Here is a 117,317-nt window from a genome sequence, read left to right as displayed (position 1 = left end):
CTGCCACTGTTGCTGTGAGAGCTGGATCAGAGAGAGCAGGGAACAATCTTGGGTTCGAACAGCCATCATGTAAATGAAGAAATACCCCAGTGGTACCAGGGAAGGACCAAGCTAACACCCTCCACACAGCTATTATGACATTTGCCACCTCCTGCCCTGCCAGACTTCATTCCAACTTCCTGACAGCGTTTGGCAGTACCCTTGACTGGCAGTGCATAATTCAGCAGCTTGCTTTCCTTTGGACTCTGAAACACAGTAATTCCACTGGCGTGCTCCATGCACTCTGTAAGGCATGAGCCTTGTTTGGAATAGGGGTCTGCTTGGTGTGGGGTATACTTGCAAATTAGATTTGATGGTTTCTTTGCCCCTCAGACACTGCACTATCCCTATCCAGCTTCCCAGTAAACAAAATGCTTCCACTGAAATCCAAGTTGGCAGGCAATAATACTAAGAGGAGCTGTCAGCACTGCTTGGTTTCTCTAAGAAATCATATGTGAACTACAGGGCACACACCCTCTGCTGCTGCAGGGAGATGTGGAGCTGTGCCCATTCACATCCCAATCTGGCCACAGCCAGCTTGCTTGACTTACTTACCCTGAATCTTGGCCCCTAAAGGCCAAGATTTGCTGATTGACATCTGCTTGATAAGTGTGTCCCACACTTTTATGTGGGAAAGAAGGAAGATTTGTAAGACCTTCCCCCTCCATTCCCATCTCCTGACTGCTCTCTTGGAAAACCAGCACAATCCTGTACAGAAAATGCAGAGTGGGGAGGAGGGGAAGTTTATGAAAACAGAAGGTGGTGGGAAGGCAGCTAGAGTCAGGCCTGCTATGCTGGGAATGGGGAGGATAGAAAAGAAAGATAAAACTGGTGTGGTAATTCCGCCATTCCAGAGATATTCTCTAGTATAGGCATCAAAGAGCTGCTGGGGGAGCCAACAAAGGTCTCAACGTTGTCATGTCTTATCTGTTAGTCATGAATTTTCAACACAATATTGTTTTCTACTGAAACAGGCATATATGGGTTCCAGTCTCTGCTCCAAATGCTTAAAGGATCAGTAAGATGTGTGTTAAACCATACATAGCCCATACAGCAATTGAAACAGCCTGAAGAAAAGGACACCCTGCTCACTTTTAAACCGTGATCTCAACGTCCGAACCTCACCGACCGACTCCCCTCCCTTCCCAGACAGTGGTGGAGCTCACTGCCGTCTCATCCCAGCTCCCATTAAGCCTTTTCACACACAGCATTTGAACAAACAGTGGATGCAGAGGAGACTGAGTGTATCCCACCACCGCTGGAAAGCCCTTCAGCGCCCTGGACAAGAAGAGCAGCTTCACTCTCTCCCTACATCCCTGCACAGACAAAGCTCTGGGCAGACATCCTCTGTTCCTTCCAGTGCATGTTGCACGATGCACACCTAGGAATGCCCTTGCCTGTATGGGAATGTACATGCCTGTATGGGAATGCACATACACTGAAGAGGCAGCTTGTATCCTGCTAGCAAAGCAAAAATTTAAAAAATAGTAATAACCTCACTGAACACCACTAAATTTTTCTGCTAGAGCCCCAGTGTGCCGTTACAGGGACAGTGACACATGGTTGGATTCAATGAGTCTATAAACCTCTCCCATTCCCTCCTGCATTTATGATCAAAGGCAGAAGAGAGCTGAAGCAGAGTTGCCCAGTCCTTTCTCCTGATGACTCCTTCCTACCCTTGCTATGTATCCTTCCTATTCCTTGCTTAGTTAAGACCACTGTGGCACTTGTTTAGCTCCCCAAACCAGATTTTCCACCATTCCCTCCCAAGAGATGGTTTTACCTATCTCAGGCTTTCCTTGGCATTACATACCCACCAAGGGAGTGCCAGGGGGCAGGAGCCAGACAAGTTGCTGGCTAACTCTGTGCTAGAGTGCCTCAGAGAGTTACTATGTGCATCCTGTACAACACAGCCCCTGATCCACAGAAACACAGAAAGGCAGTGAGCTTTTTGGGTCACATATTTCTACAGTGCACAAAGACTGTACTTACATGTTTGGCTTGTAAGCATGTGATGAAAGCTCAAAAAATGTGATAAATTCTTTTCTGTAAGGCAGACGGCAGGACAAAGTAGGAAAGATAGCCACAAACTGAATAAACATTAAAGATGAAATTAACATCTTTCACACCCTGGAGAAGCCAGCTATAAAACAAGAGGTGTCACATTGTACTCTAAACTTCCGTCATTAACTTACTGGGAGGAAGGTGAGTTCTCAGGTAAGAAAAGCAGCACAATGTGCACAATTTAGCTACCTATCAAACATGGCAATTCTCTCCTTTGAAACAGCTGTTGTGAGAGAATGTAGAACTACAGTGGTCACAACCTAAAGGATCACAGCCATTCCCCTCTGCCTAGTCTAAGAGCACCTTCTGCACAAACTGTTAGATCCAGACAGCTCATAAATAGCAACTACCCAACTACCTCAAATCATGCTCTTGGATGTTGCCATGTTCTACTAGTTTTATTTTCATAAAGGGCAAAAACAAAACAATACTAGAAACATCAAAAGGGCAAAAATAAAATACTACTAGAAACATCAAAAGGTCTTGAAAGTGCTGAAGGAGACACACAAACATTTTACTCTCAGACATGTTACAGTTACATGAATACTTCCCAAGTGCCATAGTTCAAACAAAAATATATTCGTACAAATTAAAAAAAAAAATACGATTTATATACACACACCATGGAATTAGCTTACATCACTTCATAACAAAAAACAGTGCAAAAAAAAAAAAAAAGGAAAGGTGAGTTGCTACCATTGGAATGGCTCACAATAATTAATAATTCAAAATGGCATAATTAACACTGCACAGGAAACCATGAGGCAAGGAAGAAGGTTCCAGACCAACCCCCTAACCTTGCCATCAGAACTAATCCAGTTCTGGATTATTTTTCCCTTAGTGGTGCTCTGTTAAAATGTTACAGGCACGTAGGTTAGAGTGAGTCTCTTGGTAAATCACTAAGCAACTAGAGCCAGGGTAGAAGCAGTAAGTGTGCTTTAAGAAGGGAATTAAGTAACTAAAGTGTGAAAACAAGACTGATTCAACACAAGTACCTTGGCATCAGTCCTCATCAGAAGGGAAATGCTGCATCTTCAAATGTCAGGTGAACTTGTAATTCCTTTTCTGCAGTCTACAGAACAGTAACTGCATGCTGAGATTTCCCTTTAAAGCAGCTGACAGGGTCACCCACCATCCTCATTGAAAACTTCTTTACTGAAAGAATGGAAGGGTGTGTTCTCTAGCTGAAACACTTGAATAAGATGCCGAGGCAGAGCAGCCAGTGCTGCCAACAGGCTGAAGGCAAGGTGCCTTCTCATGGGGAAGCATCTGGTGCTCAGAAAAACCTTGACGAGATTCTCCAGCCGAACTTGTCTGGATTTCCCAACTCCAGCCTCAGCAGCAATGACAAAGACATCCTGCAGCAAAATATCCTGCTGTTTGTGTACAGAAATAAAACAGGACCAGCTCAAGGCAAACGACCTAAGGAGCCCTATTCATGTGCAGGAACAGAGGGAACCTTCCCTTCCATACACACTTAACATGAGCAGGAGGAAAAACATTTGTCATGGAGAGACACAGGACATTCTTGACAGGTGCTCTAACAGTACAGGATTGCCAATTCCACATTTGAGTGATCTGAAATCCCACAAAACCAGGATTCCTGTGATTTGTAACTACCCAGGAGCACAAATCCTTTGAATGAAAGGTAGCCTAACATAAGCATATTTCAAACTTAAGAGTCCAGCTTCAGGGAGTGCAAAAGGGTGCTGCAAGTTTCTTGGGATAGCTCAGAGCTCAGGGAGCACAGGCATTTTAGACATCACCTGCAGAGACTATCCAGACAGAACAAACATCCTTTCTCTACTTACAGGGAAAGAACTCGCCAATCAAGAGTAGTAGCTGATGCCAACTCCTATGTTTTAAGGAAATACAGCAAATCAACAAAGTCTGCCTTCCTTCTGCCCCAGCTCCCACATAGCTAGCTCCTTATGGCAGACAACAGGTTAACTGGAGGGCTCAGAGGCTGTATAGAAGCTTTTCTGGAATACATTCCCCATGTAACTTGGCCCAGTCTCTTGGCTGAGAGAATGCTCTGTGCTTTATCAAGCCAATCAGTTCTGCAGTCCCTGAGGCACAGCACTGGCTTCCCACTGAGGGTTATCTGCACAGAGAACTCAGGAGGGCAGGTGCCTGCTGGAACAATACAGGTGCTGGCCAGGATGGTACCTGCTAAAGCACTGAACTGGCTGCAACTGGCTCCTAAGTGCTGATTTTACCCTCACAGACTGTTGCAGTTGCAAACATTATCCCAAGCATTTTTAGAGCACAGACAGCCCCACTTATCACCTGCAGCAGATCCTACCTAAGTTACCAGCACCAAGTATCCCTCCTTATGGCAGCCTGAAACTACAGCAGCTCCTCTCATGACACAGAGATAATTCAACCAAGTCCAAAGACCCTCAGTTCTATTTGCCTCCAGAAAGCACTGGAGGTTCCCTGGTCTCTGACTCCAGCTGGAAAGGTGCCCCAGGCTCTCACTGTTTGAGCAGTGCAAGGACAAAGTGCCTACAAATGCCAAGAAATGCAGGAATGTCAAAGTGGAGTGCCACCAAGCACCTTAGAAGAGTCTCTTACAGGGAGATAGTAGCAACAGCTAACAGGAAAGAGATCTCCCTTCTCTGAGATGCTTTGCAAACATATTTATAAACATATATAAATATATTCATAAACCCAAACAGTAACTGAAATGTAACCATTTTGAACTCCAAATCTGCTGAGCTGCTCTCAAAAGTCATCTGCTGTCAAAAACATCACAGCAGAAACATTTCCTCATGGAAGAAGGAAAGAAATTAAGAACAAATGAAGACAGTGAAAAAACACAGGCAAAGGGGAACACTTGCAAAGAGCGGTATATTTCCAAAATGCTGGATTTTTTAATACTGCTTTTGCAAAAAACCATCCTCCAGAGCAGCTATTTGGTCTCTGCAAACTTCAGTATCTCCTCTCAGCTGTGACAGCAACCCCCTTCTCACAAAAATAAGGCAACAGTTGCAGAAACAAGGGAGGAAGAGGAAAAGGCAGTCATACAGGAGGAAGGGAAAGATGCTGCAGTTCTTTGCCCAGGACATAGTGGCAATGGTTCTTTTTTCCAACTCTTAAGAAAACCCCAAAACAAAACGGCAGAACACACAGTGTTAGGACAACATCTGATGGAAAGAGATAACTGGGGGACAGGGGAAGAAAACACCTGGATCAAGAGTTGTCAAACCAAGTGCCGGAGGCCAATCAACAGCTCTGGGCTCAGGCAGCTCCTCTAATTCTCTGGCTAGCAAGATGTTTTCCAGTTCCCCAGGCTTGATATGCATGTGAGAAGCCAAACGGCAAGTCTTGGGCCTTGTGGGGTCCAAGCAGAATGCGAGCGTGTGTGCAGGCTTGGAGGAGGGAGGAAGCCACACTGACAGTGGGGCAGGGGCATCAAATGGTCTGATAGTGTTGTCTCAGTCTTGCCTGCAGGAATTCATGGGTCAGGTTGTGCCGAGTGATTATCCCAACAACCTTAAACAGGAAGAAAAGAGGAAGAAAAGATACAAGTCGGTATCAGAGATGAGCCACTAAGAGACATCCACAACAGAGTGGTCATTCTTTTCAACACCCCAAAAGGAGGAAACCTGAAAGCAGTTCTTGGCCAGTGCTGAGTTAGAGTGGATTCAAGTTCAAACAACATCCCTCCCTCTCCCAACACTTACTCTCCAGGCAAGAATGCTGATTTAACTACCCGAACAAACAGTTTAACCATTGCTGTGGTGGAACCAGCAGGACCCCCTGCCTAGGAAGAGAAATCCTTTCTGTGTCAGATGGCATAAGGATGTAACTAAATCCTTCGGGAAGTGAAAACTGCAATTAGAAATAACAAAGCTGTCTTTTATGGCTTCATTCAAGACATTTCTGGTATTCCACAGGGCATGACTTCAGATAGCTCCTATCAGATACATTCAAGGAAGCTCTATAGGCCAAAACAGAGAAATGGTCAAGACTAGCTAAGAGGTGACTGCACACTGGCAGGTGACAAAAGGGACTCTCTCCCAGCCTGCTGTCCACATTTCAGCTCATGAAACACCTCACTGATTTTACATACTGAAAGAGTTTAGAACTAGGCTGTTCTCTAGTACTGCAAGAGCATCTTGTACTAAAATGGAACAAGCCAACATCTCTTGTTTGCAACTCACAGGCTCTGCAGAGTAACTACGGGGAACCCCAAGGCAGAAAAAGCAGTGCTGCCTCACACAGACCCGGTCAGGCTTAAAGGAAACAGCTTCTCATTGTGGTTATAGGAAGTTGCTGACATCTACCGACAGTTCCTGAGCATTGTAGATGGCAAAGAGACAAGGACAGTGAGTCAAGCACAAACCATTTAAACAGTCCTTTGCTTTGCTGCTCCTGTGAGTAGGAACAGAATACAATTCTGTTCCTACAGACAAACCTCTTGCCCCAACATATAGGAAATTTTGCTCTTGGCCTTGAATAAAGCTGTGAAAGGAAAGGTAAATTAGTGGCCTCTGATGAGCTCAAGGCCTCTCAATAGATACAAGAATGGGACAGTTCTACAGGCTGCACACCTGAAACAGGAGAGATGCACATCCTGCTCTTTGCAGGTAAAGGGGAAGCAGGCTGGGACACAAAAGATGGCAACAAAGTCACAGTAATCAACAAGCCTTCAGGGCCCTAAAAAGATCACATTCTGATCTCTGTAAAGCATTTCTGTTTGATGTTAGAAGAGATCCTAATTGTATCAAAGATGGAAAATGTTGCACAAACACTGTGGCCTCCTTGCTCAGCTAAGAAAAGACAAGGACTCACCTCTCCAACTGCATTTACAACTGGTAAATGCCTGAGTCCCATTGTCCTGAACAGGTTGAAGACTTGTGACACATGAGTATTTGGAGAGACAGTAAAGGGTGATGGGTTCATGTATGGGGTGACATCCTAAGAAAGAAAAACAATCATGTTATTTACAAGAGGCATTTTCACTGTCTCTAGGAATCACCAACCAGCAATTCTTACAAGTCCTCCATGGCACTGATGCCTGGACAGGGTATTTGACTGGGATCATCTTCTATTTCTGCACAAATATGACATTATTTTCATTTGGTTTGTTGGGAAGTTGAACTGGACAGGCAACACCTTATTCTAGAAGTAAAGCAACAATAGACATTGTTACCTCATAGCAGGGGATTTCCACATGCAGAGAAGGCCGAGTGTTTGAGGAGCACAGGATGCTGGTCACTGCACCAAAGGGTGTATTAAGCATGCTCTCAATGTTTTTTAAAGGCTTTGGACAATCGTGAATATGTATCAGGAGACACTGTCACACTGCAGTGCATATCTTACCACTATCATACGAGGGTTCAGCAGTGTGAGGTCCAGATCATGGATATCTGGATAGCGGGGATAATCCTCTGACATCTCTGCATGGGACAGACGGGGCTGACTTGCACTCTGCAATTAAAACAAACCCCACTGAACCCATGTGTCACCATTCCGGACAACACAGGGGCTGCAAGCAGCACAGGAAACCATGCCCTGCAATTGCTCCCCCAGATCTCCTTCTCCCACACCCACACATCCACCTTCTGCAGAGGTGCTGTTACCCAAACCTATGCAGGCCTTTAGCTGACACAGAATGGACCTGCTCCCCAACTTCTGACTAATCTACACTTGACATTGGAGGGCAGCAGGAAATCAGCCTTATAGGAGCTGGGCCTCAGATACTCTCACTGATCTCAGTGACACAGCTGACGTTGTTCTTGTGAGACCTCAACACACAGCAGTAGAACACACAGTATATACAGCTGGGTGCTCTATTTGCATTTAATATCTGCCCTCTATTCTCCAGTTCTGACAGGATGACATCGTTATGCAACGAACAGGTCTGCTGGATGACTTTGTAAACAGTGGCTGTCCTTTTCCTGGGGATACTTAAACAGAAATTCAACTTTCTTTACTCTAAGAGCTGCAAGGGAGAATTCACATTACCTGTCTGCAACTTTTAAAACACACATGCATTCCTTAAAGTGTAAAAATAGGTAAATTCTTTTTGACAGCCCATGAATATTGTTCCCAACCTCCTCAGCTGAGGAGGCAGGGATGTCTATGCTGCAATTCCTGAACCGGAAGACTCACCGACTGGCTCTCGGAGTAGCAAACCCCCCGGTCAAGAAGGGTGACCAGCTGTGAGCGCAAGATCAAGCCATGGAAGGTCAAGGGTCTGAAGCGTTCCTCCATGGTCCACTCCTCACTGGGAGACTGGTCAGGGTACAGGTTGGGGTAAGGAGTGTATCTGTGATGGATTTAACACCATGTGTTACAAGCTTCACATACCCCAACTCCCAAAAGAGCAGCTATTTCAGCTCTTTGCAACCTTCTCCTGAACATTTCAGGGGCTCTTGCTAGGGACAAGCAAGTCTTCACAAAACAAAATAGGAGAAAGGGGTCAAGAGCCATTATGTGGTCAGAGCAGCAGAATGGGACAGTCTCCTAACTCAATTTCAAATCACTTGCTATTAAAGCAATTTTCAGTGCCAAATTATTCAGATTCTAATAAATGCTAAAGCATCTGGCAAAATGTCAGGGTCAGGATGCCACTCATGAAAGTCACAATCACTAACTTAGAAAATGATTCACTAGACTGGCCTTCTGCTTGGAAGCAACAGCAACGCAAGCCTGGTGACTCAGGCCATTTACCAGAAAGGTGGGATCAGTATCGTGGCACCAGGTCATTACCTAGGATAAGTGAGCTTTCCAGATCACTCATTTTTGCAGACAAGAGGACATCGATTTCTGCAGAGATCTTCCCAGGTACTCCATCCTCTCCAGGAAATATATTTGTGTAGGTGTTTGAAGGAAATTTAAGAGGTTGGACATAATCAACCCACTTGCCTGGGACTCGGTCACAGGTGTGAGCCAGAGCACTGGCTCCTGACACCTGACAAATCAGTTCTAGAACATGGACACCAGCACTGTTTCTGCTGACATATGGAATGACAGAACCTGTACGAAGCATTCTCTATAACACATCTCAACACATGGAAAAACCCTGTTTCCATATGTTTGTGCCTACCAGGATCTCACCTTCTCTCCAGCATTTGTTGCAGCAGATCCTCCTTTTCAGGAGGCTCCTCTGTGGCTATGTGCTCATCACACATGTTACGCAGCTCACTCGAAGGGTAGGATTTCATGGACTGGCTACGCTTGCGCTGCTCTCCAGCTCGGGTGAGGATGCTGGATTTCTGGATACAACGATTTTCAGATACTCACTAAGCAAGTCAACAGTTATCCAAGAGTGACTATGAAATACTTGATCATAGCTTTGTGCCACCACGTAACATGTTCATTAGCCACTGCTGCTGCAGGACTTCTAAGAATAGCCAATAGGACTGCAATATAATAACAAATCCAAACTTTTCCATGTCTATCCTAAAGATTACTTTGTCCTCTTAACTTCTGCCTCCAGGAATACAGCCCGCTCTGCATGGAATGAAATGGAGTTCTTAAAAACTCTGTATTGCAGTAGGTGCTTATCTCTGACCTGAATTCTGCCCAAAAGCCTAAATAACTAAAGCAAGGCCATTTCATATGCAAAACAAAGCTCTCTACTCTTCAACCTATCAAACGAGCAACTCTTTACCTTGAATTTGATGTTGTTACTTATTAGTTGATTGCCTTTCATGAACTCCCTCTCATTGCCCCGATTCTCTGTCACCACAGGGAAGGCATGATGGACAGTTGTGCGCAGGATGCTAACAAGGGACTGAATCCGGGTGTGCGGGTACACGTATGTCAAGTTGGGTTCCATGATGTCACTGGCTCGTAGTCTGAAGAAACAGAAATCCAAGATTGCTGCATGCGTGTCAGTGACAGAAGGCTGGCGATGAACAAACATGGAAACAAACCAGTCCCTAAACAAGATCCTGAAGGAGTCTGCTGCAGTTAAGTTCTGCTAGCTTCTTGCACCTGTGTGCTCACCTTCATTGTGGTATCAGCAGTGATGGCACAATTGATTTTTTTTTTTATAACAGAACATTGTATCAGTGATGCACTAGAGGAAAGGTAGAATGTTCCAACTTAAAATAAAGGAAGTTTTTAAACACTGCTGGGAAGAGACAACAGGTGGGAAGAAGATGACACTCCATAAGAAGCAAAGTCAGATGGAATGTTTCACAGAGTTCTTGATGAACCTCCCAAATCCATCCTGCAGATTTCCATCCATCCACCCCCTCAGAAAGGGCTTCAGCATCTCTTTCCTGCCGCAGGCCTGGTGCACAACTCCTTTCACAGCAGCCCTCACAGTTGCTCCTCAAAGCAACCAGGTTTGTTGGAGATGAAACACCATCCCCCCGCATTAAAGCATTTCTGAGCAAGAACCCCCACCACAAACTCTAACCCACAGCCTGGCTATGAGGAGCATCCTTACTTATCCATTTCCACCCCTGTTTCCCACTCCAGAAGAGGGACTCCTCGCAAGTTCACATGGATGTCATAGATGCCTTTGTTGAAAAAGTCTCCTGTCCACTTGGCTACCTGCATAGCAAACAGAAGGTCTACTGAGTTGTTGCTCCAAGTACAAGACTCCTCGGCTTATGACAGCCCTGGAGTAACAAAGATTCAGGGCCAGCACATGTTCAAGCAGTCTGCAGAAAGCCAGAGCTAAGGCCCTGCACTCACCATGAGAGTGATCATTATGGGGAGTCCATAGGTGATCTCATTGGTGGACTCAATGAGGATGACAGTCAGGCTGATGGTCATGCGGACCACTCCTCCCAGGAATGCTGCTGCCCCAATCAGAGCAAAGGTTCCTGAGTAGATGTGATCCAGGCCAATGTAACTAGAGCAAACCACAGAGCCTTCAGATTAGAAAAACCTGCCTGAGAGCTCATGGTGCACCTGCAGCACATCCCTCACACACACACTTGATGCACCTTTTGAGGAGGTTGGCGACAAGGCGTCCGAAGGCAGCCCCACAAAGCAGTGATGGTACAAACAGACCACTGGGCACAGAGATCCCATATGTCCAGCAGGAGAGTAAGAAATAGAGAAGGAAGAACAGGGACAGGGTGACTGGGCTGAAAGTACCTGTAACACAAGAAGAATCATGACTAAAGGGGCACAGATCTGTCCAAGATAGAGTATTGCACCATCCACCCCTCAGCTCACAGCAGGCTCATCTCCCAACAGCTACCAAATCTCCCAGTCCAAACATACATGCAGACAATGAGTAAGTGAAAAGAGAGGAAAAGCAGGCCTTCCCATCAAGGAGACTTTCACCAGTTGTACTAGCAGTCCTCCAGAGCCATGAAGGCCTGAAGAAGCTCCTAGCCTTGTGGTGCTTATGACAAGGCTGTTCCAGGTAAGATGAAGCTCTGAAGCTTAAGCATGGGATGAGGCAGTCTCCTAACTACTCACCATCCTGGTGGAAGAGCTGCAGGATAGCTGACTCCTGAGGGTTGAAGAAGAGTGTGGCCATGTCATTGTACGTTTCATTTGGGCAAAAAAAGGTTTTGATGCTTGAATTTACATCCTCTGATATATCCTAATGCAGGACACAAAAGACATAAAGGGTTAAATTTGACTGTCTCCTACATTAGCCTTTGGGCAGAATGGGAATAACACTTCTGTTACAGTTAGCCACCCTTTGGGAAGTTCAGACCAAACATCAATAGCAGAGATAGGGCCTACAACATCAAGGGGCTCCTTGACTCAGAGCCCGAGTTGCTTTGTACAAAAGCACAATGTAGCTTTCATTATTAACCCAAGCTCCTGCAACCCTCCACAGGCTCTCACTGCAGTTCTGTTATGTACTGCACACTGTCAAAAGCTCATTACATGCCTGTGCTACTCTGCAGGGTGAACAATATGACAGAGAATATAATCTTCACATAAGAATCCCTCACCTGCAGGCTCAGGGTGTCATTGCCACTGTGCCTGCTGGAAGACATCTGCCGGCATTCCCCCAGAACCATGGAGGCTAAAAAGACCACGACGGTGGTGGTTAATGACACAAGCAAGCTCTCCAAGACTCTGAAAGACACAACAGAAACCATACACTGATGCCACACTCAGCAATGTAACCTAGTCCCAGCTCTGCACATGACTTTGATAAGGCTGCGAGAAGCAGCAGTCACCATAGCTTAGCATCAGAACAAGGGATGCTGCAAATCAAGTTGAATTATGACTTGGTTCCCAGGGATTGCCTTAGCTCCCCTTTTTAATTGCTTGCCCCAAAAAGAAGCTACTTCTGGCCAGAGAACACATAGCAGTCACACATGAAAAGCCCCAGGGTTCAGTAAGGAGGCTGTTCACATGGAAGCAATGTTCTGTACATCCTTACAGGGAAAAAGGGTAGATAGGACTGGGCAGGGTGATGTACAGTCTCTCAATCTCTTTTCTAACTGCTGAAATACACTTCTTTTGCTTTTTAAACCTGGGTTTTGTGTTTAGGAGCTGTCTAGAGCAAACAAACAGCTACTTTCAGAATAACACAGCAGTTCCCTCCCTAAATAGCACAGATATTGTGGATTTAATAAACCAACACAAATTAAAAAAAAAAAAAAAGCGAGATCAGCTATTCCTTCCACATCAGTTTGGACAAGGACACAAAAAAATCCTGCATGGAGACAAAGCTCGGGTTTGTTCAGCCTTTATGATAAAGAGCTCCCTTCACTGCCCTTACAAGAGGGATTACAATTTTCTCTGTCTCTCTGAGTCATCAAGAAATTACAGGGACTGTAACATTTGGTTTCTGGTGTTCACTTTTTAGTTCTGTGGAGGCTTCATTTTGTGATTTTTTAAATACCCAGTCTGGGATTTCCTCCAGTCCTGCTCACTGGGTCTTCTAGGCTGATGCTTTTGCTTTGGGAGCAGAGATCCCTGCACAAACTCAAGAGAGCACATATACCTGACCAGCTTTGGCTTGGGATGCACATTGCGCATGCGGTACTTGGCAAGTCTCTTGTTCAGGCAGTTAAAGGTGGCTCCAAGAAGGCCTCCTACAATCCCCATCAGAATGAAGAAGCCCAAGTCCACAGCTGTCCAGAGGTGGCATTTCTTATCAGATTCAGAGCACTGTACAGAAAAGTGTAAAAAAAAAGCATTACAGTAGTTGCTGCAATTTCCTACCAACACTTCTGTCTCCACAGCTGGAGATTTAGAACAGCTAAGACCAAAGAGGAACAATTCTGTCAGAGGATATCAGTGTATTGCAGCTAAGTACCAAGTGCCTTCCACTGAAATACAAGCACGTCAAAAGAAACCTCCAAACTAACAGACAGAAACACAGGACTAACAAGAGATTGGAGAGTGCGGAAATAACAATAAATCTTACCTTAAACTCCCCAAAGTTCAGTAGCCCAGGGAGCTGGAAAGACCCCCAGCTTCCAAACTGAATCCCAGAGCGGAAAAAATTTAGGGTGAAGGTGGCAGCCATGGAACAGAAAAGCTGTGGAAGTAGGACAAAAAAAAAAAAAAAAGGGAGGGGAAGCAAAGGTTCCCAAAATTAAGATTGGCACAGTCAGTTCTTCCTTGAGACTTATGCCTGGGAAAAGGAACTGACTGGGGAAGGGATCAGACTGCAGAGAGCCCAAGCACAAAAGCCCTCTCTCCCAGGTACACTGAATCTGCTGCCTAAAGCTGTCCCACAGCTCCAGATAATACCAGGCTCATCTCTGCCCTTGATCTCTAGTAGTTCTGGAGAACTGATAGAGCAGGCAACCTCCCTCCTGCCAAGAGAGCTCAGGAAGAGATACGATAATCTGAACACCCTCAATGGACAAGCTCTCCCAAGGGGAGCCCTCGTCTCAAGGAAGAAACACACATGAAGAGTCAGAGTCATCACTCACCACTTTCCATGTAAGTCCCTGGTTCCAGAAGGAGGAACCTTCTTCCAAACTAAAAAGAGTGCCTCCAATTGGGGCTCCAAAGGCAGCTGCAACCCCTGCAGCTGCTCCGGCAGATACAAAATCCCTTTTATCCCTGAAATGAAGAGAAAAACAATCTCAGTTTAGCAAATTAGAGCTCTGGAGATGCTTAGGTTCTGAAAAGTAAGAGATCATCCCCATGTATGGATATATTCCAGGGATTCAGGAGTGAGAGCTGGGCGCAAAGCTGGCCATGGCAGACACCACCATTTGTTCATTAAGCTGCAGCATTGTGCTTTTTCTGTAGGGCACGAACACAGATCAAAATTCTGGTAGCCCACAACTGCCCAGTGTGTGAGGAACCATCCCAAACCACGGACTCCAACATCACTTGAAAGAATTACAGAGAGGAAAAGGCAAGAATTTGTTCACATTCAGGTGACCTAGCCTTCTCTGTAGTATATCCTAATCATAACGGGTGAGTAACTCAGCTTGTTCCCAACAATGAAGCCATTCAACCATCCACATTAAAGGTTTGAATGGGTAGAGATCTGCTGAGCAGCACAAGAGAACATCTATGAACATGGAGACCAGAGGAGCTTGGAAGAGTGACATCCTGGTGTTGTCTTGCTGCAGAATGTAACTGCAGGACTCTAGAAAGAAACTGATAGAACAACTGACTGGTGCACCCCAGCCCACCACCATTCTCGCAAGGAAGTCTGCTCACTCATCCTCCTCTCCCCTCCTTCACACCCTGGGTACAGTACCTGTCACTGCGGAAATAGGGAAAGTTAAATTGGATCTTCCTCAAAGAGATGCTCTGGAACTACAAACAAAGTAAAGATTTAGAAACATAGGAGATAGAAACTTACTCTTACAAAACAGTGCCATGACCAGGACAGTGACTCAGGCCAGCACTAACCTGTGGCAAGCCTGCACCCACGACAGCACCGCTGTGAATCATTGGACCCTCTTTCCCAACAAAAAGACCTGGAAAAACAGGGCTCATGAGGCAACGCACTTTCCCCACTGCCACCCTCCCTTGCTGACAATGCCAGAAGAGATCAGCTCACCACTCCCATGCCATGGCACAGCTCTCTGTGCCAAGCCTGTAGCTCCTCACAGGGAGGTGCCGACACCCTCCTCCCTCAACAACCCCAAATGTTTGTGAAGACTTGCACAGATTTTGCACTCCAAGTGGGTGGAATAATTGAAAAACAACTGTTACAAGGACTCTGAACTCTCCAGGTTATTCTGCCCTGCTGCCTTCGGGCTCCTGACAATGTGTCCTGGAACATTCTCAGGTCTCTCTCTTGTGCCACAAAGAGTCACATCTGACTAGTCCACTCAGAAAACCACCTTTTTCCCTGATAGCCCTGATCCTTCTGTTTATTCTCTACTCTATAAATGCACTCAAGGCTCATGACTCTGCTCCAAACCACCAAAATTATTCTACTGGAAAGACAGGGCCTTCTGTGCCCTATGTAAGCAGAGACAGCTTTTTTTCCCCTTCAGTGACTCCTTCCCCCAGAAAGATCAACACGCCAGAGCCCTCCTTACCTCCTGCCACACTGAAGAGCACTCCCATAGCTTTGCACACCACTGTCCGCAGTCGCACAACGCCTGGAACCTTCACCCCATTGAGGTAGCACTTAATTTCAGGAATTCCTGACCCAGCTGCTACAGGCTGCAGAAAAGCAACACTGACACTATGGTGCACTAATTTCATACCCGACCAACAACATCTCATCAGAAAGCAAGGGACCAAGAGACCCTGCTTAGCTAAATCAAACAGCACTGTGAAGCTAGTATGATGGTTTTGGGGCAGAAAGTGCTTCTAGCAAGGGTATTTCATATCAAGGACCTGTGTGAGAGGAAAGGAAGGTTGTGTAAGAAGCAGCAATGGACCAAAGTCTTACTTGGATCAGGACCAGAAGACTGGCAAGAAAAACAAAGGTCAGGTTGAACCCCAGCAGCTCCAGCAAGGACAGCGCAAGGCAGCCTTTCTCAGTGCATTCTTCCACCGCTGTAGGGATGGTCAAGGAAAACAACGTTCCCCACACCAAGACACAATCACTTGGTAATACCTGGGCCTCTGACTGGCATCAAGAGCCAAGCCTGTGCTTCCTAATCCAGCCAGAGCACCTAACAACTGTCAGGAAGCCAGACTTCCTTTTCAAAGCTCAACACTGAATTATGAGGAAGGGAAACCACTAAATTTTCAGTCTCTGCTTATGTACCTGATACTGGAAACATTTCTTGGTTTCAAGGGCTGAATCACATAAGCAAGTTGAAAACTCGCTTAATCATGAACAATATGACCAAAGGCAGAAGTGTGAGAGTCAGCTGTTCTTAGCAAAACATGGGAACAGAATGGAAAAGGTCACTTGAGTCTAACAAGGCCCAAGGTAAAAGATACAGCTTTGTACCACCCGAAACTTGAGCTGGGTAAAGAGCCGCACAAAGAAATCCACAAAGAGGCCCACCTGGGAAAAAGAAGACAGAATTGCCATCAGGAATTACTACATATAAATAATAAAGACCACCCTCTAGTTAGTCCTACCAGAAATATGTACACAGGGGAGAACAGAAGATGAAGAAGACATCTTCATTTGCTTATTCAGAGCAAAGCAGCTTTGGAAACGCTGATTTCTTCCCTCTCTCTCCCCAGGACAGATCCATCCTAGAATTATTCCTGAAGAGATGCATTTCTGCATCTGATCAGTACCCATTAAAGTACTAATCTGGAGGCATTTTTAACACCCTCAACATACTTAAGGGTACCAGAAGAAAACTGGTGTTTAATTGAGGCATAGTCAGCTCAGCTAATTTTCACAGTTCAGCCATAAACTGGCATCTTTTCTTATTAAGTCTTTGCTTTGGACAAGTTTTCCTGCATGCAAAACTAAAATATTTGCCAGACTACCTTACAAAGAAAACACAGTAAATTCTGAAAGAAAAAAAAAGGCTCCCTGAAAAACAGTCTATAACAACACGCTGTAATTCCCAAAAGACAACTCCAGCTACTAAGCTCTCATCATCTTGAAAGAGAATGTTTCCTCTTCTTTACTCCTTAGCCATTGACTTCTAGATTATTCCTGCTTAGTCTCCTGAATTTTCCTCATTCCCCAAACAGCATGACCCTTACCAGTCCTGTGCAGACTCCAATAGCAAAAACCAGCATCCACTTCACTGCTTCATATTTCTGGGCTTTCTGTTTAGAAAGAGGATTAAAAAAAAAAAGTAAAATAAAAGCAACACAGAAACAGGGATTTTCTGGAAGGTGGCTTTAGGCTCCACAGCTCAATTACAGCCAGAGGGATAAATCAACAGAAGGTGGTGACAACAGCAAACTGAAAATAGGAAACTGAAAGACTGAGCATCTTGCTCACTATAAACCTGAGGATCACAGGAGATGCTGGGAGCTATAATCTCCACCTTTTTTTTTTTTTTTTGTAATAGAGAAACCAGGAGAACACACAGAACTTCTGTCATAAAGAAGAAAAAACCCATAAAGCTTCCTGCAGTGGAGCATATTTAGAATCACAGAATTAGAATCTGGGTTGGAAGGGACCTTAAAGCTCATCTCATTCCACCCCCCTGCCATGGACAGGAACATCATCTCCTTCCAGGCTGGTCAAAGCCACATCCAAAAAGGCTTTGAACACTTTCAATCCACAGTTTTTCTGGACAATTTCCACCATTTTAGCTAATGAACGAACAAGGTCCTACCTTGTTGTCCATGCTCTCCAAAATTTCCAAGTATGGGTCATTGATACAGCGATCATAATCCAAGCTCTGAAATGCCAAAAGGTCAATTTAGGAGAATCAGCCGCAACAGGTTGTGAAAAAAAATTATGTCTAGAAGACCTTGTTGAAGACTACAGAAGTCATTACTACCCCCCAGTAAATTTTGCAAACAACAGTAGGAGAAAATACTCCTGGAAACCACTTAATTTAAACATTTCCATCAGTCAGACCCTGAAAATCACAAAGTGAAAGAACGGAACAATTTCACTGCCCAAGCTGAGAGAAACAGTGAAACAAACAGAAGCACAGCCGATTTTTATACATCTTTAAAATATTGAAGTCACACTGTACAGTTTTAGACTTCTTTAAGTGTCTCCACTTGGACAGTGCAGGGGATATCACTGGATCTTTATATTCACCCTCTCACTACAACAGGAACACTAGCTAGGAACTCCTCTCCAGATGAACAGCATAAATTCTTCAGTATATCACAGTAGGGAGTTAACAGCAATAGCTCCCCAGTCACACTCACAAAACTCCACTAGTTCTATCCACATCTTCACCTTTTCAAGCCAAGCAGTAACAGGCTGGGCTGGTGACACCCATACTGACAGCAACTGCTCCAAATACTTCAGGGCCACCATATTGAGATGCAAAAAGCAAAAATCTCCTGTAAGCAGGAGAATCTGATATATGGGAAGATCTGCTGTGAGCCAGCATGACAACAGACAGCAGAAAGGCAACTGTGACCAAGTAGCTACAGATGATTTCTACAGTCACCAGGAAACAAGGCTACCAGAGCCTGTAAATCTCACACTGAAGAAGTGGAAAAATGCACCAAACTCTGAAAATGAATTTTCTCAACAAGAGTCTGACTTGAGAACAGATATTCAACCTACTAACATGGCTTTATCCCAGAATCATACAAAGATGAGGAACAGTTCTTTGCAAGCACAGCAACTCTTGCTATTTCTGCTGATGCCAAGGCAACCCAATGATCCATTTTGAGTACCAATCTGTTACAAACTCAAACAGATCAAAACCTCTCTGCAGTTCTTTTCACATTAATATCAGAAGCTGCTATTAGTTAATTCCCCACCTCATAGTCTTTGCGTGGAAGGATCTCATCCTCCTCTTCATGAGTTTCTCCTAGGATCGTCTGCAAAACAAACAAATGCAGGAAAGGAAAACCATGAAGGGAATGAATGCATCTGCAGCTGTTCATGAACACTGCTAGCAAACCCAAAATAACGTAAGTCCTATACCATTGTGGCTTATAAATTGAGAGTGTGGGTTATCAGATCACCACTTACTTTGGGGTAATGCTACAGGGTCTGACCTTACAGCTTGTCCCTCAGCCAGAACACACACCTTCTATATAGGAGCTCCCGACAGCAAAGTCCTAACCCACAACCCGTTTCCATCACAGCAACGGGTTACAGGGGAGCACAGGACAACAATTTTGAAGAGAGCACTCGGCAGTGCTGGAGTTAAAGAGAGCCCCTGCCAGCACCACTCCCCCTTACAGCTGCGAGGGGCAGCGGCTTCAGGGGCTAGGGTACGAGGCCCAGACAAAGAATGCGGGCCGCGGTAGGGACAGCGCGGGGCTCCGGCACTGGCAGTGAAGTGCCAGGCCCAGCAGCAAAACGAGCAGAAACGGGCTATGGCGCCGGGACGAGCATCGGATGAGAGGCTGGGCCAGGAGCCGCTGGCTGAAAACACCGTCCGTGAGGTGCCGACACCGGGCCCTGAGGCGCCGGGCCCAGCGCTACAGCACCGCTCACCGCCCGCCTCAGCCGCCCGCCCTTAGGCGTTCCCCAGAGGCGGGTGGGGCCAGGCCGAGACCCGGGGTGAAGGGGCTCTGCCAACACGCACGAGTCTGGGGGGGACGGGGATCGGGGGCGGCTAGGGGAGCGCGGGGCGGCGGCCGTACCAGCTCCTCCGGGGTGCGGCTCTCCCGGTCGCCGCAGCAGCAGCACAACCCGGCCCCGCACCTCGCCATCTTCCGCCACCGGCCCCGCCCCGCCCCGCCCGCCGCGCGTCACCCCCCGCGCCGGCCCCGCCCTGCATTGCCACGCCCCCACAGCACAGTCCCGCCGCCGTGGCTCGGACTGGCCACGCCCCCGCTCCCGCCCGCGAAGCCCCCGCGGCCCCGATTGGCCTCGCCTGCACATGGCCACGCTCCCGTAACAGGCCCGACCGCGCCCCCGCGCTGCCGCGCCCCCGTCCCTCTCCCGGCAGCGTTTCCGCAGACCCGCCTGGCTCCGCCCTGGCCCCGCTCCCGCAGCCCCGCCGGTCCCGCCTCGTCGGCCCGCTCTAGCCGCGCCCTCGAGGCCTCGCCCGGCCCTGCCGCTGCAGCCCCGCCCCGCGGCGCCATGTCGGGTGAGGGCAGCCGCGGGGCCCCACGTGACCCGCCCGGCCGCGGCCGCCCTTGAAGTACGGCGGGCGGGCGGCCCGCACAGCGCTCGGTGCCGGTCGCAGGTGAGCGGGGTCCGGGAACGGGGGTCCTATCGCTACCCCAGCGCCAGGGATTCCCCGCGTCGGGTCTGTCTGCCGGCTGCTGCGGGCCGGGCCGTGCTCTCGGCGAGGTCAGCTGAAGTGAAGGGGCGATCGAGCTGCAGTGACCTGCCTGGCCCCGACCCTCCCCCCGGTACCAGGGACTGCAGGTGCTGCTGCTCCCCTTCTCACCCGGCGGCCCACGGGGGTGGCAGGCTCCCTCCGGCCCTTCCCCCCGGCTGTCCCTGTGGACGAGCCGCTGCTCCATTAGCCGTTCCAGCGGTGGGCGTAGCCGCGGCCCCCTGAGATGCCCGCCCGGCTGTCAGCCTGATGCCGTGGCCCTGGAGCAGCCCCGTGAAGCGTGTGCACCCTGTGTGAAGCGTGCATCTGGTGCAGCCGACTTCAGTCTTGAGGGTAAAACTGAGCTTAGGGGGAGGCAGACTCCACGCTGTGTGTGTTGGTGTCAGCTCAGGGCTGGAAGGAGTTTGAATACCACCAGCATCATAAAAACACAGCAGGTGCATCCATGCTGAGCATCAGCAGTGTGCTGAGCCACGGATCTTTGAACTCTGCAATGTGGCCAAGACAGGTGCAGGAGTGTTGACAGATGTTAAAAATTGTCTTACTTTGTTGCTGTTTTCTTGTTTAGGCTTATCTTTTTTCTCTTTGCAATAACTAGAAGTATCTGCCAGCAAATCTGTGATGCATATCATGGTAAGAAAATTGTTCCAAATGCTGCCTGTAGACAAAAATCTAAGTGGGCCTTTCCCCTGTCTTCATGATTTGATATTGACAGCAAGATAGGGGCCTTTCCTCAACAGCAAGTCTCATTTTGTAGAGACATAAAGACATGAACCTTTTTTCTATGTGATGGGTGTTAAATCTCAAGCCAGAAAACAAAGCTCCTTTGATTTGCCTACATTGCTGTGCCATGCTTGCTAGGAATGAGACATTGGGAGTTGACAGCACATGATTGTGAGCCACTAGCTTGATCACAAACACATGCTTGGGGATAATTCTCCCAGATTAGTGTATGTGGATGTCAGACAAAGTTGCCTGAGCTTGGTCAGGGCTGTCACTGTGCGCCCAGTTGGTTTTGCTTCACTTCTCAGTAGGTCTGTGCTGCTGATTTTTACCACAGCCGCTATGTTGGTACACAAGAGATCTAAGGCTCCTAGTTCCTCTTGGCAGCAGAAGGCCTGTGCTTCTTTCTCACATCTCCTGCCAGCTGGAGAGGTTCCTCAGGTGGTAAAACTAGACTTTCTCCCAAAGGGTTTGGCAACTCAAGTGTAAACAGTAGAAGACAAGTTCAAAGTCTTCTTGGCTGAACTAAACCCACAGAGCTTATGATAAGGACTGAGTGTGTGCTGGCTCACACAACTGCTTCCTCCAAAACAAGCGCCAAAGTTATGTAATGCTTGGACAACATGCTGCTTCCCAGTGACAATTTTAAGTTTTGGCAGGTACTAAAGCAAATAACACAGATCTAAATTTTGTGGTAGCTCTCCCGTAACTGTCTGTAATCCCTACCTCATTTTAAAGGCACAGGATGGGACATTTTGCGAAGCTAAGTGGAGTTGGGTATCCTAAACCTACTTTTACCACTGACTTGCAGTGCTGTTTTGCTTTCTGTAAAGCCAAGCAAGCACAGCTGATCTTGTTGCAAGGCAGTGAGATGAGGATGGTCTCTGCTGGCCTTGTTTCCAAGCAGCCACAATTAGTGACAAAGGGAATAGTGTATCTGGTAAAGAGTTAGTTGTGTGCAATGGGACTGGCACAGACGACAGTTGTCTGTGGAGATGGTGTGTCTTGTAGAGAAGGCTAATGTTTGGAATTGGAGCCGTGATGCCAGCAAAGAAAACAAAGGACAGTTTGTGGGGGTGCCCTGGTCAGAGTGGATTCTGTATTTTGTTTCTGAGGTAGCAATACTTTGTGCATTCTTGAGTACCTGCCCCATTAGCACTCACTTTCCGACCTACACTGTAAAGCAGTGCTGCCTTTTGGGAACAAACAGAGTGGAAGCTCTGAAGATACATACAGTCCAAGAAGCAGCTGCAGTAGACAAAAAAAACTTTCTGCTGGCATTCCCAGCCCAAGGCTATAGGATGACAGAGACCATCACCTAATTCACATGGGCATCCTGGCTTGCTGAGTTGTAATCAGGGCAAAAGTGATGTTGACCTGACTCTTCTGAGAGCCAGATTTGACCCAGCAGGCACCAGAGGAGCTGCATCAAAGTGGCATGAAGCCAAGTGCTGTATTACTTCTCTCAGCACTATCTAAACATATGCTTTTTATTGTGTTTTTGCCAGATCCCCCACTACAGCTTACAGTGAAAGCTGGCAAAAGGGACTCCTTGATGGAGTGAGGAATGCTGGGTCTTTGCATAGGCTTCTTTTATCATCTGCTGCCCACCCCAGCAGTACCTGCTCCTTGCAGAGACCCGTGTGCCGACCATACTCCTTCTGCTCCACTCTCCAGAGCTCTCACCATGGTTAATGAGACCCAACACACCTGCAGTGCCAGTTCCAGCTCCAGGTCTGATGGTGGCAGCAGCAGTGGAAGCGAGAGCTCTAAGGACAACTCGCGCTGCTCTACCCCTGTCCTTGATGCTGACCGACATGAGCGGCTGCGGGACAAGATGCGCCGCCGGCAGGATGCTGGAGACAAGTGGTTCTCCCTGGAGTTCTTCCCTCCACGCACAGCCAATGCTGCTGTCAATCTCATCTCCAGGTGAGCGCTGCAGGGTAGGAGAGGGGAGAGGGGAAGTATCTGTGGTGGAGGGCAGGGAAATAGCTAATGAGGCAGGCTCTGCCCCATGCTCTGTCTCCCCTTCCAGGTGACGAAGCAGGTAATGGGGCTGTGCTTTCCTGCTGAGGAGGGTAATGGACACCAGGTAACTTGTCTTCCTTGGAGGCCCTGAAGAGTTAAGTGTCACGGTGGGATTACTGAGGGGCCAGGCTGTTTCCCCTCTCCCATGCCCTGGGAAGATGGAGTAACCCCAATGCCATGTTCTGGGTCTGAAGCACAATGCTGGGGCAGAAAAGTACCTACTAAAAGCAGAAAATATTCCTTGATGGACAGTGTGCCAAAATCTCTGAAACAGATTCCACTTCCTTTCAGTATTCATCCGGACACTATGGCTTGTGCCTCAGTATTACAGTTTCAGCCTCTGACAGAGGTGTCCCCATCTACATACTAAATGAAAGCTGATAGGTCTCAGCAGAGCTAGGAGTTATTCCGGAGCCCCAGGAGCCACCATGTACTTACCTGGAGGAGAAGAGGGTATTTCATAATTCTTTTTGTAATTGCTGTATGCCAATGCCATATGTTAAACAGAAGGGCCTGTTCCACCTTGGAGGAGAAGAGAGACGAGTTAGGGAAGCCCTTGTCTTCTCTTTTAGGCACACTTAGGAGCACAACAGAGTTCTGGTCCATCTTTTTGTATTTGTGCCCTCTACAGTTTGAGCTGGCAACAGGGGGCTGCAGCATAGTCTACCATCTCAAAAGGAATGGGACTTGCATTGCTGTCTGTCAGAAGCTGTACCAGTCTATTAGAGCTTGAAGGGAGAAAGTTTGTTGTACAGAGAACACCTCAGTTGCCTCTTCTTCAAAGAGATTGTAAGCTCTTCTCCATAGAGCCTTAAAGGACGGCTTTCCTTATTTACATCAGCCACTTGCTAAACTCTTAGTGCAACACTTTTATGGTCTATACTGTTGCTGTCATCCAAGCTCTCTCTGCCTGCTGCTGGCATTCTAGCAGTGAGCAAGATATTCCAGGCATAAGGAGGGGATTTGGCTACCTGGTGTAGGCTAACACAGCTCTAAACCCCACAGGTTTGACCGCATGGGAGCAGGTGGTCCCCTTTTCATTGATGTGACGTGGCACCCTGCAGGGGACCCAGGATCTGACAAGGAAACCTCTTCCATGATTATTGCCAACACTGCAGTCAACTACTGTGGCCTGGAGACCATCCTGCATATGACATGCTGCAACCAGACCAAGGATGACATCACAGGGCATCTGCAGAAGGCCAAGCGGCTTGGGTTGAAGAACATCATGGCACTCCGTGGAGGTGAATCCTTCTGTCCTGTGATGTGTAGTGTGGAGCCTGTGCTGCTGTGGTGTTCAATTCCAGGGTAAAAACAGAGAAGTAAGATTTAGGGGCTCCTTCTGCAGGAATTAAATGCTGACACTGTGTTTCTTAGCAGTCCCTCCAGCTCAAGGGCAGACAAAACCAGTTCATAGGTAAAACTGCAGATTTAGGAGTTCATCTCTGTCTTTCTTTTGATAGCAGGAGGTTTTTACAGAACTAGCAGATCGTAGTTCAGCAAACAGTTGGAGAGAGCTATGGATTTGTTCTCTTTTCAGATCCTGCTGGTGAGGAATGGGAGGAAGAAGTAGATGGCTTCAACTATGCTGTTGACCTGGTTAAGCATATTCGCAATGAATTTGATGATTACTTTGACATCTGTGTGGCAGGTAAATGGCTTCTATTGCAGAGTGTGCAGTAGGGTCTGAGACAGGGAAATCTGGGCTGTGACAGTACAATCAGATTGGATACTTCCTAATTTCTGCATGTTGTCCTCACCACATTTTTCATTTTTTCTCGTCTTCTCCCCAAAGGCTACCCCAAGGGTCATCCTGAAGCAGAGAGCTATGAGGCAGACCTGAGGCACCTGAAGGAGAAAGTCTTTGCTGGAGCAGACTTCATCATTACGCAGCTTTTCTTCCGACCAGAAACCTTTCTCAAGTTCATGAAGGATTGTCAAGCCATTGGCATCACCTGCCCCATTATTCCTGGCATCTTCCCTATACAGGTGAAATCCAGTAATTTGGATTTGGGGAGGTAATGAGGATCTAGGGTGTTAGGTGTTTGTGGGTCAGGGCCTCAGAGAGGTCTGTAAATATCCTCCACAAAATTTCAGGGAAGAGAGAGTGCTGAATGTAATGCCTTAGGACTTCAGCTTTTATATTTTTCTTATATTTGTAGTTCAGTAATTCTTCAGTGTATAATTCTAAACTCCATATAGACTGTTAGCTACTGTTCTCCCATTTTGGTCAGACAAAACAATTCCTCTCTAGGCCTGAAACTCAAGGACACCTTACTGTCTCAGGCCCCGAGAAATGTAAACAGAAGTGAGTTGGGGGGAGCACACTTGGGGTAAATGACTTCATTACCTGAAGCTGTAATTGGAGGATTAACCCTGATATGCGAATGGACCAAACTTATAAAAGTATGAAAACCCCGTGACCCATTGGCCATTTTGGGTGTAGCCCCTGGGTGGGCTTTGTCTGCCCTAATGCACCTGAAGGCCCTTCAATAAATATAACTGCTTCTTATTCTCTTAATTTTGTCTAGCCTCTGTTTTTAGGTAGTCCCACAAGGCATCAAATGTGATAAATTTGTAGGTGGTTTGCCAAATTAAACTCTTAGGCAGCTAATAAGCTGAAAAGGTTTCTTGTGCCCATATGGCAAAAAGGGATATAAAAGCACAATGGCCTGCCAGTCCTGAGGTCACTCTCAGCATGCTGGGCTCAGGCAAGGCCTTGGGGAGAAATCACCTAAAGTGACATGACCTGGACAGTGTTACCATCCTAGAGATGGGGCCTGGGAATAGACTCCAGGAGCCCCAGTTCTAAATCTCCTGCCACAAAATTGGGATCAAGTACCTGTGTTACTGGGATGGCAAAAAAGGGTCTTGAAAAAATGACAATCTGCATCCTCATCCAGGGTTACCACTCTCTGCGCCAGCTGGTGAAACTCTCGAAGCTGGAAGTGCCTCAGGAAATCAAAGATGTGATTGAACCCATCAAGGACAACGATGCAGCTATCCGGAACTACGGGGTGGAGCTGGCAGTGTCCATGTGCCGGGAGCTGCTGGACAGTGGAATGGTGCACGGGCTCCACTTTTACACCCTCAATCGGGAAGTGGCTACGACTGAAGTCCTGAAGCGCCTGGGCATATGGAAAGAGGACCCCAGGTGAGCAGAATGTGTTGGCTTCTGTTAGTTCCACTTTCCCATCCATCCATCCACTGAAGGTACAAACGATGGATGGGTTAATACCTCTACTCTCCTTTTTTCCTTTTTCTTTATTTTTTCTCTTTTATCACCTTTTTTGCATTTAGTAGTTCACCCTTCCCACATATCTCCAACAAAAGCTGGGAGGAATAGAGGGGACAGCCAAAGGAGGAGTTTGTTTTAGTCAAGTAGCTTTAAAGTAGCTATTCTGGGACTTCAAAAACACAGAGCTTAGAGCTGCCACTTGGAAGAAGCATGTCTTTGATGCTTACAGGCTAGGGCTATACTCCCAGTGTGGATTTCTAGGGTTCTCTGCAGCTGAGAAAGGGAATGTGGACTCCTCTCTGAGTCCACAGACAACAGGAAGCAAGGGAAAATTGACAGCTGTTTTTTATTTTCCCTTGAAGTAGCTTCCCACAGTGCTTTGCCCTTACCTTTTCCAATTTCAGGTGTCAGTCCTTTACCTTAACATTAAATAGACCCCTACTGAGCATCCTGTGAGGGAATTGAGTAGGAAATATTTTCCATAAAGGAAGAAGAGTTTCCTGTCCTACTTCTTGACAAACAGAACTCTTCTCACCCCCTGTTATTTCTCCCCAGGGGCAAATTGCACCATGGGAAAGGCTTCCAGCCTTTCAGCAGAGGAACTGTGTTAACATCTGCTCGTCCCATGCAGGCGGCCTCTTCCCTGGGCAGTCAGCGCTCACCCCAAGAGAAGAGTGGAAGATGTCCGGCCAATCTTCTGGGCCTCCAGGCCGAAGAGTTACATCTATCGAACTCAAGAGTGGGATGACTTCCCCAATGGCCGATGGTAAGCTGTCACCTGCAGTAAGGCAGAGCTGCAGTAGGAAAGCCCGGTGTCCTGAGCACACTTTAGGAGGCTTCGTAACAAGGTGGTTCCCCACTGCTTGGATTTGAGTGAGGTGAGGCAAATGGCGCCAAGATGTTGAGACTTTTGGTGTCTAGGTGGGGTTTTGTTGTGTACTTCTCTTGGTGGTTGTCTTCCTGCATCACCAAATCAACTCATCTTCCTCAGTGATTTCAATTCTGACTTCAGTTCTTCTCCTCTTACAGGGGTAACTCCTCCTCTCCAGCTTTTGGGGAACTGAAGGACTATTACCTCTTCTACCTGAAGAGCAAGTCTCCTCGGGAGGAGCTTCTGAAGATGTGGGGAGAAGAACTTACTTGTGAGGAAAGTGTCTTTGAGGTGTTCACATGTTACATCACTGGAGAACCCAACAGGAATGGGTACAAGGTGAGAGCCCATGAAGGGATGGTCAGTGTGGCACAAACAGTAGTGCACATTTCCTCTGCTACCACACTGTTCTTCTAAAGAAGAATTGGCACTTCTCTATCCAAAAGGATTTGCTGGCACACTGGTTGAAGGGGGCCCAGCAGCCAGAGCTAGAGCTCAGCATAAAAGGAAAGGTGCTACAGTATGACAGGACCAGTATCAATTGACTTCAGCAGTCATTCTTACAGTTGAGCATATCCTAACCCTTGAACCAAACATGGGAATTCTCTCCTGAAGCAGGTATGTTTGAGACCATTAAGGCACTCCTGAGTTCCTTCAACATCCAGATGGTAATCAAAGGGTTATTAGATCCATTGTGAGCCATCATTTCTCCTCATGGTAGGTTACGTGTATGCCTTGGAATGATGACCCTCTTGCTACTGAAACCAACCTTCTGAAGGACCAACTGGAGAAGGTCAACAGACGAGGAATCCTGACGATTAACTCCCAGCCAAACATCAATGGCAAACCATCCACAGATCCCATTGTAGGCTGGGGGCCCAGTGGAGGTTATGTTTTCCAAAAGGTACTGTATTACTCTGGGCCAGGCAGTAAAGAGTTATGACCCAGTTTGGTCTTTGTTAGGTTGGGAGGTCCCAGGCTTACATCCACATAATCTTTCTGCCTGCTCCTTATCTTAATGCGTTCTTGGTGAGATGAGGCAAAGCTCCTTTGGTATCTTAAGAGCCACAATGCCATCTCTATGGCTGACTTCACAGCTGTTTTCCCCCACCTCAAAACATCTACTGAACATCTGTAGAGTTTCATGGTTTTACTCTCAGCAAGTAATTATTGGTAACTTATTTCTAGAGCAGGGCTGTGACATTTTATTTATACACATGTGCCTGCCCCCTGCATCTGATTCAGTGATGCACAAAGCACCCAGATTTTTCATAAAATGGGAATCAGTGAGGTAGTATTTCTACCACCCAGCATTTCATGGTGGTAAAGGGGTATTTAAAAATTTCCTCTGTCCTTCTGTAAGGCAGAGTTCTCCACACTTGCCCCCAGCCCACGCACTATGCTGTGCTGTTCGGACAACTGTCACATTCCTTCCCTGGCCTGCAAGCAGTCGTGCCTGTCATGCCTGATTCCCACTGTCAGGCATTTCAGGCCCTAGAGCCTTGCCACTAATGGCTGTGATAGGAATATCCCATCAAGGTAAATGCCAGGGAAGTAGCTCATACTGGAAAAAAAAGCATCCTTGTTCAAAAGGGATCCAAACCAGTAAAGCCAGAGACCAGCAGATGGCAAATGCAGTTATGCTTTCAAAGGAAAAAATTCCCCTGAGGTGAGGGAAATCCATCATCTCACACAATAGCCAGGAAATGGGGGGAGGGAGAGCAGTTGTTTGGAGCAGCCAAGCACAGACAAGTACAGAATTTGGTTGTATAAGCACATAGGGAGAATTGTGAACAAAAGATGAGGACAGGGAGTGGTGCTTGGGACAGCCCAGCTGACACCCCTTGAGTTCTGCATTCACCAGGTTGGGCTGCCTTGGCAAGACACTGCTGTAAAATAAAGGTTAAGCTCAGGCTTCTTCCAAGCATTCTGGCACAGACTGCTTCCTTGTGCAGCAGTTGTGGTTACACTGGAGTTCATTCCAGCTTGTCTGCTTGTGTGGATGCAAAACAGGAAGCATGTAGCTTTCTTGAGTGCACTGTTCCTGGGCTGTTCCCTCTGCTCTCCCCAATTATTTTTTTACCTAGCTCGCTTACTAATTTGCTCTGCCCTTCGCTCAAGCCTCTGTAGTACGTGTTTCTGGGGATGAACGTACAAGGCAGCCCAGACTCGACAACTGTCCTTGTTTACCTGTATTTGTCTCAGTTCTGCTGTGATTTAAGGCTCTGATTCTCTTCTTCCTTCTCCATTCCTCCCTGCAGGCATACCTAGAGTTCTTCACCTCCAGTGAAATTGTCACAGCACTGCTCAAAGTGCTGAAGAAATACGAGTTGCGAGTGAACTACCACATTGTCAATGTCAAGGTAGGCTGTTATTCGCAGGACACTTTCCTTTCACCACCTTGGGAGAGAGACAAATACCAAATATTCAGACATGAGGGCTGATGAAGAGAAAGTAAAGCAAGTCAGCTGTGGTGTGCAGCAGCTGTCTGGTCCCTTAACAAGGAGAGTAAATACACTTTTTTCCAACTCACTCAGTCCCTCCACCAGAAGTTGCTTCAGAAAGGTTCTCCTTCCTTTGGCAGGGCCAGAACATCACCAATGCTCCAGATCTGCAACCCAATGCCGTCACCTGGGGCATCTTCCCAGGAAGAGAGATCATCCAGCCCACTGTGGTGGATCCTGTAAGCTTCCTCTCCTGGAAGGTGAGTCCTCCCTTCTGCTGGATACACTGCTGTGATGCCCTGGAAGTTCAGAGTGTCTAGTTTTGTTTTAGTCTCTGACAACCCTCACAGTTGACGGCTGTTGCTATATTGGCTTGCAGAGGTACAGGTCTTGCTCCTCCTGCTCTCTCAGCTCCAGCAAGAGTTGTTCCCAGGCACAAAGCACCCAGTAATGGGGATTGAGAGCCACTACTGTCACTGTACCAGGCCTCAAGAGTGCTGGACAGTGGCTTTTCCTCCCCTCTTACGCACACAGGGGCAGCATTGAGCCATCCATTGTGCTGCAAATTTGTCTCCTTTCAGCTCTGGGCACATCCCACCGACTGGAAAGCACAAGGGTCCTTGCTCAATTCTTGCCATTTTTACTGAGAAGAAACAAGCCACATTAGGGCCAGTCATGTGTAACACTGGGTATCCTAAATTAAGTAACATGAAGATGTTACACAACTGCCAACTTTTTTTTGTTCCTGTGGCAGGATGAGGCCTTTGCACTGTGGATCGAGCAATGGGCCAAGCTGTATGAAGAGGAGTCACCCTCTCGCATGATCATCCAGTACATCCATGACAACTATTACTTGGTCAACCTGGTGGACAATGACTTCCCACTAGAAAACTGCCTCTGGCAGGTTGTGGAGGACACTTTTGAGCTATTGAACTCTCCAACTCAGCAGTGAAAATTATTCTTCTAATCTCTTACTTCCTCCTCCCCTCACTGACTTCGGGGAAAGCAGCAGCTCCTGTGCTGATCACACTCCTAAACCCAGTGACCACACTGGTGCTCTGACCTACCCACACTATGTGCTCTTCTGTCCCCAACACAAAGGCTCCCTGACTGCTCTTAATGAACAATAGCCAGAACTACCTGAACCTTTGAGCTGAGGCTCCAGACTAAGCCCAAAGGCCAGGGCTGCAGGATGAAGAGCTGCTAATCATGGTTATGCTAACTACAGTAACAGGAGAACACAAGCTTCTGGTAACTTTTGCACGCCAGAAATGCTGGCATGGGGACAGAAACACTCCTGTCAGCTGTACCTATGCAAGGGGATTATTTCAGCAATTACCAACCTGGAAAAGGTCAAATTGCTTTTATATTGCACTCCTAAAATGTATTTCTTCATAGTTGATCATCAGGCTCTTTTGCACTCACTCCAGAAGAAGGTTCAAATTTTATTCCTAACTTTTCTCCTTGTACTATATTTTCTGTTTTCTTTTTAACAGGACTATGAATATCCATTCTGGATAAGACTAAGTAAGAATCACACTATTTCTAGATTATGTACAATAAAATACACACATACAAATGTCTCTTGTACTAGGCCATGCTCTAGCAGAGACTCATGTTTGCTAATTAATCACCTGGCACAAGGGAAAATTTTAAGAAAATCGATTGTTTCTGGGGCAGTTCTGCCTTCACTTTCAATGCATGCCCCAGAGTATGGCCAAAGCTCCATGGTAGAGCAGAGAAAGCTTAAATTCTAGAATTTACCAAAAGCAACCACCTACACTATTTGGCTCAGTTCTGCAAGGTCACAGGAGTTGTAGGATCCTTTTCCAGTGCCTGTAGGGAAAGGTAAGCTTAGATCAGGAAAGATAACCTATCTTTCCTGGCCTAATGACTCTTAACAGCCTTAGGCCTCATGGCATTGGAATAAGGGGTTGGGGAAGCTACTGAGGCTCCTTTGTATACTTGACAATCCTTCGAAGCTGCCACAGGCTAGGAAAATGACCTTGGGGCAATTCCCAGTGGGATTTCAAGATCCCCACCATGCTGTGAGCATCTCTTTCAAACAAGCCAAGGAAGAAAAGCCTTTTCCAGATTCTTCAGACCCTCTTGTTACAGCTGTCTGAGACTGGGCTCATATATCCAGGGTAATTACAGGGCATCAATCACAGAGGCAAGTAATGGGAAGGTGGGGGATCAGACACGCCTGTCTTGCCTCAGCAAAGCTTTTGGTGCTCAGCTGTTCCCAGCAGGTTTCTTCATCCCTTGCCCATTCAGCACAGAAATGAACCAGCAGGAAGCAGCCAGGAGGTTGGCCACCCACTGAAAGGCTTAATGAAGAGCTGATAGACCTAGACAGGGGGAGGAGGTGGGAGCCATGTGGAAATCTGCTCCCCCAGGGTAAAAGCCAAATCTAAAAATAAAGACCTGTGTTTGCACCTACCCAATCCAGACTTTGGAATCAACAGGACCTAGCACCCATAAACTCCTGCTCATCTCTAAGACTCTTATTTGCATACTCCCCCCTTGACACCAAGCTCCTGTCCAGGGAAAAAACACTGAGTAAAAGGAAAGCCTATAAGGTGTTTTTTTGACCTTTAATCAGAACTCCAGCAAAAGCAGGGTCCAGAGGAGAAGAGAATGCAACCTCACAACAACTGGGAGTAACTTCTCCGTTTGTGCTGCTACGGAGGTAGGATACAAGTCCTTTAAAGAGGACCTTTCACTAGGTACCATCTCTTCCTGGTTGTTCTTTGGCTGTCATCCTTCTGGCCTGCAGCACTGTTTTTGTCGTAAGAGCAGAGTGTTCTCTTTCTTGATGGCCCAGGACCAGCTCTTTGTTGTGACAGGAGCCGTATCCTCCACATGTCCTGAAATGAGCAGCAGCTGCAGGCAGGCCTACTCCAGTCAGCAGGATCCTTTGTCCTTGCACTGGAATGCTGTGAGCTGCTGCCACCTTCCAAAGGCCTGAAAGAAGAAAGTGGACAAATCAAACACTTGAGTTGCCCTTGGGGGACTGCAGCCATTCTCACAGAACCCGTAAACATACAGCTTTCCTTCTAGCAAGGGCTCTGCCAGCTCCCTAACCCTTCACTCAAAACCCCTCCCTGTCTTTCCTGGAGCCAGTATGGGGCATGCAGAGTACAAATCAATGTGAGAAAAGAAAGACCAATGCTTCCTCTGCCCTCTATTTTCAGTACCTGCTCCTGTCTCCTTAAAGGAGGACCTAATCCTGCATGACCCTTACGGAGCCAGGCAGAGGAGCACACTGGATATGAGTTCTAGGCTTTGCTCGCTGAAATTCATAGTGATTTGCTTGCCCCTGGGTGCAAATCAGCACAGTCCTCCTGCACCAGTGTGGAGCCTGTTTCTTCCCTGAGTGGGGTCTCAAGAGGCAGGGGATTAGAGGATTAACATCACTAATAACAGCAGGGAAGGGGGCACGTGTCAGGGGAACTGACTCCTGACACAAAGCTTTGAAAAACACCCATAGATGAACCCATGTAAAGCTGGAAGCTTTTTTCCTTTTTTACTGGCAAGTCCCATTCCTTGATGTATTCAACTTCTCCCTAATTCTCCCTAAGCAAGTGCATTGTGCAGGGAGAGAGATACAGGGAACACCAGTTGTCCATCTGGGGTGCTTTTTGTACCACTGAGGTCCACTGAATTGAAGCAGTCATAAACGCTTACCTGAGACAGGAGGCTCTTGGCTTCCTCCTCCAAAAGTTTCTGCACCACGCAGCTTTGCAAATATCTCCGTCTCCACACCCTCCAGGCCTTTTCTATCAGCTGCTCCTGGTCCTGCCCGGAAAAGAGGCAGCGCACAGATTAATTGGGCTCTGACAGGCAAATTACCTCACTTCCCTCCAGTCCCACCTTGTTCCAGTTGCTTTCCTGGGTCCCTCTTAAATGACTTTGCATTGGTAACAAACAGAGCTGACTAATAACAGAGCTCTTGCTGAACTACTGTCTCTTGCAGATAGTGTGGCTAATTAAGTCCCAGTACCCTGGTGAGAGAACAATGTCCCATTGTGCTCCAGCACAGCTCCTCAGTGACTATGGAGATGCCCACATTATACAGGCATCATCTTGTTACCTGGGCTAGAGCACATCTCACACAGCTAATGCCCAGGAACCAGGCAGAATATGGGTGTAAGCAGAAGGGGAAGCCAAATGACAGCTCTTGGTAAACTGTGGACACCAGTGGGATGTACCAAGAACACAGATGAGGACAAAGATAATAATAATTCCTGTGAACCTTTTGCACAGTCTACAGACAATCTAGACAAATCCTGTTCCAGCTTCCCATCTGTAAGGGCAAAGCACAACTAAGTCTGTGGATATGCCAGTCTGTCAAGCTGGCATTTAGGAAGAACAATGAAAAAACTAGCCACAGCAGCAAACCAGGATTTCTGGTGCACACTGGTACTTATGAAACCCCAAGGTCTCATCTCCCAGGATGTATGTGAGGCTACAGGCAGAGCAGGCTTGCCCAGTAACACCCATCACTGCCACCCCAGTGGCACCAGAAACTTTCGTCTCCTGCACGCCTAGGAGAGGAGAGTTTTCTCCCCACCTTATCCCGAAATTCAGGAGATCTTATGTCCTCGGAGGTCAGATTAGGAAAGTACTGAAAAAGCCATCGTACAAAAGATTTAACTAGATTTTTAGGGTATTTATGCCCAGTACAAGAAAGGTAGCTTTGAACTTGGTGGTATATTTCTCTATGGTGTGCAGAAACGTCAGATCCCATTATGAAAGCAACACCACAAACCCTCAGCCCCAAATCGTTAAAAAGGAGAGAAAAGAAAGATTGCACTGGCACCAGCTTAAGACAGGAGCCCCTAAACCAGCAGGGAAATACTCACCAGAATTCTGGATTTACCACAGGAAAGCAGGTCCGGAGAAAAAAAACATGCAAGAAGGGTCTTCTGCTTTCCAGCCGTTCCCTCGCCACGTGGTGTGGGGGAGGGTACAGGCTGAGGCTCTGGGCTCGATGTTACACAAAAAGTAACAGCTCGGAACACAGAGCTGGCACAGCAGGACGTGCAGAGCTAACTCCAGCAGACACAGCTGCCGGGACACTCTAAAAGTCTCTCAGAACCGGGGCTCAGAGACAGCACGTTGGGCGCCAAATGTGGATGGTATCTTTCAGCTTTTTACTGGCTAGGCTAGTGGTTTAATGCCTTAGAAAGCCTCGAGCAGCCTAGAGAGGTAGCACGGGCAATCTAGCACTTTAGTAGCTCTAAAATCAGTACCTGTATCAGCTGCAAAGCAAATACCATCAGCAGAAGCAAAGAGGGAGAAATATAGCTCTCTACTCGCTCAATTTCCCACAGTTAGAAGCTTTCAAAAGAAACAGACAATAAGAGACGTTCACAGGAAGATAGCTGAGCCAAGAGAGGGCGGGGTCTTCCTCGATCATCTCTTTTATTAGGAGAAGGGGAAAGGGGAGGACTGGGGGCGGACCCGGGGTGACCGGCCAATCAGACACTGCTAAAGAGTTTGAGTTACGTTTGGTTTTGCCCCTGCTTAGAACAAAGGAGCTCGGAGCACATGGCAGAAGCAAGTGTCTTTGGGAGCGGAAACTCAGAGCAGGCAGCAACACCAGGTCTCATCTCCCAGGATGTATGTGAGGCTACAGGCAGAGCAGGCTTGCCCAGTAACACCCATCACTGCCACCCCAGTGGCACCAGACACTCACCAACACCTGAGCCAGTATCACCACCCTGCTAGCTTCCCTCCACTGATGCCATCCCCTTGCCAGACAGAGCAGTCTCCTGTCATGCTGGCATTGGTGCAGTACCACTGTGTGATGCCACCACCTCAGGTATTTCCTCCTGCAGGCAAAGGAGGCAAATAAGCTTTACCAGTCATACAATGGAGCCCTTCCCTGATGGTATCAGCAAGAGGAAGCCCAGAGCCCTCCACTCCACTTACCCAAGCCACTTCTTATCCCACTCTTCCAAGTCCACCTCTGCTGTGTTCTCCTGGATCCTTGCATGTGCACGAGAGGGTCCTACCACATCACGTCTCTCCAGCAGCCTTTCAGCCCTGTTTTGGTTCCTGTAGATCACCAGCCAGCGCTGAATGGTACTGGGAAAAAGTCCAGTTGGTGCTGAATCTTCTCTGCCTCTTCTGCTTTCTAAGAAACAAAAGAGGAATGACACAGGAGCTAACCTTGGAGCTAGAGAGGGAGAGATCAAAGCTGCCATGAGGCCTTAGTCCTTTGACTCCTGAACACAGAAGAAACCCACTGAGTTTGATTGCCATGAGCTCCTAGTCCACAGAGGAATCCCAGTCATTTAGCTGGTAAACACTAATCCCCTTCCCTCCTCACTCACACTCCCCACATGGCCCTGTGAAAGGAAAAGAGGAGGGAAAATCATCTTACTCGTGGACCGAGAGAGAGACATCTTCCTGCTTTTCCTAAAACCTATGAGGGTATTGCACTGCCGTAAGCATTGGGAAAAGGCAGCTGCTCTGGTCCAGTAGTTGCACGCCTGCAAACAGAAATAACACAGCTGCAGCCAAGAGTAAACACAATGCACACAGCACTCACACAAACCAGTCTTAGAGAGACAGGCTCACAACTCTGCAGGTAGCTTAATGTGCTAGACCCCAGGCTGGAAACTGCACAGATGAGATCCCAGCAGGACTGACTCAGCCCTTCCAAATCAATCGACCTCTTTGTAGTTTGCTAGCTGTGAGTCTTTTGAAAAAAGCTGCAACTCTGACAGCTCACTCTGCTCTGCAGGGACAGTGATTATCCCATCTCATCTTAGAGCACAGAGGAAGGAGTGCTCTCATCTCTCTGGTCAAAATGTCTCCCTTCCTTATTGCTGTACTCCATATGGTTGCTGCAATCAGTGCCAGATTATGGTGATGAAGTTGTGTGCGCAGTCTGTGAAGAAGTTCACAGCAGGGACTAAGCAGTCACCACAAATCAGAACGGGTTTTTATACAAGCCTTGTCACACTATCTCAGTGCCTCATGACTCACTGAGTCTTCGTGAGGGAACAGACAGTTAATAGTAACTGTCTCATAGGGAACTTTATCTTCTCTTACTTGTTTGACAGTAGTCACAGATCCCAGGCGCAGGGCTTGCTGTCCTCTTGCAGCCACTCGCCAGCGGTGACAGGCTTTACCTGGAGAGGGCTCCTGCCACTTGTGGTTTCTCCCTCCTGGCACCCGTTTTTCAGCTCTCAAGAGTTTGTCCCTCCACTTAGTAAAGCTCACAACAAGGAGACGGTGCTCTCTGACTCTTTTAAAATAAGAGAGAGCTTCATGCTGCCTCAGTCTACACGCAGTGACCTGGGCCCAAGTGACAAGGCACCTGAAAAGCAGTTAAAAGCACAGAAAAGACACAGATGCCTAAAGTCACAATTCCATGTCAGACCAAATTCCACCTTCTCCCCTGCCCCGCAGTGTCCCACATAAATGATCAAAGCAAGCCAAAGAGCATTCAACAAGAAAAAAGCCTGTTCCTATTATTCCTTCTGCAATGAAGATTTATGCATTGTTCCCTATGCCACTTATTTTTCCAGTGCCTTATCTTTGGGAGGTGCAAGTTCAGACTCTTCAACTACAGTGTCTTTCTGCTGAAAACCTGCCATCATTTTACTTTAGGTTCCCAGCACTGTTACCTCACACCTACTCAAACCTCAAGAGAATGTCTGCTTCCCTCTGGCCATTTTAGCACTTCCTCCTCTTCAAAGGCGTCTGCAAACTGAATCCAATCTTACACTGTGCTTTTCCTTTGCCTACAAAACAAATGCTTTTCCTAGCCTGCCTTGCCACTACACATACTGGATCCCTCAAAAAAAAAACCAAACAAAACCCAGAATTTAATTAGTCAGTCTTCAATCTATTTCTGTGCTAGCAGCTGACCTGAAAGATGGTGTTTGATGAAGGCTTTTTCATTATGGGTTGAGAACAAAACTGCTAAAATCTCCTTCAGCATAGAACCCAGCAGATTCCTTAAGTCTGCTTGCAGCATTTATGACAGCAGCTTGTTGTCAAGATTCAGATTTTGTTTCTTGGCTGTCACAAACTAAGGCCCTGTAAGGCCCTATGTATGTGGGATGTACAACTAGAATCTTTATGGAGACAATTTTATTCCAAAAAATCAACAACTTCAGGAGTTACTATTACCAGCACTGTAAATCTGCACCCACAATAATCCCTCTGTATCTTGCAGGCTGATGCACCAGAAGCCAGTCTTCCTCTGCAACCAGAGAATCCAATCTGCTTTTAACTCCTGGCTTATCCTTTTGGTTCCTTGTTCCATTTGGACCTTCATTATGCAAATCACCCCACTGCAGCATAAGGCAGAGGTGTAAATATCCTGTGCCTGGCAGGCTTTTTGGAAGATCAAGAGAAGCTATTGCAGGTTATCCTAGCATGAAAAATGCCCCCCTCAGAAGAGACAGGGCCTGTACCATATACAGGTGAGAAATTAGAAGCACTCTCTCATCAAAGGAGACTCAGAAGGAAGATTAATGGGGAGACAGACTCAACAGCAAGGAGCAACATTATGGGCTTCTCCCAAATACAATTCCCACGAGGGAGCCACACAGATGGATTTGCAGAGGAAAATGCAATTGGGTGGCATAAGTGCAGAGTTTAAACATCACAGCCACCAAAGTTTTAATGGGTTTTTAGTTGCTCTTTCCTCTGCAGATCTTTGTGTCCTCTCAGTCTGAACCTGCAGTTCCAAAGAAAACCTGCTAGGGCCAAACCTGCACTTCTCATGCCTCAAATGAACCCTTGGCATAAATAATCTTATTCATTCTTATCCTCCTGAATTATTTCAAAGAAACACCTCAACAATCCTGGTTCACTACAGCTGGACACTTCTCTGCACTTCAGGCAGGCACTGGTCTCATACAACATAAACCACAAACCAAACTGTTTTCAATGAGAAAGCCACTGAACACAATTAATTCTTGTGTTTTCAGGATCTGCAACATAAGATTCAAAGACAGACTACAGCTTCACCTATACTGTAGTAACACCAAGATGAGTTGAATATCATGGTTCTCCCTTCATAAGCTTTATACTGCTTTGCCGCAGGAACAAACTGAACTCAATTTTTCACATTAAATAAAATCAACACACTGCGTCCAGAATCCTAAGAGACTCAGATTCGTAAACATCAGATCTCTGTAAGACCTCTGCCCACTATTCCTTCCAGCAAATACTAAGTGAAATGAGGCTTTCAACTTTTAAACTACACAAATTTGTTTGCATCTCTCCCTCACTTAGTGTACAAATACCACCCTGCACAACTAAGACTGAATACAAGTTCTGGAAAGAAAAGAATTTTTGAAAGACAAAAATGAGGTGGGGTGTGAGGCTGTAAGTAAGAGATCCCTTAAAATAGACACATCCTCAGAGAAGTGCTCCTACAGAAGCTCCATTTACATATCAGCTATGCACACTTTCAAACCCAAGCTCTGCTCTGAATACAGTGGATACTACTACGTAAATTGTTCTTCAAGCAGAGCTTCCTTTAGCAATGCTTTGAGAGCAAGAAACAAACCTGTGCAGGAGAAAACGTTCCCAGAATAAAACAGCATATTTCTGCTTCCTTGTTTGGTAATACCATGTCTGCAGGACCAGCCTCTTCTTCTCCTGGCAGCTGTGCCGAGCCCATCGCTGCTGCAGTTCTCTCAGAACACGCTTCCCTGGGAGAGAACACACCTTCCTGAGCTCAGCCCAATGACTGTCTCCATTGCAGAGTCCAGACAAGAGCAAAGAATACATCTCCTGCAAACACCAAATGGGACCAAACTTGCTAAGATTCCCTGTCCTCTCTTTACCAGCTAAAGAGACTTTTCAATTCACCTTGTAGTTTTTTGTCTGCAAGGCAGTCAGACCTTCTTTGAAATTTTCCCTGCAAGAGATCACAGATCACTTCCACTCTTATCTACAAGGCAGTTTTCCATTAAAAATTGGGAGTTTTTCTTCCCTGGCACAGCCTAAGTACTTAAGAGCATATGGAATTCCTTGAGGGATCAGGACTAAGTTTAAGCCACCCCAAAAGATACACCCTGTTTCCGCTGAAGCAAAACCTGACTGCTTGGTCTGAGGAGAAGTGTTCAAACTTGGAATGCTGTATGGAACTCCATTTAACTCCCCAGCTGCTAAAATACACTGCTTGAACACTCTTTTGGTAGTGCAGAGAGAAGTGCCAAAGGAGCATCTTCCCTAATATAAAGCACTACAAAACAGTAGGGCGTGGGTCCTGCTGATAGCCAGAAGAATGCAGTCACACATGCACCTACTGACTCCTGGAGTAGTTATGTGCCTTTCCAGAAGAACACTGCATATAATCACAGCCAAAAGTGTGACTTTCTTCATCCCAACCATTCCCAGAGCTTCCCTCTTCTACAGACACAAGCGATGCAGTGGGATGGGGTAACTCACTTTGCCAGCAAGAATGCCAACGCCACAGAGCATCAGCAGTCATCTGGTGAACATGACACCTGAATCTCTGGTCAACTTCCACTTTCTGGGCCAGTCTCCTTTTCCACAGGCTGAAAGCCATCTGGAAACAATGAACTCCATGTTTTAGGGCTGCTGCTGCTTTTTGGTTCTTATTTTCCATGACCCAGTGGTGCCAGCTGAGAAAGGCTCTGAGAAGGACAAAGGTCACTGCACTGACTGTAGGAACAACTCACAGAGATACACACCCTGGTAGCGGAAAATTTAACAACAAACATATACGCGAGGGAGTTTTGGAAACACATCTGATCTGTTAACATCCTTTCCCCTTTAAATGTCAGGAGAAATGATGGACAGGACAAGCTGTTGGGAGTAAGGTGTTCTGTCCTGGCTGTGCCAAGGCTGTTGTGCTCTTCATCTTTGGAATCAGTAGAGAGCAAGGCCAGTTCAGTGGACAGGAAGTTACCAGGACTTGTTATCAGCAGAGCTGGGCTTGCTCTAATTTGTGAGGCATCCCATCAAACCAGAAATTACTGTGTTCTGACATAGTCATTTTGAAGCTGGAAAAACCCCAAAATAATGGGTTGCAAAACTCCCACTGAAGACACAAAAAGATAGCTAGAGGAAGAATTTTTTCCTTTTTTTTATTAAAGCAAGTGTAAAGCTTTCGAAACAGAGAGCTTTAGGAAACTTATGGAAAGCACAATCCCTACCGAGACAGCTGAATGCGCCTGCAGTACTGCTGGGCCTTTACACGATGTCGAGTTCGAGCTGACCAGACAATGAAGCACCTTTGCAGGCAGTATTTCTCTTCTTGCTGCCAACAACTCCTCACCTTCTTGTCAGAACTGCAGCCCTGTAATCCAGAAAGGCCAAAAAGGGCCTTGAACTGCTGTTATATCACAGTTACTCCACACAGCTCAGCTGCCTCTCCTTGCCACTGGGACTTCTGTGATTGCCCGGCTCTGTTGCTAACCCACAAACCCCACATGAACACCCAGACATGAGGCTCTAACACATCCCTTTTAAATCCTTGACACCTGCCCCACTTCCACTCAGATGACAAATGGTAGGGAAGAGTTACCCTGAGAAAAGTTTCAATCTCCCAACTCTTCTGTCTGAGAGAGAACAAAAAAGACAAAACAGCAGTGAGACCTTCCATATGCTGATATGGAAACCCAAAGGCTCTTTGCTAAACTTGGCTATGCAGAAAACACTTGTATATTTACATTTTACACAACACTTTCGAGCCTCACCTCTTCCCATGCAGAGTAACTGGTGAGAGGCTGGGAATTATTATCTGGACTCTGCAACACCAAAGACTGGAACTGATTCCCCACAAACCAATTTCTTCTGCGAGACGAAAGCGTCGGGTGAGGAGGGAAAGAAAGAAGAAGATAAAGTCTCCTGGAAGGATGGTGTGAAATGACATGAGGGATTATCCAGAGGCAAGGGATTCAGACAGTCCAAACAAGGGGTCGCTCCTATCAGCATCCCAAAAAACCAGTCTCCAACTCACCCAGATCCAGGGAAGGAGGTCTGCAAGCACAGCTCCCCACCCAGCTCAGCTGGCAGCTCTGTGCACTGGTGGAATTGCAGGAAAGAACTGTGACACAACATGTGTGTGACGTCCTCAGCAGTCAGAAGGGAGGAGAAGCCGTGCTGGCTGCTGTCACTAAGACTGCATTCCTGCAGGTATGAAGGGAGGAACACACTGTGAGGTGAGTGTTCTCACAGTGCAAGCACTGAGCTAACAGTTTGGACCATGCAATTTACGCCCTTTTTCATCAAGGATTCAGGCAAATCCAGAATGCATCCAAAGGAACTGCAGGCTAGCAAGGACACCTCTAGAGTGCGAACATATAAGTGATGGGAAAGTTATTTCTATGCTACTAATTTCCATATTGAATGCAGAAATACATGTATTTCTATACTGAGAGAAGGGGAAATGGGCATATGCACTGTCTCAGTGAGGAAGCTCTTTATATCTCATCCCTTCCACCTTGCAGCCACAAACAGAAGCAAGTGTACAAGGGAACCTCACTAGCTCAGCACCTTCCCACATCTCTAACTGATGAACCAGAAAAGGCACAGAGAGCATTGACTTTACACTTTCAGATTACATTTCAGCTTCAGGACCCCACAGATTCAGTGCTCTTCAGCACTAAGTTTAAAGCACAGTTTGCTGATGACAGTATCATGCTGAAGCAGAAATTTTCCCCTGAAAAATCCCAGCAATTTAATATCTCAGAGCAGTCTGGGTGTATCAAGATTTTCTCACCTTTTCCAGTGAGCTTTGAGAGGTCAGAGTAGCTGGTGCACTGCTGCCAAAGCCAGATGATGTTGAGAGGTCCTCAGAAGACAGCATGGCAAGAGGTTCCTCATAGACAGATCTATGCAACTGCTCAGAACTTTGTTCAATTGTCTTCAGCATGAGATACTTTTGGTGCCATAATTTCAGAGTTTTTCTGAGTTTACACTGCTCCAAAGTCTGAGAGAAAGAACTGAGACAGAAGATACTGAGACAGTAAAGTGACAGAAGAAGAACACCAGAGGGGGTGACTAGCACAGACATGATGGACAATAGATGGGGTAAAAGCGGTTCTTGCAAAAGGTTCAGAAAGTCAAGTGGACACTACTAATGGGGCCAGGGCTCCAGTGACTGGCTCTTCTGCACTCACTCAGCTTTGTGATGCTCACACAGCCTTGTTTTCCACAGCAGATACACTCTCTGCAGCTTCAGTTTTTGGTGGAAGTCATCAAAAGAGTAGACTGTTTTCTCCAGAAACTGTCTCTCTCCAGTCCATGATGTCTGATCTTCATGCCTCTTTGTCACAGTCTTGTCAGCTACTGAGCTTATAACTGCTCCTGAACCAGTTACATAAAGGAACAAGAGATCGTTTGTCTCCACGCATTCCAACTCAGCCCATCCCAACCCTCAAACTGCTTCTTTTCAGCAAGGTTTAAGAGTTTCTGTTTGGTTTATGAAGCAGAGCAACAAATCTCCCTTTAGCTTCACTGACATGCCCAGAACTAGCCCACTCTGGTTTGTTCATATCCTGTATCATCTGAGCCCCTCTGTTTTCAGGCTGTTTTCAGTGTAGAAGAAGAGAAGAAGGAGCCTAAGCACCTCCAAAGTTTAGATTCTGCACAAACCCCAAGCTGCTCACCATAATGCCGCCTCCATTGTAGGAGGAAGAGGTTCACCACTGCCTGCTTATCACCTCCTCTGGTCTGCAGCATCACAACCCACTGCTGGAAGTGCTTCCTCAGTGATGCTGCTCTGAGATAAGCCAGGTTGCTCCTATCAAGTGCCTTCTGCTCAACAGTCTCCTTCCATGTACTGAAGCACCTGAGAATGTAAAAAGAAAATGCTGAAAAACACTTATACAAGCTTATGTGTCTTCCTGAGGCTGGTTTTAGTTCAGGAAAGACAGACAGAAGCTGTCCCCTGAGCTTCTGTTCCTTTATTTCAGTAACAAGCCACTGTCATGCTTAGAGCACAGCAGCACAGTGACTGGTCTCGGGTTTGGCCTTTCAGGACATCAGAAGTCGGGACAAGAAATTTTTGGCAGTGCACAGGAGGCAAGTCGTAACATCTCTGGCCACAGGAGTTCCTTTTCATGTTTCTACCCCTACTTTAATCTTTACTAATTCTTAAAACAAAAGGATAGATGGCTTTAAGACGGAACAACTATTACTGTCTGGGTAGGCTCTGTTATTCCTTGTTCACAGCGAACATATTTTTCACATGAGAAACAGACCTCATCAACTCACCGGGAGACCAACTGTCTTTGGATTTGAGTTGTCAGTGTTAGAATCTGTTTCATTTCCAAGCTTTGGGAATGCCACAACCAGAAAATGTTTTGTAGCTTCTTCTTTTCTAGCAGAGCACGGGCTTCCAAAAGCCTGGCTTCCTCTTTGCTCAGCAGCTCCTTCTGCAGGCACCACAGTCTGAAAGCTACTGTGTCGCAGGGCAGGAAGAGATTGACAGGAAGAGAAATAACAGAACTTCAAACAACTTAGTGTCACACAGCAAACATTCCCTAGCTTAACTCCAAGCTGCCAGAGAAAGGACACTTAAGGAAGGCAGCTCACGTTGCTGGAGCAACACATGCTGCAGCTTAATTCATACAAGGAATAAGGCAAAAGGTGTATGACATGGTGAGTGGCCATCCTCTCACCATCACAGATACTAGCCCAGCTACTTGCACGATCACGTTCTGAAAGAGCTCAAAACAACAACTAGACACAAACCAAAAAAACTGATGAAACAGCAATTATCTCCAAGCTGTTCCAAGGCTATGGAATGTGTGCTTACCAGCCAGCCGTCTGATGTCTCTGATTGCTTCAGCTCTCCAGCAGAACTCCTCTCCTCTCTGCCTATGACGAAGCTGTGTCCACAGTTCTCCCTCCATCCTGAAAGAGCCACAAGCATGCCTTAACATCCAGCTGTCCCAAGAGGCACTCAGAACAGAATCCAGGGCTTTCCTCTCTCTTTTTGTCTCAACTTGTTCTTCTGCCTTCAGAATCAGAAGGCTCAACAAAAGGCTTTTGACACCTCTACTGTCAAACTACTACTAGAGACTGCAGTATTGCCTCATTCCAACCTCATTTACACCAGTATCACATATGCAGGTGATAGCTGAAGCCAAGAATTAGTACAGGAGTATTTCTGTCAGACACTCAAATCAGACTGCAAACACTGGTGCACAGAAGCTCTGAAATAGGATTGTTTGGTTTTTAACACTAAACTATTAATTCTTGCAGTGTTTATCCACAGCAACGCATCCAAGGACATGGAAACAAGTCTGCTATCATTTGAAAAAAGATTTCCCTGTGTTTGTGAACCTCCCCTCGTCCAAGATAACAGAAAGAGAACACTCTATGCTTACCTACAAGCCTGCTCCGCTTCCTTTGAGTATCCTGTTGTAAGCTGATGCCGAGCTGAGGTTGTCATAGTTGCTGATCTTCCTAGTCCAAAAATCCCTGCTGATGAACTTTGGGTACAGGAGTAAGGCTCAGGCTGCAGAGCTTCCTTCTTGCTTTGTTTTGCCACAGCTTCCTTCCACTGAAGAAGAAACCACACTATTAGAACAACCTGCAGACAGAGTATGGGTACCAGGGTCTACATCACTGAATTTCACACAGGGTACCCCTTCCTCCTCCCCATCCAAACAGGATTTGTGCCTTCTCTGAGTGCACAGCAGAAAGCTCATGGCACCACTGACCCTAGCCAGTGCTCACCCTCTGGAAGCTGGCAGCTAGCAGACTTGAAGCATGTCTCTGCTGGCCCACCTCCAATTGTGTCCTCCTCTGGTGCACAGCCCACTGCAGAGCACCTAGGCCCTTCTGAAGCAGCTGGTGTCTGTAAAGCTTCCTGGCTGCCCTCTTGGAAAGGATATGTCTCCTCCAGGCTTGAAAACACCTTGTTAGGATTTGTCTGTCACACAAGTGCTGGAAACTTAAAAACAAAAAGCAGAGGTGAGTTCCAGTTAACAGAAAGGAAAGTTAAACCAGCCAGGAGGTGGCAATCAGAGTTCAGCCATCACATTGTAAAGAGGTTATTTCAAATCATTCTCTCTAAAGAATGGAAAACATGCAATCTCACACCAAATTAAGGAATCACTGTTGCTAAACTGGTAACAACCTCATTCACATCTTATCCACAAATTTGAATTCCACCTCATGGATAAGTCTAGCTCTTGATTTTCACTATCTGTGCAGTGAGCACACTGGAATTTGCTGTACTGAACAGTAGCATTGATGGTACCAACACTTCTTCATTGCTAGCAACAACGAAGGCTGAATTTAGAAGATAGAATTGAAAAGATACAGAAATTATTTTTTAGATCATGCTTCATTCTAAATGGCAACCCCTTGAAAAAAAGCGGATGCAGCCCCTCTGCCAACCACGGCAGATTAATGTAGGCTAAGTCCTAAACCCAAATGTTCCCAGGGACATGGCTCCTTAGCCACTTTCCAGAAGTGCTCCTCTGTTAACTACCAGCACACTCAAACACAGAGTCTTTTTACCTTTGCTCATTCACCTTCAATGACCAGAAGCTGTTCTTTGAGATCTGCAAACAGACAAAAGACAGTAGTTCACAATTATTCACACTGCTCCACTCTATTGAAGAATTTGTCTTTGTGGCACACATCATTTTGGATGGAGCAGGGCTGCCTCAAGGTCGCGTATTATGTCAGATGCCTTGGATACTGCTCCCACACTATTGCTCTGTGAATATTCTTACATACTTCAGTCATGAAAAAGCACAAAAAGCTTGAAATCTCAGGGCCCTGCAACAATGCACAGAGTAAAAACCAGTTTAATGCTTTCCCTTGGCATGCAGATCAGAGAATATAAAAAGGTGTTTACATTCCCAAAAACAACCAAGTTGACAAGCTGGTCTTTAGGAAGAAGCATGTGAGATGGAAAGATGCATACACTGGGCTGAAGCAGGACTGTAAGAGACGAGATCTGGCCATTCAGTGACAAGATAAAACTATAGGACAAGCATCCCCATCACTTGTACCTCAACTCTGCACCTCTAGCAAGTGGCAGAAACAAGCACAAGTAATACCTGTGAACAAGGATGCTTCACAGTGAGCACACCCTCACCTCTCTGGGCACAGTTTTCTGTGTCTGGCTCCCTTCTTCACAGCACCGTGGCTCTTTGGCATTCCTCTCTACAGAACATTCTTCAGACTGCTCGAGATTGCCATCAGCTTCCAAATTCCTCCAGCTGCTTTGGTAGGAGTATTTGTTTCTCCTTCCTTCTCTGCTCATGTTCATACAATCTACATCAGAATGTTCATTAAAACCTTCTTCAGCCGGCGTACCCAAAGGACTGGACTGGCTGCTGCCCACTGCAGCTGTTCTTCTGGCTGCTTGTGGTCTGGAGTCACACACCTCTTCTGACTCTTTGCTGCACTTAACACAAGAGTTGTTGACTTCTACAGTTTTAACACTAAGCTGCTGGCCTGGTGTAAACTCTTTATCTCCAGGAGGAGAAGCGATGCTCACACACACTTCCGTAGGAGTCCCACAAATGCCTAAACCAACATTCATCTGAGCCCCTCCCAAATCTGTCTCCAGTAACACCTGCAGACCCTCTGCATAGAGACTGGCTGGAAGGTCTTTCTTCCAAGACTCAACACATGGAGACGCCCCATTAGATGTCTCTTCTCCTTTAATAACCCTTCTGGGAGAATTACTTTTTCTGTGAACATAAAGACTGCCAGTTTCCAGAGACAGCTTTATGAGGGACTGGCATCTGAAGAAAGGGGAACAACTGAAGGAGGAATCTGCTTCTGTGTCCACTAGCCTGCCAGAGCCCACTCCAGAAGCAAGGGTTTGTGGTTGGATGCCACCTGAAATTTTGGTTCTCCATGTGTTTGAGCCAATGTATCCATATCTGTGAAAGACAGAGAGAGGCTCAGCACGACTGAAGTCCCTTGTCACTGCACTAAGGCTCCAAACTTTAGCAAATGGGACACCCCATTTCAATCTTGCCTGATCAGCACTGGTTTTTACTGCAGCTAGCTGTTCTCCCATGGTCAGGATACTGGGACCTGAATCATCAGGAGCAAAGCCTGAATGACCAATGACTGGAGAAGACTCGGGCTCCAGAGGGAGGGAGCCCCGTATCCCCATCAATGCACTTTCTTGCTTAAGCCTCTGGAGTGAACAGTACAAGCTAGCAGAAATCCATGAGGATTGCAAAAGAGACTGAAAAGACTCCAAACTAGATGGATCAAGATTCCCCAGGGTCAGGGCTGAACTGTCACAGGTGTTCACACTTTCACTTGAGCTCCTTAAAGAAGGACCCACCACTAATTCATGCCTAAGAGGGGAATCTGCAGCATGAGATGACAAACATGCATTGACCAGTAAAGGGTTCACAGGATCCATACAAGAAGCAGCATAAAGCTGATGCTGTTTGTTTTCTACTGGATAGTCACAATTCTTGTTTCTTCTTTCTGAATAGTGATGGTGAACAGTGTGTATGGAGCAGCTACCAACTGCCTTTGCTTCCTGATGGTGTTGTTGAGGAAAGTCAATACTCTCACTCCTTCTCCCTTCTAAACCACAAACCTCAAGGTGAAAGGTCTCTGGGGGAGATTCACAGCAGAGAGCACTGACAAAGCAAGATGAGGCACTCTATGAGCCACACACTTAGACCTGTGCTGCTGCAGCCTAGGGCACAGACTATTCTGCTGCAGCAAACAGGAACTGGAGAACTGGCTGGCAGTGTCCAGGAACAGCTGAGAAGGGCAGGAGAGATTAGTCTGTCTCAGACAGGGGTCTCTTCCCATCTGACAGAGGTGTGGTACACAGCTAGCCCTGTGCTGCTATCTCTGGGCTTACACCGAATGCTGCAACCTCAGGCCAGGGATGAGAAATGTCTACTCGACTTCTAGTGCCCAAATACAGACTGAAATTCATGTTCTTCTGAATGTTTCTTTGCTCTGAAGAAAAAGAAGAAGAAATATAAGCAAAACACCATGTGTACTTCCTATCTCGCCTAGTTTGCTAAAGCCTTTGGGTACCTCCCTTGTGAATTTCTTGTCTCTGATCCACCAGCCTCAGTCCTGAAAGTGTTATGGACACTATTCTCTTCCTGTTTTTCAGCAGACAATCACATCTGGCAGAGCAGGAATGATTGAAAGGGACTGATTCAGTTCTCAACAAAAAACCTGGAAAACAAAGACTTCCAGCATTATACACCTGCAGCCTCAGAAAGAATTTGTTGCTAGCAAAGCTGAATTATCCTGCTGCCAAGACAAGGTAGTATGTAGCAGCTTTTCCTGGATGTTCTATATCCAGATCTACATGACACCAACCAACAACAGGTCTAAAAAAAAAGTTTTCACAGAAGTCAGAGCAACATGATTCCAGCTGGAGTACAATGCTTACCCCTCATCACTTACGGGAAATCCAACTCAGATCTCCTCCACATTCATATTTTCTTCAGGGCTTGTGGGAAAGGTAGGGCCTTGACTTGAAATTCTCTTTAACTGCTTTACAAGTGAAAATTTGTTCACATGCTACAGCCCTGCAAAGGTTCAAGGCTACACAGACTTATTTCTTCTTGTCTGCACTAAAGGATGAAACCACGTTTACATATCCAGAGAAGCCAGACTGTCCCCTAATCTGGAAGATTTACAGCATCGCTGGGAGACCTAATTTGCAATCTAGCCACTGAGTCTGATGGTTATACATATAACACTCATGCTGAGAATGGATTCTTAAGTTGCTGCTAACAGGTAAGTGCAATTTGAGAGGACTGTGCTTCCATTCCCTCAGATTTTAAAAGCAAGTTGTCAATCACTGTCATTCTAACCACAATTCTTTTCCACCTCTTTTAAAAAATGAAAATGGTATTGTATAAAGACACACACATCTCTATCATCTTAAAACCCCCAGATCAATTTGAGAAGAGACAGCAGCGGCCTATGAAATCAATGCCCATTGTCTTTTTCAAACACACTCTAATCCCAGAAAGCCTCCTGTCAAATTGCACTCTGTTTCCAAGCTGTGTTTATCTCATTCTCTTCTAAGAGAGCATTTGAGGCTGTTTTCCGTTTGTAACAGCTCGTTTTTCCCTCTCACATGCAAACTCCTTCAGTAATCACCACAATCTGGGGAGCAAACACAGTTCCTAAAGCAGCAGGAGACAGTCAGGCAGTGTTGCAATTATCCCTGGAAACTGCTGTTACTGCCTTTCATATATCTCCGAGGGTGCCGTGAACGGAAAGATCCCATTATTTTTTCCAGACAAGTTGAAGTTGGCAACTACAGAGTGAACAGACAAAGCACAGCTGCCTTCCTTAGAGTGCCTATCACTGCATGAAGTATAACCACAAAATGCAGTGCACTCCTTGCATCCCAGAAATACCCAATCGACAAGTAATGTGTCACAAAAGGGTGATTTAAATTGCAAAACGACATAAACCCACCGTGTTGATCAGTGCTGTTTTGCTCTGTGAACACCCAAAACCTGGCTCTGGACTACCTTATGCTCAATAATCTGGACATAATCTATTTTCTTGATAATAATCTATTTTTTTTGATAACTTGTGATTTTTTTTTTAGCTCTCCATTTCAGTTCTTTGTGCTAGGTACCAGGTTCTCAACACATCACCATGGTTATTTCAGGTGGTGTCCTTCACCTCACCCATTCCTAATTTCAGTCTCATTGAGATCTGGAAGAAAAAGCATCCTTTCAAAATCATGTTTGTGTGCCTTCTGAAATTGCTGCTCAGGACTTTAACATAACCTCTTTTAAGCAGTAGGGTTAATCTCACTCACAACACGATTTTATGAAGATCTTCTTAGAACTTCTTCTGAGGCCAAAAGAGATACTCAAGGCAAACTGCACATTTTATGAACTGCAAAATCCATGACCAATGGATTTTATATTAGTTTTTATGATTCCAACTAAAACTTTCAATGCATGCTTACTATATACACACTTTGCAGCAACACACCAATGCATTAAAACCTGAAACAAATTCAATTAAGCAAATAAAAATTAAGATGATCAAGTTATTTCTGTTGTTACAAGCAAAAGGAAGTAAATAGCACAGTTCATGAAAAGTAAATCAAGCTCTTTCAAGCAAATGCCATTTCAGCAATATGGTAACAACGCCAGACCCATAATAAGCACATATGCGCTGCACAGAGTGCTTATTTCCCCATCCCTGCAGACCAAGGCTGACCCATTTCATATTCCACGTAAGGGCTAGTGTTTACTCCGAGATCACACTTCAAGTGCCTTAAAAGCAGGTTTTTCCTAAACACTACTCAGCGTTACAAACCAAACAAACCATCGCTGCTGTCGCATGACGCCTGTGAGATCAACAGGCACATACAGGTGGTCTTCCCTCCCCAGTGCTGCCATCCAAGCACCGACCGGTGTCCCGGGATGCGGTAGTGGGAGCGAGAAGCCCCTCGCCCACGGCCCAGGCCCCGCTCAGCAACTCCCATGACTCCACTTACCCACTCCGAGAGGCACCGGCTGCACTGCTGGGCCCCGGGGACTAACCACACGCGTCTGAGCCGGCACGTCCTTCGCGGCGATAACCAGCCTCGGCCCCCTCAGCGCCCGCGCCCCGCGCCCGCTCCAGCTGGGGCTCCGTAAGCAGCTTATCCCCGCGATTAGGTTGGTGACCAGGGCTACAGATGGCCGGGGAAAGCCGCTCGGGGCCATGGCTAATTAAAGCCGGGACCCGGCCAGGGAGAGGGGGGGCTCATCCCGGGCGGGAGCCGTGCCTCTCCCGGGCAGCGCCTCAGGACACGCGCCACGTCTTCCTCTTCCCCCTCCTCCTCTGGACCAGAAGCCGCCAGCGCTGAGGGAGGCACCTGCCCTGGGCGGGCTAGGCTTAATCCTGGGGATCTGCCCGCTCACCACCAAAACCCGGGGCACAGCGGGACCTGAGGATTAAAAAAAAAAAAAAAAAAGCAAAACCAGCCGAATGGAGCATCGCACCTTTCTGGGTGAGGAGATCTTGCTGAGACCCCACGAGAGTCCCACCAGGAAGCCAGCGAGGCCATGCTCTGGCACAGCAGCTCCGTGAATCCCCTCACGCCCTCCTGAACCAGGTACAAACACTCTCTTCCTCCTCAGCCAGGACAGGGGTCTGTTTTTAGCATCACCTCTGATTTATTCCTCAAAATAGGTATCCTTGAGGCACTCTAAGCTGAGTGTTACTCCTGCCTTGCTCTGCTCCCCAGAGCTCCCAAATGTACCAAATTTTCCACAGAAAAACGCATGGCAGGTCAGCTACATAGGTATTTCCAATGTACAACATCTGGGAAGGCCTCACTAGATATAACTGACTGTGCCAATATCCAAAACCCACAGCATTTAATGCAGTCATTTTCAGTCTGTGGTACATAGGTCTAGCTAAAAAAAACCCACAAAAACCTGAGCATTTAAATGTGTTATTCAGGGATCTGTGCTGTCACTGTACAGTTCTAAAGAGCTGAAAAAACCCATTCACATAAAGGCTCTGCACTCCACAAGCCCCAGCAATTTCTGCCTACTCTTTCCTTCTTTGCCATCTAATCACAAGAACAGACCAATTCCTATTCTTGTGCCCTATTATATGTAAAACCTGTAAAATGAATGCCCAACACTCCTTTTGAGAGAGTAAAGTCAACTACCACACTTCTATGGCCACTGTAGTGCCTGTGCAGCAGAGTAGAGGAAGCATCTGCTCATGTTTGAAGTGATCAAAGTTGGGAGAAAACCGCTTGGTTTTAAAAATACAAATGGAATGGTTCTGGAGGTTAGAGCAAAGTCAACAGGGGTCTTGGTTACCAAAGAATCAACACAGCAGCAGGTCTTGTCAAGAGAAATGCAGTTGTAAAATAACAGATAGAAACTTTGAAAATTTACTTGCTTCAGGAAAATACATATCTTCCTAGCACTAGAATTCTGCCAAAGCTAACACCTTTTCTTTTGTGAATGATCCTGTTGGAATTTGTTTGCTTGCTTCTGGGGTTTTGTTTGGTTTGTTTTCTTTTTTTAGAATCTTACCTGAAAGCCACAGCAGGACAGATTTATCGTGCGTAACAAGACAGTCTATAGTTTGTCACACCCAATGGAACTCATGTCTACACTGTAAATAAATCCATCTTTCCCTAATCCCCATTTTACTAGCCCACCTTCCAACTCACACAATTATAAGCAGTATCTTCTACTTCTCAGAGTAAAGCTTAGACTAAAAGCCATCAGAGCCCTGTAAACCTTCCCCCATAATGAACCTCCCAGACTGCCTGGCTACAGTCCCAAGCCCTCAGGGAAAACTACATTTTCAAATGAGACATAAGTGACCAGTGTAACTTTTTCTAACACAGAAAAACTGTGCTCATTTTATAGTTTTCTTAGAAAAATGTAACATTTTTCTGTTAAGTTCTGTTAAGACAGGCAGCTGAAGGCAAAAGGGTATTTCAAGGCACAAAGGATCTATAATCTACATTCAACAGTCATTTTAAGTATCCTGAAGGACATTCAACTTGCATAAAAGCATCAGTTAATAAAACCTAATACCAGATCCTGGGAGCACAAGAAGTTAAATAATGCCATCAAAAACAACTCTTGGGAACTCCCAGATTGTTGCATGAAGGCCTTGCTGCCTTTGTAAAATCATGGTTCAGGTCTGTTACTTCGGCTAAGTAGAAAAGGACTGTGGGAAAGAGACACAGCGGAATTAAGGGTAGAAAAACACACTGCGTGACCATCGTGTGCTCACATCATGGTGGTTGGTTGAGTTATGTTTGTTGTGCTTTAAAGCTATGTAAACAGATAACCGGCTAAGTGCTTAAAAAGGCCGGGTTTTTGCAATAAAGCGGCTCTCCTTTGCACCTGCCTGGGGAATCTGCATCACTTGTTATCGCAACACCATATATTTCCTGGAAATATATCTGGATAAAATCAGGCTACACTGTATTGTTTTAGGGCAGTCCATAAGCCTTTTAAAGATTGCTTGTGCAGGAGTACTTTGAGTGGTTCTCTTACAATGAAGAGGAAGCACAATGAAACACTTAGAAGAGTGCAGAAGGCGCATTCAGTCACATGTACAGAGGTGGGGTTTAGAGGGAAGGAGGAAAGGAAAGTACTGGGATTACAGTGAGTCATAGTGCTTAACATGACACCTCCAGGATCTTCTGGATTTACTGCAGAACCCATCTACCTAACCTTTAGGGAAGCAAAAGAAATATCAGATCTTCTGTTTGCCCAGTAGCAGGTGCTGCTCCATAGGAAGAATGGAAGGCTCAGCTGGGTGAGGGCAGTGTTGGTCCTGGGCTGCAGGGTGCCTCAGTACGGCGGCTGGGCTGCCTTGTTTGAGGAAGGCCACTGTGGAGGCACGTCTGGCTGATCGATGGGCTCGTAGGTGCTGCGGTCCTGGCCTGCACTGGTGACACCTGAATGGAGATGAAAGAGAACAAGCTTGGGACAAAGGCAAAAGCACAAGAACTGAATGCCCTAGAAGAAACCAACAGCTCGGGAGCACACATTTTACCAGCTCCCAGCACCTGTGATCTGTGATCCTCACTAAACAGGCAGGAGGTAAGAGAAGTCATCCTTCCAACACGCCTATTCTTTCCTTGAGAACTGCCCTCTTTGTAGCCACATGGCTGTGTGGAAAGCAAGACCCACAATACCCCGTAGCAGCACAACAGTGTATTTCAGCAAGATAAAGTGTATGAGAGCTCATGGAAAAATGAACAGACAGAGCCAGAAGCTACAGGAACTGTGGCTAGCTGACAGCATAGATTTAAAGACATGATACATCCATGAACCACTCTTTCCAACAGTGCAGCTATGCCTCCAGTATGGCACCAAATTTGAATCCAACAGCGCTCCTAAATGTATTATGAAAAAATTGTCTGTGCAAAATCATGTTACTGTCCAGGGGATGAGCAGGGAAAGTGGAGGCAGAGAATGTGCATGGACAGCTCTTTATCTATGGGCCAGGTATTTGCCATGGGGAGAAAGCAACCTGAATCACAGATAGCCACCAGACTATGAGGGATTTGTTCTGAGCAGCAAGGATGCACTCAAGCAACAAAGAGGGATTTCGTGTAGAAGGAAAACAAGACAGAAAAGGCCAGGAAAATTTCAACACTGCTGGGTTCTAAAGAAAATGCCAGATAGCAGGAAAATGAGAGGAAATTTGTCAAGCACATTCAGCACAAAGTAACACACTACTGAAAATCTTGTAAGAAAGACACTTCAGGAGAGGATATGAAACTACAAAGTGTCTGAATTCCCACCTGTGCCTCAGAGGAGACTCTTGGTTTGGGATAATGTGGTTGAAAAGAAGTGCTCCCAATTTCCAAGCAAAGAGATGGACTCCTCAATGATACCTACACTTTCTATGGGATACACATGTTGAATACACATGTTGTATCCCAATGACAGGCACAGTGAGCAGCTAATAAAAACTGGCACAAACAAGGCACTGCAGGTGACTCATATGCCTCCTGACCCAGGTAAGACCTATCTGTCTGGATTTTCACAAGTAGCTGGCAGAGATGACATCCACGCTGCACTAGCAGAGAGATGCAAATAGCACACAGTGCCCTAAGACATGCTTTCCTTCCATGGCTTCTCCTCCTCTGCAGGTTTCCACCTCTTTTCACAGGAGTGTGATATTTGCTACCACCAAAGCAGAATAAGAGACAGCTTCCAGACACTGTAATGCAGGTATGCCATCTTTTGTCCTGCACAGCCTTCTTAGGCTGACAAACAGAACTCTGCCAAGCTACAGGTTTTGCCAGCATGAACTCAAACAACAATCCCTGGCAAACAATCAATCCCTGGCAGCTGCCCAGGCATGAACTAGCACCAGGTATGCTTGGCAAAGCTGACCAAGACCCAGAACATCTAGCCACAGCCCATCCTCTCTGGCAAATCTTCCACATTATCATTATCAAGTACAACCAGGGGAAAAATTACATGTCTCCAAGCAAACTCTCATGAGGTAAACATCAGTCCCATTTTCCATGTGAGGAACAAAGTCCAAAGCAATCGAGGTAAATAGGACATGTGAGGCCCACAGAAAGCATGGAGGTAGAAATCCAGCTTTATTTCCCTCTTGTTCATAATCCAGCCAGAGGAAATACTGCCTCTACTTTCCCCCAGAAGGAAAAGAAAGGCTTGACAAAGAAAGGACACCCAAAAATTTCCAACAAACACACACAAATGTAGGAGGAGGAAGAGAGGAAAGCCTCTCACAACACCATTGTGGGCAAAGTGGCTGTCAAAAACTTCAGGTCTGCAAGAGGAGAGAGGAAGAATATAAATTTAAGGCCAAAGACACATCAAAATAACAAAATGGGAGAACAAATATGAGCAAGAGAGAATAAGCACCCCATCTGCCTAGAAAGGAGGGCAGAATCCAGTTGCAGAGAGGTCAGGCTGAAGGGTCCAAAGTGCACGGCTGTCCCCTTAACACCTGAGGAAGTGGCCCACACTGACATGGAAGCAGAGAAAGCATCCCACCTATGTTAAAGGTGTACTCTCCTCCACGCTCCTGATACATTCGATACACCAAATAGCAGGACACAGGTTTGAGGAGGAGGCTGAAGATGGCCATGCCTATACTGAAACGCTTCGCATCACTGAGGAAGTCGTGTGAAGGGTAGAAGATAGAGATGTGAATGATGTCTGTGAGGACTGTGAGCAGCAGGCCAGTCAGGAACTGGAAACAAGGAGAGAGAATGGGACATGAAGCGTTTAACCACTGACAGTAACAGTCAGCATCTGTTTCCTACGAGATCTATGTTACACAATCATCCTTCACCCCAGAATGACACAACACTCTTGGTACTGCCCCAGGCAGACAGATACTCCTGGATGAATGATCCTGTATTTCATGCCTTTTCTTCACATCTGTCAGATACCTTCTCATAATATATTCTAGAATTGTTTCTTTTTGTTTGCCAATCTATTCAGTGTTCAGAAAAGGGTTTTACAAAGTCTCTCCAACTCAAGCATATTAAACACTTTGAGTCCTCATCTGGCATTACAAGTCACAACAGCAGGTAAAAAAAACAAGAATCAAGTATGCCTCATCTCGGAGAAGAAAAATAATTGACAGTGAATGCTTCTCACCATGGTTTACAGAGCTCACAGATTTATATGCTCTCTTAAAAAAAACCCAAACTCACCCAAACAGGGAGTTGACTTGTTCACTGCTGTATTGGGAACAGTTGAAAATCATCACTGGCTCAAAGGCTCTGCCCTCCACCCTCTTCCTGAGCAGCCTGGGGGAGACCAATACTCTTACACTCACCATCATTATGGCATCAAGGGAATCTCGTTGCACAATGGCCCAGATCCCCACTGCAAGGACACTGAAATTTCCCCAGGCATAGGAGAGTGGCAACATGTAATTCATGCATCCCCTGCCAAATGACACACAAAAAAAAAAAAAACAGCTCACATTCACAATAAGCCTGCAACAGTTTGCTTTCATCCCTGTTCCCATACAAACACCTCACTCTTAGATTTAGGATCTTCTTGCACACAGGCATAAACAGGGAGTGCTGATTCCCAGGGAACACCCCATTCCTAGATTGAAGGAATACCCTCTTCTCCCCCAGGCCAGACACTTATCACTCACCAAACCGTGAGCAGCCAATGTACCAGAATGATAGCCTGTGAAAAAAAAACAAAACAGGAAGACAGGTCAGCATGTTGGGAGAACTCTGGGAGGATCAACACAAAATGACACCATCTTGTCCCCAAGGGATGGGTGGAAGAGTGGCCTGGGCCCATGAACCAGTGCAGAAAGATGGTGAGGCAATTGGGACAGTGAAGACAAAGCTATTTTTCTCCACATCTATTGCGGAATATTTCCTGTGGTGCTACACTGTAGTCATTCGTTCTTCTTGTCATCTCTGTCGACAGCTGATGCAGGGACCACTTAGCCTTTTCTAAGTGGGTTATTTTTTGGAACTCCAGAAGAGTTTGCACAGAAAGCCAGACAATCTGATTTACACTGTGCTAGCACAGTTTATACATGACCAATCTGGCATCCCATCACCAAAAAGCCCATGGATAGCCATGCTTGCAGCTCCCGGAATTTCACTCCAGTCCTCAGCAAATCCTTCTTTTACCTCCTTCCAGTCTGTTCAGAGCAGTGATCCAACCTCACTGCAGTATTAACAGACCTGAAGGCTTCTTCGAGGACTCTGTGAACCTGATCCTGACAGAGCACACAGCTCTTTTCACTCCCAATGAAGCCACCAGGTCCAAAGGCCAGCAGTGCCCTGAGTAGCAGAAAATGCTGCCACAAATTCTGTACTTTGCACGTGTCCTTAATGATCCTGATCCTTGTGCTCAGGGGGACAAATCAAGGAAAAAGGATCATACTGTAATAAGTGATACAAGGATTCTCTTCACCACCACTTGCCATTTTTGTAACTAAGGAAATATACCCTACATGTTTATTCAGAGAGCAAATGGGAACAACAATATATCACTTCAGGCTTTTTCTACATCTATACCCTGCTGGTCACTCCAACAAAGGGAGATCACTCATATTTGCTCTCTAAACATTTGTGAAAACAAGAATATGGAAGACAGGCTCTATTAACAGCCTCACTAAAGAAAGGCTGAAGCCTGGACATACCAGAGGATCCATGGGATACAGGCACGCTTCCATTTTTTCCTAGCTGTGAGAAAGGCTCTAAATTGGCATTTATGCTGGCCTTGGTCTAAAAAAAAACCAAACCCACATTACCAAAACCCCTCTGAAGCACACTCCCCCAAAAGGAAAAAAAAAGAAAATTGGGAACTAAGTATGTAGTAAAAGCCTAAGTTACTCAGTGGATACAGGAAAGCTGTATGCAGATAGGAGCATTAAGACACTAAAAAGAAATTTAGATCTACTGACACCCTGCTAGATTCCTTGACTTAAAAACATCTCTCCATGCTCTAACTTAAAACAAAACTAGTTGCTGGAGAAGGGAGTGAAGCTGTGACATAAGTGAAGCACAGTCAGGAAAGCACAGGGGTGGCCCAGCTGCTGTGGCTCACACTGCTCTGCCATGACACCACAAGGCAAATGTCTTACTTCCTGCTCTTCCTTCACTGCAGTGCCCCATCACAGCTGCTGAGCACTCACCAGATTTTGCTGTAACTTCAAACACTGTTTAGACATATTTTTATTAATTAATTTTTTTAATTGTTCATGAAAGCTTACAAAATGCTTCACCACTCCCCACGCTTCCCTTTCTCCCCAACTGTATGGCAGACACAGGGGAAAAACTGCTAATCAGTAAAATACAAGATGTTCCTGGATAAGAATGGAGACATGCAAATAGCATTTACTCAAGAGACTATCATAACATCAGGAAAATTCTTAATTAGGTAGTATTTAATTGCATGTCACACACCCGCAAGACCCCTCAAGGTTCACCAGTTAACATAATTAGGCAGAGAGGGGTTTTTTTTAAAGCTGTCTACATCAATATTGCAGTTATTAAATTATGAAGTATTTTTAGTCATCTGCATAAAGTCAGGTAAACTAGGGCTGATACTATGAGTGACTGCTGAAATAAAACCAAGATATTCCCTTTTTAGTTATTAGTCCAATTTACCTGACAGTTTTGCAGCGCACTATGGAATTGGCTGGTGGTGTTGGTATGCTTTAACATAGAAAATATAGTGTTAATGAAAAGCTACAGTAACTATGTGAGATCAGTTAATTTGCAGGCAGTCTCCTGATAAGACAGCAGAAAAATTTAAATTTTTTCCATCTGTCCAAGGATTTAAGTCTGTAGCTAAGACAGACATACATTTCTTCTTTTGAGAAAATAACTCCTAACACTTGAACTAGTGGTGAGAGCAGAAAATAAGAAAGGTGGGTCCTTTGTCCCCATCTCTTCTGGGAAGAAGGATGGCCACGTGATTAGAAGCATCCCACTGGAAACTGGGAAGAGCTAAGGAGAATTCCTACCTCCTTTGCAAATCCCAGCATGTGATGAAACTAATTGCCAAGCATAAAAAGAGCCTAGGTCTGCCAGGGTCTCATTTGATGGGAAACTCTTTGGAACAAGAACTCCTTTAAACATGCTTCAGCACAGAACTTAGCACAAGGTTGAATTTCAACCAAGTTAAAAATTAAACAGTTCCAAATTACAATTATTTTCTTGTTGTATCTAAATTTCTATTTTACTTACTTTTTTTTTAGTTTAGAGTAAGCTCATCTACTCTATGGGTGACATTCACCTGAGAACATACAAAACCAAAATGTGAATCTGAGTGGCCACCTGTGAGGATGCTGCTCATTATTATAAGAGAGTGATAATAATGAGTGCTTAAGCAGTGGGACAGGCTATCCAATGGGGCTGTCATGGCCTCTGTTCTTATTTTAAAACTCAGCTGATTTTCGAGTTGAGCTATTTGATCTAACTTTTCAGTTTGCCTTGGTTTGAACAGGAGGTTGAATCACATGACATACAGACATCTCTATTATTCCTTGATGCTGTGACTTAGCATTTACAAATGCCTTAGCACAAAATGTGTGTTTCCAGGCACATGGACTGTAGGGCATTGTCCAGACTTGATCAAAGTCAAACGTTGTATTTCGAGGCTCTGCATGATTATTTCAGTAATCATAGGTGTCAAGCTGTCACAGCAAAAATATGGCTGTGCTGTTTCCCCCATGTTTTGCTGAGCATGGCTGTTAGAACCGAGCCAGTAGATCCTGTTCCATGAGCATGTTCCCCACCCACTCCAGGGCTACATTAATTGTATAGCTCTGCAAGTAGCTTAAAGAGAGACCCCAAGGCTAAGATACTGCTACATTCTGGCACAAACACAGCTCAGTCATGCAGCTTTCTTGGAGCTACTTCTATCAAAAGGCTCGTCTTTATAATCTCATAGAACCCGTAAGCAGATCATGCCAATGAATAGTAGCAGTGTGTGTTATTTCCAGGCCCTTTCTGAGCAAGAATCTTCCCCACCTTTGTGGTATTTTCCAGGGAATCGGGCCCTAACTCAGGAACAGTATGAAGATGTAGGTACAACTATTAACTCCCTATTTCCTGGCTCTTCAGCTCAGAGCAGAACTGGCAGACTCAACAACAAGGAATTTCTTAATGCTGAAAAGAGTTTGCCCAGGACAAGCTCACACTTATCTCGTAAGAGATTGGGGAATGGTTGTCTGAAACAAGAGAAGAAAGGCAACATTTTAGTTTTGTTGTCTTTGCGACTCATTCATTGAAAAGTCATTGTTTTTCAGCTCCCCTATCTCCATTTCCCATGGTAGAACATGTATTTTGTGTTGGCCAACTTTTAAATTAAATGTCCTTAGTTTTCACTGTTGTTTTAGCATGGCAAAAAAATAATCAAGCCAAGTTTAAAAACGAAGCAGAAGGCACGATCTTTTAATCTTCCTAGTGCCCTGGGAATCACACAATAGTCCAAACTTGTCAGAGCAAAGTATCAGCTAGTTTCCAGAATGTAATATAATCCACTTGCCAGGCCTTGAAAAATCCATTTGCTTACTTGCCTCTAACAAGGGAAGTTGCTTTTCTTGGTGAACTAGTAAGAGGGGTATTCATCATTATATGAACACCAATCTTTTGTTTAACCCAACCACATGAAAGCTGTCCTGTACAAAGCTGAATTAATAAGGGTAGCTGAGATAATACTGTTCTCCCATCCAACCCATAGGCTGCCTGGTCGAAGGCCACTGCTCACAGCTTAACGAATCACCAGCAGAAAAACCTGATGTGATGAGTGATGCTTTCACTCTCTGGGCAAAGCTTTAACCAAAGAAACCACCTAAACCATACTGTATTAAATGAGATCACAAAGCAGTGAAGCTGGGAAAAGACACACACACCTAGAAATCTCAGGGCTCTGAAAATGTGAAAGACAAAAAAAAATAGAGGAAATGTCACCTGTCTGGTAGCACAGAAGACAACAGTATCAAACACCAACATCAAAAGCAAAGTGTGATTTTAACATCCACTGGCTTGTCCGCAAGGAAGTGCTTCTCCCAAAAGTGAAAAAAGTAACTGTGGTTAAGTCACTTATATCTCCTGTCTCTAGCTATCAGATATTCACTGAGATTTCCAAAGTGCCCTCAACTGGAGCCTGTCCTCTCCAGCAGAGAAGCAATTGCAGTTATCTATCAGATGATAACCCCAAAGTAAGAGGGCTTATCTGTCTAGGACACTTTGCCTGACAACCGAAAACTTTGTCTCCTCAGGATCTTGTGCGGTGTTTGTCTTGGCTTAGCTCTGGTCAGCTGAGCTGGAAACCTCCACGGACACTAGTTAATAGCCAGCTGTTGTTTCTGCCCAGTCCTTGGCCACTTTAGCAATATCCCTGAAGTAAGAGCAAACTTTGGAGTCATCACCTGGTGGGTTTAACCAAGAATCACAGAATACACTGAGTTGGAAGGGACCCATCAGGATCACCAACTCCTGGCCCTGCACCAAGACACCCCAAGAATTCCACCCTGTGCTTGAGAGCGTTGTCCAAACGCTCCTTGAACTCAGACAGGCTTGGTGCTGTGATCACTGCCCTGGGGAGCCTGTTCAATGCCTGACCACCCTCTGGGGAAAACGTTTTCCTGATATCCAACCTAAACCTCCCACGACTCGGCTTCATGGCATTCACAACTTCTGCAGCCTTTGCCCATGTGATGAAAAAAGCAGAAACATCAGGTTTTCCTCCTCAGAGGGCTCCGCAGCTCCGAGCAGGGCCTCAGCCAGGATCTGGACCAGGCACAGGGCTGGAGAACATGCGAGAGGAGGGATACAGGGAGGGCCGATCCGAGCGCCCGCGGCTCAGCCCGCCCCGGAAGCCCCCAGCCGCCCTCCCACTCCCCTGGCCCCGCTCCCGAGCCCCGGGGGGAAGGAAGCCCCTACCTTGAGGCTGACAGCCGGCAGCTCCATAGCAGCAGCCCCAGGACCGCCGACGGGGCCGCTCGCGTTGGGCAGGGCCGGGCCCGGGGACGGCGAGGGGCGGGGAGAGCCGGGACACCGCCCCCGGCCCCGCCCTGCCGTGCCTTCGGACACATCGGGCGGTGCCCGGCGGCTCTGGGGTTCGTCGGGTTGCGGCTCGGGTGCTCTTGTTAGAGTTTGCTGAGTGGCAGCTGGTCAGAAGTGTTCCAGCGGAGGAGGCAGTCCGGGTGCTCTGCGTACGTGATGTGAACCGCACGGCTTCTGATCTCGTTAATGCGTCGAAGGCGGGTGCTATGGGTGCCAGACTCTTCTCAGTGGTACCCAGTCACAGGACGATGGGCATAAACTAAGACACCAGAAGTTCCAGCTCAACATGAGAAAGAACTTATTTACGTTGAGGGTGGCAGAGCTGCCCAAGAAGGGCATGGACTCTCTTTCTCTGGAGACATTCCTTGACGGGGGAGGGGGAGGCAGGGAGTTGGACTAGATGATCTCCAGAGGCCCCTTCCAACCCTAACAACCCTGGGATTCTGTTTCCAAAGCCACCACTATGCACAGAACAGTTTGTTGGCTCCAAACACCCAGTCAAACTCTTCCTGCTGCTTGCACATGCAATGGAGTGAGACAAGGTTGGACATTGTACTTTGACTGTAACCAGTGTCCAGGAAAGCTAATGTGTGCAAAGGACTTAGCAGCTTTCTGCAGGAAGAGAGTTTTTATGCATAAGTCAGTGCTGTGACCAAAAAGTGAGGAATGACAAAGAAACTGTTGATAGACACCAATAAAAAGGCTATTTTAAGGTGCTAACTGTGCTCAGCTATGTCACCCAACAGCTAAGTCAAGTTAAGGTCAGTCTTACTGGTTGAGCCAGGTAGCTGAGGATGGCTGGCAGGTACTTAGTTGCTTCCTTTGGCCCTGGATTTTTCCCTAGAACTAGATGACTGAACCCTTTGCCTTAAAATCTGGTACAAATAACAAAGTCTTCATTTCTCATTCCAAAAGAAAGCTGGTTTCATTTTAGAGCTAGAGAAGTCGGTAAGTGACCAATTCAACCCCACACTTACTTACCATTTCCTGTCCGGTTCATACCAGCAGCCTTCTCCCCAAGTCTGACAAATGAAGTAACAGAACCCGGAGGTCAGGATGACACTTCTCAAACCCTCCCTTCCTTGCCTAATATGTGCTGTCTGCAGTGTAAGACTGCAATGTCTTACTAGCTCAGTTCCTTTCTTGTCATTATTCCTTCTTACAGAAAAGATGGGCCCACTAAGAAATGAGCTGGGTCAGCGGTTCATTGCAGAAGCTGGATGTGGAAATGCATGAGTCATCCTTCCGTCTCATTTCCAGTTCAAGCAGTGAGAATTGTGCAGTGCTGAACCTACCGTCAGACATTCTCAAACAAGCCACAAATACAGTGCTATCCAGCCTGTCCTTGACAATGTCCTGAGTACTATGGACTGCTTGTATGCAGCACACTTCAAGATCTCCCAAGGCAAAGCATTAAATGCCAAGATGAAATTACCTAGAAAATGGCTAGGAAGCATCAGAATAAAACTGACTGGCTGTGTAGCTCAGAACAGCAGTAAAAAAAAACCAAAAAGGCTGTGAAAGTCCCCCCAGGAATCTCTGAATGTGTCACTTTCAAATGAAAGGTTGAAATATAACTCATCTATTGCCACATGACACATGAGCTGTGACTTCACTTCCATTACTGTATCTTGCAGGGACACATTACATGTCTTACAGGGAAGTCCTGCCTCTATTTACAGAAGCAGTGGTATCAAATGGGATCAATGCTAGTGGTTCCAGTAATGTCAAGGAATGACTGGATTTCAATGTAAATGACAAAAATATATGACACTTGGGATGGGGGGGAAAGATAGAGAGACTGAATAGCCATATTGCTGGCTCAGTGCTGTGTGTGAAGTGCACTAGGATGCCCTTCTGCCAAGACAGGTATCTATCAAAGGAGAACTGTTATGAAGACAAATTCCACTGTCCTAGTTGAATGATAAGCACTGTTTGGATGCAGCAGTATGTGGGTGTCTTTGCTCCCTTCAGCATTCTCACTCTGACTGAGACAGTCTCATTATCATTTATGCAGCGTGAGCCATAATTTGAATTGTTGTGTCTGCTGTTTAAAGTATTTCCCCTTGTACAGTAAAAACACTTTACTTCATTTTGTTCATCAATGTATCGTGCAATTAATTCAGCCCTGCTTACTATATCCTGGGCTTGCATGAGTCATGAGTCATGGACTCAAGGGACTTAGAAATGTCTTAATGATATGAAAACAATGAGAGCCATGACAGACATTATGCATTTGCATGTCTCTCACACCTGTGTGATCTGGAGGTTGCTTGTTTTTTATTTCTACTTTGTGCTGCTTGTACCTTGAAAATTGCCTCTCTGTGTAACCCACTGTCTCTCTTCCCTTCCCCAAGCTTGATAAAGCAACACAACATGGAGACGAAGATAAGCAGCAAGTTAAAGAAGACCTGCAGGGAGAAGCAGGTGACCCAGGAGACTGGATATGGAGATTTTTGTGACTAGAAGACTGCTCCAGGTGAGTTCAGCTCACTGCAACCAATACCCAGCAATTAGCTGCTTTATGCGAAATCTATTGTTTTTAAAAATCAATTGGTTTGCCTTGTGCAGACTGAGTAAAAGCCTAACACACAGCTGGATCCCCTCCTGACAGCATAAAAGTGAGGCTAATAAGGCAGAAATGCTTTCCTTTGCATTTTCAGGACACTGTACCCTTAGTGGGTAAGGTGATAGCAATTCCCTAGGAAGGTAAAGGAGGTAATACAATTGCTCCTGCTGCCCTTGTCTGGCCCATGGGGGTGGAAACAAGCTCGACACTCATAGTTCTGCCCTTCTTCCCCTCTCTAGGGGTTTAGTCTGAAGATAACTAAAGACTGCAGCTGGCACCACTGTCTCTGAGTTTTGCCCCTGGCTATGGAGCTGAGGGGAATGAAGGCACCCGCTCAGCACAAATACGTATATTAGCCACAGAGCCTTTCTGAATGAGTAGTAAGGAAGGGCATATAGAAGCTGCCTGGCTCTACAAACTCCCTTTTAAATCCCAATGGGAAATCAGCAAACAAAATCTTTACCTGGACTGGAGGGGAAACAAGGCATTTTGAAATGCTGGCAGGAAGCCTCCTCCAGCAATTGAACTGTGAAACAGACTATGGCAAGGTGATTTGAGGAGTGAAGAGGGTCACACTAATGTGGTATCTTGACAAATGCACTTGGAAGTCCTTCCCAATCTCAGCAGCAACAAGCTGCTCCTCTGATTTTCTAAAATCTAACTAAAGCTTTGAGATAACATTAAGAGACTACTCTTCAAGATTCACTGACACTCCAGAAAATGAACTTACACACCAGACGTGGTTTTATGAAGTACATGTGCTTACTCAGAACATTCCAAGAAAACAACAGCCCTCGGGTTTTTTTCTGATAAAAAATATGAAAGCAATGTTTCTTTCAAGCTTTATGTAGCAGAGAATGACTGGCATGGATGTGAACAATTTGGTATAGCATAGGTTTGAAATTGAAGCACTTTCACACACTGTGGATTTACAACAGGGTAATTACTGGGGGGGGGGGGGGGAGGAGGGGGGAGGGAAGATAGAGGGTTTGGATAAAACACCTCCAGGCAAAAATGAATGCAGACTATTACAGACCTGAGACAGAATGATTCCCAAGTGTTTTAATTTGTGCTTCCACTCCTTGTCTCTCTTGCAGTCATAATTTTGGCAACTACCAGCAACATCCCTGAGATTCAACAGCATTTGCAGAGCAGGCAGTGCTGAAATGATTATGTCAAATCAGCATGCTGTTCTCTCTTTTCAATGTTTAATGATTCTTACCCTTGGAGAAGCAGTTTAAGGTGATGCATAACCCTTGGACTCTTGGAGGTTACTAACAGCAGTAGCTGTAGAACAGGACTTTGGGTGGTATTTTGTCGCTCACCTTTCTTGCATGCGTGCCCTGCAATTAACTTTAGAAATTATTGCACAGAACCCTGCTATGGCTGGTTTGGGCCTAGTCCAAAGTCCTTTCAAGACAATAGACAATCTTGCAAGAGATCTGACTTAAATTCTCTGGGGGCAGCAGAGAAGCTGAGCTTGTGTGAATTCTTAATTTGAGTTTCTTAAACAATCAGTTGAGAAGAACCTATAAATCAAGTCTTGCCTGATATTTGTATCTCTCTCTTGTTCAGACCTAATGCCCCCAAAGGCAAAACTGTCACTGCTGCACTGTGACTATGAGATACTGGGAAGGAAGGGGAAAGCTGCTGAAAGTAACCCAGTGATGGTGATGCTCTGCAGCTGCTGTCATGCGGCACAGAACGGCACTAAAAAGCTTTGCTGTGCTCACAAGTGGGTTGGACTTCTTGTACAAATGCTGCCCTGAGGTTTTATATCACAGGCTGCTCTTGCATTCCACACCTTTGCACATTATTTACTCAACAGCTTTCCTTTGCACTGCAATTGTGAAGTCAGTAGTTGATCTGGCTGATCCATAATTCAGGCTGATTCTTTTCATGCTGCTGTGGCTATGCAGCAATGTGCCTGTACCACTGCTCACTTTTCTGCTCCACATATGCAATACCACAGCTTGACTAAGCAGAAATGATACTTGGTCACTGGCTCTCCTTCTGAAACTCCAATGTGAGCAATCAATTCAGTAATCCCTGACTTGACTGATAATAGTTAAGTGAATTTTCACTGACCTTAACTAATTTAACTAATCCCACCAATTAAGAATAATCTGTTCTTTATATTCAGAGTCAGTAGTAGATTGAAGGCTGAAAAAGCACGAGCTGAAGGAGTAAGTCTCTTTTTAGAGTCTAAAAGCTCTGCCAAATTCAGACTTGCTTGTATTTCACATGATTTGCAACAGTCTTGCCCCAAACACTGTCCATGATCCTACAAGGATCCCATATGTAGTGTAAGGGGCAAGGAATACCTGCATCACCAAGGATAAAGATCCCTGCAAAATTTCCTGCTTGCTTTCAGTTGCACTGTTCCCCCCAGATCTTGGCTCCTACACTAAAAAGCAGTGTGATATCAAAGCTGCTTTTGATAGTCCCCGTGCATGTGGTTCTCATCAATGTCACACAGACCAGAGGCTGAGAGCTCTGCAATTGAATGTGATCAATTAGGAGCCTTTTTTCCCTTTATGCTTCCACTGACAATGGCACTGGCAACACCACCCACTATTCTGCATCTGGGCTGAAGGAGGGGCTGCATTGCTCTCCCTGGGTTAACAAATTGAATCCTTGCTGCTGTGGAATCATGATAGCTGAAGGCAAAGCACCTTTCTTTACTTCTGTCTTTTGGGCTAAGACTGTCATGCTGTAAACAGAAACCTAAACAGCTACATCCAACCCTGTGGTAGGTTTTGCCTAAATGCTCCCATACAAATTCCTCCTTTAGCAGTGCAGGTGTGTGCATGCAGGTCAGAAGTGACACTGTATTCACAGCATCTCTCTGTGGCCATGACGGGGCACTCGTTATATTAGAAATGTAAAGTATAATGCTCGCAGTCTTTGAGTGAGTACACAATGCAAAGTGGCACCACAGCATAAATAGGATTCCAAAATGGAGGTTTGACTAACTAAATGGAACACAAGGGGTTTAGGAAAGCTGTGTAAAGAGGATTCTGCCCACAGCCCCACGATTAATATTTCTATTCCTACAGAAAGTACTATACATCTCCAGGCTCTGGGATATGAAAAGCTTCATAGTTGCCTCCCCGCAGAAGTCAGGGTATTGCAGTAGCAAAGAACGTCTTCACCGGCTACCACTACTCCAGGTTAACACAGGTAGCCTTCGTTGCTCCAATATATCACGGAAGCCAGTAATTAAGTATTAACACAAAGAAGTTTGAAACATCTGGCTGGCTACACCAGGCAGAAACTGTTATCTGCAATTTGAGTGAGAATACAGGCAACCTTGGGCAGAGAAATTTTTCTACCAGTGGCACAATTGTGTGATCACCTCAAGTCATCAGTTTTACCTGCTGGCCAACTTCCTTACAGACTTTTCTGGCTCCTCCCCATCCTTGAGTGCAGTCAAAAAAGCAGAAGAGTTGCACAAAGGATATCCATCATATCTTTATTTACATATCATGGAAACACACATGCAACATGTCACAGGATTTACTACAACGGAACAGCCTGTCCCTATCTCCTGTTACCAAAAACTTTATTTTTGGCTCACTAGGAAAACTAATCACTTCCCCAGAAAGCTCCTAGAAATAATCATTAAAAATAACATACCTGGCAGGACAGCTAAATGAGTGAGAGCTACAGGCTGGGATGTCTTGCCACATCCTTGCAGAAACCAGGTGGTTCTCTGAAAGCAAGAAAGGAGGGAAGGATGGAGTGGGACTGGATGGTCCCAAAGATGACAGGTAGGAAGTGGTAGTGTGTAACAGCTAGGGAATATGTCTGTAGCAGTGAAAAAGGGAGAGAGCAAGAGGTCTTCCAGTGGGTCCTCTCTCACCTAGGCAGGCAGCTTCCTGCTGATCCATTTCCCATCTTTGATTCCACCTGGACGTTACAAATTTCCTCTCCTATAGGAACTTCCAGTCCTTAAGGAGGATCTACCTACCTTTACTCTCAAACAATAATTAAGGGGTAAAGTTTAAGTTCATATCCCCTTTGCCCTGAAGGATCTTCCACATCTCGCCTCTCTTAAGGAGATGAAACTGCAGAGCCTGTTCCTGGCAGGACCATCAGAATGGGAGTCATGATCATTGCTTACTAACTGGGAGAGGGGGACTCAATTCAATGGCAGGAACGTGCTGAGGGAAGGGAGGGGGAGTGCAGTCCCACTCTAGGAAAGGCTGATGCCACTCTATTTATAATGAACATGTGTTTCAGTCTAGCTGGGACCTGGCATGTTCAGAGCCTGCAGCTTCCATCATTTGCTCAACTTTCTTCTCTAATTTCCATTGCTAGGTATAAACAGTTTGACCCCAACTCCTGACCATCCAGGCAGGAGTCCCACCCTCCTAAACATTAATGAAAGATCCCTGCTCTCCATTGGCTGATTCAGGCTCCACACAGCGCCCTTTCCTCCGGGTCACTCTTCGGTTCCGGTGGAATTTGGCATAACAGCGTAGCCCTATGGAAAAGACATGTAGAAGTGAGGAGGGACCAGGGCTCACTACAGCAGTAACACCAACTATCTCTCTGCCTCAGATCCTGCTGCACTGGGGACAGTCCCAGTGCTGTCTCAAATAGGGTGGCAGAGAAATGCCTCACACAGACAGGGTATATTGCTCTCCGGGCACCAGCATTTTGTTTCGCTCACTGTTCTGGTTTGGGATTCATTGGTTCAGGCAGGTTTCACTGGTTTCTTGAAATACCAATGAATTATTCCGATTGTTTCCAGTGATTTTATAGAAGCCTTGCTTGGTTTCCCCCTATTACTTCCCATTACTGTCTAAATGATCTCTCCATTGGGAAATTACTATAGATTTAATGTGCAGCAGCGATGACTAGGGACCTCCCCTTGCTATTTATTTCCCTGAAACTTCAAGAGAGAAGGGAAGAGACTTGGAAGTGTTATTACTGGGAGGTCTGATCCAAAGCCCACTGCTCATCTCCTTTAATTTCTCTGTTTTAGATGCTCAATGTGCAGGGTCTGAAGGAAGCTAGCTAATATAGCATTGGTGAATACGAAGGGAAAAAAAAAGCATTTTATTTGTAAAAACCGTGAGTACATATTCTCCCATGGCAGTGGAAGACCATGGGAACCTCTGGTCATGGTAACTAGTTGGTTTCTCGTACCAATATGTTGATTTATGGTGTTTCTTGTCTGACTTTGTTAGACCAGAATGCAAAGCTAGTTGGGCCAGACAGGGTACAGCCTATGGGTAAATAATTCTCATGAAAACTCTGCTTTTCAGTAGTGCAGGATCTTGTCATTGGGGTTGGCAGGAGCTGATTTGATCATTCTAGAAGCTGCAGCTCTTTTAACTTCCAGAGCAGGCAGCAGATAGCAACAGTGCCAGCATCCCCAGAGCAGGGGAGGCTGAGGATTTATAGCTTTTGTAATGAGACAGCCTAAAACTGTCCTTGATTATACACTGGAGACCCAGATGATGTCGTAGGTCACAGAGCAGTCTCTTGGAATCATGTCCCTGGGCTACATTGACAATCAGCTACCTTAAAAAGTTGGGTTTGTGTCCCTCATTACCAATCACCCCAGGGCAATCTGGCCTCCTAGAAGGAGAGCATGCAAGATCAGAGCTCTGCTCTTATCTAAGCCTCTTGTCTATCTTACCTGGATCTTCCATCTCTGGGGATCTTTTTTATGCTACACAGGATGCACATTTGCTATCAACTTATAACTAGCTTAAAGATAAAGCAGGGCCTGGGGCAGCCTCATTAGGGACTGCAGAAACACTTTTCTAGGCTAATCTATCAGAAGGTCATCTCTGATTAGGACCTTGAGGTGTTACACAAGACGCCCAAGTTGAAGACTATCATTTAACGTTGCAACTCCGGGAAAGCTACCCCTTTAACTGGGTAAAAAGTAGGTGAACAGCCTGGTCAGATCACTGGGCACCTAATGCAGGTCACAAAACCTGGCAAAGAGAGCTTTGTTCTGGCAGATGAGACTCAGTGCTTGGAGCTGATCCTGAACATGTTCAGACTAGAAAAGTAGCTTTTAACACCTTCGTAATGCACCTCCTAGTAAGGGCTGCTGTGGACTCTTCAGAAATAGTTTTAAGAAACAAAAGCCTGAGTCTTTCCCACACCTACTAAATTGCTACAATCTCAGTTGAAATGAACTTGGGAAAGTCATGTTAGGCACAAGGTCATACAAAACAGTCTGTTTTCATAGCCTGTGATACTTGAAAGCACCACTGAAATGTTAATATATTGTGGCTTCTTCTGATAGGTTGGTAGACATCAGGATCTTTGTTTTCAAGAACGAAAACAAGATATCCTAGAAGACTCAATAGTCACACTGTGAGTCAGTGGCAGAGAAAGGCTAAGAACAGCAGAGCTTGGCCCCCACTTTCACATACAAACCACTATTCCAAGTCAACACTGCCAACTACAAAGTCAGGGAGTGTCTTGGGGATGGTTTATATCCCATAACCATGTTTGGTTTTGTCTTTGTTTTGTGTCTGAAATGGTCACTGCCTCCCCTGGCTCCAGGAATATTGCGATGGGTGAGGGGCAGCCCAGGATCCTGCGGGGGTTGGGGACCAGGGGCTGCACTTCCTTCCGGTGGGGGTGATTGGCTCGGCAGCCACACAGCACAGTGGGTCTGACGTGAGATCCTGTCGCCCTGTAGTTTTTGCCTTTCTCTTTTCTTCCCTCGTGGTTTTTTTTTTCTTCGGCACTGTGACTAGGGCTTGCTGGTTTGCTTCTCTCCTCTGTTGCTTGGGAGCCCAGAGCCGGTGGTGTGCTGTGCTGGGACCCCAGCCGGGCCACTCCTTGCCAGTGAGCTGTGCAAAGGAGTAATCCCCCCTCCAGCCCCTGCAGTTTCTTGCCACTGCTTCAGGATTTTTGCTACATTTCAGCCCAACACGCAGCATCCACCAGGATCCCCCGCTGCTTCTGCTTTTTCCACGGCTGGGGGCTTAGTGCTACAGTTCGATTCACCACTGTGGGGGGTCTGCTCACCTTTGCTGTTCCAGCCTGCTGCTCTGAGGTTCCTGCTGCAGTCCATTTTGCCATCCAGAGGGGCACTAAGACCAGCTACCCCCCATGAGTTTGCAGCAGGAGCCCCTTTTTCTCTCTCTTGCCGGCTGTGCCCGGTGTTACCATGTGTGGGAGAGGCAGCTGAGCTCGCGCCACAGCGCCCCCTGCAGGCGCGGGGGAATCACCGCACCTGCCCTGCCCGGCCGGGAGCCAGCAGCGCCCCTGCCGGCCGTGAGTGGAACTGCACCGAGGGGAAAGCGCCTGCGGCCGATAGAGGCCGGCACTGGGTCTCTGGTTCTGTTTGTTGTTGCTGCTGTTGTTACTTGCCTTGTTATACATGCTAGTAAAGAACTGTTATTCCTTTTCTCTTATACAGGGCCTGAAAGCCCTGTAATTTCAAAGTTAGAATAATTTGGAGGGAAGGGGGTCATATTTTCCATTCCAAGGGATGTTTCCACCTTCCTTGGCAGACACCTGTCTTTTAAACTGAGACAGGGAGCAAAGAGCTGGACTCACCTTCAGTGCACATACAGTCATCATAACACTTGTTGTTAAGGCCTCGATTGTGTGGTTTGCAGAGGTGTTCACGCAAGTCACAGCAAGAGCCTGCAACACAGGACCAGGGATCAGCACAGCTCAGGTATCCCCTTACCTGTAGGGCTACTGGCACCCATGACAGCTCCATCGTATAGATATCACCTGGTCTCACAACACACCTAGAGAGCCTCTGCCCTTCCCACGCATACCACTTCCTATCAGTAGTAGAAATCAGGATGCATGTCTTAAAACCTGGGCATGATTTCAAACATGTCATGTTTGGAGAAATGACTCTGCCAAGCTGATCCTGACCTGGGAGGCAGTCAAGGTGGTGATCACATGGCTCTCCTTCAGCTGTCATGGTTTCATTTCCACCATTGGGGCTCTTACTGCGGTGCTTTTCTATGGAAAAAAAAAAGATGCTGATAGAAAATGTCATGCTAGTGTTTTCATTTTGGAGAGTGTATTGTTCCAGGGTAGAAACAGCCTCAAATTTCAAGAGTTTGAACTCTAAACTTTCATAGTCTGATCTCCTCCTTATTTCTCAACTCTCCATTTATCAGTTTTCCTCTGCCCTCCAACTATGCATCCAAAATGAGAAACATTCTGAAACTGAGCACAAAACACAGTCAGCATTATGCTGCTTCCGTCTTTCCCCACCACTATGATCTCATGTCCTTCAGCACATCTGTGAATACTACCTGTAGACGAGCCTTACAGGATGACTTTTGGGGAAGAGGACAGGGAGGTTTAGCACCTTTCTTTTTAGCAGATGGCCACATTTCTGGTTTGAGATCCTCATAATCAGTCCAGTCAAAGAGTGCCATATCTAAGGTGGGCATCACATCCCCATCTTGCCTGAGGTGGGCCTGCAAACCACAAAAAAAACCAGACAGGCAACGGATTACACTTCTGTAGAGACACTGAAGTCGTTGCAAATTTTCATGGTGCTTTTAGACATTAAAAAGGCTTTATGATTCCCCCTCCCTCCTCCACTCTTGTCTTATCCACTGGGGATTCCTAGCATCTCATTTTCAAAAGGGAAGAGTTTTCCCTTGTTGAGGCTGAAGCCAAGAGGGAAGTTTCCACTGCTTCTGTGTGAGAACAAAAGGTGAGCAGTGAGCATTAGGACATGCTGGCTCTTCAGCCAAGGGCTCCTACTGTCTCTCTGGTCCTTGAAGCTCAGTGAAGTTGGATAGATGAGGGAGAGGCAAGGCTTGGAGGTACAGAACAGTTCCTAGCTGTCTCTTTACCTGTGACCGTGGTGAAGTGGCTGGAAGAACAGGAGGCTCTTCTGTGGAAACGGCTGTGTCCAGTGCAGCAATGAGGAGCATGGTGGGAGTCAGACTTGTAGCTTCCTCTTCCCTAAGATTTTGAAACTGTTCTTCAAAGCTTTTGGGTTTCTTGTACAGGGAGCTTGGCATAGCATCAGGAGTCTTCCCTGCAGAGGGCAACAGGTACAGTGGCATTACCTTTCTCATCCCTTTTCTCTGTGTGACAGATTCGAGTCAAAGAAATTCACATTTTATCCAGTCGCTAACCACTGTTCCATGACCCTGAGATGCTGTTTAGACCACTGTAAAACAGAGTAATGAGCTATTGCAGTGATAAATCGGGTCCAGAGTATATGCAGCTTGATTTTTACGTTTGAGACATACGTAATCACACCTTCCTGAAGATATGTCTATCTCTTGCTTAAGAAGCAAAAGATGTCTTTTTCTGGTCTCAAGAGTACAAAATATACCTGTTTAACCATTTTTAAACCAATGGATTAAGCTGTTGCAAATACCTGTGAATATATTCTTATTTGATTTTAGTAGTGAGTTATTTCAATTTATCTCAAGTCAGGACTTACCTAACTTGAAATTATTATCTTCACAGATATATCCCTCTTCTTCATAAGTATTAATTTAAATATAGACCTTAAGTTAACCTCAAGAAACAAGCCCTGTTTGTAGTCTGCAAATATTGCTTCAAACCAGCTTTGTTGTATACTCTCCTATATTGCTAACACAAGCTGTTTAGCCAGTCCCCTGAAAAAGCAATAGAGCTCTTCTTACTGAGGCAGGGAGGAGTGATAGATGAAACTCAAGGATGTGACACCCAACTTGTCACATAGTGTTGATTGACACAAATTGCCTCGCTTTAACAGAACTCAAGGTTTACCACACTGAGCTCATACCACAGAGACACACCCGCAACCTGACCTGCAAAGGAAAGCAGTCCCAGTCAAACACAAGCAACATTTTAAAGTTATCAGTGCGATTTCACATACGCAAAATCTGATTTTTTTTTGTAGTTCAGCATAAACATAGAAGAATACAAGCTCTGGTGAGAAGAAACTGGTCTTCAAAGCAAAATAAGGTGTTTGTGTTCTTTCTAATTCTGGTCATTTTTTGAAGTCAGTGGAGAGATTGAGCATGGCTTGGAAATACTTGTTCCTAAACCGGGCCATTTGCTAAAAAGGAAAAAAAAAAAAAAACAACAAAGCAGGCCACCCCAAAACAACCCCTCAAGCTTTAGGGACTCTCAGAACTCCCCCTGTAAGACAAACCAGGTCATTTTAACAAAATTGCAGCCAGCACTAAAGTTCTCTGGTTCTCCAGTTCCCCTTTCTTCTTGTGCCTCTTTTGTTTGGCAGATGTCTCCCTAGAGCAGGCACACACCCCACACCCTCCACACACCCATGTGGCTCCACCACATCTGCATCTTCTTGCCCTCACACAAGAGACACGCATTTCCCAGTGACACAACAGCCCCAGCTTCCCTTGGAGCTCAAATACCTCGGTGGTGTTTGAGCCTGTCCCTGCGGCTATGTCGACGATGCTCTCGGTTCTGCTTCTTTCCTTTCTCAGAGCCCGGGGACTGGTTTTCCCTCTCAGGATATGGCAATTCAAACCCCAGGAACACATCCTTATTTTGTTTCAGGGCTGCTGGCTGTCTCTCTGCCACCAGCTCTTCCACAGCTGAAGCTCCACTGCCCATCTTGAGGGTCTGTTCCCCAGCCAGCTGCCCTCCTGAAGGAATGGCATGGACCCTCTGCTTCTTGGCCAAGCCTTGCCTGTGATGGTGCCCAGTTCTAGGCTGCTGCAGCCACATCTCTTGGTTTTGAAGGTGGTTGTTCTTCTCTGGGGCATTTTTGAGCTTTGCGCCAGGGTTGAGGGAGACTGCAAGACTGATGTTAGAAAGAACCAGCACACACAGGAAAAGGAAAGAATAGAAGGTGGAAGAAGTTTCCATAATTATGGGTGCTCTGTCTCACCTGCAATTAAAAAAAGAAAAAAAAATAAGCAACCAACACTTACGACCTGTAAAGGCCATCAAGATTCAATCCTAGGACACTTAGATGAAAACCATTATGGTGTCCTGAGCTGGAAGCAAGTTACTCTCTCTTTGCTTATCTCCTCTTTTCCGGGGCCCTGGTTACGGCAGCTGAGACACATGTGCAGGGCTGAGACACGTGTGCAGGGCGTGCAGGGCCTGCAGGGCTGAGAGGTCCCAGTTTCATGTGCAAATGAGGCCATTAATCAGTAGGACACTTCCCTTTGATTCCTCACTAGCCCCCCTACCCTCCTATTCACAGCCACCATCTGAGGGTCTGGGGGGGCTGGCTCCTGCCCACAGCTCCTGAGCCTGGCACAACACCAGCTGCCCAGCTAGGGCTGTCTGCTGCCAGGTTGGCATCCTGGGCCAGGGGCACTGGCCCCTCCTCACAGCTGGTTTCCTTGCAATGAAAATGTCAAAATGAACAGAACTGGGGGCAAATGATGGCCTCACAGGACCAGCAACAGCCCTGAGCAGCTCAAGACAGAGACTTCTACACATGCTTGCATACTGCTTCAGGGTGACTGAAATTGGTCAAAGGAAGAAAAAACACTAGAAATTTTGTGCTGATATCTCATGGCATAGCAGGGAAATAAAAAGGCTGTCAGCAGAGCAGGGGATGCTGGCCTAAGGACCAAGGGGCAGAGAGGCAATCTGAGGTTTCTTTAGCTTGTCCCACTTTCCTTCCTTGATCCTGCACAGGTCACCAGGCAGGGCTGTCACTGGGAGGGTAATTTAAGTCCCAAGAACACTGAGACCAAGTTTCATTGAGTCCACCAGCACAGTGGCTGCAGACTATTCTCATTCATTGTGCTTCACTGTCATATTTTTGAGGGTCTTCTTTCATCCTTTTGATTGTGTTACATGTGCTTGTGTTACAAGACATGTGCTTGGCATGTTGCACAAGCCAGAGCATTCTCTAATTAAGTCAATCTCCCCTGCCCTTTCCCACAAAATGGGGAAAGGGATTTGCAGTATTTCTAGTGCAGCTTTTCCAGACTGTCCCTCTTTCTCTGGGCAGCATGAAGACATGCTTAAAAACAGAGTTCCCTGGGATACTGACTGCCAGAAAACCAGGCCTATGCTTACATTTGAGAAATACAGTCACAGGGTTACAGCCACAGCTTTTCACTCAACCTCATCCCAGTCTTTCCTGCACGTTAGCCCTTGGCTGCACCTGATTTCCATCTGTTCACCAGGAGAACCACTTTGCTGCTTAATTACAAGGGCTCATACTCCCTCCTCCAGGTGATTTTCTGCTTTACCAGCCATTGTCACCTGTGAAGGGCAGCAGGTAACAGCCTTTGAGGCCAATTCTGACTCCAGTTTTTGTGGAGTTGACAGAAGATACCCTAGGAGTAGCCTGGGCTCTTCCTTTCCTCTTTTCTTTCAGCCTGAGAGACAGATGTAGAGAATTTTGAGTCAGTGAAAACTCTGCCATCACAGCAGCCCAGCATCCTGGAGTTTAGAGAGAGATGCCTTCATCCTGTTAATTGAAAAAAGCCTGCTAATGCATCCACTAGCTAATCCTGACTTTCCAAGATTCCTCTCTGCTGCTGCTCATAGCCTGGGAACAAGTTTTCAGTTCAGCCATTCTCTGGAAAGAGGCAGGCAGCACAGGGACCTTCTTTTCATGCAGTTTTCAAAAAGCAGGTCTTTCTACTGGCCATAAAAGGCAAAAAACTGTTCCCTGAGGACTGATTTAGGAGGCACTGGGAAGCTCACTTGCTGAAGGCATAACACTAGAAATACTATTTTATTGGCAACTACCTGGAACAAAGAAAAACTATGCTGACAACTAAATCTACTAAAAAAAGCATTTGAAGTTCTTCTTCAAAACTGGTAGAACAAATAGCAACACACAGCTCTGCATGGGGTCATTTGGTTTTTTCCCCAGACCATGGCATCCTTGTTTTTTGCTTAGGGTTTTCTCTTTAAGAACCAGAGCAAACCAACTGGATTAAGACATCACTCAGAACAACTCAAAGAGCTATAAAGAGCATCTTACCTTTTCATCTGTATGCAAAATACCAAGAGAAGAGAACAAGTGCAAAGAGAATGCAAGGGTGTCTCCAATCTCACTTTCACAGACATGGCCCTTTGATGGTGAACCTGACAGACACATTCTGATTTTCAGTGGGAGGTGGGAGGCAGCTAAATGCTGCAGGGTAGTTAAGCAGAAGGTCTGCTTCAAAGCATAGGGGACATTTATTTAAGCTGCTCAGCTGTCTTGTTGGCATGAACCAGGATGAAAATGCAGGTAGAGACACAGATTGCCTCATCTCTGCACTGGCAGAGTGGGCAGGTTAACATGCTGCGTTAGTGCCACTGGGAATCTTGCAATAATAATGCAGATAAATACCTGTACTACACTGTTGTCACAGGAGATCTGAGCTGTTTGCTAAACCAAACCAGTGCATGGACAAGTTTTGGGTTAATTCAACACTGCCATGCTAGAGGCAAAGCAGCCCCAGCTTTCTCCTAACCACTTGTTTCCATATCCTGATCTATCTTTAATTCCAGAAACCTCTTCATACCTCCTTAATTTTTCTTACCCTATAGAATTCACACTTACAGAAGACAGCTAGATAACATAACAGCATCCCTAGCTCTCAGTGCTCAGGTTCCTCAATGGCTGAGCACCAAAGTAAACTTCACCTTCTTTTCTAGCAGGACCACAGTCCACAAAAGAAGCCCATGCTAGCCTTGGGCTCATTGATGTAGGTGACAGCAAGGTTCTCACCCTGCTGATGCAGCCTGCAAAGGATAAAAAATCTGCCTGAGACACACACCAGGCAGAAAGAAGTCTGGTTTTGTAAGGAGTTGCCTTTTCTAAATTGCTGTAAACAAACACACATGTTACAACAAAGCCCCAGAATTCATGCTCTTCTTAGGGCTCATATATTAGTAAGGGAAATAGATGGAGTATTTGCCAGGTTAAGCTGCCCCTGTAGTTCTTCACAACACCAGACCTACATCCTTATTGCTCCACCCCTCTACCTGCACTGCCTTTACAGACCCTCAGGATACAAACCACCTGAGTTAGCAAATCTGCCTCTCACAAAAACACCTGTACAGCAAAGATAAGGGCTTAGAGCTGCCCAGAGTACAGACTTAGGACTGGGGAGTGAATTGTAGTGCTGTCTTCCAGCCACTATTTCTGATCCATTTTGGGTTAGTAGTGAATGGTTGCAATCCTGTAAGAGAAAATGGGGGGGGGAGGGGTGGGGTGTTTGCATCTTGGATAACTTTCCCTGTGTGAAGCCTCCTTCTCTGGACTCACTAATATAAATTGCTATTTCTCTGCTTGTAATCCTGCAAGGCAGCCATGCGCTGAGCAGGTACACAGAAATAAACCCATGTTTTTCCCCTATAAATACGGTTGTGTCACCTTGGCTCTGAAATAGACTCCAAAACTGCCCCTGGTGTATTTATTTTGTATTTGACAAAGCAGGAACATCAGATCATCTACATTCATTCACATATCTCATTTAAAACATTATATCTGACAGTCCTAGCTTTAACTTTTCACATATGTTCTTCATGTCACAGCCAAGAGGAACAAAACCCTTGAACCAAGAGACTTTCAAGATCCTTGATGCAGTTAGTATGCTCAAGGGCTGAACCAAGCTGGATCCAAGCATGTGTGCTGGGCCAGATTTCTTTTTGGCTCTGAAAAGCTCAGACTTTGGCAGACACGTGTAAAGATTTCCTGGACTCCAAACAATCCCAACCTGCAGTAATACACAAAGTGTACAGGCATCTACATGGGTGTTGTGTGTATGTGCCTGTGTGGCAGGGATGACAAGACAATAAACCCAGCTTTATGTGCCAGGCTCCTTGTAAATAAGAAGCCATAGAGTGATGGATGGGCTTGGGAAGGCCTGGAGCAGAATGGATGGGGTAGGCTCTATGGTAGCTGACATGCAGAGAGCTGGCTGGAGCCAGGAGGATGGCATTGTGCAGATAAATGAGATTTCACTTCCCTGCTGGGTCTCTTTCCATCTGTTTTTCTGTTTCTGGAGGCAAATGCTGGGAAGCTTCATAAACAATCTGCCGAGAGACTTTCCCATTTCCAAAGGCTCAATCTCAGCTTTCTAGGGTCTTCCAAAGCAGGCAGGTAATATTCACCCTTCTCTTTTCCTCTCCAGGGCAAAAGTACTAACACTTTTATTCTTTCCAACACTTCTTGCAGACTCAATTTGTAAAGAATTTTAATTGTTTTTGCTGCTGTCCCAGACATCCTTGGAATGACAGAACAGCAGAATTCCCTGCTCACAGATCTTCAGTACTTTTGTGTTCCTTTTCAGAGCTGTCCTGCTTTCTTAGGTTTCCTGTTTCCATCATCACCATTCCTCCTACCTTGCCTTTCATATTTACCAGACTCCAAAGTTTCTTTGTCCCTCATGACTGTGATGCAAGACATTTCCTCTCTGCAGATATTTAGGCTACCTGAATCCCCCCCTTGCCCTTTGAAACATTTGGTTTCCTTTACCTGTGTTGTTTTCTCTCACTTTTGCCATCCCCAGACAGCACTCCAGCTACAGAAAGGGCCAAATTCAGTACTATACCAATTGCATTAGTGGCACAAGAGACAGGACATAAGGATTCAGGCTTGCAGGGGGTTTAGTAGTAGCTGTAGCTGCCCCTGTGCCTTCACAGCCTCTCCCTGGGGCAATTTGTATCCAGTGACCACTTGAAACTTAATCCACTAAACATCAGTTGAAGGGCTGGAGCTGGGACTCCCCTCACCCATCAGCTCTGGCTGACAGCCTGTGCTCTACCCTCCTCATCAGGAGAGAGGTCATCTGTTCACACAGCACAACCCAGGGAACTCCCTCTCCTGCAGCCCAGGCTTGTGAGCTGCCTGAGTCCCTGCTGAGCTCCAGCACCGAGGTTTTGGTCGACACTGGGCACCTTCAAGTCACTACATGCCCCTAGCCACAGCTGCGCCACCCTTTCTCCTGAGCCTAGCCCGACCTGCCCTGAGAGCTTCCCAGCACAACATCCGCCAGGGACAGAGCAGCCCAGCAAGTCACCGCATTGAAGGGGAAGAGGAGCCCATGAATGAATATGCAGTACCCTCTGCTCTGTTTCCCTCTGGGACTTCACTGCGTGGCTGACACAGCCATCACAGGCGACCTGCTATCAAACAGAGTCTACCCAATAATGAGATTAAAATAGCTATGCACCTGAGATTAGCATCCAAGATATAGTTGCTTCTGTCAGCATGGCAGAGAAGACTCTTCAGTTTCGTGCACAATGCCAGGTGACAAATGGGACACAATCAACAGGAAAGGTCATTGCTCACCTGGCCGGAAAGTACTTGCCAGCGTGACAGGGAAGAATGGGGCAGATTTGCCCTGATCTTCGCTGGGAGAGAGTCATGGATGTGTCCTGACTGGCAGAACAGTTAGGCAGGCTGTGCTTTCAACATTCTTCCTTTCATGACATTCTCACTTTGAACCATACATATAGAATTAATGCCTCCTTCTTCAAGGGAGAGGAGACGGGAATACAAAACCACTTCCATTAAACCCTCCGGTTGACAGAAAACTTCAGGTGTGAATTGGTAAGTGTCACTTAAATTCTACGTGATTCATTACTAGCTGTAATAAACCATTAAATTATGCCAAACTGATTTAGTTCAGAAATGAGACCTCACTTTTATCAACAGAGGAAGAGCAGAGGACAAGCCTCGGGTACCCAGGGGCTAGGTGCATGGCAGCGCACGGCTCTGTAAACACAATGACTCGGTGGGAAAAGCTTCCGTCACTCCTCGGCATCTCTGGCTCGGAGCCGGGACATACCCCTGGGGTGCGCGAAGGGCTCAGGCCCTGCGAGAGGGACGGTGCCTCTGTCCGAGGCGAACTTGCTTCCAAGGAAGGGGAGAGCGATCTGGGGAGGGAGCTCGCAGGAGTGACCCGCAGTGGGGCAGTGGGACGTGAGCCCCAGAGCCCGTACCGCACATCCCTGCGAGGCACACGGCGCAGGGCACAGAGGCGACCCGGGTGGCAGAACCGCGGCGGGAGCGGTAGAGCCCGGAGCCCGCTCCCCAGCACGGGTGACAATAGGTCTGGCCGAAGGCACCGCGCCCCGGCACCGGCGCTGTCCGAGCTCGGTGCTCGCTCGCACCGCTTAGCGATACCGCCGTGACCGGAGCTCCGCGCGCATCCCGACGGCGGCAGGACCGGGGGTCCCCCATCACCCCATGTCTTTGTCTCCTCCGGGGCGCACGGAAAGTGGGAAATTGTCCCCTACTCCTCCCGAGTCCCTGCGACAGCAGAGGGGAATCAGCTCGGCGGAGCATCCACCCCCAACCCCGGGGCGGGGTGAGCACGGCACGAGCAGCGCTGCCTACCTGTCCGGAGGTCCCGATCTGGCGGAGCCCGGCAGCCAGGGCAAGGCAGGGCAGGGCAGAGCTGTGCGAGCGGCGGAGGGGAGACAGGTCTGCGGGGGGCAAGGGGTGTCTAAACCCGAGAGCAGGAGGGGCAGGAGGAGGGGGAGGAGGAGGAGACAGTGGGAAGGCAGTGGGGGAATGTGGAGAGGAACCGGGGACGTCGGAAATCCCGAGGGACTGGGGTGCATGGTGCGGAAGGAGGTGGGGCTGGGAGGGGCTCGGGGTGTGCGGCGGGGGGCACAGGGGGAGTGCATGGGTATGCCAGGGGTGCGTGGTGCTGGGGTGCCCGGCGCGAAGGAGGAGGTGGGTGCGATAGCGCAGGGTACTGGTGGCAGCAGCAGTCCCTGCCCCGGGCACGGACGGGACAGACAAAGGCCGGAGACAAAGGCGTGGCAGCCCGGGGGGAGGAGGCGGCGGCGGGTGAGCTCCGCTCACCTGCGCGGCGGGGCGGGCTCCCCGCTCCCGCGGGGTTTCCCCGCGTTATGGTCACGGGGAGGGAGACCTGCTGGGGGCTCAGTGTGCCCCGCTCCCTGAACCGAGCCCCCGGCCGCGCCGTGACGGGGGAGCTGCGGGGGTGCCGGGACCCCGCGGGGGCAGCGGGATCGGCCCTGCGCCTGCTCCTCCCGCCCGCCGGGAGGCGCCCGCCGTTCCCACCCTGACGTCACCCGCACGCGCCGCCACCGCTCCCCGCGCTTGGGGGGTGTGACGGGCGGCGGGCCCGGTAGGGACCGGGGGGGACACCGGGTCGAGAGAGGACACGGGGAGGGGGACACCGGGGAGGGGGTAAGCATTGGGTGGACACGGGGACTGGGGGAGACACGGCGGCAGGTGGCCGTGCTGAGGCGGGGCCGGTCGGCGGGTGCCCTGGGCGGCAGTGGGGGGCGGCGGGCCGTGCGAGAAGCCCCGTTTCGGGAGGGAGCAGCGGTGAACGGGCGGTTCCAGGGCTCGGGAATACTGAGGAAGGCGGTGTCGTGCGTTGAGCGGGACCGGGGCGCTCGAGGGATCCATCCCCGTCCGCCCTCCCTTCTGCTCGGGCGGTTGAGACACCGGAGTGGGCGAGGGAGCGGCGGTGACTCTGGGAGCCCAGGCGCAGGCAGGGCACGTCCGGGCTGCTGGGGCGGCCTGTGCCGGCTGTTCAGGGCTAGTGCGGGAGCTCTGGTGATAGGCATGGGGAGGATGGTGGATTACAGTTGCATTATATGCCCCATCCCTGGAAGTGTCCAAAGGATGGAGTTTGTACCAACCTGGGATAGTGGAAGGTGGCCCTGCCTCTGGCAGGGTGTTGTAATGAGATGAGCTTTAAGGTCCCTTCCAGCCCAAACTGTTCTGTGATTCCATTATCTCCCAGCCTGCAGAGTCCTTGAGCGTGTGGTGCTTAGTTCCAACTTTGTGATGATGTGAACCTAAACCTCTAAAAACACAGATTGTTTATGATACTCTGTAGATCTTTTGTACTAATTTGAGAGTCACTGTGACTGGGATGCTAAACTATCTTAGTTTTATTTAGTGTAGCAAGCAGATCATTAATATTCCAGGAAGTCTTTGTATATATACAGTGGTATAACTGATTTAAAAAATGGGGGTGAGACTAGCTCCCTGTTTTGTGAAGGCTGAACAAATTCTTTGTAGGTCTGAAAGACATGTTTTGTTGCAGCCGAAACAGCTTGAAAATCAGTGTCTAAAGAGCTGATTGGAACATCTCTGATTCATCAAAAGTCTTTGTAGGACACCTGAGTTACTGGTGGATGCTCCAGAGGCATTTCAAGACCTCTACAGTTCATGAACAGTGCTGCTGTTAGTGGTTAGAATTTGCTTACATGCAGAGTGTGGATAAAATAATGAAACAAAATTTCTAATAGATAATTATGTACACTGTGGCTTAAATTGTGTAAGGCATGGAGTCTACTATGCCGGGAAAGCTGTTTGGAAGCTGAACTCCAGCGTCTGCTGTTTGATTGTGGGCATGTGAAACTCAATTTGTCACAATAATGTGCTGCCTGTTGTAGCTCACAAATTTCAGGCTCCTCAGGGATGTAGTCATGGCCCAAGCCTGTCAGAGTTCAAGGAGCAGCTGAATGATGCTCTAAGTCACATAGTTTAGCTTTAGGTGGTCCTGCGAGGAGCAGGGAGTTGAACTCCATGATCCTTATGGGTCCCTTCTAACCTGAGGTATTCCATAATCCTGTGTGACGAAGTCCATGTTGACTTAATTATGTAGCTCTGCAGAGTTTGGGTTCCTTGGGACTGCAGAGAGAAACTTAGAAGCTGTTGGCAGTGGCAGCAAATGAGAACCTGTGTGATGGTGTGTCCGTGGAAGTTGGAGCTCCAAGCCTGGACAAGCAGTGGTTCACGGTGGTGTTAGAATTAACCCAAAGACCCGAGAAGTTCTTGTGTTATAGTAGGAGATAGGGCTTAGAAAAGGCAAGTACTATGAAGCTTTTACAAAACAGTGTTTCTTGTGCTACTAAAAAGTATTTGTCTGAACTTTCCTGTATCGCAGAAAGGGAGACTGAAAACCCCAGGAATTAAATTATGAATAATCTCTCATCCTGAGGTGTGAGCACTGGTTTGTGCACTGCTGGTAATCCCTGAGGATGTGCTGTGCTTATGGGGGGTGCTCACACTTCTCACTGTGGGCTCACAGTCTTGTGGTGTATGGCTTCATGAACTGACTAGATGAATTATTACTGCAGGCCTAGGCCCTAGGGTATATCACCGTGTCTCACAGCCATAGGGAGGAGGAGGAGAGAAGATCCAGCAGGCAGGAATTGTGCAGCAAGATTGATTTATTTAATTATTTTACAAACTCTTCTATAGACTTTTTTTCTTCATAGTCTAATTGGACAAGGATCAGCCACCCCTTGGGAGTGATTGGCTAAAATCCTAAAACATCCATTGTCAAAATATTTTTCTACTATACCATAAACAAGACTTTTCAAGGTTGCAGGTGGTTTGGTTGTTTACATAACTGCTACCTCTTCTGTGAGAGAGAAAAGGCTCTCACGGACTTAGAAAATAGCAAGAAAATCCTTGCCAGCAGCATTTTTGTATCTACAATGAGCCAGAGAATAACCATCCCTTTTGTGGTTACTTCCAGGGCCTGGGGAAGATGACCACTCTCACACGGCAGGACCTTAACTTTGGGCAAGGTAATGTGTCGTACTAAGCTGCAACTGGTGTCCTTGTGAGGCTCCTCCTTAGGACTGAGCTTGGGGGAGTGTTATTGTAGGGTTGCTCTATCCCTAAAGTTCCTGCAACTAAGAGGAGGCAGGTGAAATTTATGCAGAAAAAAGTACCTGAAAAAAAAATTCCCCTGAGTCTGTGGTATTGCTCTGCTTCCCCCCACCCTATTCCAGCATCCTTTACTTCTGTTTTTCAGTTGTTGCAGATGTTCTTTCAGAATTCCTGGAAGTGGCTGTTCACCTCATCTTGTACGTCAGAGAAGTTTACCCTATTGGGATCTTTCAGAAGAGGAAAAAGTACAATGTACCTGTCCAGGTAGGAGATTCTCCTGGAAGCTGACAGCCACATGGACAAGCAAAATAGGAAGGATCAGTCAACACTCACCAGAAAAAACTTACACTCTGGAAGTGGTTGTTTAATGTACAGCCTTATTTTTGAGGAGAACTTAGTTCCTGTCATGACAGAACAGCCCCATAGCTGAGGATACAGCAAATGCTCATGGAACAAGCAGGTCATGGACAACAGTAGTAGAAGGCTGCCCCAGCTCTGTGCAGTGAGGTAACAGGAAAGCATGTTTCCTAGGAAGTAAAGATGGCTGGAATATGCTATTCCAAATATGCTGTTGTGGGTATACATTCCTGATATACAACTGTGTGGGTGCAGTGATCTGCTGATTAACCCTTCCCTGAAAGAATTGCTGGTTTGAATGGGCAGCTCAGCATTTTTCAGCACTATTTGAAGCATGACTTGAATTCCTTGTACACACTGGTACTTCTGTTTAAATCTTCCCTTTCAGCATTGTCCTGGCTCATATCAAACACAGCTCTGACTCTTCCCTGTGTTTGCTACAGATGTCCTGCCACCCAGAGCTGAACCAGTACATCCAGGACACACTGCACTGTGTAAAGCCGCTGCTGGAGAAGGTGAGCTCAGACCAGGGACCTGGGCAAAGGTACTGCAAGTGGATTTGATAGAAAATAAGAGAACATAAATATTACCTTAATTGCAACATTTGTTTACAAATTTACCATATAAAATATACTAGCTGATAAAAGTTTCTAACAAAACTAAAAACATCATAACCTTTCCTGGCAGTTAAAACCCTGCCTTGCTTGTCTCATATACCACACAAGGACATATGTCTGTATACTTCCAATTACATCATCCTACCATTCTGCTTTATAATCTATCCCAGTTTAAGCACCTGCTGTGGCAGAACAGTTTGAATGCTTTGCTGTGAGCCAGCAAGCAAAGGTAGGTCTGGACTCCAGGTTTTGCGAGAGAAAGGTGTGACCAAAGAAGCATTCTAGGAGGCTGCTGGCAGGTTTTGTATGCCTTGCTCTTTACAGACAGTTTTAATGCACATGAAGAAAATGGAATTAGGTCAGTTTTACATTGTGGTTGTACAAAGCTGCTCTGTTTGGGCAATGGTCTGAATGTATCTTAACTTCATTGGTGTCCATCCCAGAGTGATGCAGTGAGATGGCTGTGCATTTCCTCCTTTGTTCCTAAACGGGATCTAGAGGAACGTACAGTTTAGCACACTTCATAACCCTCAGCCTTAGCCACAAGCTGGCAGCTTAACACTCAGCAAGAAATTGCTTTGCAAAAGCATTTTTTCTGATTGCAAAGAATAATCTGAACTCAGGTTTTGGATGAGGGCTTGTGCTGTGAGCTCCAACAACTGAGTGTACTCCCACTGCATCAAAGTATGTGAAGCACACTGGGGAGCAGACAGCTCATATTAAGGAAGGGATTTTTCTGTCTTGGTTCCTGCAGAACGATGTGGAGAAAGTTGTGGTTGTAATCCTGGATAAAGAGCACCACCCCGTGGAAAGATTTGTCTTTGAGATCACCCAGCCACCTCTTCTTTCTATTAGGTGAGGTTTCCACTCCTGCTTGCCCATGGCGTCCAACAGCCAGCCCTGGGACATATTCTGGGAGCAACTTCAGGCCTTTGCTGCATGCCAGTAACAACTGCTGTCTCCTCCACAGTTCTGAGTCCCTGCTGTCCCATGTCGAGCAGTTACTGCGTGCCTTCATCCTGAAAATCAGCGTCTGTGATGCTGTGCTGGACAACAACCCCCCAGGTAAATGTCACTTGGATCCAAACAGCCTAATGCCTGGCATTGCTTGGCTTGGCTGATCCTCTGGGAGCTGTCCCCTGAGCTGGAACCTGACACTTCTCTTAGGTTGCACCTTCACAGTTCTGGTTCACACACGGGAGGCTGCCACACGCAACATGGAAAAGATCCAGGTGATAAAGGTAAGTGATGTCCTTGGGCACCTGATTCTGTGTGAGAAGCTGCAGAGCAAAGACTGGGCAGTGCAGAGTTTTGGCATCTCTAAGGTTGTGAGATAATTTGAACATGTAGGTTGGTGTCACATGAGGCACATCATAACTGTACTTCAAATGTGGTGAAATGGTTTATGCTGGTGAGCTGACAGCACATTCGCCACACACAGCCACACCTGCAGACAGCTTCAAGTCTTGAAATAGATTGTAACAATAATCACTGCCCAGTGCTTGCTCACTTAGAAATACTCAGGTGTGTAGAATAGGTACTTGAATTTAATCAAGCAAAAAAGCAGCCTTCACCCACCATCCACTGTGTAGATGGCTGATTTTGTACAAAGAGCAAGACAGACTAAAATTCAAGTAACAAGTAGGTTTGGGGGCACAAATACATTTTATCTTAGAGGAAACACTTTCTAAAACAAGATTATTTTTGAAGAATCCTTGCTTAGATACACGGAAACTTTTTTCCTGAGCCAATTTATTTTAGGTGTCCTAAGGCACAACAAATAAAGCTAGTGAAGTATAAAATTGTTTCAAAATGGAATTCTGTTCTGCACTGCTTAGTAATGGAAACCTGTGGTGTAGTAGACCCACCTTTAGGTTTCCAAGGCAGGACGGAAACCCATGCCCTAAGCGTTCTGGCGTTGCAGTTAAATGCTGGTGTAATGAACTGGGCATGGTAACTAAGGGCAGCTGAGAGCGTTATCTTTTAAAGAAGTGAGATGTCACATTTGCAGTAAGTGAAATGGACTGACCTCATAGTTTGATGCTGTAACTGAAGATAATTATGCTGAGTGTCAGGGACAGGTGTGTAAGTGTTTTGTTGTGAAAAGTCTGAATTACCTGTTCCTTCCCTCTGTCTCTCTTTCAACTTAACCCAAAACAAGTGCTGAGGAGGAGCTCACCTTACACCACTGCTGGGTTCTGCCAGTAACATCTTGTGTTCCTGCCCCCAGGATTTCCCGTGGATCCTCGCTGATGAGCAAGATATGCACATGCATGACCCCCGGCTTATTCCCCTGAAAACCATGACATCTGACATCTTAAAGGTGGGCAGAGCATTTTGACCGAGAGATGCTGAACCTGCTGCAGTTCAGAACTTTGTCTGCTCTGACACCAGCTCTGCAGTTTTCTGTGGTGTAACAACTTTAAATACTGCTGAGCAGGAGCTTAGTCTTGCAGATGTCTGTGCCAGTAATCAAGGCAGGGCAAGACTCCTCATAGTAAAATAGGAAACTTGGTTATGGGGGAAGGTATAAGCACTTCCTATTCAGCCTGTTGCAGGCTTTTTTTTTTTTCCATTCACCCACCTGTATACCAAGAAGACTGATGCTTGTTTCTCTCTCCAGATGCAGCTCTATGTAGAAGAGCGAGCTCACAAAGGCACCTGATTTCAAACTTTCCTTGCCTTCAGGCTTCATCTGATCTTCCAGCGGAGTAAGATCTCTCACAAACCATATCTTGATAACCATCTCTTCAGCTGGCCTTCTGGGTGAATGTAGAGCAGCTGCTGCCTCTTTATTTCAAGTGCTCTTACCACTGTATATAGAACTGACTTGGAATGGGGAGCCAGAGCCTGTTCCCATGTGGACTCATGTGAGAGTACAGGTGTTGTTACAGTGCATCCCTGGGGAGTCAGTGCTTTATTACCAGGCCAGTTCTCACTGGAAAAGGGCAGCTCCATTGCACACAGGCAGTGATTGACAGCAGGGAGCTGTCACACGATCCACGAGAGCAACACTTGTGTTAAGGGGGAGTGAGGCCTTATGTAGTGTCTGTCCACTGTGACCAAGTAGTCTTCAATAAATACTAAGTTTTACCCCCATTGAACTGGGCTGAGTTCTGTCAAAACCAGGCTCCCTTCTTCAATGAGGAAGTATTTTTATTTTCTGTGGAGCTTCCATTGCTTTTCTGGCCCATATGTGGACTCTGCCAATTCCTATGAAAGTCTGTACAACCTTGTTCTCTTCCCTTTCACCCAGAGGTGGCATTAGCAATGTGGAATTTGTCTGTCCAGCAAGGACACCTGCCAAGTATCTACTCCTAACAGAGATCAGGCAAGGAAAGCACTGTTAATCCTATGCCTGTCAGAGGAGATGGAACATGGCCTTAGCATTGGTTCTGGGTATATAAGGGTGGCAGACACAGTTCATAGTGAGCTGAGCTTGTTTGTCAGAGAATTTGGTACAACAGCCTGTCCAGCACCTCCTGCTTCCTCCAGGTATCAAATGTAGGAACACTATAGATCAAGGCTGGGCATTGCTTTAACATTTTATATTGGGTTACACTGCTCAGTACAAACCAAGTCCTTTGAAAGCACAGAGGTGATGTGGGAAAAGCCCAGCACAATCAAAAGGTACTTGTGTTGTTAGGCAGCTGCCTGAAGGGACTCCTTACCTCCTTTTTCTCTACCTGTTTATTCAAACACCAAGGGACCGTTTTGGATAGGAAGGCAGGTACCATTTTGATTATACACACTTAGAGAAAGGGTAAGGAATTCACTACCAGTGACACAGCACTTAGGAACAAGGGGTGACAGTTTCCTGATGCTATGAAGGGTCTGATGCTGAAACAGGAAAAAGAAAATACCATACAAAACAATCTGTAGCAGAGTCCTTGTAGATAGCATTGGTAATCTGAAATTAAATAATTTCGCCTTACCTTTCTTAAGTTCCACAAACAAGAAAGTGTCTTTTAGACTGTGTGTGTTAGCATAAGAATGCATTAACTAGAAAAGATAGATCTCATATTTAATTGTCCCAGTTTTTCTCTGGAAGGGCACCAGTAATTGGAATAGCATCCATGGTAGAAGAGGATGGAAGATGAAGACAGAAGCCCTTCCAAAGGGCTGGGCCTGCAGAAGTCCTGCTGTGAACAAGAGCTGAAAGATAAAGCTAGGACACACCCACAGAGTACAGGCAAAAAGTGCACCTGAGGCCACTTGCTTACAGTCCTGAGGTAAAAGCAAATCCTTACATTGTGCTTCATAATGACGTCTGGGGCCCGATGGTGATGCTGCTGTTTGTCACACGGATCCCGTACCATCCTGCCCAGAACTGGGTGTCCTGGCCTCCGTGCTGAAACCAGATGTAACGAACTCCTGCTGGGTAATTCTGGAAGGTGTAAGAAATCTAGAGAGAACAGAAAAGATAATTCCTCTTAATTTGCCCAAATAAACCACCACTCACCTAGAAGCTCAGAAAACTACAGTGTGTGAGTCTTAGAATGAGCTTTTCCTGAGACCAGGTATCTTTCAATGAAAGTGCACCATACCCTGTTGCGGGGGGGGGAGGGGGGAACCTTTCTCACTCAGCCTTCTCCTCAAAATCCTCTCTGAGTTAAACTGACATTAAGCTTGATAATTAAGTGCATGTATAAGTAACATCTAATGATGTACATTCAGCAAATCAAACCAGTTAAACACCTGTAACAGTTTAAGAAAAGTTAAGTCTGCAATACTTGGCTATCCATGCAGTAGTTTTAGAACAGCTTTTTGATCCAAAAAAACCCCAAAATGTGTTCTTGTTACTTAATTATTTAGACAGAATCTTACATAAAACCAGGAAACAATTAAGAAGACTGCACTAAAACAACACAGAAGCCCACAGGATACTCTCTAGAAAATGCTGGGCACCTAAAAATAGCACCTGTCTCATTCAGGACACTAGTGCTTCTTCAGCATTGTCAATAGCAAGGATTCACCTTCTGTACGGAGTAGAGGAGGCTAAAGAGCAGAGAAAAGTCCACTGGCACTTTTGGCCAAGTAAGACTGGCAACACACGTGTCACAACACTGCTGTAAAGCTCCTGCCTCTGGAGCTGCTGCTCACCTCTCTCCACTTGGCATCACTCCACTGTTCAATGACCACTGGCTCAGGGTGGAACTCCTCCAGGACGATGTAATCCTTCGAGAGCAGCCTCACCGTGAGCTCATAGCGGCACCCACAGTCAAACCTAGCAGCATACCTAGAGAGGCAGGAGGAATCAAGGAGCAGAGCTCTATATACAGCATTCAGTTTTATTTATTTTTCAAAAGCAGTCTCCAAGGAAATCCCTGTTTGCAGAGGAAAAGGAATGTCATCCCCATAGCTATAGAGAAGTTCTAGAACGTACAGCTATCCCACCCTTAACAGGATTGCCACCTTGTAATCCACTGAGTAAGTTTAGATTTAGCTTATTCTTCACGCAAGAACTACAACCCCAAAGAATAAAAAATTGATTTTACAGCATGAAAACCTCCAGAAGCCTAGCTTGCCTCTAGACCAGTGCCAGAAATTCTTATTTTCAGTGCTTCCACTTACCAGTCCTTGACTGTAATTTCAGGCCGTTTCTCATCCATCAGCTGATTCCAGTAGCCTTCTTTCTTCAGGGTAATGAGTTGAGACTTGAAGCATGGCCTGAAACAGACATAGAAATGCAGTTCTACACAACACATCTCCTCCCTCTCACTGTCCTTTCCCTGACAGCTTTCATACCCACCCCAAATCCTGAAGGCCCACAAAGCTGATCCAGCTAAACCCTGCCTTATCCATAGCCAGAACCCGACAAGGAAGTGAACTGAATTAGCTTCACCCCAAGATAAAAGGAATAGTTACCTACAAGCTGGATTAAGAGGAGTCCCTGCGCTTACATATTGGTAACAGGAAACCAGTGCCTAGGGCATGTAAAAGCTGTTGATCCTCCTCTGGTAACAGCTTTTATTACAAGTTGTTAGTGTGACACACCTACCACTCCTGGAGGTTAGAGAGCTTTTGACCTTGTCATCTAAGTGCAGTTGATAAAGTTTGCCAGACCCTTAGCCATTCCCTACCACGTTTGGGAGAGGAGAAGCAGGACTCGCATGTAGATTATCTTACCTATAAAAGTTACAGGAAGTTCCTGGTAGGCAGAGAAATTTAGCACCTGCTAAATTCTCTCAGCAATTCTCAATTCTCTCAGCAGTACCCATCTCTTCAAATTAATTGGCATAAAGGGTTAATGAAGTTCCTTCCTTTTCCCACAGGTGATCTAAGGTTCAGTAACCTGCCACCAGCCTTCTAACCACGGTGCCATTTCAGACAGATGGGAGGAAGCAGGTTTCCCAGTTCCAGATTACTGGAATCCAGTTCTTACCCATATGAAGTGACAAAGTATTTGTGTACTGTGGGGTCTGGCATATCATTTCCATGAGCTCCAGGCAGATCCTCAATTTTCCACTTATCTCCTTCGTTATCATCAAGTGTCCAGTGCTGGAAGCTCTCTACAAACACAGGTGTCCAAGGTGAGGGTTAGGACCTCACTGCAGCTACCAGCCGGATCTCAGCTTTTGTTAGAATCACAGCAGGAGAATTCTAGGAAGCTACTTGGTGTTTTCAGATCCACTGTATTTTTCCTACAGCTGTAAGTGACTCCTGTCATTATGCTGCCATTACCTTTAATGTGGCTGTCAACATCTAGGACAGTAGGCAGCAGATTTCTGACCTCATCAGAATATCAGCAGGAGCAATAAAGTAGAATTACTGTAGTCATATAAATCAGGTCTTTGGTAACAAAAGTTCTCCAGTTGCCCAGATGTTTAATCCCAATACCTGATCATTTCACTACCACATTGTACTTGCAGTGCAAATTAATTGTCACTGCCTGCAGTACTGGGGCCTTATGACTCCAGATTTTTCTAGCTGAAACCACAAACTATTGGTAAATACACACCTATCTACCTAGAGCAGTTTTATTGCAGGAGTTGAGCTGTGAATCTGACCCAGCAGAGCTACACCCAGTAGCTGGGTAGTCCCACAGCATCAGCAGTAGTTGAGGCATGCAGGACACTGACTCATTCTGACTGTTCGGAAACTCTTAGTCCTTCATTATAAATAATGAAACAAACCTTCAGCACAAGGGTTCTTGATTAAGTTTCTCTTCAAGTGGCAGAGCATATAGAAGATCCTCCAGTCAGAGATGCTTCTGTCCAAGCTCTGACGATAAAACCCGTCGCGCTGGCACTTGCGCTTCCACAGGGTGGTCAGGTCCACCACGTACCGCCACTGCGTGCACACCAGCCGGCAGGTGCGGAGCAGGTCCCGGACGGGCAGTAGCGACAGCAGCTCCACCAGCACGTCCTCGGGGAGGTCGCCGATGGTTGTCATGGCGGACCGCGGGCCGCAGGAGCACGATGAGGAATCCCCGGCACGACGAGCCGAGCTGTCGGAAGCGAAGGCGGTTTCCCCTCGTTACGGACAGACCCACGGACAGCCCGCCCGGGCCCGGGTCCAGGCCCAGGCCCGCTCCCCCCAGTGCCCCCGGCCCCGGCCCCGGCCCCACCTAGCTCCGCCCATCTGCGGCTCCCGGACACGGATGTGCGGGGCCGCGGCCCTTCCGCGGGGCGGGGCGAGGGCGGGGCTGCGGTCCTTTATCATCAGAGCCCGGCCCGCTCTCCCCAGACACACGGACCTTGAGCAGGGCAGCTCGGCTCGGCCTCAGCCCGCCCGCTCAGCAGTGGCCTAGGTAAGAGCGCTCGGTGCCTTCCCCCGACCCCCTGCGGCTTTTCCGGGGTGTCTCCTGGGCAGCTCCGGGGAGAGAGGAGGGACACGCCTATGCTCTGAGCACGGCAAGGGGTGGGCGCTGCCCGGGAGCACGTCCGTGATGCAAAGCCGTTCACAGCTTGGATGCTTAACCGGGGTGGGAAAGGAAAGGTACTTCCACCCCTCTCTCCAGTGCGTGAGGCAGCTTGGCTAACAGTGCTCCATCAGCAGGCAGGGAGCAGGAGAGACTTCTGAAATTCCTGTACGAGATGAAACCAGCATGATCCCTACTCTTGTCTACTTTTTAAAAATTACATTTTAGCCTTCGAGACTGTGGTTGAGGGTTGGAAGTGTGGGGAGAATGGGAAATCACTAATGCTGTCTCCATAAAAGCCAGGGCATTTTAAATGACAGTGCCCCTGCTGGGTGCAGTGCAGATAGAGGACGCATGAACGTATCTGAACGTCTAGATTTAGGATGCTGTTACAGCAGTGATTCCCTGTTCTTCCCTGCCTTGCCAGGTTTGGCACTGCTCTATTTCGTTAAGTTGCATGCCAGGGTATTTCACCTCTGTTCTTAGTACTCTTCCAGGCTTAATGAGTCATTCCTGAGGAGTTTGGCTGTATCCATGCAGTTTGCTGCAATCTTAGCAGCTTCCCAGCACTGGGACTCAGCTGACATAAAAGCAGTGTCACAGTGCATCCCTCACTGATGACATGGGCTATGAACCTGCACACTCACCTTTCCATAGTCCTGCAGCACCTGGACCTGCAACAGGGCAGCAGAGAGCTGTTTGGAGTCCAGAATTAGCACATGAAGTTAGAGTAAACACTTCTGATTTAATTCCTCCGGTTACAAGGCCATAGAAAATAGAATATTGGAGAATATCAGCTGAGTTATTTTCAGTTATGCTCAGACCTTTATTTTATACAGGCACCTGACTAAGGAGATTAAGTGCCAGCCCTCTGAGGGAAAGCCTGTCAGACATAGAATGAACCACAGCAAAGGTGGCTGGCGAGATGCTTAATGCTGATATTTGAGTACTGCTTTGCAGTATTTGTTATCAGGGATGTTCTTAAAGGCAGAACAAGCACCCATGTGCCTCCCTCTGCAGAGGAAATCATTACTAAGAAGCTGATTTTTGCAGCAGCAGAGATTCTGGAAGGAATGATTTCAGCCTGGAAAATGAACAAACTGCCCACAATTGTAGTTGTCAAATACATACATTTTGTGGGCAGATTTAATTCAGGGCTTTTACTTAGAATATAAAGATATTAATCTACTTCATGATATTAACTTAATAAGGAACAGGAGACCTTGAGGCTAGGAAGCAAAATCATGCCTTCAGATAATGTACTTATTTCCCCATTTTTTCTACTGCATCGGTATCTGACATTGCTGAGGGTGGGAAGCCCTCAACACTCTTTTCCACCCTCTCTCTCAGACAGCTCCACCCAGCCTGCCCCAGGAATGGAGTCCCTCCCTGAAGCAGTCCTGATCCGAATCCTGGCTTCCATACCTGCGGTGGATCTGGTGCTGGTGTGCCGCCTCGTCTGCTGCCAGTGGAAGAACCTGGTTGATGGAGCTGCACTTTGGATCCTGAAGTGTCAGGAGGAAGGCCTCACCAGAGCAGAGTCAGATACAGAGAACTGGCAAAACTTCTATTTCCTGAGTAAGAAAAGGAAGAATCTCATCAAGAACCCATGTGGTGAAGGTGAGAGATATCACAAGAAGCGTCAAGGTGTCAGAGAGATGTCCAGTCACTGATAATTGCGTATCTATAGTCTTTGAAAATAGATCTTAGTTGCTGTCAGGTTGCAGAATTTTCTCCTTGCCCAAGAGTCAAGTCACTCAATCCATGCAGCCAAATCATTTAATGGGCACAAAGGCCTTTGATTATCAGCCTTTGCAAAGGGCTTTACATGACATTAACTTTATATAACCTCTGCAGGGATCTAAATCATGTTTGAGATACAAAGATGTCCTTTGCAGAAACCATCCAACACAGTAATGTCCCATGGCGTTTGTTTCTGCATTGCTTCTTGCCAAGCCATGACAGGAGAGATGAAGCCTTTCCCTTCCCAGGGGCCAGCCTGCCCTCAGCTCACCAGGCCCTTCAGGCTTCTTTCTGTGGAGCAGCTCAGGCCAATCATGTTTTTGCCCTCCTCACCACAGCCCATATTAGAGGCTGGGCACACACCCCATGTGCCATTATTCTGAATCTATTAACTTCACTTGCCAGAACTATAAGCTGCTTAGTAATAAGCAGCATTAACCAAGCCTCACAACCCAAGCAGCAACAATTTCACACATATAGACCAAAGCAGTATCAACACAGCTTCCCCATTTTGTTTACAGATGAGCTTCTGCAAGCTTTTCCAACATCCAGGTTTCCCTCTCAAAAAGCCCAATGTTTAAGGTCTTGCTGCTTCAAAAAATACCACTTAGTGATTTAGAAAACTTAGAAATAAAGCAATCAGCATCTCCCCCCAGGGTCCTTTGGTGCTGTGACACGGAAAATGCGGACACACTATTCGGAATACCTAAGTTCTTTCCCTGGAGCAGTTTCTTAAACCCACACCTACACAGCAGTTTTGCTGTAGAGTGTTAAAGTTTGGTGTGGTTAGACTCAGTCAGACTAAAGGTTTTTGCCTGACCTTTACTTAACAAACATATCCGTAGTCCACATATAAAATCAGTGATGTCTAATATCAAACTCTCACAAGCCAGAGGAAGGTTCCGGGGGAAGATGGTCAGGTTCCCCACACCCACAGGACTTATACAGGTCTCTTTTCTGCCATTTGTAGAAGACTTGGGGCACTGGGGAGAGGTAGAGAATGGAGGTGATGGCTGGAAAATTGAAGAGCTCCCAGGGGACTTTGGCAAAGAATTTCCTAGTGAAGAAGTCCATAAATACTTTGTTACATCTTATGAGTAAGGCTGCTTTTCTTCTCTTATTCAGGAAAGGGGGAATTTTTGGTTCCCCCAGTCCCAGGAGAGACTGTGATACCAATTAACGTCTTGTGTTTCAGGTGGTGTCGAAAGGCTCAAGTCATTGACCTTAAGGCTGAGGGCTACTGGGAAGAGCTGATGGATACAACCCAGCCTAAAATCATGGTAAGAGACTGGTAAGTATTAAGGAAGGCTCCGAGGACAGGGAGAGGGTTAAGAAAGATAAGGAAGAGCAGGGAGGGCATATATCTCATATATACTGGGCCTTAAAATCTCAGCTGCTGGGATTCTGGATGTGGGACAGGGCTCACAGGCAGCTCCCACAAGCTTTAAACTGTTGGAGCACATGAACTCCAAAGCCCAAGTTCCTGTGGTGAATGAGGGGAGGCGGTGGGCTGAGCTAAGAACCATTGCAGATTTCCATCTCAAACCAAGGCCCCAGTAACTTGATGAGAGTAGAGCCTTTGCAGAGTTCTTACGGGTAATGCCAACAGCTTGGATCTCCTTGTAGGTATGCAGGACGCAGTGATGCTGGCTGCCTCTATGAGCTGTGCGTGAAGCTGCTCTCTGAGAATGAGGATGTGCTGGCTGAGTACAAAAGTGAGACTGTCACCATCCCACAGGACAGTGATGCCAATTGGACTGAGGTGAGTTACAGCTATGGGCTCAGCAGGTGACACCCAACCCACATGAGTCAGGAATATTTTTAAGCAGAATTCTCCAAGGGAAGGAGAAGGCTCTGTCATGTGTTCTCTGGAGCCATGGCCCTATGACAGAACAAGGAAAAAGGGAGGCTGCCTTACAGGAAACTTGCTGAGTCACCACTAGCAGCCGTAAGGTGAAGGAGATGTCCAACTGGGAGTGATTAAGTGGCCTCGGAACAATGGGTTCAAAGCTTCTCCCACTGTAAATGTCCCCACTGTTACCCAGCCTGGTAGGTCTGACTGTGGCCAGTGGGGCTGAAGGCTCTGTGCACTGAACAACGGTAGGTTTGTGGTGGTTTGACACTTACTAACAGCTATTTTGTCTCTTGTCCCAAAGATCTCCCACACCTTTTCCAACTACGGGCCTGGGGTCCGTTTTGTCCACTTTGAACATGGTGGCCAGGACACGCTGTTCTGGAAGGGATGGTATGGTGTCCGTGTCACCAACAGCAGTGTGACAGTGGAGCCATAGCTATGCTGAACCAGGATCTGCATGCTGGAGCTGACTTCCCTCAGGGCATCCCATGGCCTTTGGATGGTTTCTGCATGGTGCTGCTTCTGGCTGGTAGAGCATATGGCCTTTCTGTATAGGAACATGCATGCAAGATGCCAGGAGCTACCACCCATCCTTCCTCAAGAGAACTATGCAAAGAATGTGAATGAATTTGTGAATGCACCACAAGACTCAGCCTCACCACTTGCACTGATGTTCTCCATCAGACAGGAGATCACCTAAAAATCCTGCAGACCTCCTCTCTTAAGCCTCTAATCCCTAGCACCCAGCCTGAATCAGGTATCTCTTCTGCCTGCTTCCCAGACTTGGGCACTCCTTAACTTTAAGGTGTACTTTATTTTCTGGAAGTTGAAAGAGTGGGAAGAAAAGAATAAAGAAAACCTGTGTCTCAAAACATAGCAGGGAAACCCAGAGCCCTGTCCCCAACTGTTCCCATGAACTGCAGTGAGAACCTTGGCTTCTCCCATTTATAAACATTGTTTACCACAGAGGGGCTCTAGCTTGGCTGTCAAGTGCTATTAGTTTAATTTTTAGTGATGATGCAAAGCAAGAGCAATTGGATCCTTTTACACCATTTCCAGCACCCATTTATCAAGGGAAGTGACTGGAACAGAAACCTGTCTGGTGTCCAACTCTGGGGCTTCATTTGGCTCCCTCAGATAGATGGCATCTGAGAGTAATTGCTGGGGGAGAGAAAGAGATGACAACAACTTAGGGAAATGGGTTAGAAAAAGTTGGGGATAGGGTCCAGGAACAAATGAAAACAAACTCATTTACCCCTTCCTGGCCTCTGCATGCTTCATGTACCAAGCATCCTGGTCATCCAGTGTGACTCTGCTAGCAGGACACAGAAAGCTGTTGGCGTCACTCCATCTCTACTGACAAGTGTCTGCAAGAAGTACAGGTCTGTCTCTGCCACATGCTTGCTGACAAGACAGCACTTCACTCTCCCACTTGTGCTTCTTGATATCACTCAGGGCTGTGAGCCTCATCCTGAACAAACCCTAAGCTTCCCTGAACTAAGACTGTCCCTGCCAGTTATTCCACTCAGAAGAGCATCCCCCAGCAGAGCTGGTGTTGCCTACAGAAGGTACTTATACTTTTGTGTCCATCTGTCTGTCTTCCCTCCCTGGGCTGCCCAATTAAAGTGCCCCCTTACATGTGCAGTGACTGCTACTGCCTGCAGCTAAAGGAAAGAGCTTCCCACCTGGGCACTGTGCAGGCTACTTCCTCAGGCTTCCTGCACAGCTGCACCTGGGTGCCATGGGCACATGGGACTCCCAAACCACAGCTATGCCAGAGTCCACGCAAATATAATAAAGTGACACAATTCTGTGTGGATTTCCTCTTGTATACTGGGTATTCATCCCCTGTGCTCAAGCATCCTCTTCTGATTATGCAGAGTATGTCAGCCAGTCTGGTCCAAAAGCAGGAGTCACTGTACCTTGTATACTACCATGGGTGTCCCTGAAAGAGATACGTGCTCTGTTCCCCAGCACCCTGGACCCACGGGCAGCACTTAATGTGCAATGGGTCTGCAGTGACAGCAAGCAGAAGTGCACTTCAAACATAGTGGGAATTCATTCAAGGCACAGAGAAGTACATGAAGTCTACAGAGTCCAGCCCTGCTGCCCAGGTCATTTGGGCTCTACTGTGAGCTCAACCTTAGTTCTGACCCAGGAGGCAACAGAATCGGTTCAGAATTTAATTGTTTCCCCTCCCTTACCCCTGCACACACTGTCATGCAGTGCTGATTTACCCACCCTTAGCCTTTAATGCAGCTGTTAGTTAATATTTAGCTCACTGCTAGTTCTCTGCCCCACAGAAGAAACAATCCCTTTGTCTGTCCCTAAGGAATCAGTATAGTGAGGGGATCAATATTTCGCATCTCAATGCAATTGTTAAACTGAGCTTTTCCTAAGTCACCATCTTACAGTCAGGACAAACCCCAGGATTAAGCCTTCAGATATTGTGGCCCTTGTACATACAGGGTAGGATCGTGGTCCCCACTTTATCTAGGCTGAAGCATTAAACGCAGACAGCCTCCCCAGCAGCTCTGTTACAATGAAAGCAGCTGCCTGAGGCCTTTTCTCCCTGCACTCCCCCTCTTTATGCCAGCACACCCCATTTTCACATTGACTGTCAGGGGCATCCTGCAAAGCTTGTTCTGACCTTCCCACTCCCCTCTGAGAGGGGACACTCAGTGCCTGCAGCCTCACTGCAGAGAATAGCCACCTCTACTTCACAGAGCTGCTCACAAAAGCCACTGCTGACCTCAGAAGCAATTACTCCTTGCATTCAACCATGTCAGTACTAGACTCCCAAAGCAAGTGAGTATCTGGGTACATGGGGGGGGGGGGAGGGGGGGAAGTCTTGCTCTCATTATAAATATTTTGTTCCAAATGCCTTTTGAATTTTGATCAAACATCATAAGTCTGAACACACTGCACCATACACATACACCCAATTCCAAGGCAATGCAATTCACCCATCAGAGACAGAGTGCAGGAGGGCAGTGTCTTCTCACACCTTACAGACTTCATGGAAACTGAGATGATGCAATTTCACAGGATTACAGAAACTAAGTGTAACTGTGGCAAAAGGCCTTAGATGCTGCTGCAGGCCCAGCTGCTATAGGGGTCTGTCGCCGACCACTTCAATGCAACTTCCTTCTGCTTTCTGCTCTGCCAACACCACCAAGCAGCTGTGTGACACTACACAGTAGCTTCTGGGAACATGGGTGACCAGTGCAGACATGTGCTGTACAGACAGAAAGAGGTCTGCCCAAGTAATTTATATCAGATATTTTCATCCCCCAGACTCAGAGTATTTAGAGATCTGAGCATTAAAACACAAAGATTGAGTGTTGCTGAAACATTCATGGTGGAGAAAAAAAAACACCAAAAAGCCAAAACCACGTAAAAGGGTCCCCTCCCAGTCTCAAACGTGGCAACAAGTGCTGCAGAAAGGGCTCGTGTTCCTTTGCACATCATGCCCACAAGGCACCCCAGCAGTGCTGAACTACACCGAACACAGGAGTGTTTTCCTAACACCCACAATGGAATGGAACAGGTGGGTGATGGGACTAGAGAGTTTAAGACAGGAACCTTTCACTCTTTGCCAAGACACTACATGAACACCTCTTACCCCGGCTGCTTTAATACTACTCAGAGGCACCAAGAGAAGCCCTAGTACAGCACAACAGCCCTGTCCTGTTCTTACCAGCTGGGACCTGATGTCCTGGGTAGCTGATTGGACTTGGTGTCTGCAGTTGTACAAGATACCACTGTAATTTCCTTTCCTGCAAAGCCCACCACAGTTCATCCTGGATATAAATGCCATTATAGTTAAAAGGGGTTTGTTTTCTGGGTTTTTTTCTTTTCCCTTGGGGTTTTGTTTTTGTTTTGGGGGCGGGGGGGATTGGGGAAGGGGTTTGGTTTTGGTTTTGTTTTGGGGGAGGGTCGGTGTTGTGGTTTGTTGGGTTGTTGGTTGGTTGGTTTTTTTTCATATTAACTTCTACAGCAAGTCTCCTGCAGAGGAACAGAACCGAGCAATATGGGGTCCTGGCAAGGAAGTACTATCGTACATCTCTTGTCAAGTCTAATTGAATTTTTCTATATGAAGCATCTATTATTACCCACCTGGGGGGTTGTGGACAGATTGAGGAGTTTTCTCCCCCACTAGGCAATTCAAGACTCGGGATGGGACAGTTGGGGGAGAAAATAAAAGTAATCTATCTGACAATTCCCTGTTGCTTGCAGCCCAGCTGTTCTAGTTGTAAAAGGGAGGGTAGTTTAGGAGCTCAGTTCCTTCTACATCAGCTTACAGAAGCTGGGAATGACACTTTCTGAAAGACAGGATAGCAGAGCATTAACCCAAAAGCTGCAGCAGAGATTCACAGATTGACAGATTATTCTGAGTTGGAAGGGACCCAAAATGATCACTGACTCCAACTCTTATGTAAATGGCCCATACAGGGATTGAACCCACAACCTTGGTGTTAAGTGTTATTAGCACCATGCTCTCTAACCAAATGAGATAATCTCAGAGTCAGATATCAGTAAGGTCACAGGTAGTGGGATGGAAAACCAGAGACTTATCCTTGCCTGTCAAGAACAGAAACCGTCCCGAGAACTGGAAAGCATTGGACTAGTGAAGAAACATTCGCTGGGGCATACATCTCCCTTTGCAGCTGCTCTCACACCTCCTTCACTGCTGTCCCACATCATACGGATACCTTAGGGGACAAAGTAGTCCACATGTCAGCAGCCTTGACATTGAGCTAACCTGATCCCTGCTTCTCCTTCCATCCAGTTAGTTCCTTCTGATGTCCTTAAGGCAGTGTCTCGGGGTGACTTTATGATGTGTATCCCATATCGCTGCCTATGCCCAGAAATTAATTTCTGTGCCTTTCTATGCCTCTAAACTGAGCCTGAGAGGGGGAAGGAAAAAACCGAGCAAAACTTTTTCAAAGCAGTTTGCAGCTTGTTCAAGGTCACACAGAGATAGGGTTTTTTTTCCAGCTGTGGCGGGGGAGGGAGGAGGCACCCAGCTTACTGGGTTTTTTTCAGAGTCAGCTTTTGGCCAGTGGTTCAGCTTCTTTTTCTCCAGAGAGAGACTGAGAGTTGAATTTTTTTTTCCTTCCCTGGAGTTTCGGATTTTCTCCCTTTTCCACTGGACTGCTTCAATATCAGAACACATCGGGAGGACTTTCCACTGAGCGCAGAGGGCCTGGCCCTGGGCCAAGCCCCAGCTCCGAGGCAACCAAAGGGAGGACTCTAACACTTTCCCAGGTTTTTCTCCACAGCCAGAGATTTTATTATTTAGCATTATTTTCCTTTTCCCATGTGTTTGTTAAATAAATAGTTTTATCTCCTTCACTTTCCTTCGAGGAAATTTTTTTTTTTCCCCTGAACCTGGTGGGGGAGGGGTGGTTGTGCCTTCCCTCAGAGGATATATTTCTAAATTTGGCCAAACTGGAACAAATTTAGTGGCACCCGACTGCATGGCTCGAAGGAAAGTGAAAAAACCTGTAGTAATTACATTTTGTTTTGAATTTACTTATTCTGTGTTGGGGTAAAGTAGTCACCATGCTGGTTGAGTTCATAATGTCTCTCTGGCTCGATGTACTCATGTCTTTCTGGTCCTTAGGCTTCATTGAGGTACTAGTGCTTTTTTGGTCCCTAGGGTTGTTTGCCTATCCACAACTTGCTTCAATCTTGTCCCTGATATGTAAATTTTATAGAGAAGGGAGACAAATCGGGATTTCTATCTTGCTGTGCTCGGTGATAATGATTTATAAGAAGTTGACGGAGGTACAGGCAGCTGTTCGAGGTGTGTATGGTATGTGGTTTCTCCGTCCTAACCCCAGTCCTAGCTTCGGTAGCCTGTTTTGGGAATTTATTGCACCCAGATTGTTAGAGGAGGAGGAGACAGGGTTTCCCTTCCCTTTAAATTTGATAGGTTATCTTTCGAGAGTGTTCAGTTTCCCCTGGATGTTAAAGAGACCACCTTCCTGGTATTTTATCTCGTAAGCTTCCTCTATGTGGTTCGCAGCTTGTCTAGAATGAGAGCTCAGATTTCCCGGGCAACTGCCGAGACACCTGACCCAGAGGTGGAACATCCTGAGTGGTGTGGGGAATGGGAGGATATAGGCCAAACCCTAAAGAAATTCTCTGACCCAATGGTTTGCAATTTTCCCCCTGAACAAGTTCAGAAACCAGCTGAGATGGCAAAATATCTGAAAGAGAAATACAATGACAATTCCAATGAGAACAAGCTCCTTGCAATATGTTGGGCTTTGGCATATGCCTATCGCACACTGCAGCAGGTAATGGTAGAGGGGCAGGAAGATAAATCAGCAAAGCCTGCAGACACCCCTGCAGTCACTCAGACTGCAGCCAAACCAGACAGCAAGCCCAAACCAGATGGAGAGTCTAAGCCACTGACAGTGGCTCCTGTCACGAGGAAAAAACACACAACCAAAACTGATCACCCAGTGAAAGATGAGGATAATGCAGGGGAAGGAACCTCAAAGGATGCAGGGGAAGGAACCTCAAAACCACCAACTGACTCAGGCACAGAAACCATTACTGAGTCCATGTCCATAAAGGACCTTCACAGCCTAAGAAAGGATTACACCCGATGGTCTGATGAATCCATAATAAGTTGGATGGTCCATATTTGGGATGCTGCAGGTGATGATGTGATGCTGGACGGTGCTGAAGCGAGGCATTTGGGATCCCTGTCACGTGATCCAGTGATCGACCAAGTGATGATAAGGGGGGCTGACTCTGCGTGTCTGGAGACGGGTCTTGACAGGCGTGGGTGAAAGATATATGTGTGGAGATGATCTCTACATGCAGCAAACCCCGTGGAAGACCATAGAACAAGGGATCCAACGCCTGAGAGAACTAGGGGTGGTAGAGGTTGTCTTCACAAATGACCCAGGATTGAGGAGTCCAGACCAGGCCAGAGTTATTCCATACATGTGGTGAAAACTCATACGACTTGGACCACAAGAATATGTTTCTGCTTTAGCAATAATGAAACCAGACTACGGTGCAAATGAGACCGTGCACGATATGGCAGTGAAGCTCCGAGTGTATGCAGACTCTGTGCATGGCCCAACACATGCAAGAATCACAGCTGTGGAAACACGTGTGCAGAAAATGGAAGATAAGATGGAGAAGAGTCTCCAGGAGATTAAAGAGTGCCTTCTCCAAATCTCAACAGTACAGATTGGAGATTCTGATACCAAAAGCGGACATTCCCCAGAGAGAAGGAACATCCCACAAAGTGAGCTGTGGAAATTCCTGTGTGACAGTGGGGAAGACGTGAAGAGGTGGGGTGGACAACCCACCTTTGCTCTGGCAGCACAAGTGCGTGAATTGAAAGAACGCAAGTTTCCGAAAGGAAGTTCTACCAAAAAGGAAGTAGCTCCAGTTGCCTGTAGCCAAACTGCTGGAAATGATGGAAAAGACGATGGCATGTCTGATTCCCATGAAGAAACCTCTAAGATGCAGGCCCAGGGAAAGAAAGATAACCAGGCATAGAGGGGCCCTGCCTCTAGCCAGGTAGAGGTCAGGGAGAACCGTGTTTTTTGGACTGTGTGGATTCGTTGGCCTGGTACATCAGAACCACAAAAATACGATGCTTTAGTTGACACTGGTGCGCAGTGTGCAATAATCCCATCGCAGCATGTGGGGGTAGAATCTGTTTCTATTTCTAGTGTAACAGGTGGATCACAAAATTTGACCGGGGTGGAAGCTGAGGTGAGCCTGACTGGAACTGAGTAGAAGAAACATCTCATTGTGACTGGCCCAGAGGCCCTGTGCATTTTGGGCATAGACTTCCTCCAGAACGGGTATTTTAGAGACACAAAGGGACTCAAGTGGGCTTTTGGAATGGCTCCTGTGGAGACAGAGGGCATTAAGCAATTGAACACTTTGCCTGGGCTATCAGAGAACCCATCACAGTGCATTGCCGACAGTACTGGACAACTCGAGATGCTGTGATTCCCATCCACAAGATCTGTGAGCTAGAGAGCCAAGGGGTGGTCAGCAAAACCCACTCACCCTTCAATAGTCCCATCTGGCCTGTGCGCAAGTCTGAAGGAGAATGGAGATTGACTGTGGACTATCATGCCTTGAATGAAGTGACTCCACCATTGAGCGCTGCTGTGCCAGACATGTTGGAGCTCCAGTATGAGCTGGAGTCCAAAGCAGCGAAGTGGTACACCACTATTGACATTGCTAATGCATTTTTCTCCATTCCTCTGGCAGCAGAGTGCAGGCCTCAGTTTGCTTTCACCTGGAGGGGTGTCCAGTACACCTGGAACTGACTGCCCCAGGGATGGAAGCACAGTCCCACCATCTGCCATGGACTGATCCAGACTGCACTAGAAAAGGGTGAGGCTCCAGAACATTTGCAGTACATTGATGACATCATTGTGTGGGGGAACACTGCAACAGAAGTGTTTGAGAAAGGAGAGAAAATTATCCGGATTCTCCTGGAAGCTGGTTTTGCCATCAAGAAGAGCGAAGTCAAGGGACCTGCTCAAGAGATCCAGTTCCTGGGAGTGAAATGGCAAGATGGACGGCATCAGATTCCCACTGAGGTCATCAATAAGATCACAGCAATGTCTCCACAAACCAACAAGAAGGAAACACAAGCTTTCCTAGGTGCCATAGGCTTTTGGAGGATGCCCGTTCCTGAGTACAGCCAGATTGTGAGTCCTCTTTACCTGGTTACCCGCAAGAAGAACAATTTCCATTGGGGCCCCGAACAGCAACAAGCCTTCGCCCAAATCAAGCAGGAAATCACTCATGCTGTAGCCCTTGGCCCAGTCAGGACAGGACCAGAGGTGAAGAACGTGCTCTACTCTACAGCCGGGAGCCATGGCCTGTCCTGGAGCCTTTGGCAGAAGGTGTCTGGTGAGACTCGAAGTCGACCACTGGGATTTTGGAGCCGAAGCTACAGAGGATCTGAAGCCAACTACACCCCAACAGAGAAGGAAATCTGTTGGAATTGTAAAAAGAAGCGAGAGGCCCGGCTCCGGCGGGGGGAGAACCTTGGACACCAGCCAATATGGTTGATAAGAGCAAAACTCCGTTTATTAGCAATCCAAAGGCACTTATATAGTATACCAGCTTGTTAACTCTTAAGTGGCTTAAAGCTTATCAAAGCACATTTCTACTTCTACATAATTGGACTTACATTGGCAAGCTTCTACAGTTATGTTATGATTAAAAGAATTCAGAGTTTATCCTCCTTCTCTCTCGGTCTTATCTACGCAGCTGTACCTTCTCAAAACTCCCTTCTTGTTCCCAGCCCTGCTTGTTTTCTTCACACAAGAATTTTCTCATGGAGAGTTTTTTCTCACACACAGGCCTTTTGCTTCCAGGCCTATTGCTTGTATAGTTCTTTTATCGATCCCATAATTCTATCAATGATCCATGTCCCAGATCCTTTAGTAATTGCAACAGAAATCTTGGCAGCCTATGAAGGAATCCAAGCCGCCTCAGAGGTAATTGGCACTGAGGCACAACTCCTCCTGGCACCCCGACTACCGGTGCTGAGGTGGATGTTCAAAGCAGAGGTTCCCTCTACCCACCACGCCACCAATGCCACATGGAGCAAATGGATTGCTCTCATCACACAGCGCGCCTGTATCGGAAAACTGAATTGCCCTGGGATTTTGGAAACAATCACAAACTGGCCTGGAGGTGAAAACTTTGGTTTCGCTGATGAAGAAGAACAAGTGACACGTGCTGAAGAAGCTCCACCGTACAACCAACTGCCATTAGAAGACACACGCTACGCTCTTTTCACTGACAGTCCTTGTTGCATCGTAGGGATGAAACGAAAGTGGAAAGCAGCCGTATGTAGTCCCACATGACGAGTTGCAGAAGCTACTGAAGGAGAAGGTGGCTCAAGCCAACTCGCTGAACTCAAAGCTGTTCAACTAGCCCTGGATATTGCTGAAAGGGAGAAGTGGCCAAAGCTCTACCTCTACATTGATTCATGGATGGTAGCCAATGCTCTGTGCGAATGGCTGGACAAGTGGGAAAAAGCTAATTGGCAGCGTAGGGGAATATTACAGCTGGTGATGGGGGTCAGCGGCTCTGACCAAGGAAGAGGTGACCGGTCCGAGGAGATGGTCCTGAAAGGAATCGCCTTCCCGAGGCCCCGTGTCTTCCCTCAGCTGCTGGCAGGAGGGCCCTTGCAGAGACTGTCAGCTCTTTAGTGATTATTGGCTCGTGATTCCAGCTCAGCTCTGCAGGGCAGCCTCCAGGCCAAGCCAGACCAGAGAGAGAGACGAGAAGGCTCGTGTGGCTGGTTCCGCATGAAGGTAGCTTTATTGTTGGTCCCCTCTGGCGAAGGGGAAAGCCAGGGATGAGAACCCTCTCTGCGCCACAGGGGCCAGAGGGCTTGCTTTTATAGGGATACAGGGGATCGGTAAAGGACCAATGGGTTACAGAAGATCTGGGATGGGTAAAGACCAATGGGTCACAAAGGATCTGCATAGTGTCTCCTAAAGGATTGTGGGTCTGTCTTTTCTCGCCGTGACCAAAGAAGTGGTTGCCTTTCCAGGGAGTCCTGCTGGGCGATTACGAAACCTCTTATCTCAGCAGAGATCCCTCCAGGGCAGGGGCTGGGCATACCCCACAACTCCCCCTTCTGTATTTATTAAAAAGGCATTCCCAGCAGCCTTTCTGCAGCAACATAGGAGGCAAGAGAACATAAGTAACACAGTAATAATTACAATGAATACCCACAGAGCTCCCTTAATCAAAGATGCAATCCATCCCGTTATTCCCCATCGTCCAGAAAGGTCATTGACCCAGTCTAGGCTCTTATCTACTTTTAGGTCTTTTACTAGTTCTTGTAGTTTCTGGATGTTCACCTGGATGGATGTTGAGTGCGAAGAAAGATTGAAGCAGCACATCCCTTCAAAGTCTTGGCAGCCATGTCCGTGGGCAAGCAGTAGGTAGTCTATTGCTGCTCAGTTCTGTAGGGTTGCGTGTCTGGTAGTCTCCTCATCTCTTAAAAGATCGCTCAAGGTGGCAGATGTCGCATTGGCCTGTTTGCTTAGCCAACACCCTAGGTGATTGATATCCCCAAGGGCCTTGAGTGCAGCTAACCAAGGGGTGAACACGGAAGCTGCAACTTGTCCTGCCTTATTCCAATTGTAAATGTGGCTGTCACAACTTTCGTCAAACTCAGCAAAGGATCTCTTTTGATGTGTTGATGTGTCTGTTTGTCTCCAATTATGTAACAATGTAATATTTGGGGTGAGAGTAGAAAGCTTACCAAGGCTACAGGGGCCTCCTTGGAGGCGTGAGGGGATCCCGGCCCATACTCTGTCACCACAGACAAGAAACACTCCCCGGGGTAACACTTTTGGGTGGAGAGTGGACACAGAGAGTACGTGGCTGGTGTAATTGCACCAATCTTGACTATTATAGGCTTTGTTAAATGGTGATATGTCTTTTCTCTATGTGTTTTTTGCTTGGTCAATCCCTGGCCAGTGTTGGCTTTGCAGTCTAAAATAAAATTTGACACAATATGTTGCTTTGGAGGACCCCAGCAGGTTTAATTCTTGGGGTTCATCTCGAGCATTTGGCAGAATCTTTGTCCACTCATCCCAAGTGTCTACCGGCTTAGGCCTCTTACCTGTGGTGTGGAGGAGCTCTGAGTTAGTGATGGGCCAATCATCTGCTACTAAAGGAATTCCTACCAGGCACGTAGAGAGTGGGTTGTCTACGCTCCCCATGGACAGGCACAGATTGTCTTGATTGAGTGTCTTTGCTAGGGTCACCCAAACATTATGGCTAGGCTGTGGGACAAGCCAGCTGAAGGCATGTGGTACGGCGAAGAACATCGAGGCAGCGGTGAGGACAGCATCAACATAGATACATTTCATCTTTGGGCAGGGATGGGGCTTCTGAGAGGGAATATAAGCGAGATTTGTTAGCTTTGTGGTGAGAGGGGAGGTTTTGGGGTTTAGGGAGGTTTGACAAGGGTTGAGGGAAGGGGATATTTTGGGGTAGCAAGGGGTGATAACATATAAACTAAGGATCAGTTTTTTCAGGCTGTGTCTGGCCTACGGCTTGACTTTTTGCTGTAGCTTCTTGTTCAGCTTTCTGTTTCGTCTGCTGCCGTGTGGTGGGACCATCTTTTTCCTGGTTGGTGGGCATCCGGCGACGTTTTCGTCTCCATGCAGAGCTGGTCTGGTTTTGGGGAGGTCCTGTATTTGTCTCAGGAGAGTTCTTGTTGGTGTTTGTGGAAGCAGTGTTTGTAGGGCCTAAGTATGGTTTTATACTTTTTCCTGGGAACCACTTCGGGCCAGATGGTAGCTGGACACAGGCGTAGCCTCTCCCCCAGGTAATCAATTGGAAAGGCCCAGAGACCTGGTGTGATTCTGGGTCCTTCACCAGCACTGGTGGCTTCTCTGTGAGTTTAGCTTGGGTTGAATTTGAGAAGTGGCGGAGTACTGGGGGTTCAGGCTCTGATGATGTACCATTTAGGAAGTTAATGACATAGAGAGCCTTACAGAGTCTTTCAACAGGAGATAAGATTTCTGTTTCTCTCCGTTGCTGGATGAGGACTCTTTTGAGGGTTTGGTGGGTCCTTTCTATGATGGATTGTCCTGTGGGATTTCTAGGTATGCCTGTCTTGTGTTTTATTCCCCATTGGTTGAAGAAATCTTTTAATTTACGAGAGGTGTAGGCAGGCCCATTATCTGTTTTGATTTCTTCAGGGACTCCCAGGGTGGCGAAGGCAAGGAGAAAATGCTTGATGACGTGGATGGCATTTTCCCCTGCATGGGCTGATGCAAACACTGCCCCAGAAAATGTGTCAACTGACATGTGCACGTATTTGGATCTCCCAAAGGATGGGAAGTGGGTTACGTCAGTTTGCCACAATTGGCAGCTGTTCAGACCACAGGGGTTGACTCCGGTACCCATAGATGGTATTTGGTAGTTCTGGCAGTTCGGGCACATTGCAATGATAGCTCTTGCTTGATCTTTTGAAAGCTTGAACATTCTGACGAGGGCAGGAATGTTTTGGTGAAAAAATGCATGTGACAACTTTGCCTGGGCAAAGATGTCAGGGACGTTTGCAGTCTCTGCTGGCATGGCCAGTGTATCTGCTCTCCTGTTCCCTTCAGCAATGGGACCAGGGAGGTCAGTGTGTGACCTCACATGCATAACGTAGTAAGGCTGTTTTCTGTGGGAGATTAAATGAATTAATGTAGAAACCAATTGGTATGATTTTTGGCTGGAGACGTCCTTTAGAAAAGCATGTTCAGCCCTCATAGCTATGCCAGCGACATAAGCCAAATCTGTGACCAAATTAAAAGGTTCATCTTTAAACTTCTCAAAGGCTCTGACAACAGCTGCTAACTCAGCAATCTGTGGAGATCCCTCTACTATTTAGATATCAGATTCCCATTTCAGGGTATTGGGTTGCCTCCATGTCATGACAGACCGATGTGACAAGCCAGACCCATCGGTAAAGATGGTCAGAGCTTTGAGAGGTTTTTTACTTTGGATTAATTTTGGAATCAATTTAAAAGCTGCATCACGGTAGAAAAATCTATGTTTTGGCATGTGAATGGAAATTTGGCCTGTGTAGCTATCTAGGGCTAACTGGAGGCTCTCATTGGTCTGGAGCAACTGCTTTAGATCTTCAGTGGTCAATGGCAAGTATATGCATGTGAACTCACACCCTGCAAGAGAGCGGAGACGAGTTCTGGCCTTTTTTATTAAATGTGCCATTACTTCTTGGAAGGTGGTTAATGTCTTTGCAGGTTGATGGCTTGTGAAGACCCATTCAAGTATCAGCAAAGGGTCTCTGAGTTTAGGGTCCCATTGGAAGATCAGTCCATGTAAACGGGGAGCCTTACCCAAAACTGCAAACTGGACAGGCAGGCTGGGTTCAACGCGATGAGCTTGGCGTGAAGACAGGGCTTCCTGGACTTTGGTGATGGTATCTCGGGCTTCAGGCGTGGGGGCGCATGGAGAGTCCAAGTCTCCGCTGCCGCGGAGGAGGTTGAAGAGGGGAGTGAGGTCTTCTGTTGTGACTCCCAATAGGGGGCGTATCCAATTTATGGATCCGCACAGGCTGTGTAAGTCCCTTAAGGTTTTGGGATCCTCTTTGATGGCGAGTTGCTGGGGTACGATGGTTCTATCACGGATCTGGAGGCCGAGGTAAGTCCATGGGCTGGAGTGCTGCACTTTGTCCTCATGGATCTCGAACCTTGCTTCTTCTATGGCTTCAATTGTCTTTTTAAGAGTTCTGTCCAAGTAAGTTTTTTCTGATGCACAGATTAGTATGTCATCCATATAGTGGTAAATGATTGCTTCTGGGAACAGACTCCTGATGGGGGACAGAATGTGGGCGACGTACCACTGGCAGATGGTTGGGCTGTTCTTCATGCCTAGTGGGAGGACGAGCCAATGGTATCTTCTGAGTGGGGCTTGTTCATTAAGAGAGGGGATGGAGAAGGCGAACCGTGGTGCGTCCTGGGGATGGAGTGGGATGTTAAAGAAACAGTCTTTAATGTCTATGATGGCAAGCAGCCAGTCTCGGGGAAGCATTGATGGTGATGGCAGGCCGGGTTGGAGGGGGCCCATGTCTTCAATGACCTCATTAATCTTTCGTAGGTCCTGGAGTAGTCTCCATTTGTCCTTGCCGGGCTTTTTCAGTACAAAGACAGGGGAATTCCAAGGGCTTGTGGTTTTGGTGATATGACCCTTGGCGAGTTGCTCTTCCACCAGGGCTTCCAGCGTGCTGAGTTTTTCTTTTTTGAGGGGCCACGGCCTTGTCCATTTTGGGTTGTCAGTCTTCCAGGTGAGCGGGGGAGTAGATGGCAGCACGCATTTCTCAGTGGCCCCAGTCAGAAATCCTGGCTGGGAATGGTAAGGGTGGCACCCCACTGGGATAGAAGGTCTCTCTGCCCCATAGGGTGATGGGGGCTCTTACCACGAATGGTCAGGTGGTGGCTATCTTGCCTTCGGGTCCTTCAATGACAACATTTCGTTTGCTTCTCATGGATACTGCAACTCCACCAATCCCGGAGATCATACCTGCCACTGGCTCCAGTTCCCAATTCCCTGGCCACTCAGAGCGGGCAATGATGGTCACATCTGCTCCGGTGTCCAGCATCTCTGGGCGGTAGACCCTCTCTCCTTTACAGAACAAGCTGCACTTGATGGTCGGTTTGCTTGAGCCCACAATCTCTATCCACATTGGTGTAGGATTGAGAGGAAGCTGTTCTGGGCGGTTCTGTGGAAGTAAAAAAGCTTGAGCGATCGGTGTTCCCTGTGGGAGAAAGAAAGGTGTGTCCATGCAGCAAAGCTGGACAAGAATCTCTTGTCCAGGGTGCACTGTTTGTATCTCAGGTAATACAAAGAGTTGTTCTGGACCATGGATGGTGTCACTTAGGATAAGAATGTCCCATGGGCCGTTCTGCGGTCCATACTTTCCTGTGGGAATATGATAAAAACGCTTGTCAACAAAGTTAAATGGCAGTGATGTTACCAGTTGGCATCTGGTTCCCATCGGTAGCACTCTGTGTGTTGGATCCTTCTCACGTGTTCTGGGATCACCTGGGGTGATGGTGCCAGGTGAGGTCCAGTTGTCTGCTCTCAGTGGTCCGATGTGGAGTTCACAGCCGGGGCGGGGTAGTATGGCCTTTGATTTGTTGTCTGAGCACGGGGCCTTGACACCGCGCTCCAATAGAAGTTTTTTTGACACTGCTGGTGCTGTTGCTGTCTCTGGTGCCTTTGGTAGGTGGCACGATGGTCCTGGGTGGGTGACCTTTGTGGGCAGTCCTTTATAAAGTGTCCAAGTTCGCCACAATAGAAACAGCGGGCATTCTCCTTAGAGACTGCTGCAGCAAATGCACCGGAAACTCCCTCTGTGATGCCTTTTACAACTGCTTGGGTCATTGGGTGTTCTGCAGATGTGTGCCGTGTACAGCTCTCTATCATTTGTTCTATTGCGGGTTCTGTGTCCATGGGTAGGGCCCTCAAGATATTCTTACATTGTTCGTTAGCATTTACCATGGCAAGTTTACCCAAAAGTTCTTTTCGTCCATCCGGACTCTTTGTCTGTTTCTCTAAGCTAGCTTTTAAACGATCAACAAACTGAATGAAGCTTTCATTTTCTGACTGCTTGATGTTAGAGAAATATTGTGTAGGAACAGAATCATCAGGAGTAAGGAGCAGCGATGTCTTAGCTGCAATAGCTATGTCTTGTAATGCTACTTCAGGTAAGGTTGTAGCGTGATCTAAGGGTTTTTGGAGGTCACCTTCTCCAGCCAGTTTTTCTATTGTCCAATCTGTCTGATTTGCATCTTTAGCATAAGTGTCAGACAGTGTATTTAAATGTCTTTTCCAATGCCTTTCCCATAACATATATTCGGCAGGGGAAAGGATGCAGTTAATAATGTTTTTAATATCATGTGGTACTAATGTATAGGCAGAGAAAGTGGCTTCCAATAAGTTTCTAAAGAAATGTGACCCTCTCCCATGTTCTTTTGCTGCCTTGCAAAGCTCTTTGACTTCTTTGTATGGGATAGGTTCCCATGTTTTTGTAGATGATGGACCACCCCTCCTCCTTTTCCCTATAATGACTGGAAAGGCTGAGATTTTCTGGGCTAACTCCCAGTCTCCCTCCCGGTTCGCTTCCCTGAGTGTCTGTGCCCATCGGTCCTCAGATTCAGAGTCAGAGCTGCTGCTACTGTCATCTGAAAAGGAGGGATAAGCTGTGGCAGGGCGGGGCTGGGATACAGGGGGCGTAGCGCAGCATCTTTGAAATGCCAGCTTTCCTTTACCCAGGGCAGGGATAGTGGGGGGTCGGGGGTGGTTTGAGGGGTGGGAAGGGGGTCTGTTGTGGCAGCATGGGGGTGGAGAGGTTGTACAGCAGCAGGTCGTTTGGGGGGAGGTCAGGTTGCAGGTAGTGCCGGTTTCACAATTCCGTGTGGAGTCGGGATGGGCTGTAGGAGGGTGTGGGGGGGCGGTGGGCTTTAGGGCAGGAGCAGAAGAGATGGGGATTGCACAAGAACCCGTGGTGGGGGGAGGGGGGGGTGCAGGGAGAGGGGGAGCATCAGCAGGGATTGCGCAAGATGCAGCTGGGAGGGGAGAGAGCGGGTGTGCCCGGCACCTGCCAGGTGCCAGGGCCATTGGCGGTGGGGGGAGGGAGGAGGAGAGATTCCACTCCTCGGGCGGTAGCCTGGGGCAGTGCCGCGGATAGCTGCGTCCCGCCAGCGGTGAGAGGGGCAGACGCTTGTTCCGTCCCCACAGTGTGTGCGCGGGGCTCTGTGGGACTGGTCCCGTGTTGTACCATGCCAGTTCCGTGGGTGCGGGGAGGGGCAGCGGCGGCGGGGCGGCTTGCTGGGATGGGGCCGCCCGCACTGGGGTGGGGGGGGCAGGGCCGCATGGAGCAGGGATGCGGCAGGAACGCTGGGAGTGGGGGGGGTGGGGGGTCGGGCGAGAGGGGGAAGGGGGTGTCGTGCGCGAAGGGTTGCAAATACCAGGGGCACAGGGAGATGGGGCTGGGGGCGGCTCAGAGGCATCCATCCCGGGGAGGGGGATGGGTCTGGGATGGATCCCGCGTGCGCTGCCTGGGGGGTGGCAGCGGAACCGAGGGGGCGAGCGGGGGGTTGGGTATGGGAGGACTGCTGGGAATAGGGGATCGGGGTAGGGAAGTGGGGTGGCCGGCGCCCCAGCCGGGCCAGGGCCGGGGTGGCTGGCGGGGTCCACGCTCTGGCTGGCCATTGCCGGAGGCGGAGAGGGGGAGTGGGAGGGGGGAAGGGCAGAGAAGGGGTTTGGCTGAGGGGGGGTTTTCGCACGACACATTTTAACCAATAAATGAAATAAAGGAATGAATTTGGAAACAGAGAGGTTTCCCGAGGCTTGAGAGGAATACAGTTTGTTCCCCACTCTGTCCCAGAACGGATCAGAAAGGACAGAGTCTGTGGTAGCATCTTTTGAGATATCCAATTGCTGAAAGACTTGAGATTTTTCTTAGAAAGAGCACCTTTACAGAATTTAAAGTCAGATTTTAAGAGAAGGGTTAGGAGAAAGGGGTATAGGTCTCTCTCAGATTGGAAAAGGCTGGGTTTAGCTTGCCTATGTCCCATCTTAGTTCCTCCCTCAGCAGAAAAAAGAGAAAAAAACCCAAAATTACTTAAAGTTGCGCACAAGAAAGAGGAGGAGAGCCCCAAGTTTAAACTTACAAATCCCGTTTTCTGGTGGGCTGGCTCCTAGAAAGGTCTGCTGGGGGGATGGTCTGGCAGTTCGATCCTCAGGGACTTCAGTCCTAGGTGGGAGGCGAGGGTCTCGAACTGTCCCCGTCCAAAAGGCCTGCTAAAACGTAGGTCTATCTTCAGAGGATCAGCACATGAACGGCTGGTTCTGTCTTGGCGTGTCAAGACGCAGCTCAGGCCAGGTCCGGGGTCCAAGGCTGTTCGGGCGCCAGTTATTACAGCTGGTGATGGGGTTCAGCAGCTCTGACCAAGGAAGAGGTGACTGGTCCGGGGAGATGGTCCCGAAAGGAATCGCCTTCCGAGGCCCGGTGTCTTCCCTCAGCTGCTGGCAGGAGGCCCTTGCAGAGCTGTCAGCTCTTTAGTGATTATCAGCTCGTGATTTCAGCTCAGCTCTGCAGGGCAGCCTCCAGGCCAAGCCAGACCAGAGAGAGAGACGAGAGGCTCATGTGGCTGGTTCCGCAGAAGGTAGCTTTATTGTTGGTCCCTCTGGCGAAGGGGAAAGCCAGGGACAAGAACCCTCTGAGAGCCACAGGGGCCAGAGGGCTTGCTTTTATAGGGATACAGGGGATGGGTAAAGGACCAATGGGTTACAGAGGATCCGGGATGGGTAAAGACCAATGGGTCACAAAGGATCTGCATAGTGTCTCCTAAAGGATTGTGGGTCTGTCTTTTCTCGCCGTGACCAAAGAAGTGGTTGCCTTTCCAGGGAGTCCTGCTGGGCGATTACGAAACCTCTTATCTCAGCAGAGATCCCTCCAGGGCAGGGGCTGGGCATACCCCACCGGGGAAAACCAATCTGGGCTGCTGAAGAGTGGAAAAACATCAATGCCTGAGTAAGAAAGCTGGTTGTGAAAGTCTGCCATGTAGATGCCCATGTCCCCAAGAGTAGGGCTAATGAAGAACACCAAAACAACAAGCAGGTAGATCAGGCTGCAAAGATAGAAGTGTCACAGGTAGGCTTGGAC

General features: G+C 47.1%; 8 protein-coding genes across 23 annotated transcripts; 3 read left to right on the top strand and 5 right to left on the bottom strand.

Annotated features, from left to right (window-relative positions):
• Window positions 1-2,586: 2,586 nt before the first annotated feature.
• CLCN6 (chloride voltage-gated channel 6) lies at window positions 2,587-19,721 on the bottom strand. Of its 2 annotated transcripts, none has more exons than XM_039563839.1 (23): window positions 19,639-19,721; window positions 18,805-18,864; window positions 17,688-17,753; window positions 17,104-17,169; window positions 16,375-16,441; window positions 15,875-15,981; window positions 15,516-15,642; window positions 14,878-14,945; window positions 14,723-14,781; window positions 13,938-14,070; window positions 13,424-13,537; window positions 12,998-13,164; window positions 11,994-12,120; window positions 11,506-11,632; window positions 11,022-11,175; window positions 10,768-10,927; window positions 10,517-10,623; window positions 9,731-9,917; window positions 9,175-9,332; window positions 8,227-8,383; window positions 7,435-7,542; window positions 6,904-7,029; window positions 2,587-5,601 (listed from the first exon to the last, which is right to left on the bottom strand). In XM_039563839.1, exons 1-23 carry the CDS (start codon window positions 19,705-19,707, stop codon window positions 5,521-5,523), a joined length of 2,595 nt encoding a protein of 864 aa, XP_039419773.1. In that variant the 5' UTR covers window positions 19,708-19,721; the 3' UTR covers window positions 2,587-5,520. The 2 variants fall into 2 exon arrangements, with proteins under 2 accessions (XP_039419773.1, XP_039419774.1); XM_039563840.1 differs by lacking the exon at window positions 19,639-19,721 and adding an exon at window positions 19,077-19,487.
• Window positions 19,722-20,085: 364 nt separating this feature from the next.
• MTHFR (methylenetetrahydrofolate reductase) lies at window positions 20,086-32,028 on the top strand. Of its 8 annotated transcripts, none has more exons than XM_039563848.1 (13): window positions 20,090-20,186; window positions 20,851-20,915; window positions 22,683-22,934; window positions 24,039-24,277; window positions 24,574-24,684; window positions 24,829-25,022; window positions 25,937-26,187; window positions 26,903-27,037; window positions 27,301-27,481; window positions 27,864-28,046; window positions 29,404-29,505; window positions 29,727-29,846; window positions 30,341-32,028. In XM_039563848.1, exons 3-13 carry the CDS (start codon window positions 22,693-22,695, stop codon window positions 30,536-30,538), a joined length of 1,956 nt encoding a protein of 651 aa, XP_039419782.1. In that variant the 5' UTR covers window positions 20,090-20,186; window positions 20,851-20,915; window positions 22,683-22,692; the 3' UTR covers window positions 30,539-32,028. The 8 variants fall into 8 exon arrangements, 6 of the variants coding, with proteins under 6 accessions (XP_039419783.1, XP_039419782.1, XP_039419780.1 ...); XM_039563846.1 differs by having other exon boundaries at window positions 22,514-22,934; XM_039563849.1 differs by lacking the exon at window positions 20,851-20,915 and having other exon boundaries at window positions 20,086-20,186.
• A 136-nt stretch (window positions 32,029-32,164) lies between these two features.
• C21H1orf167 (chromosome 21 C1orf167 homolog) lies at window positions 32,165-51,133 on the bottom strand. The gene is made up of 20 exons (XM_019289775.3): window positions 51,041-51,133; window positions 46,072-46,115; window positions 45,283-45,499; window positions 44,931-45,106; window positions 44,357-44,454; window positions 43,813-43,999; window positions 43,206-43,387; window positions 42,717-42,903; window positions 42,317-42,539; window positions 41,555-41,724; window positions 41,292-41,442; window positions 40,749-40,891; window positions 40,018-40,226; window positions 39,131-39,275; window positions 36,655-36,922; window positions 35,981-36,089; window positions 35,527-35,731; window positions 35,291-35,426; window positions 33,277-33,387; window positions 32,165-32,553 (listed from the first exon to the last, which is right to left on the bottom strand). The coding sequence occupies exons 4-20, from the start codon at window positions 44,993-44,995 to the stop codon at window positions 32,494-32,496; spliced, it is 2,649 nt and encodes an 882-aa protein (XP_019145320.3). The 5' UTR covers window positions 44,996-45,106; window positions 45,283-45,499; window positions 46,072-46,115; window positions 51,041-51,133; the 3' UTR covers window positions 32,165-32,493.
• A 1,752-nt stretch (window positions 51,134-52,885) lies between these two features.
• On the bottom strand, window positions 52,886-62,551 carry LOC104693241 (angiotensin II receptor associated protein). Its single transcript, XM_010405770.4, has 5 exons — window positions 62,444-62,551; window positions 57,178-57,212; window positions 56,848-56,959; window positions 56,055-56,253; window positions 52,886-53,971 (listed from the first exon to the last, which is right to left on the bottom strand). The coding sequence occupies exons 1-5, from the start codon at window positions 62,468-62,470 to the stop codon at window positions 53,865-53,867; spliced, it is 480 nt and encodes a 159-aa protein (XP_010404072.1). The 5' UTR covers window positions 62,471-62,551; the 3' UTR covers window positions 52,886-53,864.
• Window positions 62,552-68,593: 6,042 nt separating this feature from the next.
• Window positions 68,594-82,471, bottom strand: DRAXIN (dorsal inhibitory axon guidance protein). The gene is made up of 7 exons (XM_039563852.1): window positions 82,384-82,471; window positions 75,482-75,960; window positions 73,952-74,139; window positions 73,456-73,567; window positions 73,011-73,100; window positions 72,678-72,767; window positions 68,594-69,624 (listed from the first exon to the last, which is right to left on the bottom strand). Exons 2-7 carry the CDS (start codon window positions 75,936-75,938, stop codon window positions 69,512-69,514), a joined length of 1,050 nt encoding a protein of 349 aa, XP_039419786.1. The 5' UTR covers window positions 75,939-75,960; window positions 82,384-82,471; the 3' UTR covers window positions 68,594-69,511.
• MAD2L2 (mitotic arrest deficient 2 like 2) lies at window positions 82,452-89,755 on the top strand. Of its 5 annotated transcripts, none has more exons than XM_039563857.1 (9): window positions 82,452-82,470; window positions 85,520-85,571; window positions 85,802-85,920; window positions 86,457-86,528; window positions 87,385-87,485; window positions 87,601-87,695; window positions 87,798-87,871; window positions 88,861-88,953; window positions 89,254-89,755. In XM_039563857.1, the coding sequence occupies exons 2-9, from the start codon at window positions 85,532-85,534 to the stop codon at window positions 89,293-89,295; spliced, it is 636 nt and encodes a 211-aa protein (XP_039419791.1). In that variant the 5' UTR covers window positions 82,452-82,470; window positions 85,520-85,531; the 3' UTR covers window positions 89,296-89,755. The 5 variants fall into 5 exon arrangements, with proteins under 5 accessions (XP_039419791.1, XP_039419788.1, XP_039419789.1 ...); XM_039563854.1 differs by lacking the exon at window positions 82,452-82,470 and adding an exon at window positions 82,605-82,623; XM_039563855.1 differs by lacking the exon at window positions 82,452-82,470 and adding an exon at window positions 83,100-83,143.
• On the bottom strand, window positions 86,472-94,251 carry LOC104693238 (F-box only protein 44-like). 3 transcript variants are annotated; one of them, XM_010405759.3, is made up of 7 exons: window positions 94,201-94,251; window positions 93,767-94,080; window positions 93,016-93,142; window positions 92,205-92,300; window positions 91,734-91,869; window positions 90,881-91,035; window positions 86,472-86,560 (listed from the first exon to the last, which is right to left on the bottom strand). In XM_010405759.3, the coding sequence occupies exons 1-6, from the start codon at window positions 94,212-94,214 to the stop codon at window positions 90,889-90,891; spliced, it is 834 nt and encodes a 277-aa protein (XP_010404061.3). In that variant the 5' UTR covers window positions 94,215-94,251; the 3' UTR covers window positions 86,472-86,560; window positions 90,881-90,888. The 3 variants fall into 3 exon arrangements, with proteins under 3 accessions (XP_010404061.3, XP_010404062.3, XP_019145328.2); XM_010405760.4 differs by lacking the exon at window positions 86,472-86,560 and adding an exon at window positions 87,031-87,833; XM_019289783.2 differs by lacking the exon at window positions 86,472-86,560 and having other exon boundaries at window positions 90,053-91,035.
• Window positions 94,252-94,275: 24 nt separating this feature from the next.
• LOC104693236 (F-box only protein 2) lies at window positions 94,276-99,916 on the top strand. 2 transcript variants are annotated; one of them, XM_010405757.3, is made up of 6 exons: window positions 94,276-94,383; window positions 95,845-96,114; window positions 97,208-97,334; window positions 97,433-97,528; window positions 97,864-97,999; window positions 98,648-99,916. In XM_010405757.3, exons 2-6 carry the CDS (start codon window positions 95,871-95,873, stop codon window positions 98,717-98,719), a joined length of 675 nt encoding a protein of 224 aa, XP_010404059.1. In that variant the 5' UTR covers window positions 94,276-94,383; window positions 95,845-95,870; the 3' UTR covers window positions 98,720-99,916. The 2 variants fall into 2 exon arrangements, with proteins under 2 accessions (XP_010404059.1, XP_010404057.1); XM_010405755.3 differs by having other exon boundaries at window positions 98,394-99,916.
• The last annotated feature ends 17,401 nt before the right edge of the window (window positions 99,917-117,317 follow it).

The sequence above is a fragment of the Corvus cornix genome, chromosome 21 (genome assembly GCF_000738735.6).
Source record: "Corvus cornix cornix isolate S_Up_H32 chromosome 21, ASM73873v5, whole genome shotgun sequence".
Classification (NCBI taxonomy): Eukaryota; Metazoa; Chordata; class Aves; order Passeriformes; family Corvidae; genus Corvus; species Corvus cornix.
The sequence above is the reverse complement of the archived record's forward strand: the minus strand, read 5'-3'. Positions and strand labels throughout refer to the sequence as shown.

Bases quoted from the DNA above. Each gene is read 5' to 3' on its own strand.
- LOC104693236 (XM_010405755.3), top strand. From the start codon at position 95,871: ATGGAGTCCCTCCCTGAAGCAGTCCTGATCCGAATCCTGGCTTCCATA. The intron at 97,335-97,432 runs GTAAGGCTGCTT...CTTGTGTTTCAG, and splicing joins TACTTTGTTACATCTTATGA to GTGGTGTCGAAAGGCTCAAG. The intron at 98,000-98,393 runs GTGAGTTACAGC...CTTGTCCCAAAG, and splicing joins GTGATGCCAATTGGACTGAG to ATCTCCCACACCTTTTCCAA.
- LOC104693238 (XM_010405759.3), bottom strand. The intron at 92,301-93,015 runs GTAAGAACTGGA...TGTCTGTTTCAG, and splicing joins TACTTTGTCACTTCATATGG to GCCATGCTTCAAGTCTCAAC. The intron at 91,036-91,733 runs GTGAGCAGCAGC...TGTTCTCTCTAG, and splicing joins GTGATGCCAAGTGGAGAGAG to ATTTCTTACACCTTCCAGAA.
- LOC104693241 (XM_010405770.4), bottom strand. From the start codon at position 62,470: ATGGAGCTGCCGGCTGTCAGCCTCAAG. The intron at 56,254-56,847 runs GTGAGTGTAAGA...CCTTGTTTCCAG, and splicing joins CCCTTGATGCCATAATGATG to TTCCTGACTGGCCTGCTGCT. The intron at 53,972-56,054 runs GTGGGATGCTTT...ATCTCCATTCAG, and splicing joins AGAGTACACCTTTAACATAG to GTGTCACCAGTGCAGGCCAG.
- DRAXIN (XM_039563852.1), bottom strand. From the start codon at position 75,938: ATGGAAACTTCTTCCACCTTCTATTCTTTCCTTTTCCTGTGTGTGCTG. The intron at 73,568-73,951 runs GTAAAGAGACAG...TGTGGTTTGCAG, and splicing joins CCACTTCACCACGGTCACAG to GCCCACCTCAGGCAAGATGG. The intron at 69,625-72,677 runs GTGAGTCCAGCT...TCTTTTCCATAG, and splicing joins TGACTGTATGTGCACTGAAG to GGCTACGCTGTTATGCCAAA.
- MTHFR (XM_039563846.1), top strand. From the start codon at position 22,573: ATGCTGGGTCTTTGCATAGGCTTCTTTTATCATCTGCTGCCCACCCCA. The intron at 26,188-26,902 runs GTGAGCAGAATG...CGTCCCATGCAG, and splicing joins ATATGGAAAGAGGACCCCAG to GCGGCCTCTTCCCTGGGCAG. The intron at 28,047-29,403 runs GTACTGTATTAC...TCCTCCCTGCAG, and splicing joins GAGGTTATGTTTTCCAAAAG to GCATACCTAGAGTTCTTCAC.
- MAD2L2 (XM_039563853.1), top strand. From the start codon at position 85,703: ATGCAGAAAAAAGTACCTGAAAAAAAAATTCCCCTGAGTCTGTGGTAT. The intron at 85,921-86,401 runs GTAGGAGATTCT...CTTCCCTTTCAG, and splicing joins AGTACAATGTACCTGTCCAG to CATTGTCCTGGCTCATATCA. The intron at 87,696-87,797 runs GTAAATGTCACT...CACTTCTCTTAG, and splicing joins GCTGGACAACAACCCCCCAG to GTTGCACCTTCACAGTTCTG.
- C21H1orf167 (XM_019289775.3), bottom strand. From the start codon at position 44,995: ATGACAACCTCAGCTCGGCATCAGCTTACAACAGGATACTCAAAGGAA. The intron at 41,443-41,554 runs GTGAGTTGGAGA...CCATCCTTCCAG, and splicing joins ACCTCCTTCCCTGGATCTGG to GAGACTTTATCTTCTTCTTT. The intron at 33,388-35,290 runs GTGAGTGTCTGG...TTTTCCGGGCAG, and splicing joins TGATACTGGCTCAGGTGTTG to GACCAGGAGCAGCTGATAGA.
- CLCN6 (XM_039563839.1), bottom strand. From the start codon at position 19,707: ATGGCGAGGTGCGGGGCCGGGTTGTGCTGCTGCTGCGGCGACCGGGAG. The intron at 13,165-13,423 runs GTAAGATTTATT...TTTTCTGTACAG, and splicing joins TGAACTTTGGGGAGTTTAAG to TGCTCTGAATCTGATAAGAA. The intron at 8,384-9,174 runs GTGAGATCCTGG...AATCCATCACAG, and splicing joins CAACAAATGCTGGAGAGAAG to ATACACTCCTTACCCCAACC.